The sequence below is a fragment of the Carcharhinus amblyrhynchos genome, chromosome 20, assembly GCF_965287045.1.
Source record: "Carcharhinus amblyrhynchos chromosome 20, sCarAmb.v2.hapA, whole genome shotgun sequence".
Taxonomy (NCBI): domain Eukaryota; kingdom Metazoa; phylum Chordata; class Chondrichthyes; order Carcharhiniformes; family Carcharhinidae; genus Carcharhinus; species Carcharhinus amblyrhynchos.
The window spans coordinates 9,436,568-9,580,746 of NC_137343.1; the positions used below are offsets into that span (position 1 = coordinate 9,436,568).

The following is a 144,179-nucleotide window of genomic DNA, read 5'->3' on the forward strand; positions in this document are numbered from 1 at the left end:
CTCACAGTGCAACACTTACTGGAGATTCCAGGCCCAGGCTGGAGGATTGACAATCCTGATGCATGGGTGGCACGGTGGCACAGTGGTTAGCACTGCTGTCCCACAGCACCAGGGACCTGGTTTCAATCCCCGGCTTGGGTCACTGTCTGTGTGGAATCTACATGTTCTCCCTGTATCTGCGTGGGTTTCCCCTGGGTGCTCCAGTTTCCTCCCAGAGTCCAAAGATGTGCGTGTTAGATGGATTAGCCATGTTAAATTGCACCTTAATGTCAGGGAGCTAGTTAGGGTAAATGCATGGGGGTTATGGGGATTGGGCCTGGGTGTGATTGTGGCTGGTGCAGACTCGATGGGCTGAATGGCCTCCTTCTGCACTGTAGAAATCTATGAAACCTGCTGAAGTTGGTTCTGACGAAGGATCTTCCTTGTGTGTGTGTGGCATCACACTCCAACAGGCAGATCATAGATCTACAAAGCTATTGCATGGACTCACAAAACTAAATTATTGGAAATGCCACAGGCATTCTTACCAATGACCTGAAACTGTTGAGCTGAAGATGTTCTACAAAGTGATTCTGAGATGATGCACGAGGCTATTGCAGAGGGAAAGAACACACTGAGGTGTATAACGCGGACAGTTCAGAGCAAAGCTCAAATAACAATAAGATCCTTGCACATGTTTTGGTTAGGCCTCATTTGGAATGCTCTTTATATCTGCCTCATGGGTGGAAGGCCCAGGAAAAGGTTCAAAGCAGGGTCCAATAGAATGATTTAAAAGCCTGTATGTATCACGAGCGGCCTAGAGGACAATGGCTTTGGCAAGATTTAACCGGAGTCTTTAAAATGACAAAGGGACTGGACTGTGTCTGTGTGAGCAAACTATTTGAATGTGATAGTTTTGAGGGCAAGCGTCGGACTGGTTTGGATGTGGGGAGGATTTACTTTACGTAGAAGTTATCCTGCACGTCCGAAAGACGTGCTGGTTTGGTGGATTGGCCGTGCTAAATTCTCCCTCAGTGTACCTGAACAGGTGCCGGAGTGTGGCAACCAGGGGATTTTCACAGTAACTGCATTGCAGTGTTAATGTTAGCCTACTTGCGACAATAGATAATAGAGAGGGCTTTCAACACATGGAACAAGTCATGAGCTCAAGTGGTGAGTGCAGAGTTGCTGCAACAATTTAAATTCATACAATCTCTACAACGTAGAAGGAGACAGAGCATCCTACTCAAGCCCCTTCCTCATAACCCCACGTATTTACCCATTTAACCCCAATAACCTACACATCTTGGGACATTAAGGGGTATTTTAGCATGGCCAATCAATCTAACTCGCATACCTTTGGACTGTGGGAGGAAACCAGAGAACCCAGAGGAAACCCATGCAGACACGGGGAGAATGTGCAGACTCCACACAAACAAGGCCGGAATTGAACTCTGGTTCTTGGCGCTACGAGGCAGCTGTGCTAACCATTGTGCCACCGTGCCACCCTTGTTGGGTGAGTTTCTCATTGTGGTCAATAACACTGTGTGCTAAGATAAATGGACGTAGGATATGTCCATCATAGTCACTGTGATGTTCTGGAACTTGTCTTATGTCACTTTCAGAGGGTCAGAGAGGGATTTCCCAGATTTTCACCACCCCCATGCTCACTAACCTGCATTAGCTCCTAACCCTTCAATTCCCCACATTTAAAATTGCCCCCCTTCCCACCCCTTGTATTCAGATCTCTCCAAGGCCTCACCCCCTCCTTATTTCTATAACTTCCTCCAGCCCTAAAATCCTTCATCATCTTTGCATTCCTCCCACTCTAGCCTCCAGCGCATTCTCGATTTTCTGCCTTGGAATCCATGCCTTCAGCTGCCTGGTCCAGAAACTCTGGAATTCCTCCCTAAACCTGTCCATCTCTCTCTCCGCTTCTGAGTCAACGCCTCAAACTTACCAGTTTGACCAAACTTTGACCCTTCTTTATTTTCCATCAAATTTGCGTCAAATTTTAATCTGGCAGCTTTCCTGCAAAGCACCCTGGGACAGTTGTGCTATGTTAACGGGGTTGTATAAACACAATTTGCTGTTGTTGGATTGGCCAAAGCATCTTTAATTTATGGTTTTTTTTCCAGCATTTCCAGGCAATTGTGAGGGTACTTGAACATCACCAGAGAAGATGGAGGATTTCCCTCGGAGTTACTTGATGACTATCTGGGAAAGGTTTGATAGTCCAGCTTTTCCTGTGCCCTCGTTTCACCCGTACAAATAGATCTGGCCGGTCTTAACACATTATCGACATAACCATTGGCCTGGGCAAAGTCAAGTTAACTCTCGATCCCTGTTTGATGACCCTTAGTGCAAAGTGTCCACGTTTGGTTAAAGTTGTGCCTTGCCTGTGAGGGTCAAAACAGTCTAATTAAATTCATTGTCTTGGGTTACCCGTGGCGACTCGCCATTTGGGCAGGGTTGCCAACTTTCCAAGATGGCCCTTGACTCTCCAGGAACTGAGGAGAGGATGGCATGGTGGCACAATGATTAGCATTGCCGCCTCACAGCCCGATGGATCTGGGTTCCCAGCTTGGGTCACTGTCTGTGTGCATGTTGGTTGCATTGATTTCCTCCCACGATCTGAAAGATGCGCTGGTTTAGGTGCCGGACAGTGAGCAGGTGCCAGACTGTGGTGACTAGGGGATTTTCACAGTAACTGTGTTGCAGGTTTAATGTAAACCTACTTGTGACTAATAAATAAACCTTAACTTTAACTTTTGACTTTAAGATCGGTTACCTTCACCAGCCCATTCCATATCCACGACCTCTATCATCTTGAAGCTCAAGGACAGCAGGTGCATGGGAACGCCACCAGTTGCAAGTTCCCCTCCAAGTCACACACCATCTGCCATGGGGTGGCACAGTGGTTATCACTGCTGCTTCACAGTGCCAGGGACCCTGGTTCAATTCCGGCCTCAGGTCACTGTGTGGAGTCTGCACTTACTCCCTCTGTCTGTGTGGGTTTCCTCCGGGTACTCCAGTTTCCTCCCACAATCTGAAAGATGTGCTTCTCCCCGATATACTCTATGAGCAGTATGCTTTGTCTGTATGGCACGCACTGTATCCCAGTACATGTGACAATAATAAATCAGATCAAATCATATAATAAATAATAAATCTCAGAGCATCTCTGCTAGTTTCCAAAATATTGGAGATGAGGATAAAGATTGTTTGATTCCAGTCAAGAATGGGATCAGGAAGGCCCTATTCCTTTTCAACGGAGATGGACAATTCAGGCAAGCAATGATGGGAGAGTTGAGATTGATGGGGGGAAGGTGGGGGTGAGTGGGCTTTGGGATAAGGGTGGGGGTGAGCGGGGGGTGGAGCCGCAATGTGGATAGAAACAGGAGCTCGTGTGATGAAACCTCTGGGATTCCAATCAACAAGAGTTGGCAGCCAAGTATAACGGAAAATGCACTCAGAATCATGAGAGGCCATTCAGCCCATTGAGCCTGCACTGACAACAATACCACCAGGTCCTATCCCCATGTATTAACCCTTCAAATCCCCCTGGCACTAACAGGCAATGTAGCAGGGGCAATGCACGTAACCTGCGCGTCGTTTGGACTGGCGGAGGAAACCCATGCAGAGTCGGGGGGAATGTGCAAACTCCACACAGACGGTCACCCGAGTTCGTAATCGAGCCCTGGCCCCTGGCGCGGTGAGGCAGCAGTACCAACCACTGTGCCACCGTGCCACACCGTCCAGGACTCCACGGTTTAATTGACCTCGGATGCTTTCACTGCCATTGACTGGAGGCGTGCCTTTGATGTGGTGCGAAAGGTATTATTATTACAGTAATAATAAAAACATATGTACAGCTTCAGCGTTAGTGGAGCAGAAATAAACTGCACCAGTTGGGTTCGCTGGTTTCTAGGGATTTCAGCTGGCTTATCACTCCTGCTCCGCACATTAATTAATTACAGGAACTGATTTCATCACCAGGAGATGAAACCGGGCATGGTGCCAGGTGCTGGTACAAAGATGTCCCCAGGCCCTCTCTTACTTCAATTACACTTCATAATCATCTGCTCTTCGTTAACAATAAAAGTGCCAGTTTATACTAATTAAAAGTAAATTAAGAGTCAAATTTCATCTCCTATAAACCTGTGACAATAAATAGTGCTCCAAAGGTATTGATGCATTCATAAAGTCTTTTTTAATTTAAACCCGTAATACAATATGGTCAATTATTGTGATATTTTATTCCTCTGTTGCGATAACCTTCGCATCGTTATTTTAAGTAAGGTGTGAAATTAATCTCATTTATTGCAGCGTATTTTCTAAGCCTCTATCTAAGTACATGGCGGCTGGGAGTTGGGGGTAGGGCCAGACAGGGGATGGATGAGATATTGGGCACGATTCTTTGGCCTCCCAGTTGCGTGTTGGCAGACGGTGGCGTGTTGTTTGCTCGCGGCAGGATTCCCAGATCCCCTCCATCGTCAATGGGAATTCCCATGCCAGCGGGAAAGCTGGGGTCTACTGCCAGCTGGACTAGAGAATCCCGCTGTGTGAATGGCTGGAGAATTCGAGCCATTTTAGTCATTGTGTCCTGGTCATCATGATGTGTTGGGCTTGGGTGTTGAACCAAGCTGATGTTTTCCTATCAACTTTGCCCGTCCCCTTTCTATGGTCGTTCAGTGTCAGTACGTTTTGAGGCCAAAATGTTGTCTGATTCCGAGAAGAAATTAGATATAGCTCTTGGGGCTAAAGAGATCAAGGGATATGGGGGCGCGGAATGCAGGATCAGGATATTAAATTATATGATCAGCCATGATCAAAATGAATGGTGGAGCAGATTCGAAGGAATAAATGCTTCTAGTTCCTGTGACCAAAATGGTTTTCGCTTGTGCTTCTAGAAAGCATTCTTTCTGGTTGTATCACAGCTTGGGTATGACTCCTGCTCTGCCCAAGGAACTACAAAAGGTCATGAATGTAGCCCAATCCAGCACACCAGCCTCCCATCCATTGACTCTGGCTACACTTCCTACTGCCTTGGCAAAGCAGCCAGCATAATTGAGGACCCCACGCACCCCGGACATTCTTTCTTCCACCTTCTTCCGTCAAGTTAAAGATATAAAGGTCTGAGGTCATGTACCAACTGATTCAAGAACAGCTTCTTCCCCGCTGCTGTCGGATTTTTGAATGGACCTACCTTGCATTAAGTTGATCTTTCTCTATACCCTAGCTATGGCATTCTGCACTCTCTTGTTTCCTTCTCTATGAATGGTATGCTTTGTCTGCATAGCGTGTAAGAAACAATACTTTATGTTAGTACATGTGACTATAATAAAGCAAATCAAAGTGAAAATCAAAATCTATGATGACCAAAATATTGTTTGCAGCGCCTGGTAGTGTAAAAGGAATTGAAATTTTGCTTTTCTGGTCCAGCTGTGGCTCAGTTGGTGACGGAGCTGCCTTTGCATCAGCATGTTGCAGGTTCAAGTCCCACTGCAGAAATTTGAGCATATAATCTAACCTGGCATTAACAGGGCAGTACAATGCTGCACTGTTAAAGGTGCCAATTTCTGGATGAGGCATTAAGCCAAAGCTGTGTCTCAGTGAGATGTAAAAGACACCAAGGCACTGTTTCAAACAACAGCTGTACAATCCTCTTTGGTGTTTATTTATCCCTCAATTGGCATCATTAATTATCCGATCATTATCACATTGCTGTGCGCAAATTGGTTGTTGCTTTCTCTGTATTGCAACAGTGACTGCTCTCCAGAAGCACTAAGTTGGTTGTAAAGCATTTTTGGAATGTCCTAGTCATGAAAGATGCCATAGAAATGCAAGTGTTTAACTGCTTTTAAAGTGAAGCCGTATAGACACACATGTCTACATTTACACTACATTTACACTACATCTTTTCAGGTCTCTCAACTGATGTCTCAAAGTACTCCAGATACAATTAATTACTCTGGAGACACAAGCGTGGCAGACGTGGTCCCTACTTTGTGCAAAGCAAGATCCCACACATCCTGGGAAATCCAGTTCATCTGATTTGGTAGTGGGTTATTGGAAGCAAAATGCCAGTAAGAAAGAACTTGTATGTACAAAGAACAAGAATAATACAGCACAGGAACAGACCCTTCAGCCCACCAAGCCTGCACCGATACGCACTTTCTATCCCTCTCTGCGCCTCCTGTTCATGTGTCTATCAAGAAATGCCTTGAATGTTGCGAATGGTCTGCTCCCACCACCTCCACTGGCAGTGCATTCCAGACACCCAGCACCCTCTGTGTGAAAAACATTCCCTGCACATCTCCCCTAAACTTACCCCCTCTCAGCTTAAACCCGTGCCCTCTTGTAGCTGACACTTCCATTCTGGGAAAAAGCCTCTGACTATCCATCCCTTCTCTAATTTTTGATTTGATTTGATTAATTATTGTCACCTGGATTAGTATACAGTGAAAAATAGTGTTTCTTGCTTGCTACGCAGACAAAGCATACTGTTCATAGAGATGGAAAGGAGTGCAGAATGTAGTGTCACAGTCATAGCTAGGGTGTAGACAAAGGTCAACTAAATGCAATGTAAGTCCATTCAAAAGTCTAACAGCAGCAGGGAAGAAGTTTTCTTGAGTCGGTTGGTATGTAACCTCAAACCTTTGTATCTTTTTCCTGACAGAAGAAGGTGGAAGAGAGAATGTCTGGGTTGCGTGGGGTCCTTAATTATGCTTTTCCGATGCACTGGGAAGTGTAGACAGAGTCAATGGATGGGGGGCTGGTTTGCTGATGGACTGGGATTTGTTCACGATCCTTTGTAGTTCCTTGCGGTCTTGGACAGAGCAGGAGCCCATACCAAGCTGTGATACAACCAGAAAGAATGCTTTCTATGGTGCATCTGTAAATGTTGGTGAAATTCGTAGCAGACATGCCAAATTTCCTATCTATACCCCTCATAATTTTGCAGACCTCTATCAGGTCGCCTTCAGCCTCCGCTTTTCCAATGAAAACACTCTGAGTTTATCTAACTTCTCCTCACACCTAAAACCCTTCAGACCAGGTAACATCCTTCATTGCTTCTGTTCTGACATCAGCCTACCTTTAACTGTTTTCCACCCAATGACACATTAAAAGACCCCTCAAGAAACTGGTCACCTCTGAGCATGCTGGGAATGTTTACATGACGCTCATGACCCAATTTTGGATGACCTCTGACCTCTCTGTTTTAGCACATGTCCAGATTAATTTCTAGCCCAATCTGGTTTTTTTTCCCCAGATGGGATTTTTGAGGGATGATTGTTGGCTAGCAAACCAGAAGCATTCCCTGCCCCTTCCTACCAATGGGATCTTTTAGATCTACCAGATGGGGCCTTGAATTGACAACTTCTCCAGAAGACAATGTTTCCTCAGGACGCCATGGAAATGTCAGAACATAAGAACATAAGAAATAGGAGCAGGAGTAGGCCATCTAGCCCTTCGAGCCTGCCCCGCCATTCAATAAGATCATGGCTGATCTGAAGTGGATCAGTTCCACTTTCCCGCCTTCTCCCCAAAATCCTTAATTCCCTTGTCTATCAGAAACCTATCTACCCGTGACTTAAATATATTCAGCGAGGTAGCCTCCAACACTTCAATGGGCAGAGAATTCCAGAGATTCACCACCCTTTGAGTGAAGAAGTTCCTCCTCAACTCCGATCTAAACTGCGCCCCCCTTATCTTGAGGCTGTGCCCTCTAGTCCTGCTGTCATAAGAACATAAGAACATAAGAAATAGGAGCAGGAGTAGGCCATCTAGCCCTTCGAGCCTGCCCCGCCATTCAATAAGATCATGGCTGATCTGTCGCTGCTCAGTTCCACTTTCCCGCTTTCTCCCCATAACCCTTAATCCCCTCTCTTATCAAAAACCCATCAACCCGCGTCTTAAAAATATTTAGCGAGGCAGCCTCCACCACTTCAATGGGCAGAGAATTCCAGAGAGTCACCACCCTTTGAGTGAAGAAGTTCCTCCTCAACTCCGTTCTAAACCGCCCCCCTTTTATCTTGAGGCTGTGCCCCCTAGTCCTACTGTCTTTTTTGAGCGGGAAGAGTGTCTCCACCTCTATCCTATCCATCCCATTCATCATCTTATACGTCTCAATGAGATCTCCCCTCATTCTTCTAAACTCTAACGAGTACAAGCCCAGTTTATTCAGCCTCTCCTCATAGCTCAACCCCCTCAACTCCGGTATCAGCCTAGTAAACCTCCTCTGCACTTGTCCTTTCTAAGCGGGAAGAATCTCTCTATCTCTACCCTATCCATCCCCTTCATTATCTTATACGTCTCTATAAGGTCCCCCCTCAGCCTTCTAAACTCCAACGAGTACAGACCCAGGCTATTCAGTCTCTTTTCATAAGCTAACCCTCTTATCTCTGGTATCAGCCTAGTGAACCTTCTCTGCACTCCCTCCAAGGCCAATATATCCTCCCACAAGTGCGGCGACCAAAACGGCATACAGTACTCCAGTTGCGGCCTCACCAGTGCCCTGTACAGTTGCAGCAAGACCTCCCTACTTTTAGAGTTCCTACTCAAGCACTCGAATAGGCTTTGCCCACTCCGGACAAAGTGTGCCATGACTGAGCCAAAACTAGAAGAGATAAAAGCAAAACGCTGCGGATGCTGGAATCTGAGATGGAAACAGAAAATGCTGGAAAATCTCAGTCGGTCTGACAGCACCTGTGGGGAGAGAATAGGGCCAACATTTCGAGTCTGGATGACGCTTGGTCAGAGCTGTCAGCATTTTTGGTCCTCTTGATCTTTAGTTTTATCAGCACTAACAGGGATTGGCTTCGAGACTGAGTGGGTGATGGAATACTGGAGCTGTCCGTGTTGTGTGTCTGGGTAACATGCTGGAACATGCCTGGCATTTAACTCTAAAACACTTGTCGTAGTCTAAGCTCTGCCCTAACAGGAACCCGAGTAGTGGCATCAGCAGTGTGCGGACGACTGCAAGAAGCAGCAAGTTAGTTATGAGAGGACAGGATACAGGCAGTGCAACAGCAGACAGTATTAACAGCACAGCAAACCTATTACTGAATACCTTGTCCAGTTCTGGGCACCACAGCTCAGGAAGTATATACTGATCTTGGAGACAGTGTAGATTGATGAGAATGATACCTGAACTACAAGGATTAAACTACAAGGAGTTTATTTATTAATGTCACAAGTAGACTTACATTAATACTGCAATGAAATTACTGTGAAAATCCCCCAGTTGCCACACCCCAGAGCCTGTTCAGGTACACTGAAGGAGAATTTAGCATGGCCAAAAACCAGCATGTCTTTCAGACTGGTGGGAAGAAACCAGAGCACCCCAAGTAAACCCACGCAGACATGGGGAGAACGTGCACACTCTGCACAGACAGTGACCCGAGCTGGGAATCGAAACAGGGTCCCTGGCGTTGTGAGGCTGCAGTGTGCCACCGTGTCGCCCAAGGAGCGATGTCACAAAGCAGGTTTTCCCTGGAATTTAGAAAATTTTGATTGAAATTTTCAAGATATTAAGTGGAACAAATAGGATGGATGGAGAGACAATATTTTCTGCCGGTTGGGGCAGTCTGGGCCTGAGGGAGCATCGTCTGAAGATCAGAGCCATGGTTTTAGGAATGGAATTAGGAAGCACTTCCACACATAAAGGGTAGTAAAAGTTTGGAACTCTGATCGGCTGGATCACCAGTTCATTTCATCTCTGACATTGATAGATGGTTGTTAGCCAATGGTACGGGAGGGATATGGGGGAAAGGCGGGTACATGGAGTTAGATTGCAGCCATTAACTGATTGAATGGCTAGACGGGCTGAAAGGCCACCCCCGTTCCAATACTTTATAAAGTTTATTTATTTAATAGTCACAAATCGGCTTACATTAACACTGTAATGAAGTTACTATGAAAGTCCCCTGATGGCCACACCCCAGCACTTGTTTGGGTCCACTGAAGGAGAATTTAGCATGGTCAATGCACTTGACCAACACGTCTTTTGGACGGTGGGTGGAAACTGGAGGAAACCCACGCAGACACGGGGAGAACGTGCAGACTCCATACAGACAGTGACCCAAGCCGGGAATCGAACCCGGGTCCCTGGTGCTGTGAGGCAGTTTGCTAACCACTGTGCCACCCCCGGGGTCATACTGGAGTCTACCAGGGTTTTTAATGATCAAAATCGATATTTAACAGATATAGTTTTTACATGAAGCTATGGAGAGATCTTCTATTGCAGCTTTTAAAAAAGTGAGCAATGGATTTTATTTTGGTTTCGAACTCAGTTCCTGTTTGCAGTTATAAGATGAGGTATTGCAAAGCTCTGTGTTGCACGTTCTCTCCAGTGGCAGCTGTCTTATCCGCACTACAGTCTCCATTCCCCTTCATTTCTCTGCTTGATCTCCCTTTGTGTCTCCTGCTCTTAGCCTCTCTACCCAGCTCTCGTCATCATTATCTTGACACTGTTTCTCTCCCGACCCCTGAACCTCATACCAATTAACGCTCTCTGATATCAACAGTTTACTGCGCATATATCAACTGAACATCTGGAGTTCCAAAGGGAGACAAAGGGCACATCATAAATACAGAAAGCTGTGATTAATCTCAAGTCTACAGTGATATGGGAGTCATAAAAGCGTTTCTTTCAAATGGAGCCAACATAGGGTTTTACTTAAAAACAGATGAACGCACGCTTAATACAAATGTCTGTATGTAAAGCAAGGAGGAACAAACTTGCATTGAGATAGAGCCTTTCACAATCTCAGCATGACCCAAAGTGCTGTACAGCCAAAGAAATACTTTTGAAGTGTAGCTATTGATGTAATGCAGGAAACGTGGATATTAATGAGAAAACTCTGCAATCGCATCGAATAATTAAACTTCAAGAAAGCAAGACCATTGAACTCACCGCAGTTCAATTTGTTTATGCAAAATAACCTGAGCAAAAAACAAAGCCAACAGTACATTCAGCATTTGCAAGATATTTGGTTCCTGAGGGAGACTCTGAGCGTTGTGGCGTGTGTGGAATTTGCACACTCTCCCCGTGTCTGCGTGGGTTTCCTCCGGGCGCTCCGGTTTCCTCCCACACTCCAAAGAGGTGTGGCTTAGGTGGATTGGCCGTGCCAAATCCCTCCTTAGTGTCAGGGGATTAGCAGGGTAAATTCATGGGGTTATAGGGATAGGGGCTGGGACGGATTGTGGTTGGTGCAGACTCGATGGGCCGAATGGCTTCTTTCTGCACTGTAGGGATTCAATGATTTCTTTTCTCAGAATTTACTGCCTCTGTGGAGAGAAATTCCAATAACTGACTGGTTCTCATTTTTACAGTTTGTCCAATGTATAACTCAGCATCCTACTTGCATCCTTGGTGCATTTTTCCATGCAGAACCTGAAGCTTCTCATTATCCAAGAATTCTCCTGGCCTTCCACTCGATCGGACTCTGAAGGCCTTCCAGGCTTTGACCTTCTCTCAGAGAAGCCTTTCCAGAGATGTAGCTAAGTTAATCAACATTGAACTGGATTTGGAAGATTAGACAGATGATCGTTCTGTCTGTGCACTTGTTTAGTTGATCCTATCTTGGAAGTTGATAGAATTCCAGATACTCTCTCATATCGCATCCAGCTGATCATACAAAAGTAAAAGCTACACACTGCTGGAATCTGAAACAAAAACAGAAAATGCTGGAAAATCTCAAGCAGGCCTGACAGCATCTGCAGAGAGAGAAAGGAAGCTAACGTTCTCTCTCCACAGATGTAGTCAGATCTTCTGAGAGTTTCCAGCATTTGATCATTGTATGCGACAGTGGGGATCTGTGGGCTTTGACCATTGGGGAGGGTGAGGGTGGCTGTGGAGAGGGAGGGCATCATTTCTGAGGACGATCCCTCCCTCAGCCAGTTTCCAGATGCTTCCAGGGTGGTCAACTCTTTTGAAAGGGCAGTTAAAAGTCAATTGCAAGCTCTTTCAAACCAGTTCACAGGGTGGCACAATGGGTAAGCACCGTTGCCTCACAGCGCTAGGGGCCCAAGTTCAATTTCAGTTTTGGGGGACTGTTTATGTGGAGTCTGCACATTCTCCCCGTGTCTGTGTGGGTTTCCTCCAAGTGCTCTGGTTCCCTCCCACAGTCTGAAGGATGGGCGGGTTAGGCAGATTGGCCATGTCGGGGGATTAGGAGGGTGAACACATCGGTTATGGGGGTAGGGCCTGGGTGGGATTGTTAGTGCAGAGATACATTATCTGGAACCAAAATCAGTTCCAATCCCAAGACTGGGTGTGTTATCAGAAGAAATCACCTCTTCTAATTCCTGATGGAAGGATAAATGAGGAGAAAGGATTCATGGCAGTTTGAGTTTGAGGTCTGTTCCTGTGGATGCAATACTTATTTTTACTTTATGCTTCTGACATCAAGCTTTTTCCCTCAGTCACTATCTCCTTTCTTTCTTATACCATTTCTCTCTCATCTCAGATTGTATTTGAGCTCCATAGGCAATGGTTAGCCTCCCCAAATGTTAGTCCTTCAATTGGGGTCTTTTGATGCACAATAAAATGATCTGTTTTCAATGGTGAATCTCTTTTCTCTTTTTTATTTAACTTTTTGTCAGTTCCTCTCCTGTTCGCCTCGAGACTCATACTAAATAGTCCAACGTCACTTTCTTCCAAACATCTTGAAAACCACGGCTCCTTTATTTAACTCCGGTTTGGAAGGCTTGCAGTTTGACACCAAACGCTCACTCTGTTTCTCACACCACAGTTGCAGCCAATTCTTGCTAAACGTTGCCAAACCCACCTGCAAACTCTCAAGGCGTGCGTTGCCAGAGGATCTGGCAGTGTGTGCCTATTTGTAAATCATGGCATGTCAAAGTTGGTGCCAGTTTGTTCCTTTTTCCCACGAGGCTCAAATGCTTTACTCAGTTCTTTTTCAGCCAAGTACCCACAACAGATATAAGCAGTGCAATTAATTTGACCCACGGGCACGACCACTAATTGTGAATGAACAAAATAATAAACTCATCCTTTGTAAGGCTTTTTTCTCTGTCAAACCATTTACGGTGTTCAGACCTGCGAAGACTGATTTCTGGAATAAGTTCCTTTGACTTGAAAATCAGCAAGAGTTTGCAAAGAAATGTATGATCGTGCTGTCTTGGAGTAATTCCAAATTGCATATAAGCATGCACAGACCTAACCCTTCATTCCCTTACTGATTAAAATTCTGTCTATCTCAGCCTTGAACGTACTTAATGACCCAACATCTCCAGTCCTCTGTGATAACGGATTCGACAGATTCACTCCCCTCAGAGAGAAGAAATTCCTCTTCGTTTCTGTTTTAAACAGGTGACCCCCTTACTCTGAGATGATGCCCTCTGGTCCTAAACTCCTCTCAGTATCGACCCTATCAAACTCTCTGAAAATCCTATACACCTCAATAAGGTCACGTCTCGCTCTTCTAAACTCTAATGAGTACATGTCCAACCTTTTATCATAAGAAAATCCCTCCATGCCCAGGATCAACTTAGTGAACCCCTTCTGGGCTGCCTCCCATGCCAGTAGATCCTTTCTCAGATAAGGGAACCAAAACTGGTCACAATATTTCGGGTGTGGTCTAATTAATTCCTTCTATAGTTTTAGCAAGGCTTCCCAACATTCCATTTCCCTTCCTGTTAAACTTACATGCTGGCTTTTTGTGATTTATGCATGCAGACTACCAGATCCCTCTGCAGCTTTCTGCAGTCTTGCTCCATTTAAATAATATTCAGCTCCTTTATTCTTCCTACCAAAGTGCATAACTTCATATGCTCCTATATTATATTCCTTCTGGCAAATTCATGATTTGCCAGAATCATAAAATCCCTAGAATGGAGAAGAAGGCCATTTGGCCTGTCAAGTTTGCACCATCTCTCTAACAAGGCATCTTACTCAGGGCCACCACCCTTTGCTCTATCCACATATTTATCCCGCTAATCCCTCTAACCTATACATCTTGGGACACTAACAGGCATTTAGTATAGCTAATCCACCTAACCTGCATGTCTTTCGGACTGTGGGAGGAAACCGGAGCACCCGGAGGAAACCCACACCGACACGGGGAAAATTTGCAAACTCCACACAGACAGTCACCTGAAGCTGGAATTGAACCCGGGTCACTGACGCTGTGAGGCAGCAGTGCTAACCACTGTGCCACCATGGAGTTTGAAATCACTCATGACTTTTAAAACCTTGCAGCTAAATCATTCACCAATCAATTGGAACTCAGGGATAGATGTAAACATGGTGTTTTTGCAGCTATTAATTTAATTACTTTTGACAATATTGCGTACAAATGACACCATTGATCACAGTTCATGACAAAGGATCAGAATGTTGCCCTTACATTTTATTCAAGGCATTTTAAAATTCTGAAGTTTATTTCAGAGGAGAATTCTCCTTGTGTCTGCGTGGGTTTCCTCCAGGTGCTCTGGTTTCCTCCCACAGTCCAAAAAGGATGTGCTGGTTAGGTGCATTGGCCATGATAAATTAGTGTCCTGGGACGCGTAAGAGGAAGCAGCAGGGTAAATATGTGGGGTTACGGGAAAGGTGGGATTGTTGTCGGTGCGGGCTCGATGGGCCGAATGGCCTCCTTCTGCACCGTAGGGATTCTATGAGAATGTGCAGACTCTGCACAGACAGTGACTGAAGCCAGGAATTGGACCTGAGTCCCGGGTGCTGTGAGGCACTAGCACTAACCACTGTGCCACCCAGAGTATTCACTCTCTTCACTCAGAGATTTAATTGGGTTCACTATTTCGTTGGGTAATTGCCCAGAATGAAAGACACTTAGATGTGAGTGTAGCTTATGTGACAAGAATATTCAAAAATGTATTTAATATTAATGTGGGTGACCAGAAGTTTGAGTACAACCTCAAGATTGTGTACACATTACAGAGAAAGAGGTGCTGAAAATCTTAAAGTGCATCAAGGTAGATAAATCCCTGGGACCTGATGAGGTGTATCCCAGGACATTGTGGGAGGCTAGGGAGGAAATTGCCCTAGCTGAGATATTTGAATCATCGATAGTCACGGGTGAGGTGCCTGAAGATTGGAGAGTGGCAAATGTTGCGCCTTTGTTTGAAAAGGACTGCAGGGAAAAGCCTGGGAACTACAGGCCAGTGAACCTCACATCTGTGGTGGGTAAATTGTTGGAAGGTATCTTGAGAGACAGGATCTACAGCACTTAGAGAGGCAAGGACTGATTAGGGACAGTCAGCATGGCTTTTTGAGTGGAAAATCACGTCTCAAATTTAATTGAGTTTTTTGAAGGGGTAACCAAGAAGGTAGATGAGAGCAGTGCAGTTGATGTCGTCTACATGGATTTTAGCAAGGCCTTTGACAAGGTACTGCATGGTAGGTTGTTGCATTCAATTAAATCTCTGGGGATCCAGGGTGAGGTATCTAAATGGATACAAAATTGGCTTCTTGACAGAAACCAGAGGGTGGTTGTAGAGAGTTGTTTTTCAAACTGGAGGCCTGTGACCAGCGGTGTGCCTCAGGGATCAGTGCTGGGCCCACTGTTATTTGCCATTTATATTAATGATTTGGATGAGAATATAGGAGGCATGGTTAATAAGCTTGCAGATGACACCAAGACTGGTGGCATAGTGGACGGTGAAGAAAGTTATCTCCAATTGCAACGGGATCTTGATCAATTGGGCCAGTGAGCTGACAAATGGCAGATGGCGTTTAGACAAATATGAGGTGATGCATTTTGGTAGATTGAACCAGGGCAGGACTTACTCAGTTAATGGTGGGGCATTGTGGAGAGTTACAGAACAAAGAGATCTAGGGGTACATTTCATAGCTCCTTGAAAGTGGAGTCACAGGTGGACTGAGTGGTGAAGAAGGCATTTGGCATGCTTGGTTTCATTGGTGAGAACATTGAATACAGGAATTGGGACATCTTGTTGAAGTTGTATAAGACATTGGTACGGCCACACTTGGAATACTGTGTGCAATTCTGGTCACCCTATTATAGAAAGGATATTATTAAACTAGAAAGAGTGCAGAAAAGATTTACTAGAATGCGACTGGGACTTGATGGATTGAGTTATACGGAGAGGCTGGATGGACTGGGACATTTTTCTGTGGAGCGTAGGAGGGTGAGGGGTGACCTTATAGAGGTCTATAAAATAATCAGGGGAAATAGACAAAATAGATAGTCAATATCTTTTCCCAAGGGTAGGGGAGTCTAAAACTAGAGGGCATAGGTTTAAGGTGAGAGGGAAGAGATACAAAAGTGTTCAGAGGGGCAATTTTTTTCGCACAGAGGGTGGTGAGTGTTGGAACAAGCTGCCAGAGGTAGTAGTAGAGGTGAGTACAATTTTATCTTTTAAAAAGCATTTAGACAGTTACATGGGTAAGATGGGTATAGGGGGATATGAGCCAAATGTGGGCAATTGGGATTAGCTTAGGGGTTTTAAAAAAAAGGGTGGCATGGACAAGTTGGGTTGAAGGGACTGTCCATTCTGTAAACATCTGTGACTCTATAGTTTAGATTTTGGTCTGCTTAGGTCTGTTGATATTTGTGCCACCTACACTGAGACATTTTGGTTCTCGCACCCATTCCCCAAACTAACATGACTGGTGCAAGGGGGCTGCGGTAACTTGAGTCCACACTTAAGGTAGTCAAAGGCGTTGTTAAAAGAAGCGTCTACTTTACGAAAATAAATAATGAAGTTTGACAAAACAGTGGTAAATGAAAGAGAACATGAGCACTAGAATAGGTCTGGACTTGCTGGACTCTCCTGCAGATGGGTGCCCCTCCCAAAACCCACAAATCCTCAGAAAGGCTTACAGGAACCCTTGTCACAGGGGTTGGGGATAAAAAGGGGCAGAGCCCAGATATCAGTGCAAGGTCACACTCTTATCAATTTCACCTCCATCAGCTTTGAAGGTGGCTGACTCCCCCACTTCAGCTGGCAGGTAGGGCCAAGGCCTCAATCTAATAGCCCCTTTTATTCAAATATTGATACTGCTGGCAAGCGCAGCATTTATTGCCCATCCCTAATTGCTGTCAGTGAGGTGGTGGTGAGCTGCCCTCCTGAACAGCTACAGTCCACGTGGTGTAGGGACACCAGTCTCATTCGGAACAGAACTCCAGAGATAGGAGAGAAACAGTGATTTAATCCCAAGTCAGCAATGGTGACTTGAAGGTTATCTTGCAGATGGTGGTGTGCGTATACATCCTTTTTACACGGTAGTGGTTGTGAATTTGGAAGGTGCTGTTAAAGGAGCCTTGGTGAATTGCTGCAATGCATCTTGTTGTCACCAACCACTGCATTTGATGGGGTGCCGATCAAGTGAATTGCTTTGTCCTGGATGGTTTTGAGATTCTTGAATGTCACGGGAGCTGCACTCTTTCAGGCAAGTGGAGAATATTCCATCACACAGTGGCTTTAAAAGCAGGTCAGAGTCCAGGAATATTGAGGTGAGTAACTCATCTCCTGACTCCCCAAAGCCTAGCCACCATCTACAAGGCACAAGTCAGGTGTGTGATGGACTACTCCCCACTTGCCAACAACATTCAAGAAGTTTGACACCATCCAGGACAAAGTAGTCCATTTGATTGGCACCATGTCCATAAACATCCACTCTCTCCACCGCCAGCGCTCAGTAGCAGCAGTGTGTATTATCTACAAGATGCACTGCAGCAATTCACCAAAGATCTTTAGACAACACCTACCGAACCCACAGCCACTTCCATCTAGAAGGACAAGGGCAGCAGATACATGGGAAGACCACCACCTGCAAGATCCCCTTCAAGTCACTCGCCATCCTGACTTGGAAATACATCACCGTTCCTTCGCACGCACTAGATCTAAATCCTGTAATCCTCTCCCTAACAGTATTGTGGGTCAATCCACAGAACAGGGACTGCAGCGATTCAAGAAGGCAGCTCACCACCACCTTCTCAAGGGCAACTAAAGATGAGCAATAAAAGCTGGCCAGTCCAGCAACGCCCCATGTCCCCCGAATTAATAAACAAAATATTTCTGACTTGTGCCTTGTAGACCGTGGACTTTAGAGGCGAGTTACTCATTGGACTCTCAATCCCACTCAAACAACAATGGTCACAAATTGAGAAGGAAGAATTATGAGGAAATCTTTCAAATTAGAAGTGGAATAAAAAAAAAGAAAGCACAGAAGCACAGCCAGATCTGCAAGCGTCTAAAGCGCACAGTTGCTTGTTAAAAATACATGACATAATCCCAAGTACATGGTGTTTTTTTTTACAGTGTTGCAATATCGTTTTCAGTTCATGGGGGAAAGGAGTCAGGGGGTGGGCTCGGGCGGTGTGGGAGGAGAGTGCAGTAGGGCTTTTGGGCTTCAATAGTTAAACGGTTGATGGCTAAGCACAAGATATTGAAATGCATTCCAATTGTGCATTTGTTAGCATTACCCTGCGTGCGACTCTGCCTCAGTTCAAAGTCGGTAACAGGTCAAGGGTTCAACTCAGCACTTGGGAGCTTTAGTCTAAGTGTCTATCTTGTACATCTGGAAAGTAGTTTTGAGATAACGCAAAATATTTTTGCAATGATAGCAGGGACCACAACATTCTCTTTTAAAGTGGAGTAGGCGGATTCTGCTGTATTTTCCATTTTAAGAAATGTTTTTTTTTAGCAGCACAGTCTCCTTTCTTTCTGCCTTCACTGCTGCCACTCCACCAATGAGTCACTTAGTGCAGAAGTTACTGATGTCAGCTTTGCGTAGGATGCATAAACAAGACAATTTGACCGATTTTACATTTCTCCCAAATGTAAATGGAGAACAATATAAAATTAGGGTCCATATTGTAACATTGCACAGTTTTGTGTTACTTATGAGATGGCATGGTGCTTAGTGCTGCTACCTCACAGCGCCAGGCACCTGGATTCAATTCCAGCCTCGGGTCACAGTCTGTGAGGAGTTTGCACATCCTCCCCATGTCTGCGTGGGTTTCCTCTGGGTACTCTGGTTTCCTCTCATAGCCTGAAAGACGTGCTGGTTAGGTGCATTGACCGTGCTAAATTCTCCCTCGGTGCTCCCGAACAAGCAGCAGAGGGTGATTGATTGGCTATGCTAAATTGACCCAGTCCTAGCAGGATAAATATGTGGAGTTACAGGAATGGGGCCTGGGTGGGATTGTGGTCAGTGCAGGCTCGATGGGCTGAATGGCCTCCTTCTGCACTGTAGGGATTCCATGATATTCTATGATGATTCATCACATGTGCCTTGGCAATTAGTACCTTTGGAACAGATCTGGATAAGCTACGGCTTTGTCTTGTTCTTTAATGCCGTCCTTCATTTACGCTGGCCCCTTCCAATAGAAAAATCACATTTTGGGCCCGATATTGCAGTTCTCCGTAGAGTTTATGTTTAATTGTTGGGAGGATCACCAGTTGCTGCATAGAACTGTAGGGAACAGGTGGGGAGATGGATTTGAGACCTGGCAGACCTCAGCCATGATCTGATTGAGTGGAGGAGCGGGCTCGAAAGGCTGAGTTTGCCGACTTCTGCTCCTAATTCCTATGTTTCTAAACTAGATTAAATCAAATATTAGCAAAAGTTCAGGTCAGATCAGATTGAGGGGGTCCACGTCTGTGAGAAGATGACAGAGTCCAAAGATGTGCGAGTTAAGTGGCTTGGCCATGCAAAGTGCCTCTTAATGTTAGGGAGAGCAGCTAGGGTAAACGCATGGGGATAGGGCTTGGGTAGGATTGTGGTCGGTGCAGACTCAATGGGCTGAATGGCCTCCTTCTGCACTGTAGGGATTCTATGATCTCAGGGCCTCAGCTTGTGAGTTCCATTGAAATCCCATTTTTCTACCAATTGAAACAAGGTAAAACTTTCACTCAAATTACAGAGTGTGATTTCGGGGGAAAAAAGGTTTATATTTAGAACATAAGAAATAGGAGCAGGAGTAGGCCATCTAGCCCTTCGAGCCTGCCCCGCCATTCAATAAGATCATGGCTGATTTGAAGTGGATCAGTTCCACTTTCCCGCCTGATCCCCATAACCCTTAATTCCCCTGTCTATCAGAAATCTGTCTACCCGTGACTTAAATATATTTAGCAAGGTAGCCTCCACCACTTCAATGGGTAGAGAATTCCACCCTTTGAGTGAAGAAGTTCCTCCTTAACTCCATTTATAAAAGGTATATAATTATACCTTGTATGGTCAGTGGGGGTTTCACAGCACTTTACAGCTCATGAAGAGCTTTTAAGTCTTTTTACTCTTGTAGAAAACAGGGAAATTGATTTGTACACAGCAAGCTCCCACACCAAATTATCTATTTTAAATAGCAAAAACAGAAAATGCTGGAAAATCTCAGCAGGTCTGACAGCATCTGTGGGGATAGAACGGAGACAAGGTTTTACGCCTGGGTGAGCCTTTGTCAGAGCTGATTCGAAATGTTGGCTCTATTCTCTCTTCACAGATATACACAGGGCATCTAAGGGTGCTGGGGGGAGCACAGTGGCACAGTGATTAGCACTGTTGCCTCACAGCACCAGGGACAGGGGTTTGATTCCCAGCTTGGGTCACTGTCTGTGCAGAGTCTGCACATTCCCCCGGAGTTGAGGGGGTTGAGCTATGAGGAGAGGCTGAATAAACTAGGCTTGTACTCGTTAGAGTTTAGAAGAATGAGGGGAGATCTCATTGAGACGTATCTGATGATGAATGGGATGGATAGGATAGAGGTGGAGAGACTCTTCCCGCTCAGAAAGGACAGTAGGACTAGAGGGCACAGCCTCAAGATAAGGGGGGGGGGGGGGGGGGGGGTGGCAGTTTAGAACAGAGTTGAGGAGGAACTTCTTCACTCAAAGGGTGGTGAATCTCTGGAATTCTCTGCCCGTTGAAGTGGTGGAGGCTACCTCGCTAAATATATTTAAGACGCAGGTTGATAGGTTTTTGATAGGCAAGGGGGATTAAGGGTTACGGGGAGAGGGTGGGAATGTGGAACTGAGCCACGACAGATCAGCCATGATCTTATTGAATGGCAGGGCAGGCTCGAGGGGCTAGATGGCCTACTCCTGCTCCTATTTCTTATGTTCTTACGTGCCTGTGTGCATTTCCTCCGGGTGCTCCAGTTTCCTCCCACAATCTGAAAGACGTGCTAGTTTGGTGCATTGGCCATGATAAATTCTCCCTCAGTGTACCCGAACAGGCACAGGAGTGTGGCGACTAGGGGATTTTCACAGCAACTTCATTGCAGTGCTAATATACGCCTAGTTGTGACACTAACAAACAAACTTTGAACTATAAACTATGCTGTCAAACCTGCTAAATTTTTCCACCATTTTCTGTTATTGTTTCAGATTCCAGCATAAGCAGTATTTTGCTGTTATTGTTTTAAGTGTTGATTAAAGGGATAAATATTTTCCAAGACACACCATTCTCCTTCAATTTGCAAGGTCCATTAGTGCTGTCACTATGTTACTGGTTTAGCAATCTGGAGCCACAGCTCACTTTGGGATTACGTTAAATTTAAAATATTAAATTAATTAATTAAATCTGGAATTTTAAAAAAATGCTGTTATCAGTAGCTGTGCCTACAAGATTGTTGTAAAAACCTACTTAGTTCACCCATGCCCCTTTAGGTGGTGAAAGGTGACTGGAGTCACATATAGTCTATGCTTACCTGGTTTGGCTTATATGTGACTCCAGTCCCTCAGTAATGTGGTTGAGTCCAATAGCCCTCTGTATTGGTCTTGCAAGCCACATGGCTATATTCAAGGATGTAGGCTCACTAGCACTTGCTCAGGTCACTTTGAAAGAGAAATAAAGGCCAGTGATGCTCACATCTGGTAAGTGAATATATGGCGCTATGGGGTCTGTTATGGTTACTGGAGAGGGCAGATGGGGGTCTCTTCTAAAAGTGGCACCATCAACAGCACAGTATTCCCTCAGTACCAACACTGGAGTATCAGCCAGAACATCAGTTTAGGGTGATTGTTAAAAAAAAGGCAATGGCAACATGAGAAAACTCTTTTTCTAATGCAGTAAGCACTTAAGATCTGGAAGTCTGCGGGGGAGGCAATGGCCTAGTGATATTGTCACTAATCTATTAATCTAGAAACTCAGCTAATGCTCTGGGGACCTGGGTTCAAATTCTGCCATGGCAGATGGTAGAATTTAAATTCAATAAAAAAAATTGGGAATTAAGAATCTATTGTTGACCATGAAACCATTGTCGATTGTTGGAAAAACCCAACTGGTTCACTAATGTCCTTTAGGGAAGGAAATCTGCCGTCCTTACCTGGTCTGGTCTATATGTGACTCCAGAGCCACAGCAATGTGATTAAATCTTAGCTGCCCTTGGGCAATTAAGGATGGGTGATAAATGCTGGCCCAGCCACTGATGCCCATGTCCCACCAAAGAATAAAAAAAAATCCAAATGTGTGCTGGAGACAAATTCAATAGTGATTTCTGGAAAGTGAACTGGATCATTAGATGAAGGAGAAAAATTGGACAGGTATGGGGGAGAAAAATTTATTTATTAGTCACAAGCAGACTTGTATTAACACTGCACTGAAGTTACTGTGAAAATCTCCTAGTCACCACACTCCGGCGCCTGTTCGAATACACTGAGGGAGAATTTAGCACAGCCAGTGCATCCAATTAACACGTCTTTCGGACTATGGAAGGAAACCAGAGCACCCAGAGTAAACCCACACAGACACGGAGAGAACATGCAGATTCCACACAGTGATCCCAGCCAGGAATCGAACCCAGATCCCTGGCGCTGAGGCAGTACTGCTGACCGCGGTGCCACCCAGTGGGACTAGGTGAGTCACCCTTGCAGAGCTGATACAACATGACAGGATGAATGGCCTCCTTCTGTGCTGTAACCATTCTATGATCCTATGAAATGGAATTTGCCCCAATTCAGACCACAAGCAACTGACACTTGCAGGTCAGGTATAGCATAGGTCCAGAGTTAAAAACTCTTCTATTCGGCCTCACCCTCCATCTTAGGAAGGATATCCTAATTGCAGCAGTGTGACATTCATCCCATTTTATTCATCAGGAATGGTTTGAGTATCCAAACTGCTTTCACAAACTACCTTCCCAGTCAACAGACACAAGGCACTTTTGTCCATTCAGCACGAGCTTGATTTGGACCTTGAACCCAGTGGCAGAGGGTCAAAGGTCAGGTCACCCTGTCACACAACTCCTTTGCAAGAGCTTTAATGCAAATCAGGACTTGTGCTAGAGAGAGGCGAGGCTGGCAACTTTCCAATGGCTTGTACATTTGCTTTGCAGATTGCCAACACTCCAGTCACCGCAGCAGCAGCTAAACAGGCCGCGCTGTTATAAACTTGGCTACAAGTGGGTCAGGCTGAACACGCAGGGCAGCAAACAGCAAAAGAAACCAAACCAGCTACAGACGTGATACAGAGACTTTTGGGATTAGGATGGTCCTCTGCGGAGAGATGGAGTAGATTTGTCCTATATTCCCTGGAATGTAGGTGAACAGGAGGTGATCCCATTAAAACATATTAAATCTGAAGGATAGATGCTGAGAAACTATTTCCTCTGGCAGGGGAACAGAATTCCTACAGTGCATGTGGTCTGCACCATCTCTCCAAAAACAGCATCTTACCCAGGCCCACTTCCCCCTCCCCATAGCCCTACACATTTACCATGGCTAATCCACCTAACCTTCACGAGGCGAGACCTAGTGGTATTATTGCTAGACTATTAACCCTGAAACTCAACTAATATTCCGGGCAGATAGTGGAAAATTTCTGGAAGTAAGAATCTACTGATGGCCTTGAAACCATTGTCGATTGTCAGAAAAACCCATCTGGTTCACTAATGCCCTTCAGGGAAAGTAAACCTGCCACCCTTATCTGGTCTGGTCTTACCTGGAACTTGCTGCCGGGGTAGTGGAAGCAGATATGATAGTGACTTTTAAGGGGCGTTTTGACAAATGCATGAATAGGATGGGGATAGAGGGATATGGTCCCCAGAAGGATAGGGGGTTTTAGTTCACATTTGCAGCATTTTCAGTACAGGTTTGGAGGGCCAAAGGGCCTGTTCCTGTGCTGTAATTTTCTTCATTCTTTGTACATGTGACTCCAGAGCCACAGCAATGTGGTTGACTCTCAACAGCCCTCGGGATGGGCAATAAATGCTGGCCAGTCGTCGACACCGGTGTCCCACAAATGAATTTAAACAAAAAACAACACATCTTTGGAGTGTGGGAGGAAACCAGAGCACACAGAGGAAACCCACGCAAAACATGGGGAGAATATGCAAACCCCACAGATAATAAACCAAGGCCCGAATTGAGTCTAGGTCACAGGACAGTAATTAGGGGTCAATCATTTTGGACTGAGACGAGGAGAAATTTTGTCACTCAGAGGATTGTAAATCTTTAGACTCTTCCACCTCAGAAAGCAGTGGATGCTCACTTCCGGAGTACATTCAAGATGGAAGGAATAGATTTTTGAATACTAATGGAATTAAGGTATATGGGGTTAGTGTGGAAAGGAAATGAAGGTAAAAGGTTCAGCTTTATTCACAGGATGTGGTTAGCACTAGCTGATTCCATTGCCCATCCCTAATTGCCCTTGAACTGAGTGATTTGCTTCGCAATTTCAGAAGGCAGTTAAGAATCCACGTTGCAGTGGATCTGGAGTTTTGATAAAAAAGTCACGGTCATCATTCCTTGTCCATAGATTAACAACTCCAATGACAATACCACCAAATCAACATCTCCACATAGGATGCCACTGTTTAAGTCTGACAGACGTGCTGGTTAGAACATAGAACACTACAGCACAAACAGGCCCTTCACCCACAAGTTGCACCGATCTTATCCATACCTACCAGGCCATAGACCTATCTATAACTCCCAATTCCATTAAATGTTAGGTGCATTGACCTGAAAAGACGCCAGTGTGGCAACTAGGGGAATTTCACAGTAACTTCATTGCAGTGTTAATGTAAGCTTTACTTGTGACTAATACAAATAAAACTTAAACTCATTGAATAATACACAGGAAATGCTGGGTAAACTCAGCAGGTCTGGCAGCATCTGTGAGGGAGAGATGTTTCAGGTCAACATGACTCTTCCTTAGAATTGATACCATTGATTAGTGGGCGGAACAGAATTGAACAGACAACTCCTGCTTATGTACCTAAAGGAGAGGTCAATGAGTACTAGTTTGGTTGTTAGGAAGACCCTCACCCATCTCAAAGAGGTTCAAAATCCCAATGCAGGAACAGAGCACAAGTTGCAAGCTGACACCTGGCACAGTACTCAAGAGAATGTGGTGCTGATTCAGGTGAACTCACAATAGTATGGTGGCACAGTGGTTAGCACTGCTGCCTCGCAGCACCAGGGACCTGGGTTCGAATCCGGCCTCGGGTCACTGTCTGTGTGGAGTTTGCATGTTCTCCTTGTGTCTGCATGGGTTTCCTTCAGGTGCTCTAGTTTCCTCCCGCACTCCAAAGTTAGGTGGGTTGGTCAAGCTAATCTGGCCCTTAGTGTTAGGGGGCATAGCAGAGTAAATGTGTGGGTTTATGGGAATAGGATATGGGTGGATTGTGGTCAGTACAGACTTGATGGGCAGAATAGCCTCCTTCTGCACTGTAGGGATTCTATGATTCTATCTGAAGTGTACAAAAGCTTTCTCTGGGGTCCTGGCCAACCATTACTGCTCAACAAAACCAGCAAAGGACTGAAGAACCATGCTCACTGCCTGTTGCAAAGAAGTAATTCTGTGGCTGAGGAGAATCTTGAGAGATCTGGTAACTCACACCTTGTAATATAAATAGAAGTTTGTTATTGCTTTTAATTCAGAATCTGAATTTGAGGGTGACAGTATAATTCCAACAATCACAGATGCGAGATCCTATATGACTGAACGTCCTAATGAGACAAAAAAAGTGTTCCAACGCTGCAATGACTTACACCAAGGCTGTGGGTGTCGAAATAGAATCCCTACAGTACAGATGGAGGTGATAGGCCTGCATCGGCAACAATCCCATCCAGACCCTATCCCCATAACCCCACATATTTACCCTAGCTAGTGCCCCTGACACTAAGGGACAATTCATGGCCAATCCATCTAATTTGCACATCTTTCGAACTGGGGGAGGGAACCGGAGCAACCGGAGGAAACCCACCCAGACATGGGGAGGACGTGCACTTTCCGCAGAAGCTGACAACCACAGTCACCCAAGGCTGGGAATCGAACCTGGGTCCCTGGTGCTGTGAGGCAGCAGTGCTAACCACTGTAGTGCAGAATTACTTGCGTGTGTTCATTTGGAATATAAGTGCTTGGCTCCTTTCGCAACAGTTTAAAAAAAACCAGAGAGGCAATCAATAAGACTCAGATTGGACTGTTACAAATCTGCTGATTCAACAGCACCATTCCATCTGAGCTCCCAAGGAAAAGCAAAGAGTAAAAAATCATTCTCCATGGCTTGGTGGTGATTGAGTCAGGCCAGAGGCAAGTGCTGAGAAGGCGCATTGTAAACGGATCAGTCCAAGTTAAACAGAACGTGATTGTCTAATGCGAGCTACCAACAAACAAAAAGACATTTATTTTTAAGAATCATTTTCTTAAAACAGCCTAAAAACAGGATGCAGAGCCACAGATATAAAGTAGCTACAATGGAGGTTCTAATCTTGAATCGTCTGAAGAGCATCATTTAAATGAATAGATGGGCGGCACGATGGCACAGTGGTTAGCACTGCTGCCTCACAGTGCCAGGAACCCGGGTTCGATTCCCAGCTTGGGTCACTGTCTGTGCCAAGTCTGCATGTTCTCCCTGTGTCTGCATGGGTTTCCTCCGGGTGTTCCAGTTTCCTCCCACAGTCTGAAAGATGTGTTGGTTAGCTGCACTGGCCGTGCTAAATTCCCCCTCAGTGTACCTGCACAGGCACCGGAGTGTGGCGACTAGGGGATTTTCACAGTAACATCATGGCAGTGTTAAGGTAAGCCGACATGTGACACTAATAAGTAAGTATAAAACAGATTAAAGCAGCTGAGGTTGTCCTCCTTCGAGAAGAGTGGCGTTCAAAGTCATAAAGGGGGCTGGGCAAGTCAGATAGAGAGAAACTGTTTCCATTGGCGGAAAAGTGTTAAGAAGAGCGTTAAGATGTTAAGTGGACACTGATTCAAGGTGAATGGCAAAAGAACAAAATTCTACATGGGGTGGGGCGGGGGGGGTGAAGGACAAGAAATGCAGTGAGTGCTTAGGACCTGGACTGCACAACCCAAAAATTACGTGCAGGCAGATTTCAAACAGGAATTGGATAATTATTCAGATAGAAAATAAAACTGCAGGGAAGTGAGACCAGCTGAGCTGTTCATGGAGTGCACCAGCATATACAACTAGGGCTGAAAGGCCTCCTTCCGTGCTGTAGCGGTTCCCAGGGACCTAGATTCAATTCCAGCATTGGGTCACTGACTGTGTGGAGTTTGCACGTTCGCTCCCTGTCTGCGTGAGTTTCCTTCCACACTCTCAAGATGTGCAGGTTAGGTGGATTGGCAATGGTAAATTGCCACTTAGTGGCCCAAGATGTGGAGTTTAGGGGGATTAGCAAAGAAACCCTACAGTGCAGAAAGAGGCCACTCGGCCCATCGAGTCTGCATCGACAACAATCCCCCTAGGTCCTATCCCCGTAACCCCACATTTGCCCTGCTAATAATCCATCTAAACTACACATCCCATGACACTAAGGGGCAATTTAACACAGCCAATCAACCTAACCCGCACATCTTTGGACTGCGGGAGGAAACTGGAGCACCCGGAGGAAACCCATGCAGACACGGGGAGGATGTGCAGGCTCCGCACAGACAGTGACCCAAGCTGGGAATCGAACCCAGGTCCCTGGCGCTGAGGCAGCAGTGCTAACCCACCGTGCCACACTGGTGGAGTCTGACCACAAACTGCTGGACCCCATCTAGGGCCAAACTCCTGGGAAAGTAGCACAAAAACAGGTTGCAAAAAAAAAAAGAAACACACGCCTCACTGACAGCTCAAGTGCGCCGATAGAGATCAAAGCAGCAGAGGTGCTTGAGTCGACGTTTTGAACATTTCTTGCTGCCAACCTTACCACGAACGTATCCAACAGCACTGTCACCTCCGACGCTGCTTATGTTAAGGGCACAAGACGCTGATAGTTTTCAGTCAAGCTTTTAATGAAAAGATTGTAAAATAACAGTTTGATTGCTGTACATTAAGACTGTAACTTTTCTGAATGCTGAGCTCAGCATACATTTGTCTATTATTTATGACACATGACTATTTTCGAGCTGCAAATAATGCAGCCCCGACCTGAATTCAAGCTTTTTTTTTTGCGCGAGAAAGTGACGATTTCAGAACACAAAAAAAAATGATAAATACTGTTACCCAAAACGACACGGTGGCAGGATGTGGAATGCTTGCCCCGCACCAGCTTCGGATGAATGTGCATTGTGACAAGAAAGAAAACATTGTATTAAATACAACAAACATATTACATCTTCAATGCAAAGCCCAAAACAAAAAAAAAGGAAAATACATTGTCCAGTCTTTTGCAAATAATGTCTTCACAGGTTAAGCGGTTTATGGCTACGTGGTTTAGTCTCTGAGATTTTTTTTTCTGAAAAAGGTCAACTTATACAGCTTTTTGCATACGGACTGAAAATTAAATGCAAACAGTGTGTACAAGAATTCAAAAAAAAAGAAATAAATACATTCATTACTGCAAATACATACATATATTGATAAAAGAACACTGTCAAAAAAGTGTTAAGTCTGCACCATTTTTTTGTCAGAAGAAGCTGAGGTCTGAGACTGTGAAAAGTTTACATGTAAACAATGAGATAAATACATAATTTTTTTTTGAGTCACATGAGGTTCTTTTACTTATACTTATTAAAATGTGCTTTGGTTTAAAAATAGTTTCTTTTTTGTGAATTTGGGTATGAGCTCTTTATACAACTCTGATAGCTTTCGAAATAAAAAGAAACACAAAAAAAAACCAAAAATAAAACATTAACAGGAACAAATGACTACAGCCTATATTTTTTCATTTTAATTTTTTTTGCAAAGAGCTGCCTAACCTCGTTCGAGGCTCTCTGTTGTGTATTCTGAGACAAAAAAAAATCCCCTCCCGCCCCGCCCCATTCAAAATCTTAAATATGAAACTAGTGTTCTGCTTCTCATTAAAATACAGAAAAAAAATGTCTCGATACATTACGACATCGTATAAATGTAGTTGAGATTACTGCACTGTGCAGGCGCTGGACAATCCCTGAATTATGAACCTTTTATTGTCACAGTTTGGAAAGTTTATCACTTTTTTCTTTTTTTTTAAATTTTCCTCTGAATAAAAATCTATTAACTGCAATTCTACATAGCTACTTGAAAGGAAAGTTCCTGTACAATACCTTCGCTGTACACAGACGTAATGTCGTACTCGTTTTTAAGTGCTGAGAACAGTACTGCACTCTTTTCAATTGTTTTAAGCTGTAATCACTAGTTTAGTTTAGATTTTCGTTTCATCCCAACATATATATATATATATTAAATATATATATTTAAAACAAAAACAAAAAAAAACCTTTGGGAAATAAGGAATGACTATACCTAGACTTGCCCCAATGTCCCATCAGTAAAACAAATCAGAATATGATCATATGCTGTTCAAGTCATTTCCAACCCCTTCCCCCTCCCTCAAAAAGCCAAATAAAATCAACTTGATTCATTTAAGAAAGGGGTCCTCCTTTTCCTGTGAATCCCCTCCTTTCCCCGTACCTATGCTTGGTTTTACAGGTTAAAAAAAGGTTCTTTCCCCCTCCGCCTCCCCCATCAGGACTCGTATAATGTTCGACTGATTAACTTGTCAAAAATGTGAAATAAATGCTAAACAAACACAATAAACGACAAAAAACCCCTAAACCAGCCCTATCTATATATTTGTTTCTTTAAAAAAAAAGCTTTCTGTATCTTTGTATTAGGGCGTTTTAGGTGCTGTTCCGACAGATACTTTGTAAACTTTTTCCAAGAAGTTCCTTTGGAAAACTGTTCCAATCAAAGCCATCAAAAACCCGCCTTTGCGTGCCCTGATTTCTTACAGTCTTTGTTTCAATGCAGCAATTGAGAATTTGGTTTCGTCAGGAATGTACAGCTAAGAGACAAAAGCTCCTTATCCTCACACCTTGCTGTCCTCACTATAACTTCCGTACCATGCTAACAACAACTGAAGGCCCTCACTGACTAGCAGGCCCATGTAAACACCAGTTTTAACTCTTTTCCACATCATGCTAATCTTCTCTTGGGTTCAGCAGCTCACCAGTAAAAAGCTATTGAAAATACAAGCCCACCCTCCACCCCCAACAAACCCCCCTGCCCCCGCCACCCAACCCATCACTCATCCACCCACCCAACCCTTCAACCCTTTCCCCCTCTCCCCACCCCCCCCACCCTCACCATGGAACTGACCATTAATTAGAGTGACTATTGCAACTTTGATGCAGCCAAGACTTTACATGGGTTATGGCTCAAAATTCAAAAAACACTATACACTAGTTGGTCAAGACCGATATAAAAAAAAAATCTTATCTGGTCTGGTTTGGAAAAAGAAAAGCCAGCCAATATTTGGATGGAACCAAAACAGCTGGGATGGACAATGTCAAAGCGGAAATACTAAATCTTAAATTCATTGTTATTATATTCTTTTAAAGAGATATCTACCCCCTTTCCCTTCCATTACTCTTTGACTAAACCTTTTATTTAATTTTATCTTATAAATTATTATTGTGAAGAGGTAGCAAGCTGATAAGTCACTTCAACCAGACTTGTTTAGCAAGGGGAGAGGAGCTAAACACAGGACAAAAATATAAAGGAAATGTACCTAATGAAACTGCAGCACGTCCAGCCCACACCAAACTACCCCAGCTAGATCCTCGGCCTTCCAGTTTAAACATTCACATGAAAATTACAAAGGTCCTCACTTCTTAATAAAACAAGTACCTCTAAGCTTCGAGGAGTTTCGCTAAACGACTATTGGAAACTAAAGACCCCCCCCCTTCCCTGCCCGCCCCCGTGCTCATTTTCCAATTGAAATCATGTTTTAAGAGGCAGTCCATATGACTATCTTCCTCTGTCGATGCTGGAGAAGCGGCTTCTCCGGAAAATTAGGTTCGAGTCTTTGGCTTATGTCGGTGAGGTATGCATTCGCATGTGGCTTATCAGGTTGCGCTGCTGCGTGAACTTGCCGCCGCAGACTTGACATTCATAGGGCTTTTCACCCGAGTGGACCCGCATATGCTCCGTCAATCGGTACTGCCTGGTGAAGCGCATGCCGCACTCCTCGCAGGCAAAAGGCTTCAGCCCCAGATGGCTGCGCATGTGTCGCGTCATGGTTCCCCGCTGAGTGAACATTTTACCACAGATGTTGCAGGGGAAGGGCCGCGAGAGCCAGTGGGTCTTCTCATGCTGCCGCAAGGTCGAGGGGTCCCTGTAGCTCTTCTCGCAGACGGAGCACTTGTACGGCCTGGAGTCGCTGGGGTAAGGCAGGCTCTGCGCGGCCAGGCTGTCCGCCTCGTCCTTGATGTACAGGTCCTCTTCTGTGTGCGTCTCCACGTGGGCATTGAGCTGCTCCGAGCTGGGGAAGCCCTTGCCACAGGGGATGCACACGTAGAGGTTGTCGCCGTACACCACCGGCTCAAAGCCATCCTGGCCCGTTCTGTAAGCATGGCCGCTGGGCTGCCCACCCTCCTCCTCACTGTGGCCGCTGTCGTCGCTGCATTCCTTCCCATTTTCCTCCTCTATCTCCTCCTTGCAGTGCATAGCATGGTCAAAGTGGTGGCTCGAGTCTCGCTCCAACGACTTGACTAGGGGGCCCATGATGACACCATTCAAGGTGATGACACCTGAAGAGGCACTCTCTTCCCTGCAGTTCACACTTTCCTGCCTGTTAAATACTTTCTCTTGCTTTATCCACCCAGTGTTGAGGCCGGAGAGGCGAAAGTTCTTGGACTGCCCGGTGTCGGCCAGACTCTGGTTATCACCAATGTCATTCCTATCTGTGGACTCGCTGTTCTCTGATTTATGGGGGTTGGTGGTGTTGTCTTCAAAGGAGGCACTGTTGGTTGCAGAAACAGAGGCAGAATGTGGAGAGCCTTGGTTGCACTCACCAAGCTGCATGTCTTCCTGAGACATGTGGGGAGGGACTGAAGGACTTTTCTTGGACAGATCGAGACCGAGCATTTGCTCCTGCTCCCCACTGTTGTTGGTGCCGTTAGTATTGCTGCTTTTGCTGGTTCCACTGTTTTGGCTGTGAGAATGAGAATTTCCTTTGTTTGAGCTAGCGATGTACAATTCATCTCCAGTAACCTCCACCCTGTGCAGTTCCCCCACCTGCTGCCTCTTCAGCCCCTCGGGTGACACCGTGTAGCGTGTCTGGATGACTGGAGTGGAGGAAAGTCTGTGGCCTCTCCCGAGTTTCCCGGGGCTGGGGCCAACTAGCCTGTTGTGAAAAGTCTTTCCGTTGCGTTTCATCTTCTTCCTGCAAAACGCGGCGAGATCGTGAAGCTGGAGGTAGCTGGCGGCCGTCAGGAGGGCGTTGAAATTCTGCTCGCTGGCTTGGTCGATCCCCAGGAGTTTCCCGGTGTAGATGAAGTCCAGAATCTGTCGGAAGATGGTGGCGCTGACCATATCGGTGTCCAGGTTGATCAAGTTATCATGAAGCACGAGGGACTTGAAGTACATGCTGCTCGCTGCCAGGATGTTCTTGTGGGCACGAAACAGGGCATTTTCCACGACTATGATAACATCGCAGAAGAACCCTTTGCTTCTCTGTTGGTTGAGCTGAAGCAGCAGTTGTTTGGCATGATTTGGGAGTTCCATTTCCACCTCTGATTCCTCAAACTTTAACCACCTGGGAGAAAAAAAAACACGAAATTAAAAGGATTGTTTAAAAGGAACCACAGAAGCATCTAAAAGATTTTGTGCGGCGTACTTCAAACTTGTTCCTCTCAACTGCTCAAGATAGTTTTTAGCTTTTTTATAAAGAGGTAACCAAGAAGGTAGATGAGGGCAGTGCCGTTGATGTTGTCTATGTGGACTTTAGCAAGGCCTTTGATAAGGTACTGCATGGTAGGTCGTTGCATAAGGTTAAATCTCACGGGATCCAGGGTGAGGTAGCCAATTGGATACAAAATTGTCTCAAAGACAGAAGATAGAGGGTGATCGTACAGGGTTGTTTTTCAAACTGGAGGACTGTGACCAGCAGTACGTGCCTCAGGGATTGGTGCTTGTTTATTTGACATTTATATTAATGATTTGGTTGAGAATTTAGTAGGCACGGTTGGTAAGTTTGTAGACAACACCAAGATTGGTGGCATAGTGGACAGTGAAGAAGGTTATCTGAGATTGCAACATTATCTTGATTGATTTGGTCAGTAGGCCGATGAATGCCTATGGAGTTTAATTTAGATAAATACAACATGATTCATTTTGATAGACTGAACCAGGGCGGGACTTACTCAGTTAATAATAGGGTATTGGGGAGAGTTACAGAACAGAGAGATCTAGGGGTACATGTTCATAGCTCCTTGAAAGTGGAGTCACAGGTGGACAGAGTGACGAAGGCGGCATTCGGCATGCTTGGTTTCATCGATCAGAACATTGAGTACAGGAGTTGGGACATCTTCAAGGCCACACTTGAAATACTGTGTGCAATTCTGGTCACTCTATTATAGAAAGGATATTATTAAACTAGAAAGAGCGCAGAAAAGATTTACTGGGATGCTACCAGGTCTTGATGGATTGAGTTACAAGGAGAGGCTGAATAGACTGGGACTATTTTCTCTGGAGTAGAGGAGGCTGAGGGGTGACCTTATAGAGGTCTATAAAATAATGAGGGGCATTGACAAGGTAGATAGTCAATATCTTTTCCCAAAGCTAGGGGAGTCTAAAACTAGACAGCATAGGTTTAAGGTGAGAGGGGAGAGATACAAAAGTGTCGGGGGCAATTTTTTCCATACAGAGGGTGGTGAGTGTCTGGAACAAGCTGCCAGAGATAATAGTAGAGGCGGGTACAATTTTATCTTTTAAAAAGAATTTAGATAGTTACATGGGGATAGAGGGATATGGGCCAAATGTGGGCAATTAGGATTAGCTTAGGGGTTTTAAAAAAATAAGGGCGGCATGGACAAGTTGGGCCGAAGGGCCTGTTTCCATGCTGTAAACCTCTATGACTGTGGGAGGAAACTGGAGCACCCGGAGGAAACCCATGTCGACTCAGCACAGCGACTGATTCAAGTCGGGAATCGAACCTGAGTCCCTAGTGCCGTGAGGCAGCAGGGCTAACCACTGTGCCACCATGGGAATAGCTCCATGGTTAAAAACTGGGCAGCATGGACAAGTTGGGTTGAAGGGTCTGTTTCCATGCTATAAATCTCTGTGGCTCTATATGCGCTGCTGTGAAGATTGCTAAATACGACAATATATTACGACTATCAAAAGAGTTCCAATGTTATTTGGGTTCAAAGGATGTAAAAAGAATGTGACAGACATGATTCGACAGGTTTGCAGACAATCCAAAGACTGAAGCTACTTTTTCTCTCTGCAATATTTACATACAAATACAAAATGAATATTGTAATTAGGACAGATGCTTAATCAATGCCAGCTATCTTTGGTTTACCCTCCACAACACAAGTATCACTTTCAGTTAGTAAAGAGGCCAGGAATCAAACAAACTGCCCCAGTTGAACATAAGTATAGTTTACAATAGCCAAAATCTTCAGTCCTCATTTGAGGTTGGGATTTTCTGGTGCCGCTGAAAATGAATTTTGGTGGGAGTTTTGGCAGAGCCGCCAAATTTTTAATTTACGCTCACAACAGGACCTATCAAGGACAAGCCTGAAAAATCCCACCCAACGTTTAATAAATTTTGCTTCTGTCACCTGCAGCCTAAATACTCAGACATGCTCTGCCATGTTGAGACTCTGATTAAACATAGAAAATAGGGTCAGGAGTAAGCCATTGTGGGGCAGCATGGTGGCACATGTGGGGCACAGTGGTTAGCACTGCTGCCTCAGTGCCAGGGACCCGGGTTCGATTCCCGGGGCTTGGGTCACTGACTATGTAGAGTCAGCACATTCTCCCTGTGTCTGCACGAGTTTCCTCCAGGTGCTCCGGTTTCCTCCCACAGTCTGAAAGGTATGCTGGTTAGATGCATTGACCATGATAAATTCTCCCTCAGTGTACCCGAACAGGTGCCAGAGTGTGGCGACTAGGGGAATTTTACAGCAACTTCATTGCAGTGTTAATGTAAGCCTACTTGTGACTAATAAGTAAACTTTACTTTACATTTAGCCCTACAAGCCTGCTCTACCACACATTATGACCTATTCCCGCATTTCCCCTATAGCCTTTGATATCTTTATCTCTAAGAGCTATATCTAATTCCTTCTTGAAAATAATGTTTTAGCCTCAGCTGCTTTTTAAATGGTCCACCTCATATCTTCAGACTGCGACTCCTGGTCCTGGATTCCCCACCATCAGGAATATCCTTGTCTAGTCCTATTAGAATTTTACAGGTTTCTGGGAGATACCCCCTCATTCTTCTGAGCTCCAGCGAATATAATCCTAACCGACTCAATCTCTCCTCATACGTCAGTCCTGCCATCCCAGAAAATCAGTCTGGTAAACCTTCTCTGCATTCCCTCTATAGCAAGAGCATGCTTCCACAGATAAGGAGACAAAACTGCACACAATATTCCTGATGTGGTCTCACCACGGCCCTGTATAACTGCAGCAAGTCATCCCTGTTCCTGTACTCGAATCCTCTCACTATGAAGGCCAACATATCATTTGCCTTCTTTACCACCTGCTGCACTTGCATGCTTACTTTCAGCAACTGGTTCACAAGGGCACCCAGGTCTCATTCTCTTCTCCCAATCTGTAGCTTTCCAAATAATAATCTGCCTTGCTGTTTTTGTTACCAAAGTGGATAAGCTCATATTCATCCACATTACACTGCATTTGCCACTCACTCAATTTGTCCAAATCACACTGAAGTCTCTCTTCATCTTCCTCACAGCTCACCTTCCCACCCAGCCTTGTCTCATCTGGAAATGTGGAGATATTACATTTAGCTCTCTCGTCTAAATCATTTATATATATATATATATTATGAATAGTTGCGGTCCCAGCACTGATCCTTGCGGTACCCCACGAGTCATTGCCTGCCACTTGTAAAAATTATTCTTAATTGTTGTTTCCTTTCTGCCAACCAGTTTTCTATCAATCTTAGGAGTAGTTTAGCTCGTAAACTTACATCATTGACAGAAAACACAAGGAGCTGCCAAAGTAAATTGGAAGGCTTCCTGCTTTGAATTGGTTACCTTAAATCTGTAAATCAGTAGCTTTAGGATGAGCAGCCTAAAACCGAAGTTAGGTCAGGATACCCCAGCACAAGATTCAAGGCCAATTGCAGGACTTTAGCAGGTGATAAATGCTGACACTATAGTGAAGAACATCAAAGTCTCCAAAGCGTTTAGGCAGTCAACGACATTAACCTCCTTCAATGCATCCAACTCCTTCCGCAGCAAGCTCAGACTGCCCTTATTTGCTTCCATCTTACCTACCTGATCACAGCAAGAGCATCACCAGGAATGACTACGCTTCCCACCCTGTCCTCCTACTTTGAGTAAAACAAATAATCAGCCGAGCTAAATCAAATAAATTGAGGGGCAAAGTAAAGTCGCAGCCTCGTAAAGGGACGCTGCTTTAAACAAATAAACAAGTGAAACTTAAAACATTAAGCAAGACTTGATTAAAAGGGTCAACGTGACACCTTGGTCCCTGTGGTGTCCACTGAGTATGGAAAGCCTCAACAGTGCTGGCAGACACCACATGGTTCCTCTCTCAGGGTACTTGGCCACGAACGTAGCCACAGTAGAGGTGTAGTCAGGTCGGGCTGCTGCCTGGACCTGTTTAGGGAAAGTTTATTCCCCACTCTGTACCTGTTTGCATGAACCATAATCTTTACAACCTTGTGAAGCCACATCAGGCATTAGTTCTAATGATTTTAATTCTAATGTTAGTGCGATGTTAGTATATCTTTAAGAATTTTTCTAAAAAATCATGCTCTCAGCAGCTCTCATAGGCTCCGTTTATTTCAGTGTTGCCAAGTTGTCTACTACAAGTCCTTTGATTGCTTCAGAGGCTTAAATAGGGTTTGTTTATTTTTTTTCTCTGGGATGTTTTTTGACCCTACATTATTAGGAGGAAGGTCATGCATTTCGAACAGTTTTGCTTTCCTTTCTAGGGAATATAAGTTTAATTTTCTGTTTTGGCTGATAGCAGTGTTATTTTAAAAGGGACATCAAACAGTAAGGAAGCCTCTCTCTGGTTTTGGAAGTTCTGGTTAGCTGAAAACAACAGCACTTGCCTTTCCAGAGTAGAAAATCTGCTGTTGGTGGTTTGACCAGAGTCTCTCCCTGTGTTCCGGGAAGCTGTTCTGACTTTAAACTGCTCTGAGCGTATTTAGAGAGCTGTTAGAAGTTTATAAGGCTGAGATCAGGAGTTCCAATTCTCCAACCAAAGGACTCAGTTCCAGTAACACATGAGCATTAGCTTTTGCTGTGTTAAACCTGTGAAAAGGTTTTTTTTGTCTAAAGGAAGTTTTGTTTGATTGGAACCTCTTAGATATATATTGGCAGCACAGCAGTCAGCACTTTTGTCTTGCAGTGCCAGGGACTCGGGATTAATTGCCAGGTTGGGTCACCATCTGTGTGGAGTTTGCATGTTCTCCCAGTGTCTGCATGTGTTCCACTGGGTGCTCCGGTTTCCTCCCACACTCCAAAGATATATGGGTTAGATGGATTGGATATGGTAAATTGACCCTTAGTGTCAGGGAGACTAGCAGGGTAAATACATGGAATTACAGGGATGGGGCCTGGGAGGAATTGTTGTCAGTACAGGCTCGATGGGCTGAATGGCCCCCTTCTGCACTGTAGGAATTCTGTAATATTTGTTAAGAGTTATACATTGTCGTGACTGTTTTGGTTTTGCTTGTAAGTGATACAAGTTATTGCTAACTTTTCTTTCCATACATGTTAACTATATTCTTAAATAAACATTGTTTGATAAAAGCTCCCTAATGGGTCATTTGAATCATACCTGAAGTGAAAAATTTCATACTCATCCTAGCCAAATCTAAAAGCTGCAAAACTTATGATCCAGGTGTGCTTCATAAAACACTTCGGAATTTCTGATCTGAATTATAATATTAACATAAAGGGTGCACAGTGGTTGGCACTGTTGCTTCACAGCACCAGGTTCAATTCTCGGCTTGGGTGGTGACTGTGTGGAGTCTACACCTTCTCCCAGTGTGTGAATGTTTCCTCTGAATGCTCAGGTTTCCTCCCACTGTCCGAAAGATGTGCTGGCTAGGTGGATTGATCATGCTAAATTCTCCCTCAGGTGTACACAAACAGGTGTTGGAGTGTGGTGACTAGGGGATTTTCACAGTAACTTCATTGCAGTGTTAATGTAAATCTCCTTGTGACACTAACAAATAAACTAAATTCAAAGGCGCTAGATACCCTAATCAAATCTTGCATTTTTTTAATCATCAAGGAAGTGCTGGAGATGCCTTGTTTTGAACGAGATCCACAAATGTCGGAAAAAAAGAAATCCCTTGTTGCCTTTTCAGAGAAGGGGGAAATGTTCTCCTAGTGTCCGGGGCATCACCCATCCCTCAACTTGCACCTCAAAACTAACAGGATCAGTTACTTCATCACTGCCTATACAATATTACTGTGCTCAAATTGGCCACTGCCTTCCCTATAAAACTGCAATAATGTTTCAGAATCAACTGAAGCAGTTTAGCAAGTCTTGCAGGTACAAAGGGACACCGAATAAATACATGGTGTTGTCTTCACGCGAGATCTTTGATGGGTACAATGAGATGCCTGATAAATGAATGAAACTGTTTCATTAATACGTGTTTCATTAATACTTAGTTATTACCTAAGCTGCAAAGGAGAAACAGTAAGTAGTCTCGCAACACCAGGTTAAAGTCCAACAGGTTTATTTGGTAGCACGAGCTTTCGGGACGCCACTCCTTCATCAAGTGAGTGCAAAATTTGCTTCACAAACAGGGCACATATAGACACGATCTCAATTTCAAGACATTCCAACCATTATCTTGCAATTGAGTTTGTCTCCATATATGTTCTGTTTGTGAAACAAATTCTGAAGAAGGAGCAGTGCTCCGAAAGCTCGTGCTACCAAATAAGCATGCTGGGCTTTAACCTGGTGTTGTGGGATTACTTACTGTGCCTACCCGAGTCCAAAACCGGCAATCCACATCAAAGGAGAAACACCAGCAGTAGGCCAAAGGCAAAAATACTTAAGCGCTGTGTGGTAACATTTTAAAAATCACAAGATTCAATTTCAACATCAGCAACTTCCATTTATCTAGTACCTTTCACATAGTAAAGCATCCCAAGACACTTCAGAAATGGAATAAAGTTTATTTATTAGCGTCACAAGTAGGCTTACATTAATACTGCAATGAAGTTACTGTGAAAATCCCCTGGTTGTCACATTCCAGCACCTATTCTGGCACAGTGAGGGAAAATTTAGCACAGCCAATGCACCCAACCAGTACGTCTTTTGGACTGCAGAGGAAATCTGAGCAACCGGAGGAAACCCACACAGACATGGGGAGAATATACAGACTCCACACAGATAGTGACCCAAGCCAGGAATCAAACCCAAGTCCTTGGCACTGTTGAGGCAGCAGTGCTACTGCTACTCACAGCTACTGTGCCACCGGGCTGCCCCATGGTTAGCACTGCTGCCTCAACAGCACCAGAGACCCAAGGTGTCTACACAGAATTTGCAAGTTCTCTCTGTGTTGGCATGGGTTTCCTCCGGACGTTCTAGTTTCCTCTCAGTCCAAAAGATATGCGAGTTAGATGGATTGGCCATGCTAAATTGCCCCAAGATGTGTAGGTTCGATGGATTTGTGGGGTTAATACATGGAATTATACAAAAGGGCCTGGGTGCGGTCTTCTGCTGGAGACTCAATGGGCTGAATGGCCTCCTTCTGCACTGTTGGGATTCTATGAATAGAAAAATTATCTATGCACAGAGATTTTAGAGCAGCAGATAGAAGGTTTTAAAGAATGTTGTAAAGGGGGAAAGCAAGATAGTGAGGCAAAGAGGTTCAAGGAGAGAATTCCAGGGCTTAGACCCTTGCCAGTGGGAGGGTGGCTACCAATGGTGGAGTTCTTAACACTCGGGACATTCAAGGGCTGCATTTGGAGGTGCACACCTATCAGACTGTTAAAGAGCTGGAGGAGATCACGGAGATGGGGAGGGCTGAAGCTGTGGAGAGATTGAAAAGTGAGGAAGAGAATTTTAAAATAAATAAATCAAGGCGTTGCTTAGCCAGGAACCAATGTGGTCAACAAATCCAAGGGTGATGGGTGAACAGGGCTTGGTTTGTGTCAGGTATAACAGTTATGGGTAACCAGAAGGTATGGAGACCAGGAATGTGTTGGAATAGTCACACCCAGAGATAATAAAAGGGTGCGTGAGGGTTTCATCAGCTGAGGTCGGAATAGAGTCAGACCACGTTCAAGAGGGTAGAGATAGGTGCCTTCACGATTCAGTTTCAATTGTGACAACAAAGTTCAGCCTACAAACTTTATGTTGCTCAAGATTCTGTACGTATACCAAGAGAGTGTGTCAACTTGTTCAGAATGAAAAGACCTATCATTACCAACCTTCCCCCACAATGAATAGGGCCATGTTTTTAAAGTGTGGTTCCATATCTCAGGAACACATCCAAGTTGCTTCACAGATAATTACAGTGCCTGTAATGTCTGCAAATCCAGTGCACACAGAAAGATTCCAAAAGCAGCTAAGGTTCCATAACCTGGTTGAGCAACTTCCCTATTTTTGTTTTGTGGTGATATTAGTTGAGGGCAGGTGGTTGGGAAGGCTACAAGGAATTTTGAATTCATAAAATCATCTGGGCAGCACAGTGGTTAGGAGCAAATTACTGTGCACGCTGGAATCTGAAGCCAAGAGAGAAAACGTTGGAATATCTCAGCAGGTCTGGCAGCATCTGTAAGGAGAGAAAAGAGCTGGTGTTTTGAGTCCAGATGACCCTTTGTCAAAGCTCAGACTGCATCATCTCTCCAACACAGCATCTTACCTAGACCCTACCCATGTAACCCCACAGATATATATTACCCCGTTAATCCCCCTAACCCAAACATCTTGGGACACTCAAAGCTTTGACAAAGGGTCAACTAGACTCAAAGCGTCAGCTTTTTTTCTCTCCTGACAGATGCTGCCAGACCTGTTAAGATTTTCCAGCATTTTCTCTTTTGGGCACAGTGGTTAGTACTGCTGCCTCATTAGGTTCGATTCCTGGCTTGGCTCACTGTCTGTGCAGAGTTTGCACGTTCTCCCCCGTGTCTGCGTGGGTTTCCTCCGAGTGCTCCAGTTTCCTCCCACAGTCCGAAAGACATGCTGGTTAGGTGCATTGGCCATGCTAAATTCTCCCTCAGAGTACCTGAATAGGCGCCAGAGTGTGGCAACTTGGGGATTTTCACAGTAACTTCATTGCAGTTTTAATGTAAGCCTGCATGTGGTACTGATACAGTGTAGAGAGAGGCCATTCGACCCATTAAGCCTGTACCATCTCTCTTACCTAGACCCTATCTACATCACCCCATATATTATATATGGAATTAATCCTGGGCCCCTGGCACTATGAGGCAGCAGTGATAACCACTGTACCATTCACAGAAACAGAAAATGCAGGAAACACTCAGGTCAGCCAGCGATCCTGCAGAGATGTTGCCTGGCCAGCTGAGCACTTGGGGTCAGGAGTTCCAGCATCCACAACTGTAGAGTCATAGAGGTTTACAGCATGGAAACAGGCCCTTCAGACCAACTTGTCCATGCCGTCCAGTTTTTTTAAACCACTAAGCTGGTCCCAATTTCCTGCATTTGACCCATATCCTTCTACACCTATCTCACCCACGTAACTATCTAAATGCTCTTTAAAACACAAAATTGTATCCACCTCTACTATTACCTCTGCCAGCTTGTTCCAGACACTCACCATCCTCTGTGTGAAAAAACTGCCCTTCTGAACCCTTTTGTATCTTTCCCCTCTCATCTTAAACCTATGCCCTCTAATTTTAGACTCCCCTATCTTTTGGAAAAGATATTGATGCTCTAGCTGATCTATGTCCCTATAGACATCTAGAAGATCAACTGTAAGCCTCTTACGCTCCAGGGTAAGAAGTCCCTGTACATCCAGCCTCTCCTTGTAACTCAAACTATCAAGTCCCGGTAGCATCCGAGCAAATCTTTCCTGCATTTTTTCTAGTTTGTACCAGAAATCTGGGTTCTTCCAAGATGTGTCATCTGCCCCAACCACAACAGTCTTACAATTTAATACTTCGTTATTAGAATGGCACCTCCAATGATACTGCCAACCTATATGCCTTTTATGCTTGCACAGGCTGTCGCATGTTGCTGGCAAGAATCGTGTTTCTTGCCCATTCCTAATTGCCTTTGAACTGAGCGGCTTACTAGGCCATTTCAGAGGGCAGTTAAGAGTCAGCCTGGGTCTGGAGTCACATCTGTGTCAGACTGAGTAAGCACGGCAGATCTCCTTCCTCAAAGGAGGAAATTGGGTTTTCACAAAAATTGGTGATAGTGTCACGCTCATCTTCACTGAGACCAGCTTTCAATCTCAGTTAAGTCCCACCAGCTGCCATTGTGGGACCTGAACTCATGTCCCCAGATCATCAGCTGAGGTTTTCTTTATTCATTTGTGGGACATAAGCCTCACTGGCTGGCCAGCATTTATTGCCCATCCCCAGTTGCTCTTGTTCGGAGGGCAGTTGAGAGTCAACTACATTGCTGTGGCTCTGGAGTCACATGTAGGCCAGACCAGGTAAGAATGGCAGATTTCTTTTCTTAAAGGATATCAGTGAACCAGATGGGTTTTTCTGACAATTGACAATGGTTTCATGGTCATCAACAGATTCTTAGTTTCAGATTTTTTTATTGAATTCAAATGCCACCTTCTGCCACGGTGGGATTCGAACCTGGAACCCCAGAACATTGGCTGAATTTCTGGATCAATAGTCTGGTAATAACACCACTAGGCTATTGCCTTCTCTAATGGGTTACTAGTCCAGTGATATTACCACTGCCCAACATCTCCTCAAGGTACAAATTCCTTAGGAGGTATTGCATTGAATTCTGTAGCAAAGAATGAGACTATCAGTCTGACAGGCCTGTACCACTGTTTGAGCTTCACACGAGTTTCCTTCTCCTTTCCTGTGTCCGACCCCATCAAATCGTAATTTTCCAGAGTTCCTCACTCCCTTCAATCATCTGGAAAATGGTATTGACCAAATTGCTGGGTCTGCGGGCTGATAAATCCCTTAGATTGGGTGGACTTCACCCTATGGTCTTGGGGGAAAAAAAACGGCAAATGCAATAGTTGATGCATTGGGTTTAATTTTCCAATATTCTCCAGATTTGGAAGACAGCAAATGTAACTCTTTGTTCAAAAAGGGAGGAAAAGCAGCAAGTTACAGATTGGTTAGCCTAACACATGCCATGAGATGTTATGGCAGGGCACTTGGATGAGCTCAAAGTAATCAGGCAGAGACAACATGGTTTTGTGAAAGGGAAATCAACTTATTGGAATTCTTTGAAGGAATGGCATGTGTTGTGGATAAAAAGGAACCAGTGAACGTGCTGTGCTTAGGTTTCTAGAAGACATTTATAAAGGTGCCACGTCACAAAGTTATTGTGTCAAATTAAAGTTTATGCTGTAGGGGGTAACATTTTGGCATGGATTGAAGATTGGTTAGCCAAGGGGGAAGAGTTGGTATAAAAGTGTTTTTCTTTTAGCTGGCAGGATGTGTGCCACATTGATCAGTGCTGGGCTTCAACTCTTTACAAATTACATAAATGATTTGCACAAGGGGATTGAAGGTATGATTGCTAAATTTGCTGACGATACAAAGATGGGAAAGTAAATTGTGAAAAAGGCGTAAGGAGGCTACGAAGAGACACAAAAGGTTAATTGAGTGGGCAGAATTCTGGCAAATGGAGTATAATGTGGGCATATGTGAAGTTGTCCATTTTGGCAAGAAGAATAAGAAAAAAAGCAAATTATCGTCCAAATGAAGAGATTATAGAGCTCTGAGGTGCAGAGGGATCTGGGTGTCCTAGTGTATGAACCACAAAAGGCAAGCAATTCAAAAACCTAATAGAATGTACTCTTTGTGAGGTGAATTGACTACAAAAAGGAGGGTCATGTATAGTATTGATCTCCTTAGTTAAGGAAAGATGTAAATGCATCAGAAGCAGTTCAGAGAAGGTTTACTAGACTATTACCAGGAATGGCCAGTTCTTATGAGGAAAGGTTAGAGAGATTATGCTTGTATCCACTAGAGTTTAAAAGAGTGAGAGGCAACATTATCAAAATCTTCAAAATCCTGAGGAATATAGTCAGAGAAGAAGTGGAGATGTTGTTTCAACTCATAAGATAAGAACATAAGAAATAGGAGCAGGAGTAGGCCACCTAGCCCTTCGAGCCTGCCCCGCCATTCAATAAGATCATGGCTGATCTGAAGTGGCTCAGTTCCAATTTCCCGCTTTCTCCCCATAACCCTTAATCTCCTTGCCTACCAAAAACCTATCTATCCGCGTCTTAAATATATTTAGCGAGGCAGCTTCCACCACTTCAACGGGCAGAGAATACCAGAGATTCACCACCCTTTGAGTGAAGAAGTTCCTCCTCAACTCTGTTCCAAACTGCACCCCCCTCCCCGCCTTATCTTGAGGCTGTGCCCTCTAGTCCTGCTGTCCTTTCTGAGCGGGAATAACCTCTCAACCTCTACCCTATCCATCCCTTTCATCATCTTACATGTCTCAATGAGATCTCCCCTCATCCTTCTAAACTCCAACGAGTACAAGCCCAGTCTATTCAGCCTCTCCTCATAGCTCAACCCCCTCAACTCCGGTATCAGCCTAGTGAACCTCCGCTGCACTCCCTCCAAGGCCAAAATATCCTTGCGCAAGTGCGGCGACCAAAACTGCACACAGTACTCCAGCTGCGGCCTCACCAATGCCCTGTACAGTTGCAGCAAGACCTCCCTACTTTTATATTCAATTCCCCTCGCTATGAAGGCCAGCATCCCATTTGCCTTCCTGACCACCTGCTGCACCTGTAGGCTGGGTTTTTGCGACGCATGCACAAGGACCCCCAGGTCCCTCTGCACCATAGCATGCTGCAGCTTTTCGCCCTGTAAAGTAGTAGTCCTTCCTACCAATATTCCTACCAAAGTGGATAACCTCACAGTTGCCAACATTGTATTCCATCTGCCAGGTCCTCGCCCACTCGCTCAGCCTATCTAGATCCCTCTGCAGACTTTCCACACCCTCCGCACAATTTGCTGTTCCACTTATCTTTGTGATAACTCAGAGAATCGAGAACTAGATGTCACTATTTAAAAATAAGGGGTCACTCATTTAAGACCGAGCTGAGGAGAACGTTTTTCTCCTTAGAAGGTGGAGAGTCTCTGGAACTTCCTTCCTCAAAAGGCAGTGGAAGCAGAGTCTTTGAGTATGTTAAAGGCAAAGCTTGATAGACTCTTGATTAACAAGAGGGGAGGGGGGAATGGGAGGATTCAGGAGAAGACAGGAACGTGAGGTTGGAGTTACAATCAGATCTCACTGAATGGCGGAGCAGGCTCGAGGGGCGGAGTGGCCTACTCCTGCTCCTAATTCGTATGTTCATATATGTGACACCGCCAAGCAGAGACTAACCCTGTCGACCCTTCAACGCACACCGCAGAGTGCTTACAGGATAGTTCACAACAGATTGGCCCTTTGTGCAGGCAGGAGGGCTGGGAGAGGGGTACAGGCCCGTGAATTACTGTTTCAAATTGCAGCAGTAAGTGACCAGCGGCATTGCTTCGAAACAAGTTAATCTCTCCTCTGTCCTTTTATGGTGTTAGCTAAGGCTTCTTTGCTGACTCAGGTTTGCTCTGTCACAGATCAACAAACACTTTGATGCAGAGCATCCTGTCTGAAGTTAAGAACATTCAGAAATGATATTTTCACTCATTACACTGACATGGCAAAAACAAAAAAAAAAGGTGACAACAGAAGATCGTCATTCTCACCTTCCTTTTGCAATGCAATCGAGGTGCTTTGAGCATCGTCATTTATCCTGCCTCACAGCAGGGATATCAAACGCAAGGCTGCTGCATGTGTTTTTAACCATTTTCATTGCATGCAACGAGTTAAGAAAAAAATTGCCCAACCGTTCAAGTATGCCAGACATTTTGTCAGCCTAAAAATATGACAGGCATCACTGGAGGGGAAAGCAAAGCAGCAACTAAACAGTATTTTTTTAAAAAAAAGCCCTGATGTGCTATCAGGAACGTCTAAATGAATACTTAGAAGCACAGGATTTTATAAAGATTTTTAAGATTGGAGACCCAGAAGAGATCGTGCACCCAAAACTCTGGAGACTAAAGAGCTGACAAAATAAATTGCTCAGAAGATTCTTCTCGTCTTATTGTTTTAAGTGGAGTACGAACCTCGTCACTGAACTTGGGCTAACACTAGCTGGTCAAAAAGGACATCATACAGAATCCCTCCAGTGCAAGAGACTGCCATTCGGCCCATCGAATCTGCATCAACCACAATCCCATCCAAGTCCATAACCTTGTGGAATTTACCCTTGCCAGTCCCCCGATACAAAAGGGGCAATTTAGCACGGCCAATTCAACCTAACCCGCACAGCTTCGGACTGTGGGAGGAAACCGGAGCACCTGGAGGAAATGCACGCAGACACAGGGAGAATGTGCAGAATGCGCACAGGCAGTGACCCAGGGCCAGAATTGAACCCAGGTCCCTGGCGCTGTGAGGCAGCAGTGCTAACCACTGTGCCACCCCATGCCAAGCAGAACAACCTGATCACATGGTTAAGATATAGACTAGAATTTGTCATCAGCGACAAGCAATACAAACACAGGCCAAAGATTCCTCAAAACAGATCTTACAAAGTTTCAGACAGACAGAATACTTTGATCGATGGAAGTGTAGATACCTCCCACACAATAGATGCACAAAATAAATATATAATATATATATATATATATATATATAATTTATTACTGTCACAAGTCGGCTTACATTAACACTGCAATGAAGTTACTGTGAAAATTCCCTAGTAGCCCCACTGTTCGGGTACATCGAGGGAGAATTTAGCATGGTCAATCCACCCAACCAGCCCGTCTTTCAGACTGTGGGAGGAAACCGGAGCACCTGGAGGAAACCCATGCAGAGAGGGGGAGAACGTGCAGAATCCGCACAGACGTTGACCCAAGCCAGGAATCGAACCCAGGTCAGTGGGAGTTAGCAGTGCTAACCACTGGGCTGCCCATATTATTTATTTATATATATATATTTATAATATATACATATATATATATATATATATATATAAATAAAGCATTTCATATATATTATATGGCATTTCATAAATAAGGAAAGAATAGCATTTAGGTGACACGTTTCATGATCACAGGATGTCCCAAATTGCTTTAGAGCCATCGATACTTTTGAAGTATTCATCACCGTTTTAATGTAGGAAACACAGGAAATAATGCACGCACAGCGAGATCACACAAACAGCAACGTAATAATGTTTTTGTGAAACAGTTTGAGGGATAAGTACTGGCCAGAACATCAAAGGGAACATCCACTGAACCACAGGATCCTAATAGTGCAGGAGGCAATTTGGCCCACTGAGTTTGCACCAACTCAATAATCCGAAGAGGATCTTACCTTAACCCACCCTCCACACACACCATCCCTGTAACCCCCAAGCATGTACCATGGCTAATTTGCCAGTGTCTGTGTATGTGTATACACATAAAACACCTACCTAGACATACACATGCCTTTCACCCTTATTTCTATTTCAGTGTCAATGTTCTTAACACTTCAACACTGCAATGAAAGGACTATGAGTATGATGTGCTCTGCGCAACACATTAGGATTTGGGTGCTTACTGAGCTACCTCTGTAATAATCCCATGACTTGTGACGTATCAAATGAGGCAAGAGGGCAAAGAAAGAAATTGACTGAGAAGAGTGTGTACAGTTAGCACTGCTGCCCCACAGCGCCAGGGACCCGGGTTCAATTCCCGGCCCTGGGTCACTGTCTGTGTAGAGTCTGCGCATTCTCCCCATGTCTGCATGGGTTTCTTCTGGGTCCTCCGGTTTCCTCCCACAGTCCGAAAGGCGTGCTGGTTAGGTGGATTGGTCATGATAAATTCTCCCTCAGTGTACCCGAACAGGCGTGGTGAGTAGGGTATTTTCGCAGTAACTTCACTGCAGTGTTAATGTAAGCCTACTTGTGACGCGAATAAATAAACGTTACTTCTTTGTCAGAGTTGAAAATGTGAAACACTTTTCAAAAAAAAAAGAGGCAACGAAGCAAAATAAGTTAAATGTGAATATACAGAAACCAACATAGCTTATGCTTTGTAAAAGGCACACTCAGCCCCTTTCAGAGTCTGGTAAGCCAGTTTCCCAGATACCATCGACTTAATGAACTTACAGGTGGGTATTCCTTCTGCCACATCATCTGCCTGCAGCCATTCAAATGCTCCTTCCTTTGCAGCCAGCCTACTGAATAATTAGGAGAATTTATCATTGCTTTTCTCAGGCAGTTATTATTAATAACTGACAGCAATAATGCATTTGAACATGGACCAAAGTATACCCAAGAGCAAGTCTGGTATATTAATACTTTGAAAAGAGATATTTATCTGTGTGTCAAGTCCAAGGCTTGAAATTAAAGCCTTAAAATCCACAAGATAGCCGCAACAACAATTTGGGAACGAGGTGATTGTTCTGCAATTATTACACTCAGAATCATACAGGTTCTTCGGCCCATCGAGTCTGCACTAACACAAGAAACACCTGAACTCCCACTAACCTCATTTATCAGCACTTGACCCATAGCCCTGAATGTTATAATGTGCCAAGTGCTCATCTAGGTGCTTTTTTGTGAGGCAACCGGCCGTCACCACCCTTCCAGGCAGCACATTACAGACCCTCACCAGCCTCTGGATAAAAAGGCTTTCCCTCACATTCCCCGCTAAACCTCCAGCCCCTCATCTTGAGCTTGCATCCCCTCGTGACTGGCCCTTCAACTATGGGGGAAACAGCTGCCCCTCATCCACTCCATCCATGCCCCTCATAATCGTGAGCACCTCAGTCGGGTTCCCCCTCAGTCTTCTCTGCTCCAACGAAAACAACCCAAGCCTGCCCAACCTCTCTTCACAACTTAAATGTTCCATCTCAGGCAGCACCCCTGCCGAATCTCTCCTCTCCACCCCTTGCAGCTCGGTGGGAAAAAAAGAACACCTACTATTCCACATAAAAACATGGCAGTCTGATCGCAGAGCCCATTAGTTTACACAGCCTTTCACAGTCACTGGTCGCCTTTAGGAGTTGGTTAGCTAAGTTGGCTGGACAGCTGGTTAGTGATGCAGAATGACACCAAAAGCGTGGGTTCAAATCCTGTACCTGCGAAGGTTATTCACGAAGGCTCTGCCTTCTCAACCCGGCCTAACTCCTGAGGGTGTGGGTTAAATCCTCGGGTTAAATCACCACCAGCCTATGGTGATCTAGGACCTTACCCCGCCTCTGATGGGGATAATCACCTGCTGGAGTTATCACCTGTGTTTGCAAATGCTCTATAGCTCCACCCTTCCTTATTCCTGTAATCTCCTCCAGCCCCACAACTCTCACAGATATCTCTGCTCCACCAACCCTGCTTTTGTGTGAGCATCTCCAACATATATCACTGGCAGCCATGCTTTCAGCTGCCTCAAACCCCAAGTTCTGGAATTTGCTTCCTGGTGGTTAGCACTGCTGTCTCACAGAGCCAGGGACCCGGGTTCGACTCCTGACTTGGGTCACCGTCTGAGCAGAGATTGCACATTCCCCCCATGTCAGCGTGAGTTTCCTCCGGGTGCTCCAGTTTCCTCCCACAGTCCAAAAGATGTGCTGGTTAGATACATTGGCCATGCTAAATTCCCCCTCAGGTGAACCCGAACAGGCGCCGGAGTGTGGTGACTAGGGGATTTTCACAGTAACTTCATTGCAAGGTTAATGTAAGCCTACTTGAGTACCCTCAGCAAGTGTGCAGCAATTCCAGATTCAGGGACCAGAACAGAACCAACTCTCGTTGTTCACTGTCGTGTTCCCAGATGTGAGTCATTGAGCTGCACATTCTGCACAGAAGACAAGTGCTGAGACTGCCAGTTTCCTGTGCTCTTCTCCAACTCTCCGAGGACCCAGGTTTAACAAACTCTTTCTTTTATATTGGCAAACAGAACTTGAGCACTAAACCCGACAAGAACGGCGAAACTTAGCACGACAAGAGCAAGAAACAAGCAGCAGGTGTATGGAACTAATTGGAAAACCGTTAGGAATGAGCTGTTTTGGCACAATGACCTCCTTTCCCTTGTGAGGAGTCTATAAAAGGGACAACTTATTTACAATTGCGTTCAGTCAAAACAGGCTGGGTGGACCCAATCTCCCTCCCCATGAGATCCCATCATTGTTGCCAACTTTTGTTCACGGTACATAAAGTATAATGGAATCTGACTATACCCAGCGGCAGTGCTGCTGAAAGCCCGCATGCCAGCACTCACAGATTTTCCTCGCCAAACTGTTCTGGCACCGCAGCAGTACTGAAATCAGTCCAACAATGTGGAAGACTGCCCATGTATTCCTGATCTGCAATGAACCCAGCCAATTAGTTGTCTCCTCCTAATCATCAAAGATGACAATGGGAATCATCGAAATACCAATCAGCAACAGTTGATCGGTGGCATTCACTTTGGGTTCCGTTAGAACCGCATAGCTCCAGACCGTAATCTAAGTGCCACACGCCAGAGGAGACGAGAGAAGCGGTCCTCAATATCAATTTGGCAGTCAAGCAAACCCAACGCCATACAGTCTCAGCAAAAACAAGCTTTAAATGTGGCACAGAGGGAAAACTCTGCAGAGGATGGAAGTCATACCCGACTCGGAGAAAGCCCAGTCACCCCTTCGCGATCTTCAACAGAATCAACATTATTCAGAAACCGAAACCATCAGCGTTCTGGCGCTCCGCGCCAACCAGAAATAGAACTAGCTCAGCCCCGATCAAGATTTGGTAATCAACAGTACCAACTCAAATCAGCTCAGGAAGACAATTTGTGCAGTCAACAGTTTGTTGGAAACAGGGTTGAGGGAGGAGGAGGAGAAAGCTGGTTTCGCGGGCAAGATGAGCTCAAAGAGGGCACGTGGGAGTTAGGGGAGATTTTGCTGGAGACCAAATGTGAGTTCAGGGGTAGGACGGGGGTGGGGAGCTGTACATTTGAGACTGATTCTGGAATAGCCTTGGAAGTCATAGAATCCCCACAGTGTGGAAGGAGGCCATTTGACCCATCAAGTCTGCACTAACAACAATCCCACCAAGGCATTCTCCCAAAACCCTACATAGTTACCCCACAAATCCCTCTAATCTCCACATCCCGGGACACTAAGAGGCAATTTAGCACAGTTGATCAACCTAACCTGTACATCTTTGGACTGTGGGAGGAAACTGGAGCACCCAGATGAAACTCACGTAGACATGGGGAGAATGTGCAAACTCCATGCAGACAGTGACTCAAGCCAGGAATTGAACTCAGGTCCTTGAAGCTGTGAGGCAGCAGTGCTGACCACTGTGCCACCCAAGAAGATTTGATGTGGTCCAGCCAGATCTGATGGTGGACAGCCAAATCAGTTCCCGGCCACATCAGGTCAAGTCTGCATCCCTTGGGCTTGAGATAATGCAGGTGAGGGCTGCTCTAGGGCGAATGGTGGGGGCGAGAGAGCGTGAGAGTGAGCGCACAATGGTTTTTGTGACGAGAACGACCAACTGTGAAGGTGAGACTACAGTTGAGAAATCAGTGCCTGAGGAAACATAGTGCAGGGACATTCTTAGATTAGTGAGCAAAATCAAGAAAACAAACAAAAAATATGGCTTTCATTAACAAGATTCCAATTCACAATCTCAAACTAGGCCACAGTCCAACAGCTATTCGCAGGAACTCATGCATTTATACAACAGCTAAAGAACACTGCTTTGGTTGCTACACCACAGTAAACATGCTAAAGATCAGACAGATCATACAGTTTAGATGCTACAAAAAAAAGTCAAGGGGAACTTGCCATAACATAACATTCAGGAGCACGGGCTAAGTGCTGGTAAATGGGATTAGGTGGAAGGTCAGGCATTTCCCACGTGCTAGTGCAGACTTGATGGGCTGAAGGGCCTCTCCTGCACTCTATGATTCTAAGAAAGTGTAGCAATGAAGGGTGCTAGGGATAGAGAGACTATTTTCACTGTAGAAAAGAAGGCTTGTCAGTAGCTTTGATATGTATTAGAGTTGTAACAGGATGAATAACGAAAGACAATATCCTGTGGCAAGAGAGCGAAGCAGACTATTCTTATGCAGATGGAGCTTTGTTACAGAGAGTGACGAAGGCAGTGATTGTTGCGTCTTTCAAGGGAGAAGGCAGAATCTTAGAAATTAACGGCAGAGGAGGCCATTCAGCCCATCCGTTCTGTAAGACAACCCAAAGCTACCAAAGCCCTCATCACCACCCCGTATCTTTCAAATTTCCCTTTAGTTTATGCTTTGGTCTCCACCACAAACATTTTCTGTGGATAACCATCTGAACTGGAGGAAGGCAAGAGTGCAGAGTGGGGAGATTAGTTTGGACTGTTCCAAAAAGAAAGAAAACAGCACAGGAAGGTGGGCCAAATGGCTTCCTTGCGTACTCACCTGCTCCATTTCACTTTAGCCACATCAGTCATCTTTACAAGACACTGGAAGCTTGGGTCATCATATCGATGCATATTCCCAGTCTCCCACTCTGTCTCAACAAAGCCGCTGCCCTCCAAGAAGAAGTATTCTTAGCCAATGCAGAGACCACTGCCTTCTGAAATCAGGTTAGCTCTGCGCACAGTGCTCAAAAAGTACATTAAGATTATGCAACGCTGAGATGCACTTCTCTTGAATGGATCAGCCCACAAAAGTACTTGGAAAGAGGCGAGGAAGTACAATGCTGCAGAAAATGTCTTTCTTTTGCTAATCACCTGCTTAAAAAAAGTGTCACCGTGTCACCTTCAAACTCACCATCCCTCCCATATATAAAAAAAAAACACCTTTTATCTTCCAACATTAGGTCACAAAAGGGAATTGTCGAAAGGTATTTTCTAGTGTGTAGGCAAGTTTCTCTCTCTCGCTGTCTGTCTCTTCCTGTGTCTATATCGCCACTAGCAAAACTGAAACCAGCACAATGAGCAACTTTAACTATTTGCATTTTTCAGGACTAAAAAACAAATTGGGGAAAGAAGGCATTTGTGCAGACTCAGCAGTGGAAAAATAACTTGAACAATCATTTTACATAAAGCTGCCCTCTCCAGAAGGAGCATGGTTGTTTTCAACGAAGTAAGAAACTACTACAAAGCATTTGTAGCACAAACATTCAGCCTCGCAAGTCCACGCTGGTAAGCTACACACAAATCTGTTTTTGCTTCAGGACGCAAGTTAAATGGCAATTTAAACAAGGTTGCCTGGCTTCCCGTTTCCCACTCAGTGAAACAATGAAGTAAATGACTTTTGGACGAAGGGTAGCCTTCACCAAGGACCCAACTCTTGCTGAGGGCGACTTGTAGAGTCCCTACAGTGCAGAATGAGGCCATTCGGCCCATCAAGTCTGCACTGACAAAAATCCCACCCAGGCCCTATCCTTGTAGCCCCCACATAATCCCCCGATACTAAGGGGCAATCCCACCCAGACTTGTTCCGCATAATCCCAAGTATTTACCCCACTAATCCCCCTTGGGACACTAAAGGGGCAATTTAGCACGGCCAATCCACCTAACCTGCACAATCTTTGGGGCACCTAGAGGAAGCCCACGCAGACACAGGGGGAATGTGCAGACGTCACACAAACAGACAGACAGTCACCCGAGGCCGGAATTGAACCCGGGTCCCTGGCACCGAGAGGCAGCAGTGCTAACCACTGCGCCACCGCGCCGTCCCTACTTGGCAAAAAGAAATTTGCTGCTGCACACATCTTAGTCAGACCCCATCAAGTTAAAGCAGACTTCAACTGCGCTTAACCTCAGATGCATTCCCAAATTCGTCAAACTTGCATCAATGAAAACAGAAAATGTTGCAGAAACTCAGCTGATCTGACATCTGCGGATAGAGAATTGAGCCAACGTTTCGAATCTGGACGCCTCTTAGTCAGAGAAATGTTGGCTCGATTCTCTCTTCCACAGGTGTTGTCAGACCAGCTGAGTTTCTGCAGCATTTTCAGTTTTTGTTTCAGATTGCAGCATCCTCAGTATTTTGCCTTTACCTGAAGTGAACCTTGTCAAAACTCGAGAAGAGGAAATTTCATTGACCCAATATTTAGAATACTTACCTTCATAGAGAGGTTTCATAAAGCTAGACTCATATCCTTGCCAACTCATCTTTGCAAATTATATTTTTTTAAAAATTAGGTGTTTCCTAATTTGAGAGAATTTTTTTTTGCCAAAATATACTTTATTCATATAAAACCTGAATACTCAGCATTTGAAATTGTTACGACAGTGAAGTCCGATGATATTTACATTTTCTCTAGCGACGATATAGACTAGGGAATTTTCACTGTACCTTCATTGCAGTGTTAATGTAAGCCTACTTTTGAAACCAATAAATAAGCGACCAAAATAATTTGAACCGCTTCCACACCTTGCCTCTACCATTCCCTCCTGCTGACTAAAGAATGGACACTGGACAGGTTGGTACAGGAGAGCAGGGAAACACAAGAAGCTGTGGGGGGGGGGGGTGGGGGGCTGGTGGTGGTGGTGGGGAGAGAGAGAGAGAGAGAGAGAGAGAGAGGGAGGAGGCATGGCGTGGAACAATAGGAAATAAAGAGCCAACATATTTTTTTAAAAGGTATTCATGCTCACAATGTGATGGCTGGCACAGACATGATGAGCTGAAAGGCCTCTCTGTGCTATAAAACTCTGCGAGTCAAACTGTCAAAGTCAAATTCATCAAACACAATTTTCCACCATTCCCTTCCAGCCAACGTAGCTGGAAACCAAACCAGGGGACATGGCAGGGGAAACACACTGCCACCTTTGGGGACAGCTACTGAATGTCACCCATTTTCAAAACAACAAAGGCAGGTGAACAATTTAAAGTGACTGTTCTAGGTGGAGGAAGAGAATTCAGAAGGGGTCAGGGGACAGAACTCACCAGAGTCAACTACAGTCCCAATGTAGTGCACTGTTTCCTCATTTAACTACATTTACTTAAAACACACACACACTGACCAGGAGGAAGAAAGAACTGTCAAATGTTAAATTATATTTTCTCAGTGCAAAATACATATTTAAAAAAAATAAAAGTAAAAGCACAAACTTTTTGAATAGAGCATTCTCATCCCCAGCCCAGGGACAGAGGGATCCTGGCTTGGACACGTACTCTGCTGCAAGAACTCTCCCACGGGGGCTGCTGCTTCACACACTGTTCTTTTGCTCAACTGGGGCTTTCTGGTCGAACCAGCCCGACTGGTATTTGGGCAGGATTTGTGCACGGGGTGGACCACAGCAGTGAAGCTTTTCCCCATGGGTACGCATACTGGTACACTGCAGGACAGATACGTACAGGCACACACACACCCACACGTACATACAGACAGATACATACAGGAAGCACACACACATACAGGAAGCACGCACACACACACAGATACATACAGGAAGCACACACATACAGACACACACACACACACACACACACAGATACATACAGGAAGCACACACATACAGACACACACACGTACAGATACATACAGGAAGCACACACACACACACACGTACATACAGACAGATACATACAGGAAGCACACACACACACACACACACACACACACATATATACAGGAAGCGCACACACACAGGTACATACAGGCAGGCGCGAACACACACACAGAGGTACATACAGGCAGGTGTGAACACACACACAGAGGTACATACAGGCAGGTGTGAACACACACACACACACACACACACACAGCGCTGAAAATAGGCATGAAGTCAGCGATTAATGATGATGGAACCTCCTCAACAAATTCCTAACCTTGGTACTTGCTGCAGGGGAAAAGATTACATAGGGAGTTAACATGCCAGTGGGCTGGTCAGGGAGGGACTTCTTACTGCTGTTCAGATGAAAGGCAAACATTTAACTCCCAACTCTCTCCACTGCCTGGTCTGTTAGGTGCTTTAAACTTTTATTTCACATTTCTGACATTGGCTGGTGTATTGCTGCCACTTCAGGTGTTGTGTGTGTTCAACTCTGGCTTCCCACTCCACTTGCTCATTGCTACAAACAAAATAATTACAGGCAATTTGGGAATTGTGAAATGTTCCATGCACCATGTCTGCATAAACCGAGCTTCCCGAGCATTGATTTTGCCGGTGCCATACCTGGGAGACCAGCTCTCTCTACATTCTTTCCAAGCCAGTCTGCAATGGCCCTGTCTGAGACCTATTCAAGAAACTAACCCCCACTCACCCTCACACTTGCTCAAGTTTGGCTGCAGGACACCCATCATACAGGATGCCACGGGATTGAAGGCAGTTACTCCTTGATAGTGTGGGAGCCAGTTCCATTGAGTCCCTATACTGCAGAGGAGGCCATTTGGCCCATCAAGTCTGCTTGACAATCTAACTTAGTATTTTACCCAGGCCGTCTTGTTCACCTTATCCCCATAACCCCACACATTTACCATGGCTAGTCCATCTAACCTACACACCTTTGGACTGCGGGAGGAAACCGGAGCACTTGGAGGAAATCCAAGCAGACACGAGGAGAACATGCAAATTCCATACACAAGGCTGGAATTGAACGCGGGTCCCTGGTGCCGTGAGGCAGCAGTGCTAACCACTAAGCCACCATGCTGCGCCAGTTGGCAGGGATAATACTCTCGGAGCGAGGGCCATCAATATTACAGCAAATAATAAAAATGGCAAGACGTTGATTTGAAAAGGCACTGAGCGGGGGTGGGGACCTTGCTTTTGTTCAATTTAAAGGCCACTGAGTAATTAATGGGCTAGAAGTATAGTTTCATGATTGCTACACATGGGAAACCACAGGATTACTTATACTCAAAAGGAATCTTAGTAATTTTAGTATCAAAGAAAGGTGAGGAACATAATCTGCCCCCTGGAGCAATTGAAATTTTCCCTTAGAAGGAAATAGTTTGTCTCTTCGGAGATGGAAGCCCCTTAGAGTGAAGTCAACAAATTGTCTGGTGGCACACTTGTCGAGATCATTCTGTGCGACACAGCTGTTGTCCTTCAATGCAACTGTAGGAAAGTCACACACACACAGATAAATTAAGTGGGATGGTAAGATAAAAACTTACCAGAGCTAATCCAGCACCACAGTGATCTCTTCCAACAATATGTACATTCTCCAGTCCCCTGACACCAATTTATTCCTCACGAGATGGTCACAAGATGAATACTAAAGGAGACTGTAATTCATTCACCACCACCGTAAATTGCACAGACAGATCACATACCTCCCTCGCCTCGCAACCCCTAACAACAAAACATTTCTTTTCTCAGCTGGATTTACAGGGATAGCAATCACTGTGGCTGCAAGAGCAGGTCAAAGTTTGGGAATCCTGCAGCAAGTAACTCACCGTCTGATCCATCACCGGCAAGGCACAAGTCAGGAGTGCGATGGAATACTCCCCACTTGCCCGAGCGACACTTGGAGCAGCTCATCATCGGCCAGGACACAGCAGCCCACAATACACCCATCTACCTCTCTAAACCTTCACTCCCTCCACCACTGACGCACAGCAGCAGCAGCAGCAGTCTGTACGATGTACAATGTGCACTGCAGTAACTCGCCCAGGCTCCTTGAGCAGTACCTTCCAAACTCTCAACCTCCAGCATCCAGGAGGACAAGGTCAGCTCACGCACGGCAAAAATCACCACCTGCAAGTTCTCCTCCAAGTCGTACCACCCTAAACTGGGAACTTTGCAGTGGATACCGGGCGGCACGGTAGCACGGCGGTTAGCACTGCTGCTTCACAGCTCCAGGGTCCTGGGTTTGATTCCTGGCTCGGGTCACCGTCTGTGTGGAGTTTGCACATTCTCCTCGTGTCTGCGTGGGTTTCCTCCAGGTACTCCATTTTCCTCCCACAGTCCAAAGATGTGTGGGTTAGGTTGATTGGCCATGCTAAGAAATTGCCCCTTAGTGTCCAGGGATGCGTAGGTTAGAGGGATTAGTGGGTATAATATGTAGGGATATGGGGGTAGGGAGTGGGTGGGATTGTGTTCGGTGCAGACTCGATGGGCCGAAGGGCCTCTTTCTGCACTATAGGGTTCTATGAGTTCTGTCAGATATCGCTGTCACTGGATCAAAAACCTGGGAACTCCATCCCTAACTGCACTGTCACGTGGACTGCAGCAGTTCAAGAGAGTGGCTCATTACCCCCTTAAGGGCAATTAATGATGGGGATCAAAAGGGTGACAGTAACTCTCACGCCCAAGGACACATAATAAACCCAAAATCATCAATTTCCCCAACAGAGGATGGGCCACATGGGTGAATGCAGAAGCTGGTTTCTGCTGAAAGGTCATTGATCTGAAGACAACCCAGTCGTCCTCAGGTGTTGCCAGACCACTGAGTATTTCCAGCATTTTCTGGATTTTATTATAGGAAAGTGGAGCTCAGCTGAAGCATGGCCAACTTTACAGATTTTTTTTTAACCTGACTGGACGCGTTGATTCCTCTCCTTTGATATCAGGTTCTAAATTTACTCCTCATTAGTCTCAGTTTGGGGACTGCTTGGCCCAGTTGGCCAAGTGTGGATCAGACTAATTTTAACAAAAGTTTCGTTCCCTGTTCTGAGGTAGATTGGAGGCCCATCGCCTCTCCCAACCCATAGTATGAAGTAGAAAGGGTCAAAAGCTTCACCAACAACCTCTCCTGTTCCTCCCATGCTGATACTGTAGTTAAAGCCCAACAACACCTCTACTTTCTCAGAAGACTACGGAAATTTGGCATGTCAGCTATGACTCTCACCAACTTTTACAGATGCACATAGAAAGCATTCTTTCTGGTTGTATCACAGCTTGGTATGCCTCCTGCTCTGTCCAAGATTGCAAGTAACTACAAAAGCTCATGAACGTAGCCCAATCCATCACTCAAACCAGCTCCTCATCCATTGACTTTGTCTACACTTCCTGCTGCCTCAGCAAAGCAGCAGCATAATTAAAGACCCCACGCACCCCGGACATTCTCTCTTCCACCTTCTTCCATTGGTAAAAAGATACGAAAGTCTGAAGTCACGTACCAGCTGACTTCAGGACAGCTTTTCCCCTGCTGCTGTCAGGTTTTTGAATGGACTTACCCTGCAGTAAGTAGATCTTTCTCTACACCCTGGCTATGACTGTAACATCACATTCTGCATTCTTTCATTTCCTTCTTTATGAATGGTATGCTTTGCCTGTATGGTGCACAAGAAACAACACTTTTCACGCATGCTAATACACGTGACAATAATAAATCAACATAAGAACATAAGAAATAGGAGCAGGAGTAGGCCATCTAGCCCCTCGAGCCTGCCCCGCCATTCGATAAGATCATGGCTGATCTGTCGTGGCTCAGTTCCACATTCCTGCCTTCTCCCCATAACCCTTAATCCCCTTGCCTATCAAAAACCCATCAACCCGCGTCTTAAAAATATTGAGCGAGGCAGCCTCCACCACTTCAACGGGCAGAGAATTCCAGAGATTCACCACCCTTTGAGTGAAGAAGTTCCTCCTCAACTCCGTTCTAAACCGCACCCCCCCCCTTTATCCTGAGGCTGTGCCCTCTAGCCCTAAAATCAGAGGACTAATCAAATCAGAGATAATAACACAAATGTGGCACTTTGCCACTGTTCAGTGAATAGTTGCCAAGGCTTGCTTCTGGGCAGAGCACTCAAGAAGATAACACATGAATTTATGTCCCTTTGCCATGGGGACCGGTATGCCGGGGTTTACCTTTTCCAGATGGTTTAACATCTTGGCTCTCAACTTCATCATTCCCCTAACAAGTATCTGCAACTTCCTTTCAGTTTGTTTCTTAACCATTTCCAGGTTTTACCCTGCATCATTCCCAGTGCTCTTAAGTAGCAGTCCTTCCTGAAGGATTTCATGTTTATAAAAGCCAAACGGTCCGTCCTTTTAATTTCATAGAATCCCTACAGTACAGAAGGAGGCCATTCAGCCCATCGAGTCTGTATCGACCACAACCCCACCCATTTACCCTGCTAATTCCCCCTGACACTAGTGTCAATTTAGCATGGCCAAACCATCTAACCAGCACATCTTTGGACTGTGGGAGGAAACTGGAGCACCTGGAGGGAATCCACACAGGCACGGGGAGAATATGCAAATTCCATACAGACAGTGAGTGACCCGAGGCCGGAATTGAACTCGGGTCCTGGCGCCGTGAGGCAGCAACACTAACCACTGTCTCACTGTGCTGCCTCACATTATAAGAGGGTGTCGCTGGCTGTGCTAGCATTTATTGCCCATCCCTAATTGCCCTTTGAACCAAGTGACTTACTAGGCCATTTCAGAGGAGCATTTAAGAATCAACCACATCACTGCTCATCTGGAGTCACACTGAGGCCAGACTGGTAAGGATGGCAGATTTATTTCCCTAAAAAAAGGGCATTAGTGAACCGGGTGGGTTTTTTACGACAATCGACAATGGATTCATGGTCATCAGTAGATTCTTAATTCCAGAGTCATCCCACTTTCTTTCAAGGTGAGATTCAAACCCCAGTTGTTTCAAAAACCCAGTGATCAAACAGAAAGGTACTTGGGATCTCTGGACTATTAATCCAATGAGAATACCACTACACCATCACTTCTGTCATCCGCACACTACCTTTCTCTTTGATCACTGCTCCCACCTCCACCCCACCATCCCCCCCCCTCAACCATTTGCCATCCTCTGCTCAGTAAAGCAATCAAATATCCTAAGAGTGTGGTGTTCTACATAAATGTTTTTAAAAAGCAGAGTATGAAATTATTTGTTCCAGATGTTTAAAAATAACATGCCACATGGACATGCTCCAAAATGAACTTCCTTCCAATAATTAAATTCATACAGAAATTTGGAATATTTAAGCTGGGATAATCTGAATGGCTACAGGAGCTGATATGAAAAGGCAGTCAGCAGTTTTTCCAACAGGGACACTTCAATGACACAGTTCAAGACTGACCACTTCCAGTGACTGATGGAAGCAGATTTAAGCGGGTGTGCAAGATGACAGCAATAATCATGTCAGCATCATAATCACTGTTGTTTATGGGATCTTGCTGCCTTCATATTGGCTGCTCCGGTTATGTTCAAGCAGCTCGACAACATCCAGACCACAGCGGCCTGCTCAATGTACACCACCAATGTACACCATATTCACTCCCTCCAACATGGACGAACACTGGCAACCATGTGTGCCATCAACAAATGCTTCGCAGGAACTTACCAAGGCTCCTTCACCAGCACTTTCCAAACCCGTGAGCACTGCCGTTTAGAAGGATATAGGTGGATGCATGGGAATGCCATCACCGGCAAGTTCTCCTCTAGGCTACACACCACCCTGACTTGGAAGTATATTGCTGTTCCTTCAACGTCACTGGGTCAAACTCCCGGATGCCCTCCCTAAACGGCACTGTGGGTGTACCTACATCACATGGGCTGCAATGGTTCAAGAAGACAGGTCACTGCCACCCTCTCAGGGGTGATCAAGGTCGGACAACAAATGTTGACCTAACCAGCACTGCCAACATCATGTGAAAGAGTAAATAATTTAAAAAAAGCAGGGATCACACTTAATGATTCTTTAGCTGTGCAGTTCCTTGGACATCTAGGAGGAGATGAAAGGCATTATATGATTGCAAGTTTTCCTTAGCTTTGGGTTAAATTTCTTGGTTACACGAATTCTGTAAAATAGTTTTAACATGTTCAAATTAGATTATTAAGGCATGAACAGTGTTAAAAAAACCATCACAAATTGGATGATACCAAATTATTGATGGGTAAGCTACCACAATCAATGCTTTGACATCTTTGATGTAGGAATAATTTTCATTATTAATTTGTTCACAGAATGTGGGCATTGCTGGCAAGAATACAATGTTAGGGAGGGAGTTCCAGAATTTTGATCAAATCGACAGTGATGGAACAGTGATATAATTCCAAGTCAGAGTGTCATGTGGCCTGGAGGGGGCCTTGCAAGTGGTGTGTTTCCAATCATCCGGTGCCCTTGTCTTTCTAGAAGGTAGAGGTCGCAGGCTTGGCGAGTTGTCATGCATACTGGTAGACTTTACGCACTGCTGCCATTGTGTATCAGTTTTGGAAGGAGTGAATGCCGAAGGTGGATGGAAGGATTGCTGCTATTCAAATGGGCTGTACTGCCCTGGATGGCGTCATACTTCGAGTGTTGTTGGAGCTACACTCATCCAGGCAGGTGGAGAGTATCCCACCACACTCCTGACTTGTAAATGGTGGACTGGCTTTAGAGAGTCAGGTAGTTACACACCACAATTCCCAACCTCTGACCTGCTCTTGTAGCCACAGTATCTACATGGCTCAGTTTCTGGTCAGTGGCAACCCTCAGGATGTATAAAGTGGGGCTTCAGTGATGGTAATGCCATTGAACGTCATGGGGAAATAGTTAGATTCCTACTTGTTGGAGATAGTCATTGTGTTTTTCTGCATTTTGATGAACAATGATGTCAGTTAATTAGCAAGTTGCCAAAAGCTAGAATGAAGTGTGCCAACCACCCAAAGTTTATTAAAATCCACAATTTTTACAAGTTTTTTCCCAATGATTCTCTGGCTGATGTCTCACATCAAAAAAGACCCACAAAAATCATAATCATGAGCTGTATACTCGGGTATCAGATAGTTCCTCAAATTGAACACTAAACTTAAACTAATCTGCACCTTCTGATTCCATTTCACAAAACCTCAGAACAACTGTTCTCTTCTCGAGATGAGTGCAACTGTTACATTCTTCCTCTTTTCACACAGCAATCATTCGGAATGATGGGACAGCGCCACTCGTTGATTCCAATCTAACTTTGTCAAAGTGGCAGACTTCCTCTCCCGGGTGCCTGATCCTGAGACACTTACTTCAAGGCAAAGCAAAAAGCAGAACTTGCCAATGCATTACGTCTGCATGTACTGCAACGTGGGGCTGACATCACTGACCGGCAGCTTGGAAGACACTAGTTCAAATCCTATCAGGGCAGGTTGTGTAACTTGTGGGTTGGCATCAGAACAAAGTAGAAAGTTGTTGGAAACCAAATTTGTTCACTGGTACAATGCAGAGTGTGTGAGCGAGCGACAGAGCAAGTGAGAGAGAGAAAGAAAGTGTGAGAGAGTGAGTGTGTGAAAGAGAGAGAGAGGGGAGGAGAGGGAGTGTGGCATCGCTATTTGGTGTTCACAGATGAACAGCAGTAGCCATGTGTACTGTCTACAAGATGTATTGCAGGAACTTACCAAGATTCCTTTGACAGCACCTTCTAAACTCACGACCTCTACCATGTAGAAGTACAAGGGCAGCAGATTTATGGCAACCTGGATGGACACCAGACACTGCTTCACTGCCATTGTCAGCATCCCAACAACTAATAAAATAATTTGCTTAACAAATTAACTTTTGTAAAGAACCCAGTACAGAAGTGCTTTTCAGCACAGCAAGGCAGGATCAGCATCCTGCATCAGCAACAGTGACAATCCCCAGGATGTGTATAGTGGGGCTTCAGTGATGGTAATGCCATTGAACATCATGGGGACACAGTTAGATTCTCGCTTGTTGGAGATGGTCGTTGACATCGTTGTTTGTCAAAATGCACGTTTTCTTGTAGCCCTGAAGACATTTTCTCTTCAGATAATTATCCGATTCCCTTTAGAATGAACTCATGGTGATTTGATACTCTCGTTGCTGCCTTTCAAGATGAACTCATGTTGAGGTATGACATTTCCCAACCATTGTGTGTCCAAAATGGCAGCTGGCAGCAGGTCACTGGCCAGTCATAGCAACGTAAACTAAGTTTCTTTCCCCATGGATGCTCCCTGAATGGCTGGGTATTTCCAGCATTTTGTGTCTTTGGTTCAGCATCGGAGGCATGCTGCTTTTCTATCAGTTTCTGGAATGATCGAGTTACTTTTGTTTGCATAGCTATCTGGGTTCTCTATCTGTGAGTGTTGGTTGTAATGCAGGTTAGTCACACGCCAGTTTTGGAGCCAGAAAGTTGAAAGTTCAAATCCCCTTCTGGAGACTCGAGTACAAAGTCCAGGCTGATGGCCCAAGCTCAGTAACTGAGGGCCTGCGGCACTGTCAGTCTTTTAGATGAGACATTTGGGCAGCACGGTGGCACAGTGGTTAGCATTGTTGCCCCATCCCGCCAGGGCCCGGGTTTGATTCCGATCTTGGGTGAGTGGGTGGAGTTTGTGTATTCTCCCCGTGTCTGTGTGGGTTTCCTCCCACAGTCCGAAGATGTGCAGGTTAGGTTGATTAGCCAGGCTAAATTTTTCCTGAATGTCCCAAGATGTATAGGTTAGGGGGATCAGTGGAGGAAATATGAGTGTAAGGGGATTGAGTGGGGGAAAGGGCCTGAGAGTTGGTGCAGATTCAATGGTATGAAGTGCAGACTCGATAGGCTGAATGGCCTCCTTCTGCAGCTGAAAGTAAGTATTTGATGGACATTTGCTAAGTAATAAACTGAAAGTGGAGTAGGTCAATCACTTGGAGTGCTTGTAAATATACTGTATAAAAAAAGTAGATGCTTTGGGATACCTTTGAACTTGTAGAATGTTACAAGTTCATTCTTGTAATACCTGAAACTTGTAGATCTGCTGTGCTAAGTGTAATTTTACAAGATGTAAATTTTAAATTTAAACACTGATTCTATGAAAAAAATGGAGGCCCCCCACCTCTCAGTTGGACATTAAAGACCCCCCCCCCCCTCCGCCGCTCCAGCCTTATTTCAACAATGACATGGAGCGCTAAGGGTAAGCTTCACTGCTCAACCAAAACCACCAAAGCATCTTATTTGATCAATACTGCATTGCTGTTTGTGGAGCCTTACTGTGTGCCAACTGGTTAAACACAACGCCAACATTACAATAGGACAAAGGTACTGTGTAGGGTGTCAAACAGATGCAAGGCACTCAGAAGTTTGTTCGTTCTTTCTTCAGTTCAGGTGAGAACCACATTTAATGGTGCAAGGTCAAGCCTGCTAGAGTGATGTGCACACAGGGTAAAGCATTAGACGGTGATCAGAAGGTACAGGAAGGAGAATTCAAGGATGGCATTAGAACATGGTGGGGTGGAAAATAAGACAGATCCCTCAGTAAAGGAGTAGAAATAACTGATCATATTTTGTCACAAAAACTAGACACTGATGTAACTGTACGCTGGGAAAACAAACGTAGTTTTAAGGGATTTATGTTTGTATTGGTAAACATTAGAAATAAGGTATAGTTTTAAATGGTTCTAATTTCATGTTTCAGTGTCTGGAAGGATAAAACCATCAGGGGAATGGCACTAAGTGTGTTGCTGATGCAGAAAGCTGGCCTGCCATGCTGTGCTGAAAAGCTCTTCTGTACGGAGTTCTTTATAAAAGTTAGTGTGTGAAGCAAATTATTTTATTGGTTCTTGGGATGCTGTCAATGGCAGTGAAGCAGTGTCTGATGTTCATCCAGGTTGCTATAAATCTGCTGCCCTTGTCCTTCTAAAGGGTTAGATTCATGCTGGACAAAGGTGTTTGTACGCGTGGGGGTTTGTTTCAATTCCAACTGTATGTTGTGTTTAGAGGGGGTTACGGCTTGAACTGTAAACAGGCTGGCGGAAGTAGCAGTGGTTGCTTAGCAACTGGAAGCCCGTTTAAAAGGGAGGAAGGCTTGCTGTTTAGCCGAATTTGTGGGCAGTTGAAAGTGGGACACCAGGGAGTGAGCACGTCGCAACTCTGCCAGAAGAAAGACTGGACAGGACACAACCCTCTGGTGTCTCATCCCTTTGAGATGGGGGGTTGGGGGGGGGGGGGGGGGGGGGGGGGAGGGGGGGGGGGGCGGAAATAAGTGTCCTGTACACTGTACAAGACGAGCAGAGCTTTATTTGGTGATGGTGACCAGGTGCAGGCAACTTCAGCCGCAGGTTGGATGCAAACACTTAGTCGTTTAGTAGAGTGTGGAGATGGTTAAAAAGTGAAAAGAATGCAGGAAACAAGGTACATTTTAAAAGAGAAATCCAACAAAAAGGATTGGACCTTTTAAGGTGCTTTGAGACTCATTGAGTGCAGTTCCACCACTCACAGAATTACCTAGAATTCACACCACAGCAAGTAGTTATTGGTCTAACTATGCCTATATTTACTCTTCACACTGGCCTCCTCCCATCCTACTTCACTTACCATTTCAGTATATCCGTTTGCCTCTTTCTCCCCCATCTGTTCGTTTTATTTCCCTTTAAGTCTACCTTTTTGATGTGCGTCAATTATTCCTTGTGGTGGCAAGTTCCAATAAATCTTCGAATAAAGACGCTTTTCCCGAACTTAGCGAATGGCGTTTTTAGTTGTCTGTCTCCACTTGCCCAATACATTCCCAGAGTCCGTTGCAGAGCGCACAAAACTACCGAGTGTATAAAAAAAGAGCATCACGCAGCAAGATTTGAAATAATAAAAAAAAACGCACAGTGCTGTACTGCAGATTGGCATCTGCAATCCTCAGCAGACGGGGACCTCCCAATCTCAAGTTGTGGATTACTGGTGAAGGAAGGTTCACAGCTGACAAAATCGGTGCAGCTGGCTAATGGAAGAGCTGCTCTTTCCTCTGGTGTAGGTCAGTGGTGATGGTGGGGGTGGGGGAACAGTAGCATGCAAGGCTCAAAATGGCTACCAAAGTGCTACAGGTCATTGTATTTTGTTTATTCACTCAGAATCCCTACAGTGCAGAAGGAGGCCATTTGGCCCATCAAGTCTGCACCAACCACAATCCCACCTATCCCCATAATTCCACACATTTACCCTTCTACTCCCTCTAACCAACACATCCTGGGACACTAAGGAGCAACTTAGCATGGCCATTCAACCTAACCTGGACATCTTTAGACTGTGGGAGGAAACCGGAGCACTCGAATGAAACCCATGCAAGCAAGGGGAGAAAGTCCAAACTCCACACACACACCGACCCAAGCAAGATAGCGAACCCAGGTCCCTGGCATTGAGAGGCAGCAGTGCTAACCATGCCACCCCTCAAGGGATACAAGCCTTGCTGGCTCAGCCAGAATACCTTGACCATCTCCGACCAACCTCGAGATGATGGTGGTCAGCTGCCTTCTTGAGTCGCTGCAGTTCATGTGATGTAGGTACACCCACAGTGCTGCTAGGAAGAGCGTCTAGGATTTTGACCCGGTAACAGTGAAGGAACGGTGTCACAGTTCCAGGTCAGAACGGTGTGCAACTTGAAGGGGGAAAACACGCAGGTGGCAATGCTCTTCCGTGTCTGCTTCCCTTGCTTGACAATGTTTAATGGTGGCATTCTACCATGCATTAAATTTTACAGCAGTAATAAGCAATGTGTGCTGCCTGCTCAACTGGTTTTAACGTGTGTGTGTGTGTGCGTGCGTGCGCACGCGTGTGCATGCGTTGGGGGGGGGGGGGAGCTGCAGCTTCACAATACCAGTTTTCTATAGCCTGATTTTTGTTACCATGGCAATGTACTACAGGTAGACAGACAAGCTACATTATCATAGCCAACTGCATGAGAGAGGGTGGGGGGCCTTTTATTTGATGAATCTCTAGAGGAAATTAATGATCCTACCTCATTGCAGAATGCACCTCCATTAAAAACAAAATCACCAAGAGTGAAGACATTCAAAGGTACATGCTAACTTAGTAGGCACATCATTAATTTAAGCAAAGCAAAAGATATTGCAGACAAAATCAAGTTTAGCCATGAAGATAATTAGCTCCCTCTTGGTCAGGAATTAATTTAAGAAACTATTTTATACTTCAAGGGTGCAGCTAACACCAGGAGTGCGGTTTCCACTCTCTCAATTGCACCTGGGTGTAAAGTATCTCATCAAATTATGACTTCAGGTTTCAGTAAACACACAACTTCATTACACACCCTCCAGTTGCCCCAGGGAGTATCATGGCTGATAAGTTAACCAGCGTTTGCATGTTTAGTGGGCATGTGCAGTCACCAATTAGTGCATGGCAATTTGCACAAAATAAAACATTGGGAGTCAAATGATCAACTAATCAGTTTTTGGACTGGTATTGGCCGGCACTCACTGCCCTTCCGCTGGGACAAGAGTGAACGTCTCCTGGTTATGGTAATGAAGCTTGGGTAGAATTGTCCGAAACAGCTCAAAATATCATGAATTTTTGTTTTAAAAGCCTGAGTAGATGGGTTATATCCAAAACCATGGCCATGTGCGTTACCCATGAATCTTTATGCCAGCGCAAGATCCAACTTGAAGTTACTAGGAGGCATAACTATAAGGTTCATGGTGGGAGATATAGAAAGGATGTCTGAGGTAGATTCTTTACTCAGAGAGTGGTTGGAGTGTGGAATGCGCTGCCTGCTGTGATAGTGGAGTCGGACATTTTAGGAACTTTCAAGCGGTTATTGGATAGACACATGGAACACACCAGATTGATAGGGAGCGGGATAGCTTGATCTTGGGTTTGAACGTAGCCTGGCACAACATCAAGGGCTGAAAGGCCTGTACTGTGCTGTGCTGTTCTATGTTCTAATTATGGTGGCACAGTGGTTAGCACTGCTGCCTCACAGCGCCAGGGACCTGGGTTCAATTCCAGTAAGAAGTCTCAGAACACTCGGTTAAAGTCCAACAGGTTTATTTGGCAGCTTTTGGAGCCTCAAGCTCCTTCTTCAGGTGAGTGAGGACTTTTGTTCACAAACAGGGCACATGAAGACACAAACTCAATTTACAAGATAATCACTTGCCCCGATAATTACATTATCTTGTAAATTGAGTTTGTGTCTTTATGTGCCCTGTTTGTGAACACAAGTCCTCACTCATCTGAAAAAGGAGCTTGAGGCTCTGAGAGCTGGTGCTGCCAAACAAACCTGTTGGACTTTAACCTGGTGTTGTGAAGCTTCTCACTGTGCTTACCCCAGTCCAACGCCAGCATCTCCACTTCAATTCCAGTTGCAGGTCATTGCCTGTGTGTGCAGCCTGCACGTTCTCCCCATGTCAACAAGGATTTTCTCCAGGTGCTCAGGTTTCCTCCAACAGGCCAAATATGGGTTAGGTTGATGCTAAATTGTCCTTTAGTGTCAGGGAGATTAGCAGGATAAATACATGGGGTTATGGGGACAGGGCCTTGGTGGGACTGTTGTCAGTGCAGGCTCGATGGGCCAAATGGCCTCTTTCTGCACTGTAGGGATTCTATGATACCCCCAGTTTTGGCCAGAATGTAATTCCCCTGCTCTTCAAAATGCTGCCACTGGGCCTTTCCACTTCACCCGAGCAGGCAGACGGGGCCTAGGTTTAATGATGCATTTGAGAGGCGGCACCTCTGACTGTGTGGCACGCTCTCAGCACTGCACTGGAATGCCGGCCTTGATTTCTGTGTTCGAGTCTTTAGAGTATAAATTGAAATTGCACCTTGCGGCTCAAGAGCCGAATACTATTCACTGGCCACAGCTGGGGCTGTAGGACAGCAATCTTGAAGCCCAGCAATTGGCCAATGACTGGGGGTCCAAAACGTCCCACACGAGGTTAAAAGCCCTTCTACTGAAACCAAGTTCTATAAATTGTAAACGACTTCATAGAATCTCTGCAGTACAGAAAGAGGCCATTCGGCCCATCGCGTCTGCACCGACAACAATCCCACCCAGACCTTATGCCCGTATTTACCTGTTAATCCCTCTGACACTAAGGGGAAATTTTAGCACAGCCAACCCACCTGACCCGCACATCTTTGAATTCAACAGTTCTCTTCCTGAATTTAAAACACGGAGCTATGATGGAAACTATGTACTGTATAAAATACTATGCAGAAGTTATATTTTCGTTCAAGGTCCTTACAATCTTAAAAGTTGTTTGAAATTCTAATGTTCTTCTATTCGTATCACAAGTAGGCTTACGTTAAGACTGCAACGAAGTTACTGAGAAAACCCCCTCGTCACCACACTCCAATGCCTCTTCGGGTACACAGAGGGAGAATTTAGCATGGCCAATGCACCTAACCTTTCAGAGGGTGGGAGGAAACTGGAGCACCCAGAGGTGTCCCTGGTTCTGTGAGTCACTGTGCCGCTCCTTAATCTTCAGAATAGGACGAGTGTGTGTATGCCAGCTTTGTCGCGGCTATTAAACCCACAGGTAATATTTACAGCTTTTTTTAAACGAGCGTGTTCATCTTTTTTATAATAATCATTTACTAACCCAAAGCTTTGTTACAAAAGCCTAAAGGTACAATCACCTGATTTGCGGAGGCAAAGAGGGTGTTTTGTTTCTTGTAAACACTCCCCTACCCTCATTATTGCTGCATTGTTCCAGCGCTGTTTATATTAATGAAAACATTTGCAATTAGAGATGCAACTACTGCTATTTAGATAATATTTTTACACAACAAAATGTCCCAAGGCACTTCACAGGAACATTATAATGCAAAACTTGACAATGAGGCATATAATGGCATGTTGTCAAAAGCTTGCTGAAAGGAGCAGGTTTTCAAGGAGAATGTTTTAAAATAGAGAGAGGTAGAGAAGTTCAGGGAGGGAATTCTAGAGCTTGCAGCCTAAGCAGTTGAAGAGACGGCCAACAGTGGAGCAATCTCGGAGATTCCCAAGAGGCCAGAATAGGATGGGCACAGATCCTTAAGAGGGTTCTGAGGCTGGAGGCGATTACAAAGATGGAAATGGGTGAGGCTGCGGGAGATTTGAAAACAAGGATGAGGTGTTTAACCAGGAGCCGATGCAAGTCAGTGAGCACAGAGGTGACGGGTGAGTGGGACTTATTATTGTCACAGGTAGGTTTACATTAACACTGCAATGAAGATACTGTGAAAATCCCTGGAATTTCCACACTTCGGGTACACCGAGGGAGAATTTAGCATGGCCAATGTTAAATTTAGTTCAGCTGGGGCAGCATGGTCGGTGCAGGCTTTGGAGGGCCAAAGGGCCTGCCCCTGTGCTGCAATTTCCCTTGCTCAATGCATCTAACCAGCACATCTTTCAACAGTGGAAGGAAACTGGGAGCGTCCGGAAGAAACCCATGCAGACATGTGGAGAACGTGCAGATTCTACACAGACAGTGATCCAAGCTGGGAATAGAATCCAGATCCCTGGCACTGAGAGGGAACAGTGCTAATCACTGTGCCGGTGCGAATAAGAACCGGGCAACAGAAATTTAGATAACCCCGTGTTTCCAGAGGGTAAATTGTTGGAGGTCAGCCAGGAGTGGGCAGCACGGTAGTACAATGGTTAGCACTGCTGTTTGACAGCTCCAGGGACTTGGATTCGATTCCCGCCCGGGTCACTGTCTGTGTGGAGTTTGCACATTCTCCTCATGTCTGCGTGGGTTTCCTCCGGGTGCTTCGGTTTCCTCCCACAGTCCAAAGATGTGTGGGTTAGGTTGATTGGCCATGTTAAAATTGCCCCTTAGTGGCCTGAGATGTGTAGGTTAGAGAGATCAGTGGGTACATGGGTAGGGATATGGGGGTAGGGCTGTGGTCGGTGCAGACTGTAGGGTTTCTATGGTTTCTATGATTTTCTATGAGTGATTTGGAGTAGTGAAGTCTGGAGGTAACACAGGAGGTCTTTAGATGCAGTAAACAGCATCCATATCTCTGAGGCAGAAACTCTGGGTTCAAGTCCCACTCCAGAATTTGTTGGTCATGGAGGCTGTGTGCATAACATGGCAAAACTGGTTGATTATCAGTCTGTAAATCCTTCCAGGAGACCTGATGGCCAGCGTTCAAGAGTGGGTGAGTGTCTTGGTTGGCCATACTGCAGAAGGCAATGGCAAACCACTGCAGTGTTGCATTTAGCATCATCATGGAGGCTAGGATCCAAGGACACAACCTTGTAATAAAGGGATGATCCTTCAGAACCGAGATGAGGAGGAATTTCTTCAGCCAGAGGGTGGCAAATGTATGGAATTCATTGCCACAAAAGACAGTGGTTGTGAGATCATTGAGTATATTTAAGACAGAGATAGGTAGGTTCTTGATTGGTAAGGGGATCAAAGGTTATAGAGAAAAGGCAGGAGAATGGGGTTGAGAAACTCATCAGCCATGATTGAATGGTGTAGTAGACTCATTGGATTGAATGGTCAAATTCTGCTCCTATCATCTTATGGAGCATCCAATGGCAGTCCATGATCATCAATGCCCTCTTAGGGAAGGAGGTGGAGCAGAGGCAACAGGCACAGATGACCATCAACCATTAACAGGCTTAGGAGTATCTTAAAAGTGTTGTGAACCAATGAATTACTTTTGAATTGCAGTCACCCACGTATAGGCCAATGCAGTAGCAAATGTTTGCAGGCAACGCCTGACAAACACAGTCATGAAATGGGGAACAATTGATCTGTTTTGTTGAGGAAGGAGTGCTGACCATGTCAACAGAAGAACGCCCTACTCCGTTGGAGCCTCGTGTCTGCCCAAGGAGCCAGACAGTGCCTCAGTGTATATGGAATATCTGCAACAAGGCAGCGACTTCACACAAGTGATCTGAAGTGTCAGACGGGATGACGTGCTCAACTCTCTGAAACGGGGCTTGTCCCTGCAACTTCCCAAGTCAAGAGGGGGAAAAGGGTTTCCAACTAAGGCAAGCTGACACTGACATGGTGAAGACAGCTAAGCTCAAAAAAAGGTTTAAATATTGGATTGTTAAGTAAAAATAAACCAAACAAGTTGTTGGTAATACAGCACACAACAGGTCAATGAACATCTGAATGAGATAGATAACATAAGGATTTGGGTGGAACTTATCACAGCCCATCTGTTTCCCTTCAGTTTACAAATACTTTCCACTGATGATGTAGCATATTGGATGCACCAGCACAGACAATGCAGTTGAGTGTGCATTTGCGTCCATTCTCCTCCCACCCAGCCTTCACAAACCTCCTCTTGGGCAATGTTTCTGTCCCCTCCTCTTTCTCCATGTCACAGTTAAAAGCAGAATTCATATAATCCTGTCAAGAGTTTTATGGACTTTCAGTAAAAGGGGACAAGGTGAGGCAGTGGCATAGTGGTACTGTCACTGGACTGGTAACCTAGAGACACAGGGTAATGACCTGATTGAGGTGTTCAAGATAATGAGGGGCATGGACAGGGTGGATATGGAGTAGCTGTTCCCCTGAGTTGAAGGGTCAGTTATGAGTGGAAACAAGTTAAAATTGAGGGGGCGTAATTTAAGGAGAAACTTTTTTTTAAACCCAAAGAGTGGTGACATCCTGAAATGTGCTGCCTGGGAGGGTGGAGGCGGCGGGAGGCCTCACATTGTTTAAAAAAGTACCTGGATGAGTACTTGGCACGCCATAACATTCAAGGCTATGGGCCAAGTGGGATTAGGAAGGCAGGTCAGGGCCTTTCATGCACTGGTGCAGGCTCGATGGGCCTCTTTTGCACTGTAGTATTTTATGATTCTATAATGCCCTGGGAACTCCGGTTAGAAGTCTACAAAATTATAAGCGGCATGGACAGAGTGGATAGTCAAAAGCTTTTTCCCAGGGTGGAAGAATCAATTACTAAGGGTGAATCTCTGGAATTCTCTGCCCGTTGAAGTGGTGGAGGCTGCCTCGCTAAATATTTTTAAGACGCGGGTTGATGGGTTTTTGATAAGAGAGGGGATTAAGGGTTATGGGGAGAGGGCGGGAACGTGGAACTGAGCCATGACAGATCAGCCATGATCTTATTGAATGGCGGGGCAGGCTCGAAGGGCTAGATGGCCTACTCCTGCTCCTATTTGTTATGTTCTTATGTTTACGATGCGAGGAGCAGGCTTTAAAGGAGATGCATGAGGCAAGTTTTTTTTTTATACAGAGGGTGGTGGGTGCCTGGAACTTGCTGCCGGGTGAGGTAGTGGAAACAGATGTGATAGTAACTTTTAAAGGAGCGTCTTGATAAGTACACGAGAAAAGGATGGGAATAGAGGGATATGGTCCCTGGAAGGGTAGGGGGTTTTAGTTCAGTTGGGCAGCATGGTCGGTGCAGGCTTGGAGGGCCGATGGAGCCTGTTCCTGTGCTGCAATTTTCTTTGTTCTTTGAATTGCCCCACAATGGTGGGATTTGAAGTCAATAAAAATTTCTAAAGAGAACCATGAAACCATTGTGGATTGTGGTTAAAAACCCATTTGGTTCAATACGTGGAAGGAAATCTGCCATCCTCACTTGGTATGACCCACATGTGACTCCAGACCCACAGAAATGTGGCTGACTCTTAAATGCTTAAACAAGACACTAAGTTCAAGTTCAGCCAGTCCATGGATGAATAGGGGAAAAGAAATTCCACCGGTAATCAATTCCACAATCCCATCATCCTCTTACTATTTTTCCGATTTTCCTTTGATACCATTAACTTTAAACTCTGTCCTTGATTCACAGTGCCCGATTAAACATAACTTTCGCGCTAATTTCTCCATTCCCTGGGAAATCTTCACTAACTTGTCCTCGCCCACCTTTTCTCCAGGCATTGAAGCAGACATCTTTGTCTCATGGCTCAGCTCTCTGCAATCAGCCCCAACGCCACCGTTAACTCAATATTCTTTAACTAACGCAGGGATTAAAACAAAAAATCCTACTCCACACACCATCTCACCCAAAGCCAAATAGAACTCCAAAGTTGTCACCGCTGGCAGGGAAGGAAGCCACTCAGTTCAAGGGCAATTAAGGATGGGTAACAAATGCTGGCTTGGCTAGCGATGCCCATTAAAAAAAAACTTGCATTTATATAGCATTTTCCACATGCTCATGATATCCCAAACTGCTTCACAGCTAACGAAGTGTTACCAGCATTATTACAAGTCCCACCAACATCAAAGTAATGAATAACCAGCTAGCCTGTTCGCTTTGTGCCCATCCCTAGTTGCCCTTGAGAAGGTGGTGGTGAGCCGTCTTGTTGCATCGCTGCAGTCCACGTGCTGTGGTTTGACCGACAATGCCGTTAGGAAGGGAATTCCAGGATTTTGACCCAGCGACTGTGAAGGACGTTGGAGGAAAACTTGCAGGTGGTGGCAATCCCATCATTATCTGCTGCCCTTATCCTTTTAGATGGAAATGGTCGTGGATTTGGAAGGTGCTGTCTAAGGGCCTTTGGTGAATTGTTGCAATGCATCTTGTAGGTCGTACACACTGCTGCTGTTGAACGTTGGTGTCGGAAGGAGTGGATGTGGTGTCAGTCATGTGGGTTGTTTTGTCCTGGATGATGTCAAGCTTCTTGAGTGTTGTTGGAGCTGCGTCCATCCAGGCAAGTGGGAAGTATTGCCATCATTTCTCCCCATGTCTGCGTGGGTTTTTTTTCCAGGTGCTCTGGTTTCCTCCCACAGTCCAAAAGATGACTAGGTGCATTGGCCACGCTAAATCCTCTCTCGGTGTATCTGAACAAGCGCCAGTGTGGCAACTAAGGGATTTTCACAGTAATTCCATTGCAGTGTTAATGTAAGCCTACTTGTGACACTAATAAACAAACTTTAAAACTTTATCAGACTTCTAACTTGTGTGTGGTAGATGGTGGACAGGCTTTGGGAGTCAGGTGGTGAGTTACTCGCCACAGTATTCCTAGTCCCTGACCTGTTCTTGTAGCCACTGTGTTTATGTGGGGAGTCCAGTTGAGTTCCTGGTCAATGGTAACCCCAAGGATGTTGACAGTGGAGGATTCAGTGATAGTAACACCATTGAATGCTTGATTGACTAATGCTAAAAAAGTTTATTTATTAGTCACAAGTAAGGCTTACATTAACATTGCAATGAAGTTACTGTGAAATTCCCCTAGTCGCCACACTCCGACACCTGTTCGGGTCACTGCACCTAACTAACATGTTGTTCAGACTGTGGGAGGAAACCAGAGCACCAGGAGAAAACCCACGCAGACATGGGGAGCATGTGCAAACTTCACACAGACAGTGACCCAAGCCGGAATCAAGCCCGGGTCCCTAGCATTGCAGTGCTATCCACTGTGCCATCATACTGCCCCCCCCCCCCCCCCCCACCCCCCTTAATGCCCTTCAGAGGAGAGAAGTTCCCTGCCTTTACTTCATCTGGCCTACATATGACTCCAGATGTGGTTGACTTTTAACTGTCCTCTGACATGGCTGAATGAGATGTTCAGCTGTATTCAAGGAGACAGCTCACCACTACCTCTAGGGACGGACGATAAATACTGGTCTTGCCAACAATGTTCATACCAAGAATGAATAAAAAGCTTAATTTTAGTCTGGTGAATATCTATTTCTAAATCTTAACACTGAAAATATGCCACTAATTTTCTCGCTTTCTTCATGCCTTTGTCAGCATTAAATTTATACTTCGAGCTGTATTTATTCTGCCCTCGTATTATTTTCTCCAATCATTCTGCAATTTCAAACCTTCGAGTCCAATGAGCTTCTCAGTTTGGCAACATCAGGAAATTTGACTAAATTTGCATTTGAGGTTCTGAATTCAAGTTATTGATGTAAATTAGGGATGAAAATGACTCGACCCTGGAACATGCATCAGACTTTCTCCCCAATCTGCCAACTCCTTTAACAAGTACTTAAATGTTTTCTGCCTTTCATCCAGTTTCTCATCAATTCCCAACATCCGCCCTAAATCCGTATAGATCGGAGCTTAACTAGTAGCCTTTTGACAAATGCCTTTGGAAGGCTAATTACACCAGGTAGTAGGGGCTTCCGTCATTTCACTTGGCAAGTCACATCAAAAGAATTTGCAGAGGTCAGTTGGTCAGGATCTTCCACTTCTGAGGCTACACTGATTGTTGTTAGCTGGGTTGTTGCTGAAGTTAACTCCTGCTGATTCCATTAGATCATATAGAAATGGAGTTAAGCTAGTTCTGTAGTTGCGTGACCCTTCTTTATTACCTTCTTAAATATGGTCACATTAGACAATCTGCTGATACCTCACCAAATCTACTGATCTTCCTCAATATGATAAATGCTTCTTCACAAATCTCCACCCTAATACGTTTGTGGGAATACTCTTATCTTGAGGCTTTTCCATCATGTTCATAACTGCATTAATTTTTAATCTTCATTCGTTGTGTTTTGGGAGCATGTTACTTATGTCGACCCTGGCGAGCATTTGGTAAAAATAACATTTCAGAACATTGATTATTTTGAGCTCACCGAATCAGGAACATACAAGATGCTCATTTGGTCCGTCGCACCCCTGAAGGAGGCATCCAATAACAATTACATAAAACAGGCTAGGTTCCATGAGACTCTCCTGGCACCCTTCTTCATCTAGCGGTGGCACAGTAGTTAGCACTGCTGTCTCACAGTGCCAGAGAAAACTTGAAGCATTAGAGTGTTAACAGCCAGGCCTTTCTAAGTCTCGGGTTAAAGTTAAGGGACAGGCTCAGTGTTGTTGTCATATGCGCTGTGATGAGTCAGTTCGAGAGAGAAGACTTTCCAACAAAACAACTTGCCCTTGGGTTACAATCAAAGTCATTCTCTTTGTCCCAATTTTTCACCAGCCCTAATAGCTGTTTATACGGTTCAGAGTCAAATCTTATTTTGGTAACTACTCCTGAGTTCCGAGAGATGTTTCAGTCATTGACGGTGCAATAGAAATTTAAGTTGATAAAGTTTATATATTAGTGTCATAAGTAGGCTTACGTTAACACTGCAATGAAGTTATTGTGAAAATCCCCTGTTCATCACACTCCGGCGCCTGTTCAGGTACACTGAGGGAGAATTTAGCATGGCCAATGCACCCTAATCAGCACGTCTTTCAGACTATGGGAGGAAACTGGAGCACCCGGAGGAAACGCACATGGAAACAGAAAGAATGTGCAGACTTCACACAGACAGTGACCCAAGCTGGGAATTGAACCAGGATCCTTGACTCCGTGAGGCAGCGGTGCTAACCACTGTGCTACCATGCAATAATGAAGAATTTACATTCTTCACGTTTATATGTTGTGGGCGTGCAACTGATCAAACAGTACTAAATCAGATTTAATAAAGGCTGACAGCAGAAAACAGCAATAGCAGCTTTCCATGTCTTCTCCCACACATTGTCATGATCTTGCCAAAGTGGACTGGCAGGTTAAAGAAATAATTTGGAGTTGACACACATCTTCAGGATGTCCCCAAACTAAAATGCACTCAAACGTGCCAGCCAACTCACACACAGCCAAGGTCCCAACAATGCCTGGCCAGTCAGTCTGTTTTTGATGGTGTTGCTTGGGTGAAGGTTGACCAGAACACTGGGAGGTTGGCAGCACGGACCTGGAGCACGCAGAGCGATACAGCTGTGCTTCACAGTGCACTTAACACTGAGCCATTTGGGGGGCACAGTGGGAGGCTTGCAGGATACTCAATGTATCTCTCTTATGAATGTATAACTTTGCAAATTCATAATTGTGTTAGAGTTCTCTATCTACCGAGACATCTTGTCCATGAGATGATGCAGGCTGGTTTCAGCTGAGGAGGGGGATTGGAAAGTAATTCCACCCCCACTTGCCCCATTCTTCCCGTGCTTTTCTCTCTCTTTGTTTGTCCCAGGAAGTGAACTGAGTCTTGAGGAGGAATATGGGAAGGCTGTATTTCATTAAGCTGCTCTTGCCGTTGTGAATGTGAGGCAGGCTGGGTGGATCAGCTCATCTTTCTCTGCCCACCAATTTCATAAGTTTGTAAAAACATTTGGCGTATTTAAAGATGACTCAAATTTGAAAGACTGTTTCATTTTCAAGATTATAAAGAACTCCACCTCCAAAATCAACCTGATTTGGAAATATATAGGCTGTTCCTTAACTATCGCTGGGGGTCCAAATCCTGGAACTGCCTCCCCAACAGCAATATAAGCATATCTGCACCACATGGACTGCAGCGGCACCAGAAGGCAGCTCACCACAACTTTCTTGAGGGCAATTAAGGATGGGCGATAAATGCTGGCTTAGCCAGCAACGCCCACATAGAACACAGAACAGTACAGCACAGTACAGGCCCTTCGATCCTCAATGTTGTGCCGAGCTATGTCCAAACTCAAGATCAAGCTATCCCACTCCCTATCATTCTGGTGTGCTCCATGTGCCTATCCAATAACCAACCACTTGAAAGTTCCTAAAGTGTCCGACTCCACTATCACAGCAGGCAGTGCATTCCACACCCCAACCACACTCACAGCAAAATCCCATACATCAATTAAAAGAGACTCGAGTTCCAATGGAGACTGGGTTAATTAAAATTTTTGAAAGAACATCACAGTACACAAACAGTTGAGAATGGAAGATTTTCACAGTAACTTCGTTACAGTGTTAATGTAAGCCCACTTGTGACACTAATAAATAAACTTTATAGAGAATTAAAAGAAAAAGATCCTATGAAATTGACTGTAGATATATGCTGTACAGAAAGAGGCCATTCTGCCCTGCATGTCCAAACTGGCTCATTGCCAGAACAATCTTAAACTACCCCATTCCCTTGGTCCTTTTCCATAGCGCGGCTTGTTCCCCTGCTTAAATATTTATCCTTTAAAAGATGCAATAATCTCTATCCTGACCTTTGCCAGTAGCAAAGGGCTTCTTTGTGTAAAGAAGCTTTCCCTAACTCATTCTTTTGGCAACCGTTTTAAATATTTTTTGCTCTGCTGTACTTCTCCCATTAGCTGCTGAGTTGCAGCTTGTGTGAACCAAAGCAGCACACAGGTTTTCTATAGTCGTTTCCCTACATTGCAATGGTGACTGCATTTCAAGACATTGGATGGAAGGAGTTGGGGACATCCTGAAGTTGTGAAAGGTGCTGTGGTAAGAAGAATTATTTTATTTTCCTTTGCAGCCTAACCAGTGTTTTGTACAACGAATTCTCTCGTCACTTTTTTGAAAGAGAAAGAAAGCTTCACACCTTTCACAACCTCAGAACATCCCCGAACACACTGCAACCAGTGAAGCGTAGACATAAAAGCTACTTTCCGAGTAGAGTAACTTAGGAAAGGTGCTAGCCAACTTTGTTTCCAGGGCACCTGAAACGACTCCCCTACTCTACTTCAAAATATTGTCTTGGGATCTTTAAATCATTTGGAGGAGGAGATGGTGCCCTGATGATGTCACTGAACGAGGAATCCAGTGTCCTTGGGGGACATGGGCAGTACGGTGGCACAGTGGTTAGCACTGCTGCCTCACAGCACCAGGGACCCGGCTTCGATTCCCGGCTTGGGTCAATGTTGTGCGGAGTCTGCGCATTCTCCCCCTGTCCGTATTGGTTTCCTCCCACAGTCCGAAAGATGTGCAGGTTAGGTGCAATGGCCACGCTAAATTCTCCTTCAGTGTACCCGAACAGGCACCGGAGCGTGGCGACCAGGGGATTTCCACTAACTTCATTGCAGTGTTAATACAAGCCTACTTATGACACTAATAAACTATCATGGGTTCGAATCCCACCTCAGCAGCTAATGGAATTTAAACTCAATTCATAAATTTGGAATACAAAACCAGTCTCAGTCACAATCAATTATTGTAAAAACCCATCTGATTCACTAATGTCCTTTTAGGGAAGGAAATCTGCCTTGCTTACCCAGTCTGGCCTACGTGTGTCTCCAGACCTACAACAATGTGCTTGACTACCCTCAAATAGCTTGGCATGCCACCCGTTAAAGGGCAATTGAAGACTGGCAACAAATACTGGCCTTGCCCACATCCCATTAATTTTTTTTAAAACCTCCACCTGCGAGGTTGGGCAGGGCCTCAGTTTAACAGCTCATTGGAAAGGCAAGTACCTCCGGCAGCGAAATACTTGCTCGCTCAGCACTGGATTGAAGGCTCTGTCTTTGTTTTTGTACTTCAGTCCCTAGAGTGTGACTTGAACCCACAGCTTGACTCTGAGACAAGACAGCTACCCATTGAGGCATAGCTCACACCTTTAACTCTATGCCCTATTAATAAATTTTTAAAAATCTGAAAATACTCAGCAGGACTGGCAGCATCTCAGGAAGGAGAAAATAGTTAGCGTTTTCCATCAATAACCTTTCATCAGAAACATGGTTTCATTAGTGGTCTTTAAGTCCTTACCTGCACTATTGTACATTTTTACCCCTAGCTACCATTGTCAACGTATGTCCTATGGCATCTTTCCATTCAGTGTATGCTTTCTTTGTTTCCCCTGTCCCACAGTTAACTGTATAATATCTCAACTGCGGTTTATATGCATTTTCAGAAGGTGTTGTAATGAAATATCTCCAGGGTGGTTACAAAAATTTTAGGCGTATTGTATATCAAAAAGTGTAGCAGCCATGGATAAAAAAAAGAAACTACAAAGGGTCGTGATTGTAGCCAATCCATCACACAAATCAGTCTCCCAACCGTTGACTCTGTCCACACTTCCCACTGCCTTGGCAAAGCGGCCAGCATAATTAAGAACCCCATGCACCCCAGACATTCTCTCTTCCACCTTCTTCCCCTGGGAAAAAGATACAAAAGTCTGAGGAGGACATATACCAACCAACTCAAGAACAGCTTCTCCTCTGCTGTCATCAGACTTTCGAATGGACCTACCCTGTATTAAGTTGATCTTTCTCTACACCCCAGCTATGACTGTAACACTACATTCTGCACTCTCTCTCCTTTCCTTCCCTCTGTACGGCATGCTTTGTCTGCATAGCATGCAAGAAACAGTACTTTTCAGCTTAGATTGTGATTCTAAAATGGGACTTGTACCCACAACATTTTTACTTGCAGGCACGTTGACTGTAACACTACATTCTGCATCATCTCCTTTCCTTTTCTATGAACAGTATGCTCTGTCTGTATATGGCGCAAGAAACAACACTTTTCACTGTATGTTAATACATGAGACAATAATAAATCAAATTATAAAATTTCATTAGATTGCCCGTTGATCCTTCTTTCAAACACAGTAAATAATGCCCATTGTGCCTGCTGTACCCATTCTGACTTGTTTCAGGAGCTTTTAAACATTTCATCAGAGCCCAGTAACTTTTTCCCTCATCAATTTTGCTAATGATTAACAGAATGAATTATTTTTTCAAGTCTATCGTTGACAATACAATTGTTCCATATCCTCCTCCAGTACACCTACATTCTCACTTCCACCTAGCACTTGTAATAACTGACACAAAATATTTACTTCATAGTTCCGCCAAACCGTCATCCTGCTTTTCACCCATGAGTGACTCTCGTCTCGGTTTGATTTTTTTTTGAAAAGACCTACTCCAAAACGTCCCTCGTCTTTTGTGTCATCTGTAAGTACGTGCTGTCAAATTAACTCCAAATGGATTAATCTATTCCAATTTTATTTAAAAAAATGATGAAATGAAGAGCTAAGAAAAATTACCACTGCAAGTCATTCAAAGAAAACAAAGAACAATACAGCACAGGAACAGTCCCTTTGGTTCACCAAACTTGTGTCCATTTCTAATCCTTATTTACACTCATTACTTATTGCCCATACAAGGCTTCTATCCCCCGTGCTTGGTGTGTCTATCAAGATGCAGGATACAGAAGGTACAGCAGCACGTAAGGAAACACAGAATAATCAGATAGACCTGGGGAAATTTATAGCTGCTGACGTGAAACATTGCTCTTTTGTTTTTTTTGAAGAAAAAGTATTGGCGTCTACAATTGGAAGAGAATAGTAGAGGAAAAGTGTAAACCATAAAAGGTGCAAATTGTCTCAAATTCAGGTTGTGCCTAAATGGAAAAGTCTACAGGGCTAATGAGGAGAGAACAGTGGGGTAGGGCTGAACGCACTTAAGGGGAAAATTAGAAAAACATGCAAGAGGCAGGGTACTGAAACAATATACAAAACGAAGGAGATCATCATTGACTTCAGGAAGCTTAGTGGAGAACATGCCCCTGTCTACATCAATGGGGACGAAGTAGAAAGGGTCGAGAGCTTCAAGTTTTTAGGTGTCTAGGTACCAACAACCTATCCTGGTTCCTCCTATAGTTAAGAAAGCCCACTAATGCCTCTATTTTCTCAGAAGACTAAGGAAATTTGGCATGTAACTACAGCTCTCACCAGCTTTTACAGGTGCACCACAGAAGGCATTCTTTCTGATTGTATCATAGCTTGGTATGGCTCCTGCTCTGCCCAAGACAGCAAGGAACTACAAAAGGTCATGAGTGTAGCCCAATCCATCATGCAAACCAGCCTCCCATCCATTGACTCTGTCTATACTTCCCAATGTCTCGGCAAAACAGCAAGCATCATTAAGGACCCCGCACACCCCGGTCATTCTCTCTTCCACCTTCTTCCTTCAGGAAAAGGATACAAGAGTCTGAGGTCATGTGCCAACCGACTCAAGAACAGCTTCTTCCCTGCTGCTGCCACCATCAGACTTTTGAATGGATCTAACTCGCACTAAGTTGATCTTTCTCTACACCCCATCTAAGACTGTAACACTACATCCTGCCCTCCCTCTCCCTCTCTCTCTCCTTTCCTTCCCTATGTATGGTATGCTTTGTCTGTATAGTGCACAAGAAACAATACTTCTCACTGCATACTAATATATGTGACAATAATAAATCAAACCTAATATAGTTCTGAGCACATTGCTCAATGTCAGACGACCCATCCCGCCCACTCCCATTTGTTGTCAGGTCACTAGGCTGGGTGGTGCACTTCCACTCAGGATGGTCGATCCCATGGAAGCTCTCTTCCTATTAGCTACTGCACAGCGAGAGAGCAGAGTTTGTTTATGCTGAACAGCATGCGGAATCCCAGGAGCCATACTGAAGACAGCAAAAGTATAAAAAAGGAACAAAAACAACCTTTTCACAAAAGCTGATGCATGATGATGCTTGGTCAACAACAACAACCTGCACTTCTGTGGCACCTTTAATTATAAGCTATCCAACAGACATGGCAACCGCAGTAATTCCCAAAACAACGTTTGATATTGAACCAACTAAACAGCTACGAGGGCAGGTGAGCACAGGCTTGGGGTGAAGGGATAGGTTTTAAAAAGAAGATAGCCAGGAGGTGGGCGCAGAAAGAAGTCTCACCACACCAGGTTAAAGTCCAACAGGTTCATTTGGAAATACGAGCTTTCGGAGCGCTGCTCCTTCACCAGGTGAAGAAGCTGCTCCTTCCTTACTCAGCCAATGAAGGAGCAGCGCTCTGAAAGCTCGTGTTTCCAAATAGACCTGCTGCACTTTAACCTGGTGCATTGAGGCTTCTTAAAATGGAGAGGAGATAGAGAGGTGGAAATGTTCAAGGAGGGAACTTCAGACCTCAGGGCTAAAGGTTGGCCGAAAGAAAGTCAGGTTGTAAAGTTGCTGAAACGGAAGTCGAAGGGAATGGAATGTCTTCAGAAGTTATCTAAACTCCTGGTTTTAATTATCTCTTCCCAGTAGGATAATTTTCTTTTTAAAAAAAGCAACCAGTCAGTATAATTTTCTGACACATATTTCACAACATGTACTTTTCCCACTAACCAGGATGGCAAGAAATTGTTGAATGAGAGAAGTCATGTTCATTGCTGGGTGGGGCACTGGCTTTGCTCAAGACATTATTATTTGGTTGGGTTTCTATAGAGGCTCTCATTACATTCAAGGGAGCCCAAATTTAAAAATCAGATATAGGAAGTTACAAGGTAAAAGCAGGAGGGAGCTGGGAAATAAGAGTGCAGTCCTCGCCTGGGACAGTATTAAAGCAGTGATCACTCTGGTGATCGCAGAAGCCTTTGACCAGGTTTGTTGGGGGAAGCGACAACAAGAAACTGCATTTATAAAGCACCTTTCATGTGGTTAACATGCTCCAAGGCATGTCTCTGGAGTGTTAGCAACAATCTTTGACACCCGAGACACATTAAGAGGTATTAAGTGATCAAAGGCTTGGTAAGAGGCAAGTTTTAAGAAATGTCTTAAGGATGAAGTAGAAACAAGAGTAGTTTAGTGAGGAAATTTCTCGGGCCTAGGTAACAGAAACATTTTAAATCCAGATTCCGAAGTTATAATAGTCGCAACTCATTAAAAGTTGGAAACTATTCAACAGTGGTTAAAATAGGGAGAGTTCAAGAAGGCATTACTGGAGAAGCGCAAATGGTTTGCACTTTTCACCGAGGGGTAATAGTCAAATAGGTATACTCCCAGACACTGCAAAATTTGACGTGCGGTAGAGTTGTATTGCATCACATTCCCTTCGGGATTATTTGGTGCTCCTGCTCTTTCGGGTGCGATGAGTCAAAACCTGCTGATAGGATACGTGGGGGATTGCAAATTTAGCTCCACCCTGCAGTGTGCCAGAGCACCACTTGGGTGGGGCAGAAATGCATATCTATTTTCTTGCCTTCGCAAGGGCCAACACTTTGCCTGCACTTGGTGACCCAGCTGAGAATGGTAGATCCTCAGCGGAGATGAGGCTTGAACAAAGGTGCTGCTTTCTTACCCAAGTGTCCCAGTCTTGTAAAAGGGTCACAGCGACATGCATTAGCACCCAAACCAAGCAATTACATCTTTTAAACAAATATATATCAAGACAGGTCACATGCTGACAAAGAGACTTCAAATTATATCACACATTTCCCAAGTTCAGCACACCCCGAAGCATTTTTTCGCCAATTAAGTACTTTTGAAGTAGACTCACTGTTGTAACGTAGAGCACATGGTAGCCAGATTCCAAATAGAAGGCCCCCATACAAAACCCTGTGATAATAACAAGATAAAAAAAAAACATTGACCAGGACATTATAGGCAACCCGCCCTGTTCTTCTTCAAAATAACGTCATACGAGCTTTTGGATTCACTGGAAAGGCCAGACAGTGCCTCAGTTTAACATTTTTCCCCAAAAGGACAACAACCTTTAACGTTCCCACATACACACACAGCAGTCTGGGGAAGACCACACAGGTCCCCATCCTGCACATGCGGCCACGGAAAAAAAAAGCGAAAGCGACCTTGCCCTGACAAAAAAAAAAGGCCTGTAGTCAATGATTAAATTTTAAAGGGAACATTGCTTCCCACAGTTCAGCAGCACTCCCTCAGTGAGGCACTGGAAGCGTCAGTCATTACTCCAGGCTCCAGCCCCTGGAATGGAACTTGAGCCATAACCTTCTGACTCAGATGGCAAAGTGTGCTACCAACTGAAGCACAGCTTGTAGAGGGACAGCAAATTCCAGGAAGAAACCAAGGATGAGCGATTAAAAGCAGTGGGAAAATGAGTCAATTTTTTTTTTGATATTTGTCAGCTGATATCTCCCCCGCCATCGAGTCAGGTGGTCACGGGGTTGCTCTACTTCAGGACTTGGAACACAAAATCTAGGCCTGGTTCTGATTAAGCTTCGAGGATGGGGTGGGGAGGGATGAAAAGGGAAAAACGGAGGTGTGGCTGGTGGCTCGAACCGAAAAAAAACCCCCCCAAACGGCTGCCCTGGTGAACGTGAGAGGAATCCACGGTGCTACTCAACAGGTAGCTAGATGGATAGGAAATTCTCCAGCGGCCGGCTCAACAATTATCTTTCGATCAGCAGCAGCAAAGCAAAAAAATTCAGAAGAACTTGCCATTCTTCTCTCAGTGCCGCTGTGAGCAAAATGGCTGCTGCCTTTTCCTATGTAGCAACAGGAGATGAACGTTGGGGGTAATTTATACATCCAACTGTTCATGACAGTTGAGCAGGGAGGAAGCACGCTTCATTTTTTAATGGGCCCTGGGATTTCAACAGAGCGACAGCCAACAATCATGACACACTTTTGAAAAAATGTGATGCATCGATTTTGGAATTTAAGTATTAGCAGCAGTGAAACAGTTAAATGCGTAGAAAGAATGCATAATTGACTAAGCTTCCTGCGCAACAATCCTTCACTAATTAACTATCAGGTCCGCGGTTGCCCAGCCTGAAAGAAAAATGCAGCATTTAAGAACTAGTGTCTCGCACCATCACTTTGCCCAAATATGGGAAGCTACACAACAGCACGTGAAAGAATCTGCATAAGAACAGGCGGAAAACTCCTAATCTTTAATTACTGGAATGTGCTCCGATTCAAGGGGAGCAGTTTCCACAGTCTCAATATTTCGAGCTATTTTGGAGATTGCAGTTCAAGACTGCTGTGCTGCCTTTATTGATGAAGCTAACTGTTGAACATGGGAAGGAAAATGTTTTGTGATCATGTTGCTTCTTGTCCAAATTCATTCCTGTTCACTGTCTCGCTCCCCTTGACCTCAAGAAAATGATTTCTCCGCACCATACTCAACCGGCCATTTAGAAATCAGGTTTTAAAACCCATGAACGTGGGCAGCGTTACACAGAATTGCGTTGAAGTTTCACGGAAACGGGCCATTCGGCCCACGGGGTGGATGTGGGTTAGTGGGTGCACGTTCGGAACACAAAAGTACCGTGGGAATGCTGCACTAATTTTCTGCCAAGTCATTAAACCAAAGGTCTGTTCGCCTTCTCAGGTGAATTTAAAAGATCCCACTGATGCTGTCTCAAAGAGGAGTGCATGAGTTCTACTCTGCATCCTGGGCAATATTCATCTCTCAAAAGAAATTTGGCGTGTCCGCTACGACATTCATCAATTCTTACAGATGCACCATAGAAAGCATTCTTTCTGGTTGTATCACAGCTTGGTGTGGCTCCTGCTCTGCCCAAGACCACAAGGAACTGCAAAACGGTTGTGAACATAGCCCAGTCCATCACGCAAATCAGCCTCCCATCCACTGACACTGTCTACACCTCCCACTGCCTTGGAAAAGCCAGCCAGCATAATCAAGGACCCCATGTACCCCGGACAGACTCTCTTCCACCTTCTTCCATCAGGAAAAAGATACATAGTCCGAGGTCACGTACCATCCGATTCGAGAACAGCTTCATCCCTGTCAGACTTGTGAATGGATCTACCTCGCACTAAGTTGATCTTTCTCTACACCCTAGCTAAGACCACATTCTGCACTCTCTCTTTTCCTTCACTATGAACGATATGCTTTGAGTGTGTTGCACGCAAGAAACAATACTTTTCACTATATACTAATACATGTGACAATAATAAATCAAATCAAATAGCTGCTCTGTAGAAAATGCTGTAGAGTTGTTCCCCCACCAGCTCAAGCAATAGAAATACAGCACATCATGAACTGTATTCAGGACGTAAAATCTTCACCTTCATAAAACTATACTAGTAGTCAAAAACGAGGTTTGGAAGAATGACTGATTTCATACGTAAATTAATACTTCTAAAATGGTTGGTGAAAGCAGGATGCAGTACGGTACCAGTTGTACGCATGATAAGAACATAAGAAATAAGAAATAGGAGCAGGAGTAGGCCATCTAGCCCCTCGAGCCTGCCCCGCCATTCAATAAGATCATGGCTGATCCGTCGTGGCTCAGTTCCACATTCCCGCCCTCTCCCCATAACCCTTAATCCCCTTGCCTATCAAAAACCTATCAACCCACGTCTTAAAAATATTTAGCGAGGCAGCCTCCACCTCTTCAATGGGCAGAGAATTCCAGAGATTCACCACCCTTTGAGTGAAGAAGTTCCTCCTCAACTCCATTCTAAACCGCCCCCCCTTTATCTTGAGGCTGTGCCCCCTAGTCCTACTGTCCTTTCTGAGCGGGAAGAGCCTCTCCACCTCTATCCTATCCATCCCATTCATCATCTTATATGTCTCAATGAGATCTCCCCTCATTCTTCTAAACTCTAACGAGTACAAGCCTAGTTTATTCAGCCTCTCCTCATAGTTCAACCCCCTCAACTCCAGAATTAGCCTAGTAAACCTCCTCTGCACTCCCTCCAAGGCCAAAATATCCTTGCGTATGATGTGGGGTACAGGTGACGACGCATCCCACTGAAGATATGGTGCCCAGTTTTCCTCTCCCCCACCAATTCCGCCCACCCATAGTCAGAGTTTTACAGCACAGGAAAAGGCCCTTCGGCCCATCATGACTGCGCAAGCCATCAAGCACCTATCTACTCTAATCCCAACTCCTCAACATTTAATTTAACATCTTGCTCATCCATTCGATCAATCTGCTAATTAAAACAGGACTTTTGGCAACTCAAGTGTTCATTAATTTTGGAAATTTTACAAAATGAATATGCAAAATAGATTAATATTTATAGTCTCAACCTCACATACAAACTAAACATTGAGAGGGGAGAGGAGCAACATGTCTTTCTTTTCAGGAACAACTTTATATGTCTGTTATTCAAATAGCCCGATTTGCAGTGTTTATGGAGAGCTGGTCAGCTTTCCTACACTGCACACAAAAACAGCATATTTTAAATGAATCGCCATGGGGTTGTTTTAACTCCTCCCTGACTCACTTCTCCCACACATGGTTTTTGAAATGAAGACAACCAGACTGGATGGCCAAGGAAGATGCATTTATAACATGGCCAAACAAATTGGGTGCGAACTTGCACCACACACCAATAGCAGGCGTTAAGAGTGGGAGAGATTCCTGGTTAGCCATGTGACGTAAAGAAGTTACCAACAGTATCCATAGCTCCAAACTGCAAAGATATGCGGGTTAGATAGATTGGCCGTGCTAAATAGCGCCCCTTAGTGTCAGGGGGATTGGTGTTGGTGCAGGCTTGATGGCCTGAATGGCCTCTTTCTGCACTGCAGGGGTTTTATGCAGGTAAAAGTCTATGCTGCCACAACACTCCTTGAGTGAATGGTAGTACATCAGCACAGGACATAAAATTGGACCAGACCTACCCTGATTTATTATCATTCTCGACATACCTGTCTCAATTGCAACCCACAATCTTGATTGAGAGAAGGAACTGGAAAGTTGGGTTTTTCTTGTCAATACTTTTATTCCAACCAAAAAACCCAAAGTGAGATCGAATCCAATTCATGGTCCCCAGCTGAGGGACAAACAAGATCCAAGCTGACAAGGGGAGGCATTGCACCCCATCCCTGACTTTGCTGAGGAAGATTAGGTTCACAGCAAGATTGGAATATAATTAACACCAAACTGCTGTAAGTAATCATTCACTCATTTACTTTGCTTTTGCACGTCTTAAATAATTTATTAAGAGGCAAATATTTGTTGGCATATTTGCATTCAGAAGCTAGATTTCAGAATGCTACTTGTTTTCAATCCATCTAAGATCTGAATCCTCTTGCATCCCTACAGGCCTCCGGGGTATCTATGCTCTTGAAAGAGGGATCTCAATCTATTATCTCCAAATTTGCAGATGATGCAAGTTGGGTGGGAGAGTGAGCTGTGAGGAGGATGCAGAGATGCTTCAGCATGATTTGGACAGATGCAGTATAATGTGGCTAAATGTGGGGTTATCCACTTCAGTAGCAAAAAAAAAAAGGAAGGCAAATTATTATTTGAATGGGTGTAAATTGAGAGGGGTGGATACTCAGTGAGACCTTGGTGTCCTCGTGCATTAGTTGCTGAAAGTAAGCAAGCAGATACGGCAGGCAGTAAAGGCGGCAAATGGTACTTTGGCCTTCATAGCAAGAGGACTTGAGGAATAGGGATGTTTTACTGCAACTGTGTAAGGCGTTGGTGAAGCCACACCTGGAGTATTGTGCGCAGTTTTGGCGTCCATATTGAAGGAAGGAAGACCTTGCTATAGAGAGAGTACAGCAAAGGTTCACCAATCTAATTCCTGGGATGATAGGTCTGTCACAGGAGGAGAGACCAAGTTGGTTAGGATTGCATTCACTGGAGTTTAGAAGACAGCGAGAGGGGATCTCATAGAAACTTATAGAATTCTAACAGGATTAGACAGGGTGGATTCAGAAAGAACGTTCTTGATGGTGGGGGAGTCCAGAACTAGGGGTCATAGTTCGAAGATAAAGGCTAAACATTTTAGGATTGAGGGAGCAGAAATTTCTTTCACCCAGAGAGTAATGAATGTGTAAAATTCACTACAACAGAATGTAGTTGTCTGATTTCAAGAAAAGATTAGATATAGTTCTTGGGGCTAAAGGGAGCAAGGGATATGGGTGGGTGGGTGGACGCGGAAGGTAGGATCAGGGTACTGATTTTGAGGATCAGCCACGATCAGGATGAATTACACAGTAGCCTCGAAGGGTCGAAGGGTCAAATGGACAACTCCTGCCTCTATTTTCTATGTTTCCTCCATTTTCAGTCTCTTGCATATCTCCGATTTTCATTAGTCCACCGCCACCACCAGCGTGTCCAGTCGACAAGACCTCGAACTGTGGAATTTCTCTTTCCTCCTATATGAGTCCCCTTGAAGTTGACCTCTTTGGCCAAAGTACGTGACCTCTGTTTGAGAGTTTTGGGGTCAGGTTTTGTTCAATAACACTCCTGAGAAGCGCCTTGCGTTGATTTACACCGTTAAAGGCGCTACAGAAACGCGAGTTGCATTAGACTCCCAGGGTGCCAGTTTCATTGATTACAACTTGAGACCCTGTGATGAATTAGTTTAAGGCAACGTATGCAATTGTTTACCTCACCAGTACACTAGGAGGTTCAAGGCTAATAACTAGCAATATGTGTGTCACAATCTCATTGCTAGCCATTTAATTTTGTGCAATACTCATTCATTTGTTCAATAAGAAGTCTCGCAACATCAGGTTAAAGTTCAACAGGTTTATCTGGAATCACAAGCTTTTGGAGTGCTGCCCCTTCATCAGGTGAGTGGAAACTTGTTGGACTTTAACCTGGTGTTGTGAGACTTCTTACAGTCCCCACCCCAGTCCAACACTGGCATCTCCACTTCATTTGATGCCACTTACAACTGCTCAACACCCAATGTGCTGGTTAGATAACTGGGTCTCTGCCAGAAAGCTTCCATTAGCTTTGTGCAAATGGGTGTCTGGTAAATGGGAGCCTTGATGTGAGGGAACATCAAAATATATGAATGAGCTTAATCCTTTAATCAGCCAACAGTGTTCATAGCCTGCAATCCACAGTGCAGCCACAACACAGGGGAAAATCAATGAGAGCAACAGCCATGGACAAGAGTGCCATGTAGGAAAAAGGGAGTATGCCATTCAGCCCCTCAAGCCCGTCCCACTACTCAATTAAAATCACAGCTGAACTTCTACCTCAATGCTAGTTACCTGTGCTATCCCTGTATCCCTTGATGTCTATTGTCTAGGAAAGTATCGATCTCTGTCTTGGCCACGCTCAACGAAATACAACACAAGGAAATAGTTGCAGGTTCACAGCAATGAATACAAGAAAACATCAGGGACATCTGTGAAATGAATTGCTGTAGAGGGAAAACATTACTTTTTATTAAAAAAAACTAAACAGTAGCAGAGAAAAGTGGAACTGTAAAATAAAATGTAATGGTCTCAAAACTAACAATACTTACAAAGGAAATGCCAGCAGAACTATAAGGAAGCAGTTGGGCACTGGAACTAAAGTAAAAGTTTATTAGTCACAAGTAAGGCTTACATTTAGTTTCTGCGAAATTCCCCTGGTCACCACACTCCGGCTCCTGTTTGCGTCAATGCGCCGAACCAACACATCCTTCAGACTGTGGAAAGAAATCCACACAAACACAGAGAGGATGTGCACACTCTACACAGACAGTGACCCAAGCTGGGAACTGACCTGAGTCCCTGGTGCTGTGAGGCAGCAGTGCTAACCACTGTGCCACCGTGCTGCCCGATTAAGATGATTGTGCCAGGGTTACAAAACTCTGAAGGAAACGTTGAGGTATAACTGTTTGATGCCAATGTGCAGAGCTACTGGAAAAACGATCTTCACATTCCGATACAAGGTCTTAGAAGGTGGAAGTTTCACAAAGGGTTCATGCACAAGTCACTATTTGCTGCCACTTTCTACCTGCCTGCGAGTCAGTGCCCTAATAGTTCAGATCTCATATCTCTGTGGTTTTTGGTTCACCAAGGAGTGGTTTTGTTAGTCATCTTTAACTTAAGGCAAAAGAAAATATTGTACATTTTGTAATATCTTCAGTTGGCAAATCAAAAGGTATTATAAAGACAAAAAAACTTGTATTTGTATGGCATATTTAATGCGCTTCGCAGGAGCCTTTTCAGACAAAATTTCACGTCCTGTAAACTGCAATTCGATTATGCATCGCTGGGCTAGAAACATGTGCATTTAAGGCCATTAGGTGCAATGGCTCTACATTTTTGAAATCAATGCTTGGGTCAGTTGCAAGAAACGTAGGTTTTCTTCATTTCTTGTGGCACAAGACTGAATCGGGGCGGCTCGATGGCACAGTGGCTAGCTCTGCAGCCTCACAGAGCCAGGGACCTCGGTTCGATTCCCAGCTTGGGTCACTCTCTGTGTGTGGAGTCTGCATGGTCTCCCCGTGTCTGCGTGGGTTAGGTGCATTGGCCATGTTAAATTCTCCCTCAGTGTATTGAAACAGGCACCGGGATGTGGTGACTAGGGGATTTTCACAGCAACTTCATTGCAGTGTTAATGTAAACCTACTTGTGACAACAGTAAATAAACTTTAAACAAATAGGGAAACACTGACTGCAATGAAGAGTTTAAAATCAGAGCCTGGTCCAGGAATTTTACAAGTTAGAAAATATTTTGCCAAGTTATAACTTTGATTCAGGTTGAAGCAGTTTTAAGTCACCAGCCTTTTGAAGATAGATTATTTTCCCTCTACAACAAGAAGTGTAATGTCTGGAGAGTAACTTGAGTAGCCGTTGACCTGACATTCTAACTTGTATAAATATATAGATACGTGTATAGCAGCAGACAGTAGTTGAGCTCAACTGAAACAAGGGCATGGTTGGGAGAATAATTTCAGTTAGACCAACATCCCTGCAGATGTTGGTCTTCATGAGAGTTTGCATAATTTAAGGTCAGATACAGTGCTGTGGCCTTGGCGGTTTAGGCAAGTTACACATGAAGAAGTCTTTGGTACACCTTCAAAATCTCTGCACTCCTTCAATTCTGGCCTCTTGCACATCCATGATCATCATCATCACTCCACCATTGGCGGCTGTGCCTCCAACTACCTAGTCTCCAGCCTCGGAAATTCCCTCCGCCACTCTCCACTTAAAACTACACCTCAAGCAAGCTCACTCGTCCCAAAATCTCTGTACGTGCCTCTGTGTCAAATTTTATTTGATAACTGGAGCATGCTTTACCACGTCGAAGGCACCACACAAATGTAAGCTGTTGTTGAAGATTGCGTATGCCATTGCTACTGAAACAGGATGGTTGAAAGCAGAGAGAGCACGTGGAAGCATGCAAAACATTTTGCAAGAGACTGAAGGTGAGAAGCAATGGCAAAGAAAGTGGAGAACAGCAGGTTGCCTGTTGGTGCTGAATAGTTAATCATCATCAGGTGACAAGGAATTACAGGAAAGAATAACCGCAGGGGTTAGTGTAGTGCCAATTCTCACGTACACAAATATTAGCTGGATGCCCAAATGAAGCGGCATTGTTAGATGGCCCAAAGCCACAATGATGTATTCAATTGCCAAAATTATCTTAGTTGAGGTGCAACTTACAGGTTGTAAAGTGCAGTGCCTTGTATAGTTTGTTGCATAATGCACATAACAGGGGAATTCATGTTCATTACATATGCACACAGTAAACATGTAAATCGTCTTATGTTCAAGAGAGGATTGTTGATCAAGAATTTGACCCATATCATGGGATCTTCTAGATGTACTTGCAGCATCTTTTACCATCTTGGCTGCATTACATTAGTTTTGAAGGAGGGTTCTCCCCAGTATACTGGCTAATATTTACCCTTCAATCAACATGTCAAAGAGATGACCTGGCCATTATCACACTTGTTTGTGGGAGCTTGCCACGCACAAATTGGCTGCTGAATTTTGCAACGCTACAGCTCTGGCTACACTTCAAATGTACTTCATTGTCCATAAAGCACTTTGGGAATTTACATTCTTAGAAATTGTGAGGTTGCAAAAGGAATTATACAAGTTCCAGTTTGTCTTTTGGTCAGTTCCTTTGACTCCCATACTTGGATTTTTGGGGAGGCAATGTCCTAGTGATATTAGTCCAGAAACTCAGCTAATGTTCCAGAGACACAGGTTTGAATCCCGCCACAGCAGATGGTGGAATTTGAATTCAATTAAAAAAAAGACATCTGGAATTAAGAATCTAATGATGACCATGAAACCATCATCGGAAAAACCCATCTGGTTCTCTAATGTCCTTCAGGGAAGGAAATCTGCCATTCTTGCCTGGTCTGGCCTACATGTGACTCCAGAGCCACAATGCGGTTGCCTCTCAATTGCCCTCTGGACAAGGGCAACTAGGGATGGGTAATAAATGCTGACCACCCAGCAATGCCCATATCCCATGAATTAGTAAACAAAAAAATTACAAGCAAGAGGGTTAGCTGGGATAGAGTTTGGGAGGGGAGAAGTCAACTTAGGATAGCAGATCCATACAGGAAGTTTAGCTACTTCACCATTGCATCAAAACGTTTTATCTTCATCAACTTGAGCTCATCCAAAACTCTGCTGGAGGTATCCTAATTCACCCATCACTACAAATGCTATATCAATGCAAGCTGTTGTTAAGGGACCATTCTTCCAACATTAAAAGTCACATTAGCTTAAAGTTCCAATAAGGTAGGTTTCATTTTTGATAGCATTGCTGCCTAAGGAGCATGACTGAAAGTTGAATACTAATGTTGCTTAATTCCGGTCACCCTCTAATTCAGCTTTCCCAAATAAAGTATTCAGTGGTAGATATTCCTCAAGATAAAGTATGGAAAGTCTCAACACAAGTTCTGTCAAGCTTGCAAGTAAACAGTAATGACTCAAAGCGATTGTGTACCTTAGAAATTATTGCCCCCATTAAATTTATGGCCTCTGTTCCCATATTTAGAATTATTCTTTCCCCATGAAACGCCACTGCCTGAGACAACTTCCACGTTTAAATTCCTTCCTTGTTAATCTCTAGCATTTCACAGGTGGCAGATGGCATGGTGGTTAGCACTGCTGCCTCACAGCGTCAGGGACCTGGGTTCAATTCCAGTCTTGGGTCACTGTCTGTGTGCAGTCTGCATGTACTCCCCGTGTCTGTGTGGGTTTCCACCGGGTGCACTGGTTTCCTCTCATACTTCAAAGATGTGCGGGTTAGGTGGATTGGCCATGCTAAAATAAAATGCCCCTCAAGTGTCAGTAGCATTAGCAGAGTAAACATGTGGGGTTGCAGGGGATAGGTCTTGTATAGTGCTGTTGTAGGTGTAGCCTCAATGGGCTGAATGGCCTCCTTCTGCACAGTATGGATTCTATGCTATGATTCCAACACGAATTCCAAACTTACTTGACCAAACCCAACTTACTCACCCCATTCTCACCATCTTTGACAGCTTTCACAATGTCTTTGCAACCATGCTTTTTGTCTTCTACAATAATCTATAACCTCCCAACAGATTTCCCCCCAACCTGTTTTCACAACAATGCACAAGTATCAGTGACTGTTTCTCTGTCCTAGTGCCCCGCACTGTATTCAGAGCCTTTTGTCTGTGTCACTCAGGAGTATGGGATTGGATTTCAGTCTCGCCTTTCTTCCCTCCCTCTGACACTTGACTTGAGTTTAGAAACCTAGGGGAAAACACAGTCGCGGAGCTGCATTCCATGGTCTTAACAAATTTGAAGTGATATTCAAAGCAAATTTTGAATTCCGAAATAGGTTTTCCCTCTCACACGCCATACACGTCCTCTTTAAGTCTAACTAAAAACTACATGAAATTACAAAAAGTTAGCATGCAAGTTCAGCAGGTACTCGGGAAGACAAATGGAATGTTGGTTTTTATTTCAAAGGGAATGGAGTATAAAGATAGGGAAATCTTGCTAAAAGCTAGACCACCCCTGGAACACTCAACAGTTTTGGTCCCCTTATCTAAAGAAAGATATACTGGCATTGGAGGCAGTCCAGAGAAGGTTCACCAGGTTGATTCCAGGTATGCAGAGATTTTCTTATCAGGGAGAAGTTGAGTAGATTGGGCCTGTACTCATTGGAGTTTAAAAGACATAGGATTCTCAGGGGTGGGGGCTGAGCTTGATAGTTTAGCTAATTAAAGAAACCTGGAATAAAAGCTGGTCAGCAATGAAGACCATGAAACTATTGGAATACAGTAAAAACCAACTCACTCATGTCCTTTAGGGAAGGGAATCTGCCTTCTTATTCAGTCTGCCCAACATGTAAGTCCAGACCCACACCACAGTGGTTGACTCTTAACTGTCACCCCCACCCCCACCCCCCAACCACTGTAGCAATTTGCAGCTAAGTGGACCATGGCAGTTCACCATCATCTTCTCAAAGGCATTGAGGGAAGGGCAATATGCTGGCCCTGCTAATGATGCCAACAACCTGAGAATGAATAAATAAAAATAACTCATTGTTCTCCCCACCCCAACACATGAGCAAACCTGTGTCAGCCTCCCTCCAGAGAAATATTCAGGGCCTCCCTCAAAACCACACCACCCAACCACTCACACACAATAAGCACTCCCTCTCTTTCCACCATCCCCACCTCCAGAGTAACACCCTGTCGTGTTTTAACACCATTTTGCGGTGATGGTGTGAGGTTGGGCTAATGAGAATGGAAATCGGCCAACCTTCACCTTTCCCATCCAACTACCATTTCCCAGCCTCAGTGATTTGATTTATTATTGTCACATGTATTGGTGTGATCAGCGAGTCACAGGGAAAGGTTCCAGACCACAGTACTGGGACAGCCAGTTGGCATTGGGTTGGATGGTGGCCATCCACAGCAAAAGGGCAGGCATGGAGGTGGTGCACTCCTGCTCTCATACACAGCACTCGTGAAAAGCCAGCCCAGACATGAGGGGCTGAATGGACTCTGACTAACAAAAACAAACACTGTCTTCAGCTCCACAAGTTGGCTGAAGGATTCAATACATTTCAGCTGCCCAAATGATCTCCTTATCCAAGAGCTGAACACCAAGAGCCAGTGCCTCATGCTGTCAAATCCATGCCCTGGTCACAGACTCATTGACCCATTTTCACCATAAGATGAATTTAACAAGATAACTGCAGAATTAAAACATGGAAACAGCTTTGAAGGTAAGAGGAGATTGACTTAATACATTTACTAAACGTAATATAGGACCAGTACTGCAAGCTCATTTCCTGCTCAGCCTGAATTAAAAGTGGATTTTAAACAGGCTAAAAACTTCTGTTGGCATTAAAATTAACTGGTTAACACCAGGTCTCCATACTGCTGCAATAGCGAGCATGTACCTGCAACCAAACAGGGAAATTCCACTGCAAATTCTCACAACAGTTTAACCTTTTACTTCTCACGGATGTGGGCAACGTGGCAAGGCTACATTTATTGCCCAGCCCAAGTCGATATGAGGTGGTGGTCTTAGATTAGAATGAGGCAGCAATCACAGAAGAAATGAGGTGCAAGCACTCTTCAACCAGATCTGATGAGCACAGGAGGCTGGTCAGGCCTTGGGGTGGGGTGATGGCCTAGTGGTTTACCACTAGCTGAGTTTCTGGATCAAGAGTCTAATGTTCTGGGGAGCCGGATCCGAGTCCCACCACAGCAGACGGTGGAATTTGAATTCAATCAAAAACATCTGGAATTAAGAATCTACTCTGATGACCATTGTTGATTGTCGGAAAAACCCACCAGTTTCACTAATGTTCTTTAGGGGAGGAAATCTGCCATCCTTACCTGGTCTGGCCTACATATAGGTTGAGAGAGCTCGATCTTTTCTCCTTAGAGAGTTGAAGGATGAGAGGGGACCTGATGGAGGTGTATAAGATGATGAAGAAAGAGTGCTGTTCTTTGTACATGTGACTCCAGAACCACAGCAATGTGACTGACTCTCAACTGCCCTCCAAGAGACAAGCAATAAATGCTGGCCAGCCAGCAATGCCTACGTCCCACGAAAGAATAAAAATGCCACCCAACTGACAAGTTACATGGCCCCAGGCTGAATTGACAAGTTAGTTTGATGGTCACAGACTCTGATCATGTGCTAGCAACCCCTCACCACCTGCTTTCCGAGCAATCCCAAACCCTCTTCAATCATAGAATCCTTACAGTGGAAAAGGAGACCATTTCACCCTAATGAGCCTGCACCGACCACAAACTCACCTAGGCCCTATTCCCATAATCCCCATGCACTTACCCTAGCTAATACCCTGACACAAAGGGGCAAATTAGCACGGCCTATCCACCTAATCTGCACATTTTCGGAGAGTGGGAGGAAACCGGAGCAACCAGAAGAAACCCACCCAGACAGTGAGAATATGTAAACTCCACACAGATAAGTGACCCAAACAATCAAGGCCAACAATCTATATGCCTTTTTGACCACCTTGTCCACCTGAATAACCACCTTCAGGTAACTGTGGATCTGCACGCCTAGATCCCTCTGTATGCTAAGATATCTAAGGGCTCTACCATTTACCGTATACTTGCCTTCTGTGGTAGGCCTTATGTATTTAGTGTCACAAGTACACTTATATTAACACTGCAGTGAAGTTACTGTGAAAATCTCCTCGTCACCACACTCCGGCACCTGTTCAGGTACACTGGGGAAGAATTTAGCACATCTCTTTTTGCAGTGTGGGAGGAAATCCATAAGTTGAGACGGAGAGAACGTGCAAACTCTGCACAGACAGTGACCGAAGCCGGGAATCGAACCTGGGTTCCTGGGGCTGAGAGGCAGTAGTGACACCACTATGCCACCGTGCCGCCCAGTTAAAGCCCCTTTAAAACACTAGTTAAAGCCCCTTCAAGTCCCTAATGGCTAACATCACCATTCTGAACCTTAATTGTTCCTTTCATTGAGAATTAATCTGATGTTTAGAACACAAGTTAGGTGAGTGCACGTGAAACTTACGGCTCACAATTACCCTGTTGAACTCAATGGGTCTCTGCTCAACAAGCCTTCACCCAGCTTGTTTACTTCATCTCACCCTATCATGAAACCTTCTATTCCATTCATCCTGACACAATCATCTAATGTCCCTATCTATGCTAATAGCCTCAGCCACTGTCTGGCAATTCACAACCTAGTTATGGTTACAAAGTACGAAGTTGTCAAATAAACCAAAATGTGTAACATTTTCCTCGTTTGACTCGAGCCATTTTAGATGGCAATGCTGCAACAACGCAGCCGCTGAATAAAATAATTAAAAGCCGCAACGTGCGAGGAAATATTACCTAATGTATCCTCTGCATGAGACACGCCCTGAGAAGTATTATTTTGATAGATTCTAATAAAGCCAATCACTAAACTACAGGGGTGCATTTTACTGCATTAATCATAGGTTGCCGTTCATTTCCTTACACTGATAACAGACTCAAATGCAACATCATGCAGGGGACATGTACAAAGTTGAACTGGAAGCCCTTGATGGGTGGGGTGAGACACAGGTGCAGAATATAATTTATGTGGCAGAGACAGAGAGCGTGCAATGTTAGCTGGGTCAATTTAGTCTTTTACAAACGCTCCTAACTTCATGATAATGGAAGCTAAAACTCATCTGGGTCTCCAGCACAGAGGGAGGTTATTCGCTGCAGCATATTTGCGCCAAGCTTCTTGCTCGAACCTTGTGCCTCTCACCACTTCGGGATGTCCCCCCGAGTGCTTTACAACCAAGGACTATTACTGTGTAGCGCACATCAAGCTCTGACAAACAACAACGTGATAACAACCAGATGATCTGTTTTGAAGGACGTTGAGAGAGATTGCACAGCCTTCCAGTCGTGTGTTTCCTGCCGGTGGGAGGTGGTTGTTGGCTAGCGGCAGGATTCTCTGGTCCCGCTGCTATCCATGGGAATTACCAGGGACGTCACCCCCATGTCGGTGGGAAACGCGTGGGTGGGGGGTGCGCTGCTGGCGGGACCGGAGAATCCCATCGGCATGAACGGCCGGAGAATTCTGGCCATTTCTTCATAGAATCCCTACAGTGCAGGAACAGGCCCTTCGGCCCATCGAGTCTGCACCGACCACAATCCCCACCCAGGCACTATCCCCACATCTCTACACATTTACCTATGAATCCCTCTAACCTACACATCCCAGGACACCAAGGGGCAATTTTAGCATGGCCAAATCAACCTAACCCGCACATCTTTGGACTGTGGGAGGAAACCGGAGCACCCGGAGGAAACCCACGCAGACACGAGGGGAATGTGCAAACTCCACACAGACAGTGACCCGAGCCGGGAATTGAACCCAGGACCCTGGAGCTGTGAAGCAGCAGTGCTAACCATTGTGCCACCGTGCCGCTTCAGGAGTGCCCAGGCCCAGAATGTCCCTGCTTTTCTTTGAAATGGAGATCCTTCACTGCTACCCCAGGGCAGACAAGGCCTTCAACATCGCATCCACCAGAGGGGAGAGAAAGGGCTGTGTATCAATTGGCGTACATCTGGAAAACAGATGTTGTGTTTTCCAAGAGGCAGCTGCCCAGTTCAACGAGGGTGGAGAGGCAGGGCAGAATCTTACTGGGAAATGGCAGGATGCTCTTTTTTTTGAGAGAAAATCATCACACCGACTGTCTCTCCAGATCTTACTGGCCTAAAAAAAACCAAGTGGGTGTGTTTCACACCATCACGCAGAGGGGTAGGGCCTCAACTCACTGGCAAAACCTGGCTGCACGCAGGTCGGGGCGCCACTGGAACTTCCTCCCAGCCCACCACAAGGGTCTTAGCAGTTCCCCTCCCTACCCCTGAACGGAGTTGGCACTTCTTTCTTCCCCCACCCACTCCACCCCAAACAAGCGACCTCCGACCACCCCCCCCAAAAAAAAAACTGGCCACCACCAGCATCCCCTGGTCCTCCATCCACTTCCAACCCACAACCAAATCTAAATGAATCCCCAGTCCCTCCTCTTCCCCCCCACCAAGTTTCACCCCACCTCCTGTCAAAATGAGGCTCCCACTGGGGCTCGCCCCTTGGTATAAGTTGGCACTGCCAGGGTGCCAACTTGTTCCAGAGACAGTGCCAGGGGATTGTCAGGCTACTGCCAGGCAATGCCCCTCTCTCCGGAGGGGGCTTTAATTACCATTACGTTCTTGGGGACACTCCCACGACAGGTTCGTGCCTGGGCAAAACTGTTGTAAACCACGCTGGCACGATGCCCTGTCCTTGCAGCATCAGTATCTGGCGACAGGGCAAGTTAGTCATATTAAAATATGTGAATCTGTTTCACGCCCATTACGAACCTGATGTCATCTCCGACGTGGGGCAGGGAAATTCTGACATTGCAATCTCGCTGGCAAGATCTGTGACTTTCGGATCTTCAGGCCCCTGCCGGAATTCGCAGGAACGGGGACAGCGAGCTCAAGATCACCCCCAGTGGAAGAGAATGATGTGATCAACAGTTCAACCACTGGCAGCCATGTCTTCAACTACCCAAGCTCTGGAAATCCCTCCCAAGATCTCCCTACTTCATGTTCCACCTTTAAGGCATGCACCTACCTCAGTGACCTACCTTTTGGTCATCTGTCTCAATATTTTTCTGTGGTTCAGTGTCTTATTTTGTTTTATAATGCCCCTGTGAAACCGCTGTATCTATTTCATTACATTACAGGTGTTATATAAAGAAAAGCTGTTGACGAAGATTTACCCAAAAATACCAAAACGTGCCACCTCAATTTTAAATATTTACTGAATTTTCTCTTACCAGAGGCTGTTTTCTTTACCTCCACCGATCCTTGTGACGAAGCACATCCAGCAATCTTCCTGCATAAAAGCACTTCCCCATAACTTCACACTATCAGCATCAATCTGAAAAGGTGTTTTGTATCGCCACGCTGCTGCTGCAGATTGCAGATCAGGTACAGCTTCTGGGAAGGGTAAACCTAATCAGGGACCATTTGCCTTTCCCCCCCCATTCAATCTCACCTGTTTTATAATGTCTAATGCTCTGGTCCAGCAGAAAAAAAATCCGAATACATCAAATCTTCTCCCCTTAGCTGTAGGTCCCCATCCCAGACATCATCCTGGTTAATCACCCTGTGTTTTAAACATCCTTTCCATAAATGGAATGCCCAAAACTGCACACAGTGTACTTTAATTACCACCTCATGCATTTTATGTTAAAAAAAAGCACTCAATGCAGCAAGACTCACACTAAATTATGACAAGATTATGGTCTTAAGCTTATCTTATGCCTGAGAGACGTTTTCGCACTTAATTGAGAGCACAAACAGGCTGTTCAATAACTTTCATTGCCGTTTCTGAACACAGCACAAATTTGATACAGCTTATGAATTGAAACTCTGGTTGCCAACTTCATTAAAAAGGGGGAAAGAAAAAAAGAGCCTCTCATCTTCATGCCATAGTTAAGATGACGGAACACCAAAGGCAGTTATGCACTTGTGCAGTCTTGCCAGCCACTCGCTATTTTCCCTCCCACGTACAATATGCTGGCTTGCATATTACAGCAGAGGTATTTTGACAGCTTGGAGCTCACATATGCAGCAATTAAAATAAAAGAACTCTGCATGCCAAGTGTGTTGGATGGAAATACCTCAGACTCCATCCTTCCAACGTAGTCCAGAATCACGGCTGAGAATCGCAGTTTGAGCCCAATTGGATTTCCCACCTGAAATCCATCGTTCCTGCAGGTGAACTGGACAGTTTAAGGAAATGACTCATTATAATAACCTGAATATTGTTTTTGTCTGCTGCATGGAAACTATTATTTATTACCACCTGGTAATTACCACAGTATTTTTAAAAGTTATTTCACCCGGAGGCATATAGAAAAGAGTTCACAGGTACAGTCACACAAATAAAAGATTTAAAGCAAATGGTTCCATTCCTTCTGAAGTGTGTTTTGCTTCCAACTGCTGTATCCACAGATTCACCAAAGGAATTGAGCTTAAAGCCTGTCGACAATTCTAAAGTGAATGCTCGTTACAAGAGAAAAAGAAAGATAAAACAGACCATTGGAAGTTAAACACAACCTTCCAAAAAGGAGTTCAGCATTCCTGCGATCATTCCCTTGACTAAACTCTCTGGGGCGGCACAACGGCACAGTGGTTAATGCCGCTGCCTTCTCAGAGCCAGGTATCCGGGTTCGATTCCCGGCTTGGGTCACTGTCTGTGCGGGGTCTGCACATTCTACTCGTGGGTTTCCTCCCACAGTCCGAAAGGCGTGCTGGTTAGGGTGCATCGGCCATGCTAAATTCTCCCTCAGGTGTACCCGAACAGGTGCCAGAGTGTGGCGACTAGGGGATTTTCACAGTAACTTCATTGTACTGTTAATGTAAGCCTACCGTGGCACTAATAAACAAACTAAAAAAAGTTAAAACTTATAACTTTCACCAGTTTATTAGAGACTTGCAAGCAATGGATAGACTTCTTTAAAAAAAAGTTATGTATAGCATAAACAAATCCATTTAACAAGAAAAAAGGGAAGGGATGTATTCAACATTTGTTTGATCATAACCGCCAACCTTTTTTTCAAACCTGTTGTCAGAAGCATCTTTTAATTATAAAGTGTTTGTGGGTTAATTTTAATTTTTTCTTGGTACAGGTCCAGTCAGTGAAAGCAGTAACTTGTTTTTAAACAGATGGGTCATAGCTGCCGTTTGTATTAAGCTGGAGCTGCAGTAGTACAACAACCACAAAGCCCTCTTTCTCCAGTGGCAGCATCAATTATTTACCGAGATTGGAGTGGCGCATTTGTTTCTTTTTTTTTTACGGCCTACGTCCGTGAACAAAGCCACCTAATGCTCATCTGGCGCGAGCTGTAAAGCTTGAGAGTTGCAGCACATGTTCCACGTTCAATAAGCTCAAGGCATTTTTGTACCAACACACGGAGATTTATTTATGCTGAGTAAAAGTGAAAGCGACCAATGGCTCAATTTTTTTTAGAATTAAGAACTCACTCCTTTTGACTATTGTTTAACACAGTCCTGGTCCAACTTCAACTCTTATCGGTGGACCTTACATTGCCAATCTTATTGCTGCCTTAGAACTCATGTAAATCTATAGCAAAATATTCATACAGTGCATCCCTTTTTAAAAGCATTGAACATTCTCTCTAAGTGGGCTAACTTAAGATGTTGTAATCATACAAAAACATCTCCCTTTAACTACGTTCCATTGCCTCATCCACTGACGGAGATCATAATGCCACTCTGGGATTTCACAGCAATTTTTGTTACTCCTAACCTAGTCGCTTTTGTACCTTGCTCTCATCATCGTCATACAATTCTCACCAACATACACGCAGGTTTGTTGAATATGGATTTTACCCTATTCCTCTACAATTCATACTAAAGCAAGAGAGAGACAAATAGCATGGAACAGTTTGTAAAACAGCCACCAGTGCTTATTTTTAGGATTAAACCCTGGATGTATTTGGGGGTGGTGCGATTGAGAACTTTAGATACCCTTAACATGGAAAAAAAAAATACTTTTTATGCTGCCTAAAATAAGACGTCTAAGAAAAAGCCCACAGATGCAAGGAAAACAAAAATCCCTCCCAAAATAGAGTTGCTGGAGGTTTAAGAAGTGATGTAAAAATAAACAGAATTATCTTGAGCGTCCCCAATTTTAATCACAGCACCAGTGGTGGCCGTGCCTTCAGCTGCCTTGACCCCAGGCTCTGGAATTCCCCCCCTGCAGCTTACACCTACCATTTTCCTCCTTTAATACACTCCTTAAAACTTACCTCTTTAACCAAGCTGCTGATGATCTGACCCAATACCTCCTTGCATGGTACACTGTCGTATTTAATTTCACAATCGCCTGTGAAGTGCCATATGATGTTTTACTGTATTAGAGATGCTGTACAAGTTGTTAAATCCATACTTAAATGTGTTTCTACATTTCTATTCCATTAAGTTAACTCTTAACCAGCATTAAACCTAAGAACGCGAGAAATGTAAATAAAATTCATAATAATATAAAATGATTGTTTAATCAAGTCCATTAAGCTTTATATAACAGACTCCTTTATAAATGGTGAACTCGGGGGTGGGGGCGGGGGGGGCACACCCCAGCAGGGCAATGACAACATAAAAAAAACTGAACTGATTCTTGTCTTGGAGGAAGTGCACTGAGGGTTCACTCGAACAATTCCTGGGATGGGAGGAGTGTCCTCTGAGGAAAGATTGAGTACATTAAGCCTACGTTCCTCAGAATTTAAAAGAACGAGCGGTGATCACATTTCAAAATCTAACATTCTTCGGGGCGTGACAAGTTAGACGCTAGAGAGAATGTTTTCACTGGCTGGGCAGGCTAGGATTAGGTGGGGTGGGGGGGGGGGGGGGGGGGGGGGGCGGGGGGGGGTCACAGCCTCAGATTAATGAGTAGGCCATTTTGGACAGAGATGAGGAGAAACCTCTTCACTCAGAATTGTGAAATTTTGGTATACTCTTATCCCAGACAGCTGGGGATGTTCAGACATTGATATATTCAAGGCTGGCATCAAAATCACTCCCCACTTGCTTGGATGAGTGCAACTCCAACAACACTAGAGAAACTCGACACCATCAGGGCAAAGCAGCCCACTCGATCACATTCACTCTCCTCACCATCTAAGCTTAGTAGTAGCAGTGTGTACTTATAAGATGCACTGTAGCAATTCACCAAAGATCCTTAACCAGCACCTTCCAAACCCATGCTCACTCCCATCTAGAAGAATAAGGGCAGCAGGTACATGGGAACACCACCATCTGCAAGTTCCCTTCCAAGTCACTCACCGTCCTGACTTGGAAATGTATCGCCATTCTTTTGCAGACGCTGGGTCAAAATGCTAGAATTCCCTCCCTAACGGCATTGTGGGTCAACCCACGGCACAGACTGCAGTGAGAAGGCAGCTCACCACCACCTTCTCAAGGGCAACTAGGGATTGGTAATAAACGCTGGCCAGCCAGTGACACCCATGTCCCATGAATGAATTAAAAGAAAGGTAGTCGGGAACTTGGGGGATATGGGGATAATGTAGGAAAGAGAAGTTGAGGTGGAAGATCAACTATGGTCTTATTGAATGTCAGAGCAGGTTTAAGGGGCTGAATGTCCCACCTCAGCCCTTGTTTCTTATATTGTATGGGATCGTAACACGTCTGCATTTTGTTGCTTGATTCCACCAGGGGTGCCAGCAAGGCAGGGGCTATAAATGGCCAAAACACTCCTGGGCCAAGGAAGGTGCAGCAAATTGAAGTTGGCCAATCGCAATTCAGTATCATTGGAAGAAGGTGGAATGTGTTTCAGATGATGCTCACTGCCTGGGCACAACATACTGGAGTCACCACCACCTTGGAGCGGGGGTGGTGGTGGTGGTGGTGGTGGTGGTGGGGGGGGGGGGGGGGGGGCGTGGAATAGATGGAGGGAATTTGCCAAACAATACACATTATTCATTGATAAATGGAAGCTTACATATTACAATGGGGAAAGGGAAAGTTCTGAATTAATAAGGATGTTACTAAAAATAAACGTTCAATCAAGGGTATGGAATACCCAACATCTCATTTTGATAAACATTGCCAAAATGCGATTTGAATCACTCTATACCACAGAATGGAATAGTTACAACACAGAAAGAAGCCATTCAGCCCATCAGGCCTTACTCGCTTGCTGTGAAAACAAGTTAGCTAGGCACTCACCTGTCCTTTCCATATAGCCAACTCTGTTTATTCAATTCACTTTTGAAAGCCAATCTATCTCCACCATAGGCAACGCATTCCAGATCCTAAGTACTCACTGTCTGAGATGTTTCTTCTTTCATGTCCCCTTTTGTTCTTTTTCCAATCACTTTAATGTCCTCTGGTTCCTTCTGTCAATGGGAACAGTTCAACTGTCAAGAGTCCTCATAATTTTGAAGACTTCTATCAACCGTGCTCTCAAAATTCTCTGAGGAGAACAGCCCCAACTTCTCCCATCAATCAAAAGGAAAGTCAGACCAGATAGTGGTGGCACGTTGGCACAGTGGTTAGCACTGCTGCCTCACAGTGTCAGAGACCCGGGTTCGATTCCAGCTTCAGGTGACTGTGCGGAGTCTGCGCAATCTCACCGCGTCTGTGTGGGTTTCCTCCCACGTTCCGAAAGGCGTGTGGGTTAGGCGGATTGGCCATGCTAAATTCACCTTTAGCATCAGAGGGGCTAGCTAGGGTAAATCCATGGGGTTATAGGGATAGGGCCCGAGTAGGAGTGTGGACTCACTGGGCTGAATGGCCTTCTTCTGCTCCACAGAATTCCATGAAGTCCCTTAAACCTGGAACTTAATGATGAATCTTTTCCCAACTTTCTCTAAAACCTTCACACCTTGCCCCAAATCCCTCCAACTTTCTCCCCTTCTTAAACTGCAGGAGCTCAGCTACAGACCCACAAACATTCTTGAAGAGTGCCATTAATTGTGGGCAAACAGAGTTAGCAATGGGCATCACACTTCAACCTGGTGCTGCACTCGCCAAACAGGAATCACTGGATTGCAGACCTGACAGAAAATTCTGCCTGATCCTACCGCAGCCATCCATCCCCACCCCAATCATTCCTTCACATTACCAAGAACAGGTATATTTCTTACACATGAACCAGCTGAAATACACCCTAGCTTTTAACCCCCTCCAGCCAACATAAAATTAGCATCACCAAATTCCCCCACCTTCCAAACGTGCACATGCCTCTTTACACCAATCACTGGCCATACTAGCAAGCGGAGAGTGAATTTTTTTAAAAAAAATTACCTGAAAAAATAAATGCAACATGTCCACTCGCAACAAGAGATGGGCGCAGTCAAACCAGACAGGCGTTAGGCAGGAGCACCTTGTTATCTCATGCAAGTCATTTCTACTTGGTGACCTAATCAATAATAATCCCTCAATTCAACATCACAAGAAGAGATTTATCTGGTCATTTATCTCATTGGTGATGGTGAGAACAAATTTGGTGAGCAATAAGATTGCTGCGTTTCCTACACAACAGCAGTGACTAAAATTCAAAAACACTTCATCAGCCAGTAAGTGTTAACTTCTGAGGTCACGAAAAGCTTCACAGGAACGCAAGCTTTCCTTTTCCTTTAAATGCCCGAATCCTCATTTGGTGTCCGCCTATCCTGAGGCAACTGACTCCCATTAAGATGCTGTTCAAAGGTATTACCTTGCCCAAGCATTCATCCTTCAGGTTTGAGCAATGTTAGGGAACGCTGACAGACTATTAGATGATGGTGGTTACAACGGCCTAACCCTGTTCCATCATTAGATCTTAGATAATAATCAGGCGTTGCTTGACAAAGGAAACATTTGTAAGCATTACAGGACTAAATTTGATAGCCCTTTCAAAGACTGACAGGTCAACTAGTTTTTTTTTAAATTTGTTAGTAGGCTTAGATTAATACTGCAATGAAGTTACTGTGAAAATCCTAGTTGCTGCACTCTGGTGTCTGTTTGGGTGAGTTTAGCATGACCAACGTACCTAACCAGCACATCTTTCAGACTGTGGGAGGAAACCAGAACACCTGGGAGGAAACCCATGCAGACACGGGGAGAATGTGCAGACTCCACACAGACAGTGACCCAAGTCAGGAATCGAACCCAGGTCCCTAGTGTAGTGAAGCAGCAGTGCTAACCACTGTGCCACGCCGGCTCCAGGTCTCTGCCAGATTTGAATATCTCTGAACAGACTCCTAAATTCAGCCAATTTGCATCGGTGCAGAAGAAAATTCGAAACTACATTCCCGCAAGTGCCATTTTGGAGCAAAATTCGCAGAACGAGAGGCTCAATGGCAACAGTTAAACATAAACATGATGGAGTTAATGGTCAGTAAAGTGTCATTACTGAAAATAATATGGTACTTTGTTGTTTCCCAGTACGTATGGAGGGCATAATATAGGATTTTCTTCATCTTTTATGGTTCCTTTAAAAGTAGCTTCTACGACTGAATATTTTTACAGACCCAGGTGAACAATACAATTGCTTACAGAAAGAGAATGCTACAGCATTTTGACCTTTCGTGCTTTTGCCAGATCTTTGAAAGAGCTATCCAATTAGATGGAATCCTCTGTCCTTTCCCCATCGCGTTGTAATTTTGCTCTTCTTTCAAGTATTTATCCAATTCCCTTTTGAACGCACCATTGAGTTTGCCTCCACTACCCTCTTGGGAATAAAAGAGTTCAAAAGTAATCCTTCTGTGCAGCCCGTTTTGTAATAAAATGAAGGGTCGCCGTAAAGTACTATCATTTTGAAATGGGGAGTGAGGGAATTTCTCATTCTGCATGGGGCAGTATGACTGGTTTAACATATGTACAGCTGCTTAGAGGTCAGCTTGTAAACGTTTTTGTGGGAGGAAGTGTGGGGTGCAGGGGGGGGTAGAAAAACAGTGCAATTTTCAGGAGATGTCAAATGGGGCTGGAATTATTGAGTATATATTTTTTGCTTTTTTTTTAAACACATCTCCCTCATTTGAAAAAAAAAGTACATTAAAAAAGTGTTAAAATTATAAATAGAAAACGCAGAGCAGACCTGCGGCATCTGAAGAGATGAAAAGAGAAGCTAGCAGACCCCACCCCCTGCTGACTTTAAGAGTGCCCAGCACTGAACCTCAGGAGGAATATAACGGCCTCGCAGAGAATACAGCACAGATTCACTGCGGTGATACCAGAGCTTAAAGGATTACGTTATGAGGACAAGTTGCCTTCACTTAACTTGTATCCCCACGAGTTTAGAAGGTTGAGGGGAGTGATCAAATTGAGGTGCTTAACATAATAATGGGATTTGATCAGAGGCAGCGGGGAAGGAAAGAGACACAGAGAGGAAGAACTATCACCTTTGAGGCTGGGTACTCAGAACAATCTTAAAATTTAAAATAGGCAGTTTTCCCATTTGTAGAAGTGGTAATCCAGAACTTGCTTAGGCCAAACTAAACTTTTCAAGCCTGAGATCAGTAGATTTTTGTTATTCCACTTCCCTGATCTAAAAGGCAGGTAAAAAAGGAGTTGTGGTGCAGACCAGGCACAGTCGAGCCGTGGTGGACCAGGTGAATAGGAAAAGGGGTCCATCATGCTCCCAGCGTCAAAAATCTTAACCACACTTTCCAGATACTGCACACGTACGTGCATTCTCAGAATCCAGCACGTTGAATTTTTATTTCCGGTGCCAACATTTCCAGTTTTGTCTTTTTATTTTTTATCTCTTACTCCAGAATGGCACAGTCGAGCAAAATATCTGATTCTAATTGACAGAAGTGCCTCCAGACTCCAACAGCCAGCCCCCCCACCCCCCCAAAAAAAACTAGATGGCAAAAAGCTACTTTAAAAAATGTTTAATATATATCCTATTTTACAGTTCATATTTTTAATAAATAGTACGTTGTGGCACAGTGGTTAGCACTGCTGCCTCACAGCGCCAGGGACTTGGTTTTGATTCCCGGCTTGGGTCACTGTCTGAGCGGAGTCTGCACATTCTCCCTGTACCTGCACAGGTTTCCTCTGGATGCTCCAGTTTCATCCCAGTTTCCAAATGACATGCTAATTAGGTGCACTGACCATACTAAACATTCTCCCTCAGTGTACCCAAACAGGGGCCAGAGTGTGGCGACCAGGGGATTTTTCACAGTCACTTCAGTGCATCGTTAATGCACACCTACTTGCAACACTAATAAATAAACTTGAAAAAAAACCCAATGCAGTTACACAAAGTTCCTAGACTGTCAATTGTGGAAGTATGATTTGCAGTATTTTAGATTCATTTGGGCAGGGAAGGAGGATTTAAAAAGTGCGAACAGCTACCCCAGGTAATTTGCTTATTAATAGTGCTTATTAATAATCAACACCAGACCAGCACCAGTTGTCCCTCGTCTACGTGTTCTGCCAAGGAAGGATACCCAAGAGCAAGCACAGGTTGCACACAAGAAACTCCTTAAAATGCCTTCTGCTACACTTAAATCTGCAGCACTGATGCACAAACATAATATATTTTGGACAGATTTGTAAATGGATGAACTAAAGGCAATGTACAAACATCAATTTAATTTTAACAGAAATATTTTAAAACATTTTTAATATTTTTAATAAACATTTTAAAGGTTTGACAAAGGGTCATCTGCACTCAAATCATCAGCTCTTTTCTCTCCTTACAGATACTGCCAGACCTGCTGAGATTTTCCAGTGTTTTCTCTTTTGGTTTCAGATTCCAGCATTTACAGTAATTTGCTTTTATCCAGTATTTTAAAACAAGTCAGCTTTTAGTGGTATAGCGCACTGCAACAATCTTATTTTTAAAGACATGAGAGTCAAAATGAACCAATAACCCTTCCAAACATTTTTAATTTTTTTTTATTTGACCGCAAGTAAAGCTTTCAACCATTCTGTTGCCATTCCCTTACAAAAGGCACATTGACAACAATGTAACTTTAATGGGTTTTCCCACAAGACGTGTTACAGTAGATGAAACTCTGAACACAGGCGAAGTCAATACTCTACGTAGCAATCCACTGAATTATTCAATCAAAATCGCAAAAACAAATTTCTGAATGTGCACAACCCTGTACAAGACGCATTGTATCCCAAGAGTACAGATTAAAAAAAACTGAAGTGAAAATTCCAATGTATTTTTGGGAAGGCACGTGTGCAGCGTTTATTATTAAAATCGTGTTTTATTTATGAATTGATTGATTGATTGTGCCTGTAGCACTGCACGCACAGGACAACCTAACACATCATGTACTTGGAAGAAGCCAATTAGCGACCTTTCAATAAATAGTCATCACATCCATCTCTTGATTCGGGCTTCCAATGCATAAAAGTTTAACTTTTAGTGCAAAAATAATGCCAAGTAATGGGCCTTTAAAAATAAATCAAGTTGTGCTCAGCCTTATAAATATACTACTTCAAATTTTTTTTCCAAAAACTTCCATTTTCCCTCCTCCCCTCAGAGAAAGTTCTCTGATACACACACCTTGTCTTGCTCTATGTTGCAAACAAAAAAATGGCTAGTTATACATCCTCACTGAGATCGAAGCAATGAAAAGCAATTTGGGAGAATTGATGGATGACATTAGAAAACAGGATTCAAATGGTCCTTCATCAGATTCCTTTTTGATTCAGTCACCTCACCCTTAAGTGTATATTTAATGCTTTAAGTTACATTAGTAAAACCTTAGGATATAAGTTACAAATTATTTGAAATAGCCACAGATTGTCCAGTATTACATTGACTTTTAACAAACACGCACGTCCATTTCCCCCAAATCTCACAGAAAAATTAAATTTAAAACTTGTTCTCTGCAGCTGTTTTTTTCCAAGTTTACATCTGAATCTAGAGTTCTGAATAGCCCCTCATGCCTTTAAAAAAAACTGTAGTATTGGTATCTGTTGTGACCATTTCTGCACCTCTACTGTAAAAGGAAGCAAGACAATTCTGACCTAGACAGAGTTGCTGAAAGATTATTCACCGTTGTTACTTTTGGAAAATTAAATCTTCCAATTGCAGCTATATTGGTTCCATGTCCCACAGGGTTAAACAGAAAGAGAGACACCCATATTAGTCAGAGACTTTGGCCAAAGATCTGATTAAATCAGTAATCTGCATCAAGGTATTATACATAAGCTGCCCTTTAACCAAGAAAGCAGGGTTAAACTGAGTGGGAGATAATTGAATTTAATAATTTTACCTTCTAACTGGCATTGTATTCCCCTAACGATACAATGCACGCTGCACAGGACAACTCAAAAGCGGGCGGGTGGGGGAGGGAGACAGATAGAGAAGGAAATAAAAAGAGACAAGATTTCTTCGAACTGAGCGATTTATATTATATAGAAAGAAGAACAATGTAGGCACTCGAATGCAGCAATGTTCGGCGGACGATGTTTCGTTTTGTGCTTAAAGCCTTGCGAAGAGGGGGAAACTCCAGTGTCCTTTTATGTTAAAGCAACATAAGTACATTTTTTTTTAAAGTGGACTAAAATAACAGGTAAGGGGGTTGGGGGGGGAAAGCACAAAACAGAAAAAAAAGTTTACACTTGCAGCTTTTCTGATCAATACCTGCTTTGGCCGATGGCGCTCACGCCAGTTCGTGCCCACTCAAGCAAGGATAAGATTTTTTAAAAAATAAAAAAAAACATGTTTCAGTCAGAAAATTAATAATCTCCAAATTCTCAGCTGGATTCGATCGATTTTAAATCATGAAGGGAAAAATGAGGAGGGAGAGGGAAGGAATCTGATGAGGGGAAGGGGGGGGGGAAAAGAGATTGAGGGGTGGGGGGGGACAAGGTACAAAAAAAATCCTCTTTCCTTTAAACAACAGGCTTAGAGAGAGAGGACGTGATGACCACAGCTTGCCAGGCTGGTATTGCTGGCTTCAGGGGTAGGCATAACACAAGAGGCAGGATCCTCCACTTTTACTGGCACCAATTGTACAGCAAAAGCTTTCCCTCCCCCCCTCTCTCCCCCCCCCCCACCCCACACACACACACACACAGCAGCCTACCCACCGACCATGCCACAAAACACCAGAGGAACAAAAAAATATATAACCAGCCCACAAGCAAAGTTTTGCAAAGGGATACCTTGAGACATCCGCCAGGTTTTCAGTGTACCACACCAGGTCTCATCTCACAGTCTTTCCACCGCCATCTTGCTAGCTAGTGACGTTGGTATCTCACCCCTGACCCAATATTTGAATAGAAGCCAAGAACGAGAAAGAGAGAGAGAGAGAGAGGAGGGAGAAAGGGAGAGAAAGAGGGGGAGGAGTAAGAGAGAGAAAAAAAATAGCCTGTGCCAGTTGTACAACATTGGAAGCTGACACTCGAGCTACACTGTAGCAACTTTCCCCATTGAGCAACATTGTTACTGCTCAGAAATATTGCCACCTTGTAGCAATTTTTTTTGGGGGGCTATTATTTTTCATCAAGTTTGAGGGGGGCTTGTGTTATTTTGCACCAAATTTTGGGGGGCTTGAGACATTTTGCACCAGATTTGAGGGGTGCTTGTGATATTTTGTATCCAATTTTGGGGGCTTGTGTTATTTTGCACCACATTTTGGGGGGGGGTTGTGACATTTTGCATTACATGTTGGGGGGCTGTGTTATTTTGCATCAGATTTGGAGGGCTTGTGATATTTTGTATCCAATTTTGGAGGCTTGTGTTATTTTGCTTCACATTTTGGGGTTTTGTGACATTTTGCATCAGATTTGGGGGGGATCTTGTGATATTTTGTATCCAATTTTGGGGGGCTTGTGTAATTTTGTGCTACATTTTGCGGGCTCGTGTTATTTTGTATCCCTGGGATTGAGAGCTGAAGAAAATTTCTATATTATAAATATATAGGTTTCTTTCCCACCCTCTCACTAATTTTATTCAGGTTCTGTTCATGGGGGAACTTCACTTCCCAAGGGCAAGGCAGCTGCAATGTATCACTCATGCCATGACCTGCAATTTTTTTGTGTTGCTTTTTTTTTCCGCTTAGCAATCCCATGCCACAGGCAGTTTTTTTTTAATGTTCGGGGTACTCTGCTTTTTTTCATATCTCTCAATTTCAAAAGAAAACGTGAGGCTGTGAGGTGAGTCTTCCCTGTTTTTTTTTCTCTACATTTGTGGAAAGCCTGTGATAGACGAGGGAGGGTTTTAATTGTGCAGAAAGGCTATTGAAGTGCTTACGGTAACAAACAAAAGATAAGCTCACAGATGTTCCCATCGGAAATGAAATCATTGAAGAACTCCTCTTTCACCCCCGCCCCTACATCCCTGGGATTGGTTATTTGGGCTTTAAGGGCATCTGCGAGCAATGTGTATGGTTGTGGGCACTATCTGTTAAATGTCGTCAGCGCAAATCTCATACCATATTTGGAGATGAATCATTGACCCTTTTATATTGTGCAACACTTTTTTTTCGCTGGTTAAAAATCGTTAGTTACCGCGTGGAGTTCACTGGAGAGAGATTGTTGAGGCGCTTCAATGAAAGCACAATGTTGTAAAGCACGTGTATGTGTCTGTGATTTCAGGGTGAAGTTACCCCCATTTCGTTGAGGCGGGTGGCACAACGGAGTCCGGAGTAGATTAATTAAAGTGACAAGCCTAGTGACAAAAGAATCAGGCCCCTTTAAGGCAAGAGAGAGAGAGAGAGAGAGACTGTGTCAAACTGCAAAGTCAGTCCTGGGGAGTGGAGAAAGGCAGATGATGATCAGAGTTGTGCGTCAAACTTCGCCCCGAATTGTTAGTGGTAACATTCCTCCTCAGAACTGTGCAGCGAGGGAACCCCTTTCCAGCACAGCAGATACTCGGAGGCAATTATATTTCATCCCTGTTTTGCTTAAAGCAATAGTGTCCAAATCCAACGTGACTAATCCACCCCCCCCCACCCCCAACACACAAAAAAAAACCTTTTTGCCACAACGCACGAATTTCCCTGACACCTTGTGGCTTTCTTGGCAACTGCAACTGGTTACGCTGCAGTTCAACAACAGTTTAGAACCAAATACAGAACATGCTGGCAACATTGGGAGGGCCATCTGTAGAGGGGTGGGGTGGGGGTGGTGCAAAGAAAGATGGGGTTAGCTTGGGTCTCGGAGATACAGAAGGAGACTTGCGCTGAAAGATGTTTAAAAAGGATGCAGGAAAAGGGTAACCGAGATGTTGCACACAGCCAAGAGGGTTTAGGGACTGCCACTTAACCCCATTCTGGCTTTCAGCAAGGCCCAGTCTGTAATCATTTAGGGGTGGCACAGTGGTTAGCACTGCTGCCTCACAGTGCCAAGGACCCAGGTTCAATTCCTGGCTTGGGTCACATCCTGTGTGGTGTTTGCATGTTCTCCCGCTGTGTGGATGGGTTTCCTCTGGGCGTTCCAGTTTCCTCTCACAGTCCAAAGATGTGCGGGTAAGGTTGATTGGTCATGTCAAATTGCCCCTTAGTGTCAGGGGAACCAGCTGGGGTAAATACATGGGGTTACGGCAATAGGGCCTGGATGGGATTGTTGTTGGTGCAGGCAAGATGGGCTGAATGGTCTCCTTTTGGGATTGTATGATTCTCTATTAATTGCTTAACTGGGACTCCAATTGTATTTTACGCTGGGTCTGAGTGTGCGGAGGTCTGTACAGTTATTGCACCTGATGATAGCTGGTTGGCAGGAAAGAAAGGAGGAAAGACTTGGATTTATACAACGCCCTTTATAGACCCTAGAGCCAGGGTAGCACGATGGCACAGTGGTTAGCACTGCTGTCTCACTGCACCAGGGACCTCGTTTCAATTCCAGGCTTGGATCACTGTCTGTGCGGAGTCTGCGCAATCCTCCCGTGTCTGTGTGGGTTTCCTCCGGGTAGTCCGGTTTCCTCCCACAGTCTGAAAGACATACTGGTTAGGGTGCATTGGCCATGCTAAATTCTCCCTCAGTGTACACGAACAGGCACCAGAGTGCGTCGATGAGGGGATATTCATGGTAACTTCATTGCAGTGTTAATCTAAACCTGCTTGTGACACTAATAAATAAACTTTGAACTTTAAATCAAGGGAGGGGGTCAGAAGTTCAACAACTTTAGATGTTAAGCCTCAGCAATTTTCTCTCAGATTTCCAGCAATGGGAGTGAAGGAAGTTTGCATTAATGTTTGGTCAGTGGGTTAAATAGGAACATGAAAGGATGCTCCATACCCCAGGATGAGGGTCCAATTGTCTTTCTCCACCACATTCCAAGGTCACAGGAGTTTTCTCCACTTTGCCAGACTTCCCACACTCCCCATCATCTCCTCTGCTTGTCTGCTATCAACCATTTCCATCCCCTATGAACACATTGTTTTTTTTTTAATTGTCTCGTCACCTGCTTACACCCTCTTCACTCTTGTCTTTTAATCACAGTTGCCCTCCCATGGACCTTTCCTTTTTGTTCCTGTCCTGCTCTATTATTTTTCTCCCCCTCACTTACTCAGTTTATTCAAGAACGGTTAGGAAACTGTTCAGCCAACCTTGGCTTCATTCTGGAAACAAAATCACGCCAACTTGAGTCATAGAGCCCCAGCACGCTGCGTGCGTATACCACAGTGTTCAGGCTGAAGCTTCAACTATCCATCATCTATATCAATGTCTTGGATGAAGAGACAAAAGTGTCAAGAGGAGATAAAGATTCTACAGGGCGATAGCGATGGGTTAATTGAATGGGAAAAATATGGCAGTTGGAGTACAATGTGGGTAAGAATGGACTTGTCCAGGTAGAATCGAAAGACAGTACATTATTTAAAAGGGGAGAGATCAGTGGTACAGAGTGTTCTGAATGTCCTGGTATATGAATCATAAAAAGTTGATATGCGGGTACTGCAAGTGATTAGGAAGCCAAATGGAATGGGTACTTGTCTTTATTCAGGTATAGAATATAAAAGCAGGGATGTTATGATGGAAATGTATAAAACACTCGTTAGGCCACCGCTGGTATACTGTGTGCTGTTCCAATTACCATATGATAGAAAGCTATGATGCACGAGAAAGGGTGAAGAGAAGATTCACCAGGATGTTATATCTCTCTTATATTTCTAACCTCTTGAATGCCCCGAAGGAATCATTATCAACGCTCCCTGAGAATAATTCTGCCTCTGGGCTACGGTACCAAATGAGCAATTGCCTTCAAGGGAAATAAAAGTAGCTAGAGGTATATGATTTTAATCAATCTTAGATTATAACCCAAGGCCAAAGTCATCCCTCTGTCTTCGGTTTGGCTTCTGACCACTGAGATTACCTCTGGTCAAACTCACCAACCAGTTCCTGACTCTGACCATTGTGCATTATTACTCTTCAGTATACACCTGACCCGGAAGATGCACATATACCTGACCTGAGTTGTCTTCTCTGTTAGCTTTGATATGGTCAAGCGCCACATCCTTCACTACTGCCTTCCTCCATGCCCTGTTTCCATAGCATGATTGTCACATTCCCAACCATCCCCAGATAACCAGTGCATCTCCTGGAATGACAAATCCTGCTGTATTCGTAGGATCGTCTCCAGTATACTCTAAGAAACCATCCTCAGAACCTTCAATATTTCTAGTATCTGTTGTCTCTCAATAAATGCAGCAAAATCTTGAATTTGATTTGATTTGATGTGTTATTGCCATATGTATTGGAATACAGTGAAAAGTATTGTTTCTTGCGCACCATACAAAGCATACCGCTCAAAGTATTTAAGGGAGAAGGAAAGGAGAGGGTGCAGAATATAGTGTTACAGTCATAGCTTTGGAATAGAGAAAGATCAACTTAATATAAGGTTGGTCCATTCAAAAGTCTGATGGCAGCAGGGAAGAAGCTGTTCTTGAGTTGATTGGTACGTGACCTCAGACTTTTGTATCTTTTTCCCAACAGAAGAAGGTAGAAGAGAGTATGCCCGAGGTGCAAGGGGTCCTTGATTATGCTGGCTGCTTTTCTGAGGCAGCGGGAAGTGTGGACGGAGTCAGTGGATGGGAGGCTGGTTTGCGTGATGTACTGGGCTCCGTTAATATAGTGTTTGATGTAAAGCTGTAGAACCATAGAAACCGTGCAATGCAGAAGGAAGCCATTTGGTCTGTCAAGTCTGCATCAACTTCATGAAAGAACATCTTACCTAAGCCTCTCCCAGTCCACCATTACCCTATCCCTGTAACCTTTTGCATTTACCATGGCCAATCCACCTAACTTACGCATCTGGAGATATTAAGAGGCAATTTAGCATGGCCGATTCACCTAACCTACTCATCTTTGGGCCGGGAGAGGAAACAGGAGCACCTGGAGGAAAGCCACACAGATAAAATATAGTAAACATCCTTAGACATTTCCCAGGAGTGCAATCAAACTGAAAAATGACATCAAAATACATGAGTTGCCATAAGGTCATGATGTCAAAGAGTTATCCTTTGAGGAGCATCTGAGAAGAGGAACAAGTTCCGAAGCTAGGGTCTTGCTAACTGAAGATACGTATACCAATGACAGTGGGGATGAAATTGGAGGTGCACGACAGGCCAGAGCTGGAGTAACGCAGCATTCTAGGTGGATTGTGGGGCTGGGCTGGAGGTGGAAGTACAATGGGAAGGGACATGGATCATGAAGGGATTTAAAGAGAAGGATAAGAACTTAAAAATCAAGGCATTGTCAGGTTTGATCACACTCCTTGGGCGTTCATCCAAACTAAATCCAAATGTACAGAACCTCAGAGTCGATCTTGGGCAGAACTTCAAATCTCCACACGCAGCCCATCAGCAAAAATATCCACTTCCAAAATATCATACCTCTATTTTTATCCTCGCACGGCTCAAATCCTTCCCTTTGTTTTTGTGGAACGATAGAGATGAAGCAGGTTTAAAAAATACACTTTTGTTCTGTAGTTTCCTTCCACATCTCTTAAGCATTTGAAATCACTTAACATTCTTGAATTGTTGGATCATCCTGTATTCCACCACATGTATTCATTCCATCCTGAGTCCCACTCGCTGATATCCCTGTTCCTGCCAACCAAGCACTTGTTCCCCATCCCCCAGCAGATCAAATTCAAAACCGTAACTCTTACTAATAAATTTCTTCCAAGCTCGCCTACCCAAGTTCTGTAACTCCTCCAGCCTTTAGTTTTAACTTGCATTTCTGAGTCTGATGACTATGTCCTATCATCTCCTTCCAGTTCTTTCAGTATTTTGGGGACAAAGTAGAAACGGTAGAGAGCTTCAAGTTTTTAGGTGTCCAGATTACCAACCACCAGTCCTGGTTCCCCCATGCTATCACTATGGATAGGAAAGCCCATCAATGCCTCTACTTTCAGAAGACTGAGGAAATTTGGCATGTCAGCTATGACTCTCAGCAACCTTTACAGATGCATCGTAGAAAGCATTCTTTCTGGTTGTATCACACAGCTTGGTATGGCTATTGCTCTGCCTAAGACTGCAAGGAACTACAAAAGGTCCAAACCATCACATAAATCAGCCTCCCATTCATTAACACTGTCTACACTTCCCACTGCCCTGGCAAAGCAGCCAGCATAATTAAGGATCCCATGCATCCCAGACAATTTCTCTTCCACTTTCTTCTGTCGGGAAAAAGATGCAAAGTCTGAGGTCATGTACCAACTGACTCAAGAACAGCTTCTTCCCGGCTGCTGTCAGACTTTTGAATGGACTTACCTTCCATTAAGTTGATCTTTCTCATCCTAGCAATGATTACAACATTACGTTCTACATTCTCTCATTTCCTTCTCTATGAACAATATGTTTTGTCTGTATAGTGTACAAGAAACAATACTTTTCACTGTATGTTGATACATGTGACAATATTAAATCAAATCAGTTCCTTAGTGGCCATTCCCTCCCTAGAGGTTTGTGGACTCAAACCCACTCAGGGACCTGGATATGTAACTTTGATCTGGAGCCTTGTTGAGGTGGTGCCTGTCAAATGTGGCATTAAACACTGGAATGTTAGGGCCATTCGTCCCTCTAGCTTTTTCTGCTGTTTGATTAGTCAGTGTCTCAGTCTTGGCTTCATAACCCCCTTGCCTTACAAAAATCTATCAACCTCAGTTTCATTATCTTCAACTGACTGGATTCTCAGCAGCTTTCTGGTGGGGGAGCGAGGGTTTCAGATTTCCATTATAATAAGCTAAAAGCAAAATTCTTTCTGGTTGTATCACAGCTTAGTATGACTCCTGCTCTGCCCAAGACCGCAAGGAACTACAAAAGGTCGTGAATGGAGCCCAATCCATCACACAAACCAGCCTCCCATCCATTGACTCTATCTACACTTCCCGCTGCCTCAGACCTTCTTCTGTCGGGAAAAAGTTGCAAAAGTCTGAGGTCACATACCAACTGACTCAAGAACAGCTTCTTCCCTGCTGCTGTCAGACTTTTGAATGGACTTACCTTGCATTAAGTTGATCTTTCTCTAGACCCTAGCTATGACTGTAACACTATATTCTGCACTCTCTCATTTCCTTCTCTATGAACAGTATGCTTTGTATAGTGCACAAGGAACAATATTTTTCACTGTTTGTTAGTACATGTGACAATAATAAATCAAATCAAAAATCAAATCAAATACTGTGGATGCTGGAATCTGAAACAAAAATGCTGGAAAATCTCAGCAGGTCTGACAGCATCTATGGGGAGAGAATGGTGCCAACATTTCAATTTCTCTTATCTTTTGTGTGGAAAAAGTGCTTCCTGGCATTCCCTCTGAAAGGGTCAACTTTAATTTTAACATTGTGATCCCTTGTTCTGGAGTCCCCACACCAATGGAAAGTTTTTTTTTATTCATTCATGGAACGTGGGCATTGCTGGTTGGCCAGCATTTATTGCCCATCCCTAGTTGTCCCAGGGCAGTTGAGAGTTAACCACATTGCTGTGGCTCTGGAGTTACATATCGGCCCAAACCAGGTAAGGATGGCAGATTTCCTTCCCTAAAGGATATTAGTGAACCAGGTGGATTTTTCTGACAATCAGCTACAGTTTCAAGATCATCAGTAGATTCTTAATTCCAGATTTTTTTTTAAATTGAATTCAAAATCCACCATCTGCTGTGGTAGGATTCAAATCCATGTCCCCAGAACATTACCCTGGGTCCCTAGAATGCTCGTCTAGTGATGTTATCACGAGGCCATCACCTCCCCCATGCGTTTCTCTCTATCTACCCTATCAACACCTTTCATCTGATTAAATTACATCGCTCCTTAACCTTATATACTCAGATGAGTACAACACTCTATGCAACTTGCACTCACCTTTGTTAAGTTCTGTCTGTCTGTTCAAGAACTCATGGTGCTACAGAAAGAAGAGCAGCGAGATTCCCCAATGTATTAGTCAACATTCATCCCCTAGACCCGGACCGATACAAAAACCAGGTTAGCCGATCATTCCTGTCAATGCTACCGTATAAAATGGGTGCTGCATTTCCTCACGTAACTTCCTACCCACTGTGGCACAGTGGTTAGCACTGCTGCCTCACAGCGTCAGGGACCCAGGTTTGATTCCTGGCTTGGGTCACTGTCTGTGCGGAGTTTGCACGTTCTCCCTGTGTCTGTGTGGGTTTCCTCCAGGTGCTCTGGTTTCCTCCCACAGTGTGAAAGATGTGTAGGTTAGATGCATTGGCTGTGCTAAATTGCTCCTTAGTGTACCCGAACAGGAGTCGGAGTGTGGCAACAAGGGGTTTCCACAGGAACTTCATTGCAGTGTTAATGTAAGCCTACTTGTGTCTAATAAATAAACTTTACTTTAGAGTCATTATTGCAGCACAAAGTGAGGCCATTCAGCCCGTTGAGTTCATGCCAGCTCTCTGTAGAGCAACGTGGTCAGTTTCATTGCCTCGTCCTATTCCCGCAAATTTATTTTGCTCACGTGTCCAGCCAATTTCCCTTTGAAATGTGAAAGATGTTTCTCAAAATCTCCTTCTTCAAACCTCATCTCAAACGCTTGTCCCAAATGCTGCTCCACAGATATGCAGATGAGTCGAGTTTGAAGCTTATACCTCTTTTAAGTTTTTGGAAGCAAGGGCTTTCTCACATTCCAGTTGCTATAAAAACTATTACAATAAAACCAAAATAAAACAAATAATTCAAAGGCATCTAGGGGGATGGAATCACATATCTTTTGTTTTGTAGCTCGCCTTATTTTCACAATGGTTATTGTGTGAATTGTAAATTTTCCCCAACAGCTGATGTTATTATTGGCACCTAATCAGCAGGAACAAAGCCAAGGTGTTAAGTCTAGAAGCAGATATAACATCAAAATTCATGTGCCAAGTTTGATTTGATTTATTATTGTCATTGGGATGTATTGGGATACAGTGAAATGTATTGTTTCTTGCGCACTACAGAGAAAAAGCATACCATTCATAGAGTAGAAGTTTTTTTTCTTTCAGTGTCACAAGTTGGCTTACATTAACACTGCAACAAAGTTACTGTGAAAATCCTCTAGTCGCCACACTCTGTCATCTGTTCAGGTACATTGAGAGAGAATTTAGCATGGTCAATGCACCCTAACTAGCACGTCTTTCAGACTGTGGGAGGAAACCGGAGCACCTGGAGGAAACCCACACAGACATGGGGACAATTTACAGGCTCCACATAGACAGTGACCCAAGCTGGGAATTGAACCCCTGGCACTGTAAGGCAGCAGCGCTAAACCACTGTGCCACCATGTGGGCCTCAGCACAGCTGCTGAGATGTAAAACTGAGGGTCTATCTATCTATTCGGGAATCTGTAAAAAAAAGTCTCATGACGCTATTTTGAAGAAAAGCATGTGACTTATCCCCAAAGTGTCCGAGCCAATGTTGATCCCTTCACCAACATTGTAAAAACACACATTGCTGTTTTGGGATCTTGCTGTGCACACATTGGCTATCACGTTTCCTACATCTTAACAGTGACTCCACTTAGCTTGTAAAATACCGTCTGGTAAAAAACACTATATAAATGCACATCCTTCTTCTGTTGCCTCCAAATACTGGCATGGGCAAATATGAATTCAGTTGTGCTCCATGGGTCATCACTGTCTTTGGACTCATACCATCGCTAATTTGAACACTTTGAAGTACTTTGTCCCAGTGCAAAACTGTTTGGCAGGTTGAAGGCTGCCCACAGTTTGTAATGTGTGAGTGTCCTTGGTTTCACAGCAATTCTGGTTATATTTTACAATGCAAATTATTTGGGAATAGTGGCCATTCATTGGAGTTTTCCTCTCTTTGGGAGTGTCCACCTGTAGAGTTTTCACTGTCACAAAGTCCTTGTTTGCTATTCCTGAATTAGCTCTTCACAGATAGGCAGCAAGAGAGCGGAACTCATTCTCGTATAAGCTAAGGGGAAAATCAAGCAAGGTTCACACTTTTGATCACTGCCCATTCTAGATTGTATATCATAGAATCCCTACAGTGCAGGAGGAGGCCATTCGGCCCATCAAGTCTGCACCAACCACAATCCTATCCAGGCCGTATCCCCATAACCCCATGCATTTATCTTAGCTAGTCCCCCTGATACTAAGGCGCAATTTAGCAGGCCAATCCACCTAACCCTCACATCTTTGGAGCGTGGGAGGAAACTGAAGCACCCGGAGGAAACCCACGCAGACACAGGTAGAATGTGCAAACTCCATACAGACATTTACTCAAGCTGGGAATCAAACCCAGGTCCCTGACACTATGAGGCAGTAGTGCTAACCACTACACCACCTATGTGTTAATTATGTACTTTGTGTCAGTTATATATTATGTGTTAGTTAATATGTGTTAGAACCATAAAACTATAGAAGAACCATAGAATCCCTACAGTGCAGAGAGAGGCCATCCAGCCCATCGAGTTCGCACAGACTCTCTGAAAGGCATTCAACCAGACCCTCCCCTTTGCTCTATCCCCATAACCCTGCACATTTACCGTGGTTAATCCACCTTACCTGCACACTTTGATTTCATTTATTATTGTCACATGTATACAGCGAAAAGTATTGTTTCTTGCACGCTATACAGACAAAGCATACTATTCATAGAGAAGGAAAGAAGAGAGTGCAGAATGTAGTGTTACAATCATAGCTAGGGTGTAGAGAAAGATGAATTTAATGCAAGGTAGGTCTATTCAAAAATCTGAATGCAGCAGGGAAGAAGCTGTTCTTGAGACAGTTGGTATGTGGCCTCAGACTCGTATCTTTTTCCTGGTGGCCGCACAATCATTGGTGTACAAGGAGTATAGTAGGGGGCTGAGGACACAGTCTTGTGAGGCACCTCTTTGGACCGTGGGAGGAAACCAGAGCACGCAATGGAAACCCACACAGACATGGGGAGAAGTTGCAAACTCCACATCGACAGTCATCCAAGGCCAGAATTGAACTAGATTCCCTGGTTCTGTGACGCAGCAGTGCTAACCCACTGTGCCACCGTGCTGCCCCTGTTTACAAGCAGCAGGTGAGGACATGATCAAGATTGACCAAGACGGTTCCACATGGTCAAGCATTCTGCAAGCATGCATTGAATATGGAGAGTCCCTTCAGTAAGTTGGCAGGAGGAGGAGCACGAATGCATGTCAGCACCTTAAGACCAGGAGAGTTGAGATGAGCATAAAGATAGTATGAAAGAGTTAAGAACCTTATGGTTACAGTCATGCTGCATCCTCATAAACTACAGACCCTGTAAACAGGGACAGAGATTCAACTTCAAAAGATGAAGGATATGCCAGATAATTTAGATCAAACTACTACATACAGAAGGGTAGATTTTGCCTTTCTACGACAGTATAAAGCAGGTGTTAGTTAATTGTAAATTGGCAGCCAGTTTACCAACTCTCTCAATTCTAGTGGCAGCAATAGAGTTCTTTTTCTTGCCCAGGTTAATGTGATTAATGGCTGTCAGGTAGAGAACAGAGAGTTGGAATATGTGGGTCCTTTCAGAGTAACTAGTGGATTACTGCAGGGATCAGTTCTTGGCTCACAATTGTTCATGATTTACATTAACGACCTGAAGGAAGAAACAGAATGAAAGGCTTCCAAATTTGCCAATGATATGAAGATAGGTGGAAGGGCAGATTGTGATGAGGATAATGTGATTCCGCAATAGAATATTGATAGATTGGGTAACTGGGTGAAAACTTGGCAAATAGTGTTTAATGTGGGGAAGCATGAGGTCATGCACTTTGGTAGGATCAAAAGGCAGATTATTATCTAAAGGGAGAGAGACTGCAGGTGAGTGACACACAGAGGGACTTGGGCGTTCTAGCGCATGAATCATAAAAAGCTATCAGGTAGGTCCAACAAGTAGTCAAGAAGGCAAACAACATTTTGGTCTTTATTGCAAAGGGGTTGGAGTTTAAAAATAGGGAAGTTTTGTTGCAATTATACAGGATGTTGGTGAAGCCTCACCTGGAATACTGTGTGCAGTTTTGGTCCCCTTACCTTAAAAAGGATACAGTAACATTGGAGGCAGACCAAACGGCATTCATCAGGCTAATTCCTGGGATGAGAGGGTTGTCCTATCAAGAGAGATTAAAGAGAGTCTGCGTCTGTATTCCTTGGAGTTTAGAAGGGTGAGCAGCACCCTTATTCAAACATATAACATCCTAAGGGGGCTTGACAGGGTAGAGGATGAGATGTTTTCACTAGTGGGAGAGTCTTGAACAAAGGGATATTGCTACAAGATAAACGGTGGTTGTTAAAAACTGAGATGTGTAGAAAGTTCTTCTCGCTCCAAAGGGTAGTGGAGGCTGGATCATTGGAAGTATTAAAGTGGAGGCAGATAGATATTTGATAGATCGAGGAATAGAAGGCTATGGGGAAATGACACAGGAAAGGAACTGAGGCTGGCATAGATCAGCCATAATCGTGTTGAAGCTGGGGCAGACTGGAAGGGCTTGGTGGACACTTCTGCTTCTATTTTTGTGTTCTTGTGGTTAAAACTCAACAGAGGTGGAAATCAGGCTGTCAACTCATTGTCACACAAAACAAAGAAATGGTCCAGAAGGTGGTGCATGTGTGAAAATTCAAGGAAGGGCTGCATAATTTCTTGCCCAAGAAAACAAATGACTGTGATCATTGGGGTTGGCAACTGTGATTAATTGTATTCCGAGAAGCTTCGTCGTCTGCGTTGCCTCATGCTCCAGCCATTGTCTGACCTACACACCCATCCTTGTGATGTGCTGTCTTCCCACACAGACTGAAAAACAAAAAGAGTCATTACCCAAGTGGACATTGCTTGACTGTCAGCCAAGAGGCTTTTTTTTCTCCCATTCTCTATATTTTTATACTTTGTAAAGAGAAAAGTTCAAAGAAAATGAAAATAATAACTTTTGTTGTGTCTCAGTCATATTTCTCTGTGATTGCACACACTAGTTTCCCGGAGAGAGCTTTTCAATTTCTGCTATTCCCAGAGGGTTGGCAACCCTAACTCAAACTCTGAGACCACACTGTGGCATTATTTTCCTGCCCTGTGCATTCTTACGATGCTAAATGTTCGTGCGATTATTTCCAACAGTTTTGAGTGTACCACGATAGACAATAAGTAAGTCAAAGCTTTGTGGCTTCCAGTACTTCTGAAAAAATTAAACACATCTTGTCATTGGGACGTGCAGATGTTTCCTGAGTAGAGCTGCTGCATATCTATTGAAAACATATTATTCAGCGAGTTCAGTTGACGCCACATCAGATGCGGGATCAGGACAAACTGTAAAACAGCTGAGCTTAATAGCTTTATGTGTGGCTGCTTCCTCTGCATCTTTGCATGTTACATTCATGCAGAGCGTAGACATGTGCACACGCTCATACATACATGCACTATTTCTTCAAGAGATTCCTTTCCCTTGCTGAGGGTTGGATCCAATATTGTGCCAGCCTCTTCTCTCCATAAAGGGCAACATTTTTCTGACTAAATAGGGTGGCACAGTGGCACCATCACTAAAGTCATAGAGGTTTACAGCATGGAAACAGACCCTTTGGCCCAACTTGTCCATGCCGTCCTTATTTTTTATAAAACCCCTAAGCTAATCCCAATTGCCCACATTTGGCCCATGTCCCTCTATACCCATGCATGTAAATATTTAAATGCTTTTTAAAAGATAAAATTGCACCCTCCTCAACTATTACCTTTGGCAGCTCATTCCAGACATTCGGCACCCTCTGTGTGAAAAATTACCCCTCTGGACACTTTTGTATCTCTCCCCTCTCACCTTAAACCTCTGCCCTCTAGTTTCAGACTCCCTTATGTTTGGGAAAAGATATTGACTATCTACCTTGTCTATGCTCCTCATTATTTTATAGACCTCTATAAGGTCACCCCTCAGCCTCCTACGCTCGAGAGAGAAGAGTCCCAATCTACCCAGTCTCTCCTTATAACTCAATCCATTAAGTCCTGGTAGCATCCTAGTGAATCTTTTCTATCAATAAGAATAGGTAACAACACTTCCCCCACAATTATTCGCAACACTGGTTCCCCGCAAAGCTGTGTCCTCAGACTTTTATTATACTCCTTATATACTTATGACTGCACGGCCAAATTCTCCTCCAACTTGATTTTCAAGTTTGCTGATGACACCACTGTAATGGGTCAGATCTCAAATAATGACGAGACAGAGTACAGGAAGGAGATAGAGAATCTGGTGAAATGGTGCGATGACAATAATCTCTCCATTGATATCAACAAAACCAAAGAGATAGTCATCATCTTCAGGAAGTGTAGTGGGAGACATGCCCCTGTCTACATTAACGTTGGAGATGATCGAGAACTTCAAGTTTCTAGATGTTCAGATTACCAACAACCTGTCCTGGTCCCTTCACACTGACATTATAGTTAGGAAAGCCCACTAATGCCTTTACTTTCACAGAAGGTGAAGGAAATTCAGCATGTCCACTATGACTGTCACCAATTTTTACAGATGCACCATGGAAATCATCCTTTCCTGATGCATCATAATTTGGTATGGCTCCTGCTGTCACCTAGAAACTACAAAGAATTGTGAACGTAGCCCAGTCAATCATGCAAACCATCCATTGACTCCATCTACACTTTCCGTTGCCTCTGAAAAGCAGCCAATATAATCAAGAGCCCTCCCCACCCCTGGACATTCTCTCTTCCAGCTTCCTCCATCGGGAAAAAGATACAAAAGTCTGCAAACACGTACTGACCAATTCAAGAACAGCTTCTTCCCTGGTGCTGTCAGACTTTTGCGAGGTCCTGTCACATATTAAGCTGATATTTCTCTTCATCTTATTGGTAACAGCAACATTATATTCTGCACCCTCTCCTGCCCTTCTCCTCTATTTACTCTATGAACAGTATGCTTTGTCTGTATAGCTCTCAATAAATCAATTCAATTCAATTTAATTCAATTCAATTCAACTGTGGTTAGCACTGCTGCCTTCACAGCTCCAGGGCCCCAGGTTCGACTTTCAGCCTTGGATGACTGTCTGTATTGTATGTTTTCCCCATGACTGTATAGGTTTCCTCTGGGTGTCCTAGTTTTCTTCCACAGTCCAAAGATATAAAGGTTAGCTGGATTGGCCATGCGAAATTGACCCTTAGTGTCCCAAGATGTGTAAGTTAGAGAGATTAACCATGGTAAATGTGGGGGGTTGCAGGGATAAGCCATGGAAGAGGACCTGGATGAGATACTCTGTTGGAGAGTTGGTGCCGACTCAATGGGCCGAATGGCCTCTTCTGCACATAGGGACCCTATGGTTCCATGAAATTTCATTCTAAACTATGGGATGATACTCAGAAAGGTCCCAATTTTTTCCAAGCTAATTGGTCACAAGTCCACCTTATCAGGAGAGTGGTCGGGATGTTTCCCACATCTTGCTGGTGTTCACCATCTGAGCCATTGTGCTCTTGCTGGGATCATCTGCCTCTTCCGTCATTGCAGGTGGTGATGTCCCCTGTAAACATCAGACAAAGCCAAAGGTACCCTCACTTAGTTTAGCTTGCCAGCCGAGACGAGATGCCAGGGTATGCCTGCAGGTTGCACATTACCAGCCGCTTGGAGACCATAAGTGAACACCGAGGTCACTAGGGGAACCCCAATGAGCCTCCACCACATTCGAAACTTGAGTGTGTGGCTGGCAATGACAATGACAATGACACAGCGAAAAACCGCACCGATCTCCTCAGAAGGCAAACACAGGACACAGTGGACAGAGTACCCTTCGTCGTCCAGTACTTCCCCGGAGCGGAGAAGCTACGACATCTTCTCCGGAGTCTTCAACATATCATTGATGAAGACGAACATCTCGCCAGGGCTATCCCCGCACCCCCACTTCTTGCTTTCAGACAACCACACAACCTCAAACAGACCATTGTTCGCAGCAAACTACCCAGCCTTCAGGAGAACAGTGACCACAATACCACACAACCCTGCCACAGCAACCTCTGCAAGACATGCCGGATCATCGACATGGATACCATCATCACACGTGAGAATACCATCCACCAGGTACTTGGTAAATACTCTTGCAACTCGGCCAACATTGTCTACCTGATACGTTGCAAGAAAGGATGTCCCGAAGCATGGTACATTGGGGAGACCATGCAGACGCTACGACAACGGATGAATGAACATCGCTCGACAGTCACCAGGCAAGACTGTTCCCTTCCTGTTGGCGAACACTTCAGTGGTCACGGGCATTCAGCCTCTGACCTTCGGGTAAGCATTCTCCAAGGCGGCCTTCACGACACACAACAGCGCAGAGTCGCTGAACAGAGACTGATAGCCAAGTTCTGCACACATGAGGACGGTCTCAACAGGGATCTTGGGTTCATGTCGCACTATCTGTAACCCCCGTGACTTGCCTGGGTTTGCAAAACCTCACTTACTGTACTGTCTGGAGACAATACACATCTCTTTAAACTGTGATCAGTGCTCCTTCCACTCACATTATCAGCCACTTCAGGTCTTGAACAGCAGGTTAGGTGTAAGGATTCACATTCTAATCAGTAATCTCTAAACTGTCTGTGCTTTATATGCTCTGTCTGAGGCCAGAACTCTCCATTCACCTGACGAAGGGACTAACCCCGAAAGCTTGTGAGTATATTATCAAATAAATAGGTTGGACTAAAACCTGGTGTTGTCAGACTTTTTACTGTGTTTACGCCAGTCCAACGCTGGCATACCCACATAATGACAATGAGAGACAGAGGTGGCACAGTGGTTAGCACTGCTGCCTCACAGCACCAGGGAGCACCAGGAAAAGTTGTTGGTGATCTAGAAACTTAAAGCTCTCGACTCTTTCTACTTCGTCCCCATTGATGTAGACAGGGATATGTTCTCCACTACGCTTCCTGAAGTCGATGACAATCTAATTTGCTTTGTGGACGTTGAGGGAGAGATTATTGTCATCGCACCAGTTCACCAGGTTCTCCATCTGATTCCTGTACTGTGTCTCATCATTGTTTGAGATCCGACCCGCTACGGTGGTGTCGTCGGCAAACTTGAAAATTGAGTTGGAGGGGAATTTGGCCGCACAGTCATGGGTGTATAAGGAGTATAGTAGGGGGCTGAGAACACAGCCTTGTGGGGCACAAGTGTTGAGAATGATCATGACGGAGGTGTTGTTGCTAATCCTTACTGATTGTGATCTGTGGTTTAAGAAGTTCAGGATCCAGTCACAGAAGGAGGAGCCGAAGGCCATGGAATTTGGAGATGAGTTTCGTAGGAGTGACGGTGTTGTTAACCTGAAAACAGTGAAACACAAGATGTGATATTTAAAGTTTCTTATAAAAAAAGGAGCATCCGGAGGAAAGCCTTGCAGGCACAGGGAGAACGTACAAACTCCACACAGACAGTGACCCAAGGCCAGAATCGAACTCTTGTTCCCTGTGAAGCAGCAGTGCTAACCATTGTGCCGCCCATTTATAATACCTATGTAGACAGAATCCCACTCCCTGATCACTCACTCTTTCGGTTCCTGGCAGGTAATGTTCCAAGCTGGGGCCATGTGAAAACTATTGGAGATAATACCCAAAACTCACAGTGAAGACAAGAATTTTTATTCTATCATGGGATGCGGGTGTCATTGGCAAGGGCCAGGATTTATTGAATAGAACGTCTTGTTAGGCCATTTCGGAGGCAGACTGGGTAAATGTGGCAGATTTCTTTACTTAAAGGACATCAGTGAATGGAATGCTTTTTTACCATATTTATGGTGGTCATCTTATTAGCTTTATGTTTCAGATTTATTGAGTTCAAATTCCACTAGCTGCCGTGATGGGTTTTGAACCTGTGTCGCCAAAGCATAATCCAGGATTTCTAGATTACGAGCCCAGTGTCGGTACCTCGACACTACCACTCTTCCCTAGTCAGTGATAAGGGTTCCATGGCCTTATCAACAGACAGTTTTCTTTCTGCCCCTGTTTAAGCCGTGTGCAAGTACAAGGTTTGATTACTAAAAACATAACTACTAAAAACTGGTAAGGGTGAAGCACAAGATGGGATATTCAAAGGTTTATAAATCAAATTCAGTTGAACTGTTCTGAAGATCTACGTACGCTAAGTAACATTTCTGCGATCTGACCGCAGGATTAAACCCCATGCATGGCTTAAATGCCAGAAACATTCCCACCTTTGTGTTCAAATATCTCCGTTGGACCAGCTTTCACTCTACCTGTCATCTCCTTAACCCCTCCCCTGTTTCCATGCTGTATACCTCTATGATTCTATCAGATGGGATTAGTTCAGTTTCGGAAACCTGGTCAGCATATTTGAGTTGGGCCGAAGAGCCTGTCTATCTCTGTGACTCTATATCTGTGTTCTTACAACTCTGGCCTCTTATACATCCCCACCTCTCTCATAAATTATTGAATCCCTACAGTGCTATTGCTGCCAGTGCCCAGCAATAGCAGGGATAAAAATAATGAGATCCTACAGCTGAATGCGTGGCTGAGGGATTGGTGCAGGACAGAGGGTTTTAGTTTTGTAGACCATTGGGAAGTCTTTGCAAAGGAAGGGCACTTGTACAAGTGGGATAGGGAACATTTAAATGGGAAGGGTACACATATTTTAGTTGGGAGATTGGCTGGAGTGTTTCGGCAGGGTTTAAACTAATATGGAGGAGGGGTGGGGAGGAGAGAGACTCAGGCACTGGGAGTGGGAGTGAGTTGGAGGTCAGGGTAAGTCTAGATGATAGGAAAATCCCCCAGGAGAAGAAGGATCCGAGTGGGCCTGAGGGTCTTCGGTGCATCTGTTTTAATGCGAGGAGTGTGACGGGTAAGACGGATGAACTTAGGGCCTTGATGTTCGCGAGGAACTTAGATGTGGTGGCAGTGACAGAGACGTGGTTAAAGGAGGGGCAGGACTGGCAGCTAAATATTCCAGGGTATAAGTGTTTTAGGCGTGATAGGAGAGGTTTGAAAAGAGGAGGGGGAGTGGCGCTCTTAGTTAGGGAGCACATCACAGCGGTGCAGAGGGAGGATAACATGGAGGGGTTGGGAATTGAGTCTCTGTGGGTGGAGTTGAGGAATAGGAAGGGGGCCATTACTATGCTAGGAGTGTACTATAGGCTGCCCGACAGCCCGCGGGCAGTGGAAGAGGGTATTTGTAGAGACATTTTGGACATGTGTAGGAAGAACAGGGTTGTTGTAGTGGGAGATTTTAATCTCCTTGTGGTGGATTGGACGGTGCCTAGAGCTGGGGGTTTGGATGGGGAGGAATTCATAAGATGTGTATTGGAAGGATCCTTGCAGCAGTACGTAGATAGCCCGACTAGAGAGGGGGCTATACTGGATTTAGTTCTGGGCAATGAGCCGGGTCAGGTGGTTGAGGTTGCGGTAGGTGAACATGTGGCTAATAGTGACCACAACTCTGTCAACTTTAGGATACGAATGGAAAAAGATGAGAGCTGTCCTAAGGGAAGGGTGCTAAATTGGGGGAAGGCTAGATACAGCCGGATTAGGCAGGAGCTTAGGGATACAGACTGGGATAGGCTGTTGGAAGGCAAGACCAAGTTAGGCATGTGGGAGTCTTTCAAGGGAAAACTGCAATGGGTGCAGGAAAGGCACGTGCCGGTTAGGAGGAAGGATGGGAAAGGTAGGATTAGAGAGCCGTGGATTACTAGAGATATAGAAGACCTGGTTAGGAAGAAATGAGAGGCGTATGTCAGGTCTAAGCAGCTGGGAACGGAGAGAGCGTTGGAAGAATACAGAGAGAGTAGGAGGGATCTCAAAAGGGGAGTTAGGAGAGCAAAGAGGGGGCATGAGATGGCTTTGGCAGGTAGGATTAAGGAGAATCCAAAGGTGTTTTACTCCTATCTTAAGAGCAAAAGGATGGCTAGGGGTAAAATCGGTCCCCTCAGGGATAGACGAGGGGAATTGTGCTTAGAGGCAGAGGGAATGGGGGAGATCCTGAATGAATACTTTGCGTCAGTATTCATGAAGGAGAGAGGCTTGATGTCTGGTACGGTCATCGAGGGAGTGGTAGACCAATTGAATGATCTATCGATTACGAGGGAAGAAGTGTTAGGGCTTTTAGGTAGCATTAAAACCGATAAATCTCTGGGGCCCGATGGCATTTATCCTAGGCTGCTTAGGGAGGCAAGAGATGAGATTGCCGGGCCTTTGACGCAAATCTTTGTCTCTTCTTTGGACACAGGTGAAGTCCCAGAGGACTGGAGGATAGCGAACGTGGTACCGTTGTTTAAAAAGGGTGGGAGGGATAGCCCGGGTAACTATAGGCCGGTGAGTTTAACGTCAGTGGTAGGCAAGTTGATGGAGAGGATTCTTAGGGATAGGATGTATGCGCACTTAGAGCGTTGCGATCTGATTAAGGATACGCAACATGGCTTTGTCAAGGGGAAGTCTTGCCTTACAAATCTAGTAGAATTCTTTGAGGAGGTGACAAAAATGGTCGACGAAGGATGAGCCGTTGATGTCATCTATATGGATTTCAGTAAGGCATTTGACAAAGTCCCTCATGGTAGGTTGGTACAGAAGATTAAAGCTCATGGGATACATGGCTAGGTATCTAGATGGGTAGAGAACTGGCTTGCAAAGAGGAGTCAGAGAGTAGTAGTGGAAGGGTCCTTTTCTAGCTGGAGGTCTGTCACCAGTGGTGTGCCGCAGGGCTCAGTACTGGGACCTCTTCTCTTTGTAGTGTATATAAATGATTTGGAAGAGGGAGTAGGTGGTGTGATCAGCAAATTTGCTGATGACACCAAGATGGCTGGATTGGCGGGCAGTGAGGAGCAGTGTCTGGCAATACAGCGGGATATTGTTAGGCTGGTAGATTGGGCAGATACATGGCAAATGGAGTTTAATCCGGATAAATGTGAGGTGATGCATTTTGGCTGGAATAATGTAGGGGGAAGTTATATGATAAAGGGTAAGCCCATAAGGAGTATAGAATCGCAGCGAGACCTGGGGGTGCAAGTGCACAAGTCTTTGAAGGTGGCAGTGCAAGTGGAGAATGTGGTGAAGAAAGCCTATGGTATGTTAGCCTTTATAGGAAGGGGTATACAATATAAGAGCTGGAGTCTAAAGTTGCAGTTGTACAGAACGTTGGTTCGGCCACATTTAGAGTACTGCGTCCAGTTCTGGTCGCCTTACTACCGGAAGGACATGGAGACTCTGGAGAGAGTGTAGAGGAGGTTTACCAGGATGTTGCCTGGTATGGAAGGACTGGGGTATGAGGAAAGATTGAATAAATTGGGGCTTTTTTCCCTTGAAAGACGGCCACTGAGGAGGGATCTAATAGAGGTATACAAGACTATGAAGGGTATAGATAGAGTAAACAGAGGTAAGCTATTTCCTATGATAGAGACACATAGGACAAGGGGCCATGGACTTAAGGAGAGGGGGGAGAGGTATAACACAGATATTAGAGGGAAGTTTTTCTCACAGAGGGTAGTGGGGGTATGGAATGCTCTGCCAAGTAAGGTGGTGGAGGCAAACATGCTAGAGTCATTTAAGAGTAACTTAGACAGGCACATGAGTGGGTTGGAGATGGATGGATATAGGAGATTGTTTTAAATAAGGGTCATTAGCATTGGGGCATCCCTGGTAAGGCAAATGGATATGGTACAACAATAATGTTTTTTTTTCCTTTTCATTCACAGGTTTTAAGTCGGTCCGCCTTGTCTCCAACAAGAGGCATACACGCGATGGGTCGTACTGGGGCTGCTCTTGGTTGTTCGAGATTGGCCTAGAGCTTCATATCGTTAGTGTGTGCCTAAACTGGACCAGATACTGGGCAAGACGACAGCTCAGTGACTATCACTGATTGCTGTGCAGACACATGGATTTGGGCCAGTGTCTGTGGGAGTTTGCGCATTCTCCCCATGCTTGCGTGGGTTTTCTCCGGGTGCTCCGGTTTCCTCCCACACCCCAAAGATGTGCTATTAGGCTGATTGGCAGTCATAAATTGTCCCTAAATTAGTTTCCCTCAATGTGGATGGCCATAAAACATTAGACAAGGGTCACGGGTGAAGGGGGTGACTGGTGGTATTGAGGTGGCGGTGCGGGCTCGTTGGGCCGAAGGGCCTGTTTCCCGGGCTGTTTTTGTTCTTTGTTCTTTGACCCACAGGGCCTGCACTAACAGCATATTCCACCCAGGCCCTTTCCCCGTAACCCCACGTAATTATCCTGCGAATCCCTGTGACACTAAGGGGCAATTTAACATGGCCAATACACCTAACCCACACATCTTTTGACTGTGGGGGGGGAAACTGGAGCACCCGGACGAAACCCACACAGACATGGGGAGAAAGTCCAAACTCCACACACACAGTGACCCAAGGCCGGAATCGAACCTGGGTCCCTGGTGCTGTGAGGAAGCAGTGCTAACCACTGTGCCATCATGCCTCTCCTTCTATCAGATGACCCTTAAAACCTACCTCTCTGTTAAAGGACTTGGTCATCTGGCTTAACATCGCCATGTGTGGCTTGGCTTCAGAATTTGGCTGGAAACAGCTCTGTGAAGCACCTGTATTTTGCTATATAAGGACAAACCTTTCTTTAGCACAACCACTGTCGAGTATTTTAAGCAAGATTTTGGTGTGATAGCTGCCTGGATTTTGCGGTTAAAAATAACAGTGAGGCTGTGAGAATTTCTGGTCAACACACTTGTCAGCTAAAGACTAAACTCAGGAAGCTGTTGTTTGAGTTGCTCCTCTGTTTAACAAGCTCTACTAAACCAATATTTCACAAGCAGACAGAGACAAACGAAATGGTGTGAGGTTGCTGTAATTGTATGTAAATAGCCACCACATATACCAGAAGAGATTAGAGTTTGTCCATCCCAATGTAAGTGAGTCTTAAATAGCATGGCAACTTTTAATTACGGCCAAACAACCTCTCTGACTCTGAAACATTATTTGACATTGAATTAGAAATTCAAACTTGCACTTCCTGCTTCAGAGGCTGCTCAGTAACAATTTATAACAATAACTCCCTCCCCCCTTCCCCCACTTCCCCTTTTTTACATTCTATCTCGGTCCGATTTCACCCACCCCCACCCTCTCCCCCAACATCTTCATCCATCACAGTTCTTGACAGTGTGGCCATTCATACCCTTTATTCTCTCTATTATTAGCAGCCTTTCCCCTGGTTTCAGCGGCTATGACTCATCCTTCATCCCCTCCCCCTGCAAGATAAATATCTCTCACTTTCTGTGCCTTTTAGCTTTGACACAGGGTCGTCTGGACTCGAAATGTCGGCTCTTTTCTCTCCTTCAGATGCTGCCAGACCTGCTGAGATTTTCCAGCATTTTCTCTTTTGCTTTCAGATTCCAGCATCCGCAGTAATTTGCTTTTAGAAGAATATGATGCAGTTTTGACTGGATTGCACGGTGGTTAGCATTGTTACCTCACAGTGCCAGGAACCTGGGTTTGATTTCCAGCTTGGGTCACTGTCTGTGCAGAGTTTGCACATTCTCCCCATGTCTGCGTGGGTTTCCTCCAGGTGCTCTGGTTCCCTCCTGCAGTTGAAAAGATGTGCTGGTTAGGTGCATTGGCTGTGCTAAATTCTCCCTTAGTGTACATGAGCAGGTGCCAGAGTGTGGCCACTGGGGGATTTTCACAGTAACTTCATTGCAGTGTTAATGTAAACCTACTAATAAATAAACTTAAACTTACTTTTATATTCTATTCCTTTAGCAGTGAGTGCCAATGTTCCATGTGCCTTCCTTATTACCTGCTGTATCTGAATACAAGTTTTCTGTTACTTATGCATGAGTACACCCCAAAGACCCATTTATCCCAACTCTCTAATTTCTGTTGGATAGCCAATACTTTATTCAGGCTAATAAATTACCCCTAATTGCCGCATGAACTAATCTTGTGTATTAACATTTTGCATCGCACTCCAGTCTCTCGCCCTCAAACTGAATTTGAAATTCGAGAATGCTATGATCACTCTTCCCAAAGGACCCTTAATTATGAGATCGTTTATTTGCCCTCTCTCATTACGTAATGCCAAATCTAGAATAGTCTGCTCCTTGGTTGGTTCCACAACATTCTGCTTCCAAAAATACATTCAAAGGAACAAAGAACAATACAGCACAGGAACAGGCCCTTCAGCCCAACAAGTCTGTGCCGACACAGATGCTTCTCTAATCTAATATTGTCTTGCCTCTACGTGGTCCGTATCCCTCTATTCCCCACCTGCTCATGTATCTATCCAGATGTCTCTGGAATGTTGTGATAGAATCTGCTTCCACCACCTCCTCCGACAGTGCGTTCCAGGCATTCACCACCCTCTGTGTGAAAATCTTGCCCCTTATGTCTCTTTTAAACTTTCCCCCTCTCATTCTCAACCTATGCCCCTGAGTACTTGACCCTTTGACCCCGAGGGAAAGGCTTTGACTATGCATTCTATCCAAGCCTGTCATAATCTTGTAAACCTCGATCAGGCTCCCCCGCCTCATCCTCCGATGATTCATTGGAAACAATCCAAGTTTATTCAACCTTTCTTTATAGTCCATATCCTCCGAACCAGGTAACATCCTGGTAAATCTCTTCCAATGCATCAACATCCTTCTGCTAGAGTGGTGACCAGAATTGTACACAACGCTCCAAAAGCGGCCAAACAAAAGTCTTATACAGCTGCAACATGATTTTCCAATTCCTATACTCAACACCCCGATCGATGAAGACCGGCATGCCATACACCTTCTTGACCATTTTGTCCTGAATAGCCACCTTCAGGGAACTATGGATCTGCACACCTAGATCCCTCTTTATGCTAATATTTCCAAGGGCTCTGCCATTTACTGTATACTTTCCTTCTGCAGTAGACCTTATTTATTTAGTGTCACAAGTAGGTGTATATTAACACTGCAATGAAGTTATTGTGAAAGTCGCCACACTCCAACGCCTGTTCAGGTACACTGAGGGAGAATTTCGCATGGCCAATGCACCTAACATTTTTGGAATGTGGGGGGAAACAGGAACAACCAGAGGAAACCCACGCAGACACGGGAAGAATATGCAAATTCCACACAGGCAGTAACCCAAGCCAGGAATCGAACCCGGGTCCCTGACGCTGTGAGGCAGCAATGCTAAATACTGTGCCACCGTGCTGCCCTTCCAAATCGCATCACCAAAGAACTCTCCCTTGAGGTTACCCTTGCCAGTTTGATTATTCCAATCAATATGCATGTTAAAATCATTCATGATGATTGATGTATCTTTCTTACAATGTCTCAATATTTCTTGGTTTATATTGCGTCCCACTGACAACCTACCTTTTGGAGTCCGATAGATTACTCCCACCAGAGACTCCTTTCCCTTGCTATTTACTATTTCCACACAGACTAATTCTACATCTTGGACTTCAGTGTCTATATCATTTCTCACTCATCTCTTCCTTAACTGATAAAGCTACACCATCTCCTTTTCCTTCCTGCCCGTCCTTCAGAAATACTGAGCACTCAAACATTCAATTCCCAAACCTGGATTTCCTGCAACTATGTCTCAGTAATTGCCACTAAATCATACCCATTTATCTCAATTTACATTGTCAATTTGTTAATGCATTAATTTTATCCTGACTGCTTTTGTTCATTCAGATACAAAGCCTTTCAGTTAATTTTATTACCCAATTTCCCTCCTCTTGTATGAGTCCTTGGTGCAATATGACTTTCACATGATCTGTCACTAACTTTTGCTTTCTGTCGGCACTCAGACTCATCACTAACCTGCACTCCCACCTTTTTTAATTTTGACTTCCTAGCTTTCTGTGCAACTGAACCCTCACCCCCACTGTTTAGCTTTAATCCCTCTCCACTTCCCTTGTTATATGGGGATGGACGGGGGAAGTTTTTTTACACAGAGTGTGGTGCAAGAACACAGGTCCCAGCACAATTCAGATGTAGACCATCCCGATGGTACAGCCCCCGCTTTCCCCCAGTATTGATGCCAGTGCCACATGAACTGAATCTCTGTGTTTCTATGTATCCTTCTCCAATCTGCGCGCAACTCAGGTAATAATCCGGAGATAGTGTGTACGGGGGTGCACTTCTGGCTGGACCAGAGAATGGTTGAAGAATTCCAGCCACTCTGTTCATCTTTACTCACTGCCCAATTACAAGAACTCTGCAGACAAACACCCAGATGCAACTCAGATACTAGTCTGAGCGGACCTCAGCAGCACTGACTCACTCGCATGTCAGACTGGGGAAGGCGAGAATGTTCTGGGAAACAGATATTGGGAACATTTGGCCAACAGTATTCAGAACGCTATCCAGACTCTGAAGTTACAATGAGTTAAGAGTTCGGTTCAAAGCGATTCGATACTAATTCACAGTGGTGAAGGATGTAGGTCTGTTGGCAGAAGTTATCTCATGACTCACAGTTACGTCACCAGCCCTGTGTGCCTGGCATGAGGAGGATAACAATGTTGCCTTAGCTGATCATCAATGATTTACAGACTTACAGGAACAGATGCTATGCAGTGTATCACCTTCCTGTTTGTATCTGACACATAGGTGGGGTCATGCTCTCATTATGACTTGTTCGTAGGGAATGGAACTTTCAGTTCTATGCCAGTTTAAAATGGACTAGAACCAAAATATTTTTCCCCCTTCCCACGTTCCATGGAATCCTCGATTTGTGACCTAATGGAAGTTTATAAAATTATGAGGGGTATAGATAGGGTGAGCAGTTGGAAGCTTTTTCCCAGGGCAGAAATGACAATCACAAGAGGGCACAAGTTCAAGGTAAGGGGTGGGGGGGAAGGTTCTGTGGAGATGTGCAGGGGAAGTTTTTTTTACACAGAGTTTGGTGGGGGCCTGGAGTACGCTGCCAAGTGAGGTGGTTGAGGCAGACATGTTAGCGACATTTAAGACTTATCCGGATAGGCACATGAATAGACAGAGAATAAAAGGATATGGGGGATTGGTCTAGATCGGACAACATGATCGGCGCAGGCTTGGTGGGCCAAAGGGCATGTTCCTGTGCTGTACTGTTCTTTGTTCACATGACAAATTCTGGGAATCAAATCCTTCAATGGTTTCGCCCTCCGTATTTCTCCAATCTCCTCTAGTCTACAACCCACAGATACATCCACTCTCCTTTAATCCTGACCTTCTGTGCATCCTTAGCTTCCTTCTCCAGGATTATATTCACCAGAGTTTAGAAGAGCAAGAGAGGATCTCATAAAATTCTGACAGGGTTAGACAGCTTAGATTCAGAAAGAATGTTCCCGAAGGTGAGAGAGTCCAGAACTAGGAGTCATAGTTTGAGGGTAAGAGGTAAACCTCTTAGAACTGAGGTGAGGAGAAATTTCTTCACCCAGTGGGTGGTGAATGTGTGGAATTCACTACCACAGAAAGTAGTTGAAGCCAAAATGTTGTGTGATTTCAAGAAGAAATTAGATCTAGCTCTTGGAGCTAAAGGGATCAAGGGATATGGAGAGTAGTGGTGCAGTCTTTCAAGACTTTATTGCTTATATCTGAACCCTTTGTTTGCTGGTTGGTTTTGAGTATCTGACAGTATACAAAATAAATGGTGCAGCTCAAACCATTTTGATTGCATTATAAGATGCAGCTTAACCAACTGAAACCTTTTCTTTTGTCAACTCTTTGCAGGAACTTAAAATAAACCAGGTGAAGGGGACTGAGAGAGACAGACCTATCTCCGGGGTGGGGGAAGAATGTAAACCTTAAATCCCTGAGTGAGAGAGAGGAAGAGTGTTAGCCTCGAGAGGCAGATTTCCTCGGTAGATTTCCAAGAGGGTGAGGTTAATTTTATGGGTAAGTTTCCAACTTTTTCTTTGAACTGAGGGCATGATAGGATCCTCTTTGATGAATGCCCATAGAACTACTACATGGATCCTGGGCTCCAGCCCTCAAGGCACCCCAAAGCATTTAACGAAAATGAAACATTTTTTAAAGTGCACATATTGTTGTAGCAAACGTGGCAGCCAATGTGTACACAAGGATCAGCTTGAAAGAATGTTACCACAGATGGAGCCCACAATTGCCCCCTTGTGTTACAGTATGTACATTACACCTTGCCTGGTCTCAATACATGTTCCTGATTTATTCCGAAAAGTGTTCTGTGAAAAATAATATGTGGATTTTTTATCATTGCAACAATATTTGAAATTATGCAAATATAAAATCAACTTTCAGCCAGTCAGGATGTTTAGCTGTAATTATGGAATTGGCACGCCATTAAACACCCAATCACACGTTACTGAAATGAAACAGGGTCGGGTAATCACATTAACTTGATTTGATCTGTTGTTGTCACATGTATAACTATACAGTGAAAAGTATTGTTTCTTGCACGCTATATAGGCAAAGCATACCGTTAAGACCATAGGACCATAAACATAGGAGTAGAATTAGGCCACTCGGCCCATCGAGTCTGCTCCGCCATTCAATCATGGCTGATATTTTTCCCATCCCCATTCTCCTGCCTTTTCCCCATAACCCCTGATTCCCTTATTAATGAAGAACATATCTATCTCTGTCTTAAAGACACTCAATGACCTGGCCTCCACAGCCTTCTGTGGCAAAGAGTTCCACAGATTCACCACTCTCTGGCTGAAAAAATTCTTCTTCATCTCTGTTTTAAAGGATCATCCCTTTAGCCTGAGGTTGTGCCCTCTGGTTCTAGTTTTTCCTATTAGTGGAAACATCCTCTCCATGTCACTCTAACCAGGCCTCGCAGTATCCTGCAAGTTTCGATAAGATCCCTCTCTCATCCTTCTAAACTCCAATGAGAACAGAGCCAGAGTCCTCAACCATTCCTCCTGTGACATAGAGAAGGAAATGAGAGAGTGCAGAATGTAGTGATACAGTCATAACTAGAGTGTAGCAGAGCTTTGGTAGAGTGTTTAAAAGAGTTAGCATAAAATTGAGAAGGATAGAAAGAGAGTAAAAGATAGATTAGAGGGTATGCTGGACACAGCTTGCAAGAAGTTACATCATTGAATGTTCTTAAGGCAAAGATAGATAGATTTTTGAACAGTAAAGGAATTCAGGGTTATGGTGAGTGGGTGGGTGAGTGGAGCTGAGTCCACGAAAAGATCAGCTATGATCTTATTGAATAGCGGAGCAGGCTTGAGGGGCCAGTTGGCCAACTCCTGCTCCTAGTTCTT

At 44.6% G+C, this 144,179-nt stretch overlaps 1 protein-coding gene across 4 annotated transcripts; it reads right to left on the reverse strand.

Annotated features, from left to right (window-relative positions):
• Positions 1-31,033: 31,033 nt before the first annotated feature.
• Positions 31,034-114,844, reverse strand: hic2 (hypermethylated in cancer 2). 4 transcript variants are annotated; one of them, XM_080208647.1, is made up of 3 exons: positions 114,764-114,835; positions 85,980-86,038; positions 31,034-32,889 (listed from the first exon to the last, which is right to left on the reverse strand). In XM_080208647.1, the coding sequence occupies exons 2-3, from the start codon at positions 85,997-85,999 to the stop codon at positions 31,164-31,166; spliced, it is 1,746 nt and encodes a 581-aa protein (XP_080064773.1). In that variant the 5' UTR covers positions 86,000-86,038; positions 114,764-114,835; the 3' UTR covers positions 31,034-31,163. The 4 variants fall into 4 exon arrangements, with proteins under 4 accessions (XP_080064773.1, XP_080064774.1, XP_080064776.1 ...); XM_080208648.1 differs by lacking the exon at positions 85,980-86,038 and having other exon boundaries at positions 114,764-114,844; XM_080208650.1 differs by lacking the exons at positions 85,980-86,038; positions 114,764-114,835 and adding an exon at positions 103,777-103,858.
• Between the last annotated feature and the right edge of the window lie 29,335 nt (positions 114,845-144,179).

What these genes read in the sequence shown, in the direction of transcription:
- hic2 (XM_080208647.1), bottom strand. Translation starts at nt 85,999, where the DNA reads ATGTGCTCTACGTTACAACA. An exon ending in ATGTGCTCTACGTTACAACA is followed by an intron (nt 32,890 to 85,979) that starts GTGAGTCTACTT and finishes TTTTTCTCCCAG; the next exon opens with GTGGTTAAAGTTTGAGGAAT.